The 101,380-nt window shown below is 44.8% G+C and overlaps 1 protein-coding gene and 1 long non-coding RNA gene across 3 annotated transcripts; one reads left to right on the top strand and one right to left on the bottom strand.

The window, feature by feature from the left end:
* Positions 1 to 23,923: 23,923 nt before the first annotated feature.
* LOC123832128 lies at positions 23,924 to 31,580 on the bottom strand. Its single transcript, XR_006788007.1, has 3 exons — positions 31,466 to 31,580; positions 25,096 to 25,242; positions 23,924 to 24,457 (listed from the first exon to the last, which is right to left on the bottom strand). It is a non-coding gene; the product is annotated as an uncharacterized LOC123832128 (long non-coding RNA).
* Positions 31,581 to 32,757: 1,177 nt separating this feature from the next.
* WASF2 (WASP family member 2) lies at positions 32,758 to 100,448 on the top strand. 2 transcript variants are annotated; one of them, XM_045858961.1, is made up of 9 exons: positions 32,758 to 32,935; positions 80,004 to 80,179; positions 86,123 to 86,257; positions 86,773 to 86,926; positions 89,057 to 89,174; positions 90,186 to 90,316; positions 92,964 to 93,116; positions 95,018 to 95,532; positions 96,489 to 100,448. In XM_045858961.1, exons 2-9 carry the CDS (start codon positions 80,047 to 80,049, stop codon positions 96,644 to 96,646), a joined length of 1,497 nt encoding a protein of 498 aa, XP_045714917.1. In that variant the 5' UTR covers positions 32,758 to 32,935; positions 80,004 to 80,046; the 3' UTR covers positions 96,647 to 100,448. The 2 variants fall into 2 exon arrangements, with proteins under 2 accessions (XP_045714917.1, XP_045714918.1); XM_045858962.1 differs by lacking the exon at positions 32,758 to 32,935 and adding an exon at positions 78,703 to 78,852.
* Positions 100,449 to 101,380: the final 932 nt, after the last annotated feature.

The following is a 101,380-nucleotide window of genomic DNA, read 5'->3' as shown; positions in this document are numbered from 1 at the left end:
TCATTTTGCCCCAGACCCTGGGTCTCCCCCTACTCTGAGACCCCTCTTCTATCCTACGTCCTGGGTTTCCCTTGCTCCGGGACCTTTTCTAAGTCCCTGGGTCTCCCCAGCCCTGGACCACCATTGTTTTCAAAGTACAGGGATGGTTGCCTCCAGGGGTGGTCGCCACCAGGAACGCTGTTCTGCCCCAAGTCCTAGTTTCCACTTCCTGAGGAACCCCGTTAGGAGTGAAGTCTCCGGTCTCCCCTACTTCTCTAGACCACCTCCTTTCACTCTAGATCTCGGGTCTCTGGGTCTAGCCCCTCAGTTTGTAGTGTGTCTCCCCAGCCTCTGTGTCCTCCAGTGCTACTTTGGTTCAGGGACACCTGTCTGAGATACTCCATCCTAAGCCCAACAGCCCCCTTTCCCACAAGAACTGGAGTGACCCCAAGTGCTGGGTCTGGGTTTCCTCCCAGCTTTCATAAACTTTGGAAATCCAAAGACAACTCAACCCTGCGCCTATTTCTGGTGGACCTGGAATGACTGAGCTATTTCCCGCTCCCTGACCTTGGGGAACTCTTGGCTGCTTGACCAGATAATACCCACCTTGAGCTGCCTGGTCTTTAGTAAGCAGCTTTTCCTGCAGATCCATTGTATGTTAAAACTCTGTCCAGTATGTTTCTCTGTGTCCCTCCCTGCTGAAGCTCAGGGAGACCCCAAGGGTCAGCTCAACACAGCCTGCCCTCCCTAACCCAACCAGCACGGCCTAGGCCTTGGAAGAGTCAAAGGAACCCTCCCTCTGAGAGGGAGACAAACCACCCCTTCTGGGCACCGCTGTCTGAAAGAGGAGGCTAGAGAATTCAGATAGAGGCAGGTAACAAAACTGCAGCCCGTGTTGGATGTAAAGGCTCATCCACCCAACCAAGGCCCCTCCACGAATCCCCAAGCATCAGATGAAGACAGTTCTCACCCTCCAGCATGGTGAGAGCAAAGGCATCAACACGAGTCTCAAGATGACAATTCAGTATGGTGCTGGAAATGGGGGCAGGGAGCAGTAGGACCCCATGAATGTTGGGGTGGGGGCTTTCGTTCCTGCAGAAGGAAAGAACATGGTCAAAGGCCTGGAGATGTGAGAGATGGCAGGTGCGGAAGCCACACATGGTTAGGTCTGTTTGGAGTAGACACTGTGTTTGCGGAGGGGAGAGCTTTGGCAAGGTCTGGGGCAGAGTGGAGGCTGGTTGGAGGGGGTGGGTGGCACCTTGGGAACCATGGTGGGGAGGCGAGAAGCTTGTTTTCAGCCCCAAGAATCTCATGCACTGCAGGGAGAAAATGTTCGGCGGCTGCTGGGGAAGCAGAAGAGACTTGGGAAGGCTCCCCAGGTGAGGCAGTCTGGGTAAAGAGGGATGCCAGGGTGGGGGAGGGGCGGGTAGCGCTGAGGGCGGGTTGAGATGGAGAAGAAGGCCAGTGAAGAGTAGCTTGTCATGGAATTGGGGTGAGGGTAGGGAGGAGAGACCCCTGAAGGAAATGGGAGATTACAGCCCAGCAAGGCGGCTCATTAACTTGAGGGCTTTTTGTAAGGGAGATGGGGACTCACTAGAAAGAGAGGGGCACCAGGAGGGGGATGGGAACCCAGGGAAAGGCTCCTGGGATGGATGGGAGGCAGGCTTGGTGAGAACTGGGGCTCCCTGAAAGGAGGGGTCCGGGAGAGAATGCTAGCTTGGGGAGGACAGGGTTCTGTGGCTTAGTAAAGGCCAAGGTGTGTTTTGGAGAACACACTTGGGAGATCTGTCAGGGCCAAGGGCCCAGCCTTTGAGATTTAAGGTTCTCTATGCTCTTGGGCCCTGAGGCTGGGCGGGGGGCAGCAGGGACCCTGCCAGGTGGGTGGAGAAGGGATGGGTAGTACTCTGATGTGATCTGTGCTTACCACCACAGTCCCACACCTGATCCCAGAACGTATCAAGGCCACGTGGCTCCTAGATATCTGGATTTTGCCACCACAAATTAAATACTACCAGAGGTGTTTATTCCTCAAAATGATTGTTGAGCCCTTGGCCTATGTGGCTCAGTGGGTTGGAACATCATCCTATAACCAATAGGTTGAGGGTTCGATTCCTGGTCAGGGCACACACCTAGGTTACGGGTTCATTCCCCAGTCTGGGCGCCTGTGATCCTGGTCGGGTTCACACAGGAGGCAGCCGATCAATGCACCTCTCTCGTGTGCATGTTTTGCTCCCTTCCTCTCTTCCCTGTTCTCTCTGAAAGTGATGGAAATACACCTTTGGATGAGGATTTAAAAAAAAAAAATCCTGGGGGTAGAGAAAGATTCACCTCATTTACAAATGAAAACACAGCTTCAGAGACTTGTCCAAGATCACATGTAAGTGGCAGAAGTAGGTTGGCCCAGAATCTGAGCCCTTGCTTTTCATAACAATTTAAAGAAAAAAATGCATCAAAAATTGATTTATTCTATAATAAACATTTGAATTATTGAAATAAAAATAGAGAATAATTATAATGCTATGTACCAGATACTGTTCTAAACACTTCACATACATAAATGCACATAAAGTCCTCCTGCCTCCACAGACGTCCTGTGAGGCTTTGTTGTGATGATCACTGTCCCCGTTTTCCAGGCAGAAAACCCAAGTGCAGAGAGAGGGTTTACAAAGACCACTGGGTAAATGGTGACGCCAGGGCGTAAACCCGAACACCAGGCAAAAAAGTTCAGGAGTCTGCTTTCCGCACTGTTACGATGAAAACCTGCTCCACGCCATCCCTGGTAATAATACCTGTGTCTACATTTCCAGCCCATTCATCTAGATCGGTCGCTCCCAAACTGGAGATTCTGACTTTATTGAGCTGGTTGGGGCCTTTGCGTCAGAATTTTTCAAAGCTCTCCAGGTGGTTCTGTGCAGCCAAAGTCGAGAACCTCTATTCTAGCTGTTGTGCTGAGTGTGTGCACACAAGCAGGCACCTATGCACACACACCTATGTTTAAGGTGTCCTAGGTGTGTATCAGACACCTTCTTGTGTGTACACTATGGCATGCATCGTGTTTTTCACTCTGAGTGGCTGTAAATTACTGTAGATTCTGAGTGACACCGAACACATTCACTTAACAAATATTTCTTAAGCACTTACAAGATTCCAGGTACTGTCCCAGGCAGGCCGGGGTACAACGGTAAGAAGAGATTGGGTCCATGCCTTTGATTGTATAGACTGATGGGATTGACCAGTTGGTCCTCCGTCTTTCCCCATGCGTAGCCCAGGTTTGGAGCCCCTCAGAGAATGTGACGGATGAACAGCCGGCTGGGTTAGCTTAGGAAGATGGGACTTGCTGGTGTGGCTATGCACATGGTGGACTTTCTGGCCCTGCTTGCAAATTGTTTGAGCCAGGGAGGTCCAGGGCATGTTTCTGGGTTTGCATGAGTATATGAGAAACCTGGCAGGGGCCGGCAGTGGGGGTGGGGGGTGGGGCACTGTGTGCAAGGTAGTCACCAGCCCAGAACAGCACACAGACGGTGGCACATGCATGCATACACACACATACACAACCGGCTGCTGCAAGAAGAGGCTGAGTTCCGTCCTGCCCCAGGGCACAGACCTGCAGAGCTGGAGAACTCTGCTCTGGGTATGTGGAGGAGGAGGAGGCAGAGCTAGGGCTGGAAACTTCATGGGAGGGAGGGAGGAAGGGAGGGAAAGAGACGGAGGAGGCCAGGGACCCGCATCCTGATCTCTGGTCTGTTTCAGCAGTTTTGGACTTGGTGTTCTGGGTCTCTGTGTGACTCTGGGTCTTCCCCTCTCTAATGGCCTGATCTTGGCATCTTCGTGTCTCTTTTCTGGGTCTTGGACTGTAAGGCTCATCACATGACTCTGGGTCACTAGCTCTCCAGCCTACTTGGCTCTCTGTTCCCTCCAAGACTGTGTCTCTGCCTCCATGTCTGCCTCTGCCTCTGTGTCCTTCCTTGTCCTTGCCAGGTGGGGGGAGGGGGCCCAGTGCTCAGGGAGCAGGTGTCAGCTTGCTCAGGCAGCAGGGAGTGAAGCTGAGCAGGGCACAGAGCCAGCAGCCCCTGGACACACAGCCACACTCCAGGACACACACTCGGGGCACTCACAGGAACGCGCAGTGACGTGGAGAGCTGGGTTCTCGAGGAGCCACAGGGACATACACACGGATAGATACACAGTGCAATATGCAGCTCTGCCCAGAAACACACAAGGATGCCTGACAGGGAGGGTCACATGCAGATACCAAGGGATTGTGCACATGCACACACACTGAGAAATGCTCGCCCAGGTACAGGCACACCTGGGGCATTCATCCAGAGGAAACACAGGACCATGGGCATGCAAGCAGAGACACACACACCTTTTACAGGCACAAAAATAGCACAGACAACTGCACATTCAGGAATGAGGAGGCACAAACATGAGCACAGACAGGCAAATACCCTCAAGGACAGCAGAGACAGGCACACTAAGGGACACACCTGGGCACGGGCTGAACCTCCTCAGGTACACCCCCACCCCTAGAGGCTCACTCTGGAGCACCTGGGGGACACGCCCATAGGCCTCTCGGGGTGGAGAGGGAGAGAGAGGCCCCAGCACACCGGACGCCCCCAGCTCTCCCCCAGGCGCTCGCGGGCGCCCCAAGTGTGCACGCCTGCGCGTGTGTGCCCGCCGGTGCGTGTCGCCACCTGTGGGAGGAGAGGTGCGCACTGCGCCCCGGGGCGGCCCTGCCGCGAGGCGCGGGGGAGCGGTTGCCATGGCGCGTGGAGCGCGGCCGCATACTAATGGGGCGGTCAGGGGCGCAGCCCCCCTACCACCTGACTGCCTCCTCCCACTGCTTCCTCCAGCAACTCCGAAGTCACCCCGGCCCGCAGCTGGTCTCATACACCCCACTCAGAGGGCCTGAGCCAGTTGCCTGGGGCCTGGGGGTGGTCAGGAGGCCTGCAGGGCTGCGGAACCCTCGCCTCCCTGGCTGCCCACAGAGAAGGCTCAGGCCTGGCTGGGTTGAGAGCCTGGGGCTCTGCAGGGCTGCGTAACCTAGACACGGGCATCAACAGGGCACAGCAGCCCAGGGCACAGGTGCTGCTTTGGAAATGGGGGTGGCTATCCTGGGAGGGGGAAAATAAAAGGGAAACTTAACACTTTTTTGCCAGTGGGCCCTCCAGTCTGTCTTCCCTGGGCTAGGCTGGGGAGGGGCAGAGGACTTGACCCATCGCTAATACTACCCACATCCTTCTCTCCCCTCCACATCCCTCTCTCTCCAGCTGCTTCTAGCATCTCTCCAGTACAGGGGAGGAGGCATCAGCTACCATCACTTCAGTTCTGCTCTAGTCTGATTGGTGGGGTGGAGGTGAGAAGTGCACTGAGGACTAAGGGGAGGAGTCAGTAGCATCAGAAGGGTTAACACCTCCCCATACCTTGACCCCAGTCCCATAGCCCCACTTTCACTGCAGCCTTGACCGCCCACCCCCTCAGCCCCACTGGTTTTTACTGGCATGGAAGGGAGTAGCAGTACCCTGGTGTGGGGGTAACCAGCAGAGGGTTTGCAGGTAGAGACAGTGGGAGGGGGCCCTTATGGGGGGAGCCAGGCGGTTGCCTAGCAACCCCACAGCTGTCTGTTGACCTAGAAGAAGCTGCGCCTTCTTGACACAGCTGGTGTTTACATGTAACTGAGGATCTGGCTTAACGCTTGCTTGGAGGAAAGCTGAGGCAGGGCCCTGGTGGCAGCCTGGCCCTGGACCCAGCTGTGGTGGGCTCCGTGCCTGCCTGCCCTCTGCTTCAGCTCCTACCTCAAGTCTGATAGCAGAGCGTGGGAGGGCGACTTTCAGAGCTGGAGGCTTTGGTGCTGGAGAAAGTTGATGTGCACACACACAGAGACACAACCTGAGGCCTTCAGCACTGCAATGGCGGGAGACTAAGCAAGGGCCAGGGGAGGGGATGCCCAGCTTGTGCACAGATTTCCACCCACACAGACAGCGCCAGCATTCACAGGGGCTCATAGACATGCAGACCCACAAAAATCAAACTGACTTAGGTACACACACGCAGGCACAGAGATGCCCGTCGACATAAAACGATACTCAGGCCGACAGACTCACAAATACAGTAATCAAGTGACTGAAACCCCGACACAGACACACCCACAAACCTCTGGATACGGAGGACACACAGGCACTGATCGCCTGATAGAGACACACACTCAAACACACTGACACACAGAAACACCCACATGTTAGTGCCAGCAGCTCTCACACGAACTCAGCTCATTCCAGCTAGTGTGCAGGTCTGCATGATGAGAGGCAGAAACTCAGACTGACACGCAGTCACCACATGCACACAGGAAAACACACAACGCCCCAAACTTGCATTGATTGCCCATAATGCTCAAGGCAGGCAGTGGCTGACACCACTGACATAGGCAGAGACACGCCCAGGGGCCCGACATGTGAAGAGGTCCCTGAAAGACCACGGGCCCTGACACGTCCCACCGCACCCATACACATCCCCGTAACAAACACATGCCGGCCTAGGGTGTGGGCAGAGCTGAAACTCCTCCCTGCCCACAAGCTCTGAGCGGCCACAGATGTGCCTCAAGGTCAGAGAGCTCTAGTGGCCCTAGGACCAGCGCCAGATGAGCCCCTACAGCCTGGGCTGTACCCCTGATCCCCAGTTCTAAGGAGGAGAGAGCACCCACTCTTTTTCTGGGAGTCCCCAGACTGAGGAGAAAGATACAGCCCATCCCCAGGAGCCCCCTCTCTGAGGCTGTGTCCTCCAGAGTCCCTGGACTGGCAGAAGAGGCATTGCCCAGACAAGCCCCAGGCTGGTGGAGGCCATATCTCCCTCCCTGGCAGCACGGCATGCTGAAGACAGACACACATGCATACACTAGCAAGTGGCAGCTCCTGGGGGCAGCTTGAGGGCTTCCTGACAGAAGTGGGCCTGGGGCCTGGCTTTGGAGCCCAAAAGGAAAGGGGCAGGGAGTGTGCCAAGAAGGGCCTCCTTCTCTTTACCCCACACCCTGCCCCTCATCCAGCAGTTCCTCCTCCCACCAGGGCCCAAGGGGCCTGCTGGGGCCCCACAGCCCCATCAGCCCAAGCAGTGAGCAGGAGGAGGAGAGGGATATTTTTAGCTTCTCTGCCACTGACATTTCGCAGCAGGCGACCTGGGGTGAAGCTGAGTGAGTGCTGAAGGCTGGGAGAAGCCGACAGCGCCTTCCCGCCCCCATGCACATTGCACGTGCACGCACAACTGTGCACGCACACAGCCACATCCCCAACACTCCCAGTGCCCACGTGGTGGCACGGCTTCAGGTCCAGTCTCACACCTAGATTCGCATACACCTGTGCACACCCTTGGTTCATATGCCACTTATGCCTAAAACCTCACACACCCGGACACACAAACTGTATCCATTCACATACCAAGATACATGTACATACAACTCATATATATCACACACTTCCCACACCTAGCTAAGCATAAGCACACACTCATTCATCACTCGTTCCAGAGATGTGATTCAGTGCCTACTGTGTTAGCACTATTCTAAACACTAAAGATACTGTGAGCAAAATAAACAAAAATTCCACCCCTTAAAGAGTTTACATTCTAGTGGGGGAGGTTTGACAATAAATAAAAAATAAATAAACAAAGAATCACGCATATAAGCCAATCCCCCCAAATATACAACCACATGTTTAAACAGCTCCCTAACGTTCACTGCCTCACAAATACAACTGCACACACAACCCATAGTCAGGACTCATAGAGACATTCACTATGTACCTCAAAACCATCACAGATGTGCACAGGCTGGTGTGGCTCAGTGGACTGAGTGCCGGCCTGTGAACCAAAGGGTTGCTGGTTCGATTCCCAGTCAGGGCACATGCCTGAGTTGTGGGTCAGGTCCTCAGTAGGGGGCATGTGAGAGGCAACCCACACACTGATGTCTCTCTCCCTCTCTTTCTCCCTCCCTTCCCCTCTCTCTAAAAATAAATAAACAAAATACTTTTTTTAAAGAATGACCATCACGGATGTGTGTAATCTATGTACACAGCAGCACACATGCAATTGTATATTCCACACATGCTGAACATGTGATACACACATAAATCTAGCCACACACACAGTGCACGTAGTTATATGATTTACCGACCTCAATATACAAAATACAGTCCCAGGTTCAGGTTCACGCTCTCCACACACATGTGCACACAACCATTCCCTCGGGGTAAAATGTCTCTCTGCCTATCACAGACATGTGCGTACACACATTCCTGTGTATGTCCCCATCCCTCAGGGAAGTGAAGCCTGTTTGTCACACCTACATAGGTGTACACAGAGTCCTAGCACACTCATGATTTCACATACACACCCAACACTCAACTCCCACGCTCCAAAGAGGCCACACTCCCTAAGTCAGTTCTTACCCAGGGTCACACTCACCCTTTGCCCCCACAGCCCTCTCCCCACTTCTCATTAGGTGAGTGTGGTCACTGCACACAAGCACCCGGAATGCTGTCCTCAAGATTCTAACCCTGCTGCCCGCAGGGTTATAGGGTTGATCCAAGCCATCGAGAAACCCTAGCGTCCTTATCCCAGACCCCAAGAAGCAGGACTCTCTCTGAGCTCAGACTTTGCCCCTGGTGCCCAGGCTGGAGGTGGGGACAAAGGAGAGTCTATACTTCCCAGGCCTTCCCCCAGGCCCCTCCCTTCACTCTCCTCCCCTCCACACTCTCTCCTTGACCTTTCCTTCTATTTCTCTCTTTTTAAAAATATTTTTAGACAGAGGGGCAGGGAGAAAGAGGGAGAGAAACATCAATGTGTGTTTGCCTCTGGTGTGCCCCCCACTGGGGACCTGGCCCCAACCCAGGCATGTGCCCTGACTGGGACTCGAACCAGCGACCCTTTGGTCTGCAGGCCAGCACTCAATCCACTGAGCCATACCAGCCAGGGCCCTTTTCTTCTATTTCTCTGTCTCCTCATCCTCCCCCCCCCCACCTCCCCAGTTGCCCTTGGCACAGCACCAAGCTCTCCTTTTCCTGGTTCTCTGCCCTAGAAAGTACTGGAGCCCTTGTGACAAACAGATGGACTAACGAGCAAACAGACAGGTCACTTGGGGGGGAAAAAGCAAGAGGTTATTGTCACATCCTGAAGACGCGGGAGGGAGGAAGGGCTAAATGAATCAAGGGAAGAATCGGACTGAGTGGCCCATGCAGCACACACAGTAGACATAACTAGGAGAAGCAGCCCTACGTTCCAGTCCTGCCTCTGCTGTGCTACCCCAAACCAGTTGCTGCCCCTCTCTGGGCCTCTTTTCTGCTTTTGTACAAAGAGGAAGTTGCAGTCAGTGATTTCTGAGGCAGAGATTCTCAAAGACACTGCAGCTGTTATATAATCAGGGAGGGGGCCTGAGTGCTGTGGGAGTCTGATTAAAGCAATAACAGCCCCCTTCCCTGAGGTTTTCTCCTCTCCCCCACACCCTTCCTGAAGCCTCCTCCCCCTTCTAGGCTTGGGCCCTTGCACTAGAGGCCCATAACACCCCCTGCCCCCCAACACATATAAACACATGTGTTCCCCAAGGCTCAGTCACGTCCTTTGCCCTCTCTGGACATTTGGTGTGCAGGCTTGTGTATTTAGGGGCTCACACTCGGGCTCTGGGCCGGTGAGCTGGTCTGTGTGTGTGCTGTCTCTCTGTCTGTCCAGCTGCCAGCAGCTTTCAGGCGCCAGGAGGGGAGGCAGCAGTCAGGAGGTGGGGGTGGGGAAGGAGGTAGCGTTGACAAGTTCCAATGTCTGGCTTTCCCTCCTGGAAACCCCAAGCTGGGGCTGGCCCCCCCTTCCCTTCCTGTCTCGTTCAAGCACGTCCCTTCTAAGAGCCCCTCTCTGCAGACACCCCCAGTGGAACCAAGCCCAGATTTGCTGCCAAGAAGGCCGACATTTCTTAGACTTGCCACGTTAAAGGTGCCTGCACAGGCACGCACTCAAATCCTCCCTCCGTGTCCTCCTCCTGTGCACATTCAGACGACCCGAAACACACAAAGACACGGTTGGACACAGCGGCCACCTGTGCACACAGGAGGCAGCGCATGGAGCGCATCTGACCCCGGCTCACAGACAAGCACAGACACATCCACGTATTCCCCGCTTCTTACCCTCAGCTTACCACAGACTCAGAAGCACGCAGTCTCCAGCATGCGGTGCTCACAGACACGCACAAACACTGTCACACTCAGGCCGTGCCATGCAGAGAAACAAGTGCAAATCCACAGCATATTGCCTCTCTGCACAGCACAGCCGCCACCACCACCACTTCCACCACCGCCCTGTGTGGGTGCGTCGCGGGGACACAACACCATGCCGCCTGTTCTCTTGTGCATATAGCCAAGCACACACAGACGGCCACACAGGGTGACTGACCCCCGCGTCGCCAGAGAAACACACCAGGTCCGCTGGGTACAGAGACGCCGCGTGCCTGCGCCCATGCCCTGGACATGTGCGTGAGCCCACACAGTTACACGGTGTCTTCCTGGGCACAGAGACATGCCTAAAAGTACAGCTGCATGCAGTCTTTCTCTGTGCACACAGAACCACTGTCCCTTGGACACACACACAGGTGAGCTCAAGTTCACAGTTACATCCTTCCCCTCCTACACAATGACAAGTCCACAGGGGCCCCGACACATCCAGACGTGAGCTGAGCACACAACTCAGACACAGAAGCTGACCCTTTTGTGTGCATACGGATTGGATTCCTTGTCACTAACAGTCGTCTTCCACGTGCACAAACCAGCGTGTGTTCAAAACTGGGACACACACAGCTTCCCCTGTGCGTACACAAACACGCAGTGGCCCCCTTTGTGTGCACAAACCAGCACAAGCTCACACACACAGCATCACCTTTGCACACTGAGGCGACTGCAGACTCACAAATTGCCGTGACATGCTCCTCCCTGCACACTTAAGAGTGCTGGCTCACACAAACAGACCCAGCCTCACACACAGCCACTCAAGCTGCAGGCTCCTAACCCCAGCCTTCTGCCTCCCTCAGTGGGGAGGGCTGGAAAGGTGAGGGGCTGGCTCAGCCCTTGTTCCCTCCCTCTGCCCGCTGGCTCACTCCGCTCCCTCCCATCTGGCAGAGTCAGCCAGCCCAGCCCCTGCTCCAGCAGCCCTGGCTTTTCTGGGCAAACTCTCCGCGGGTTGGTCTCGGCTGATGCCGCATCAGCAGCAGCAGCAGCAGGGGCGAGAAGGCTGCGGGCGGCTGCCAACGTGGCAGACGGCGGGCAGGACAGCAGGAAGGAAGCTGGGCCCATTCAGCGCCCACTCACTGGGGGAGACAAAACCAAGGGGGCTGGATGAGCAAGCAAGGCAGCTGGGCAGGGGGACCTCGTGCCCAGCCTGGGCTCTGGGCCCACATTGGTCCCAGACTCACTGGGTGACCTTGGGCCGCTTGCTCCTACTCTCTGGCCCTATTTCCTCCTTCAGCAAATGAACAGTCTGGAGCTGGACACTTCTTCCAGCCTCCAAAGCTCTTATCAATGTAGAGCAAAGAACTCAAAGGAAGGAGACGTGGGTTCATTCTGTTGCCTCAGGCTAGTCCCTTCCCCTCTCAGAGACTCAGCCTTTCTGTCCAGCAGTAAAAACTCCTCATCTCTGTAAGCTGTTGCTGTTGACAAAATGTTTTCATTCTACAAAGCTAGCACCATTTTACAGATAAGAAAACTGAGGTTCAGAAAGATCAGTGATGCACCCAACATTACCCAGTAAGTGCGTGGCAGAGCTGGGACAGGAACTCAGGACTTCTGATTTAATCTCTAAAATCAATGCTGTCTCCCTATTTTCCAGTCATCCCACGACCCCTGACTGCCCCTCTGAGACCCCCCTACCCCCCAGCCCTGGGCCCCACCCAAGCCACCTGGTTCTGCCCTGGCAAGTCAGGGTGCAAAGGCCAGACAGGCCTCCCACCAGCATTCCAGCTGCCACTGGGAACGCAGCTGTCAGCAGGGCCAAGAGAGCCAAAAGCCACCTCCCAAGCAGGCCCACATAATTGGTACATTGTCAACTCAAAACAGAGCTGCTGTGGGATCCTGGGCAAGCCACAGTCCTCTCTGGGCCTTGGTTTCTTCATCTGGCTGCAGTGGATTGGACTGAACCATTTCCAAGGACCTTTCAGTTTGGATAGTTGCCTAGGGAGTGACCCAGGAGAAACACAGTGGGGGAGATAGCTGGACCGAGGCCCCCGCTGGCCCCCGCCAGCCATGGGTGTGTCTCAGGTGTTTGGAACAGGGGACTCTGGCCCCTGCCTCCCCTATAGGCTGAGGTTGTATCTAAGCCCTCTCTGAGCTCCCACTCTGGGAGAATTTGCAGGATGCATAGTCAGACAGACAGATGGACAAAGGTATGATGGGGAGAAGGGACGAGAGGCCCTCAAGCAGTGCTGTAGGGGCTCAGCACCCCCTGAGGAGGAAGGAGGACAAAAGGCAGGGCGAGGGCGAGGCTCTCCCCTAGCTGTCTCCTTTGTTCATTCCGTAACCCTTTACCTCTCCCTCTCCCTGTGCTCAATCTGCCCCACCCTGCAGGGCAGCCTGTGGGGAGGACAAACGTGGGAGAGACAGATCAGCAGGGAGGTGAATGCTGTGTGGTCAGTCCTGGGAAGCACGGGAGAGGCACCCAGCTCACCTGTGGGGGTGAAGAAGGCCTCCGGGAGGAGGAGTCACAGGTGTTGAGCTCAGGCTTCCAGGGTAAGTCAGAGTGAGCGCAGTGCAGTGTGCGTGCCTGAACGTGTGCGTGTGCAGGTGCCGCTACTACCCCTTCTACAGAGATCAGTGCTCAGGGGGGAGAACCAGGGCCAGGCCTTCCACCCAGGCCTGCCCGACTGCAGAGCGCGTGTTTTCTGTGTGAAGCCACGATGCCTCCTGAAGGAGTGAATTGCTAATGGTGGCATTTCAGATTTCAGACGTAGTGACAGCAAACTAGGGAAGAGGTTCTGGACAGATGGTTCTCAATCGGGTCCCTGCCTCGGGCAAGCAGAGCAGAGGGTTGTCAGAGCAGGCGAAGCGCCCTCCCCTCCATTCCTCTTGTGTGTGGGATGCAGGCAGGTCCCTCACGCGCACTCTCCTCACCATCCCCCTCCAGCCCTTTGACCCTGCCTGGGTGACCTGCATGAGCTCAGCTTCCCAGCAGCCCTGTGGAGGAGTCAGCTAGAGCAGAGGCTGTCTCTGCCCTCTGACTGCTTGGCAGTGCCAAGGGAGGCGGGGCTGCAGAGGGGTTTGGGGGAGGCTTCCAGCCACCGGGCCTCTGGTCCTGTCCCCCAACTCAGGCTCCCCCTGGGGTTTGCTGCAAAGGCTCAGGCTGGGGACAGGTGGTGCAGGGCTGGGGCACTCTGGTCAGGCCCGTCCCAGTTGCTGCAGCCTTGTTGAGCTGCCATTAACAAGTGGCCGGAGGTTGCCGTGTCTCCATGGAGACCAGACAGTCGGTGAGGCTCCGGGGTGAGGGCCGTGATTAGTGAGTGTCAGCTTTGCCAGCCCTGCTCTTCCCACCGCCAGCCGCTGGGCTCAGAGACAACAGGCCTGAGCGGGGGTGGGGGAAGGACAGGGAGGGAGCCCTGGGCTCCCACAGGCGGGGGTGGGGGGGGGTGGGGGGGGGCTCCCAAGCCCGGCCCCAGGTGCTCTGTCTTTGTCTCCCCCTGTGGCTCCTCAATTCCTCCTGCCTTCCCTCCTAATCCATCTTCCACACAGCCCTCAGGGTGAGCTTTCTAAAACACAAGCTGAGTCCTGACACTGCCTTCCCTGAGAACTTTCCATGGCTCCCCATTCCCTGGAGGCTAAGAGTCAAATTCCTTATCCTGGCATTCGAATCCTTTCTTTCTTTATCCGTTCACTCATTCGTACAACAGGTAGACACGGTCAATAAACCAAGCAAGATCCCTGCCTTGAGGAACTTCCAGTCTGGTGAGGAAGATATACAATCAGTAAAAATACAAATCAACAGATACACGATTACAATCGCAAGGAAGGCTGGGAAGGAAATGGAAAGGGTGTGTTGGTAGAGAATAATTTGGTCTGCATGGCTTCTCTGAGAAGGCCACATTTTGACAGGCACAGGTATTGATGGGGACCCACTTGTGGGGAGAGGAGGCGGTGGGTGGGGAACATTCCAGGCAACAGCCTGCACCGCCAGAGGCCCCAGGCTCCAGCCCTGGCCTGCTGCTCCCGCCCCACCTCCACCCCCACCCGCGTGTCCTAGCTTGGTTCAAGGCATCAGGGCTTAGCCAAGGGAGAAACCTCTGAGTGGCAGCCAACCCTTTCTCTCCCCGCTGTGCTCACCTCTCGTCAGTCCTGGTCCTGACAGTCCTCTCACCGTCTCTCTCCCCTCATTGCTACTGCAGACCCTGTGTTTTCACTCCAACTGTCACGCCTGCCCCTAACAGGTTTGCCCATTCACACACTGCCTCATTCCCTCCTCTGGTCATAGGCTGAGTGCCCCCTGCGTGTCGGGCACTCTGCTGGGACTTGTGGACCCAGCAGTGAGCAGGACCACACCATCCCTGCCCTGGGCAGAGCCCAGTCAGGGAGACGGGCAAGTCCACAAGTCCCAAGAAGGAGGAGGAGGACCTAACCTATATGCTCCTACTCTGGGGTGCCTAGGGAAGCTTTCAGGAGGAAGTGTGGCGAACTGAGGCCTGAAGGAGGACAAGGAAGTGGCTGGACAAAGGAAGGGCAAAGATGTCCTGTGCAGAGGAAAGGGCCTGTGGGCAGGCAGGACAGGACAGGATGTAAGAGGTCAGAGCCTGACCTGCAGGCTGGTGGGGAGCCACTGAGGGACTTAAACTCACACGGAGCATGCTCAGATCTGCTCCCTGACATCCAGTCTCTCCCCTTCCGGTTCACTCTCCACGCTCCAGTTAGAATCATCTTTCTAAAATAGGCACAGTCCTGTCCCTGCCCAGCTCTTAAAGTCCTGCTCTGTCCCCAGTCCTTTAAAGTCTAAACTCGGCAGCCGGCCACTTGAGGTCCTTGAAACTGCCTTTCCAGCCTCATTTCCTATCGCTCCTCCCAGCTGACTCTGCTCAGCCACACCCAGACAGGTCATATCCTCCCACATTCCTCCTGGAAGGCCTTCCCGCACTTCTCCAGGTGAATTCTTCACTCCCCAGGGTCCCACACAGACGCCCCCTTCTCTAAGAAGGACCTGGCTGATGCCGGCTCCCTGAGAAGAATCGGTTTTTCCTCTGTGCACCCATTACACTTAATTACAGATAGCTAATATTCACGGGATGCTTCTTCCTTCCTATGTGCTAGACTTTATAGAAGAATTTTATGCTCGTGCTGTTTAATCCTCATGGCTACCTTGTAAGAAAGTATCGTCATTCCCGTTTTACCCATGTGAAACTGAGGCTCAGAAAGGTGAAGTGTGACTGGCCGTTTCCAAAGGTAGTAAATCTGACTCATCCAGGGCCCCCAAGGCCCGGCAGACAGCTCCACACACTGGAGGGGTGTGCAAATGTGTGCGGGACAAATAAACGACTTCAGCTAGAGGGTCGTGAGATGGGTGGGCTCACAGACAGGTCTCTGAGAGTAAATTAAACCCCTCTACCTTGCGTGGCTCTGGCCATCGTCCTGGGATAGACAGCAGCCCAGTCCAGCACCTGGCTCCCGGCCGGGCCCCAGCAAGGGCCTGCTGGCGACCTTGAGATTCCCATCCCTTGGCTAGCAGCCCCTTCAGAATCAGATCCAGCTTCAAGTCTCAGCTGTGCCCTTAGATATAGCTGTGTGACCCCAAGCGACTTTACCTCTCTGAGTCTCAGTTTCTTTTAAATTGGTTCAATAGTATGTGCTTTCCAGAGTTGTGGTGAAGACAAAATGGATGGCAGCCATTCTTACTCCCTCCCAAGTGTCTGCTGTGTGCTGTGCCAGGCTTTGTCATTCAGTCTTAGTTTGGCCCTGAGGCCCAGGCAACCCGGGCGGCAGGAGCCCCTGCATTTCAGAGGGCCCACTCCAGCCCAGCTCCGTTGGGCCCTTGTCCGTGAAGTGAGGAGCCGGAGAAGCCAGGAGGTCATGCCGACCTAACGCCCACCTCCTCTCCCTTCTAGACTACGTCTGGGTACTCAGGTCCTAGAGTCCCTTTCAAGGGACCAGCTTCCGGGGCCTGCATGAGCCGTTGCCTAGTCCAGACCCGACTATCAGCGTGGATTCCTAGGCCTGAGAGCTGGCCAAGGGGCAGCTCTGTTCTACTGATGGGTGAATCGAGCTTGAACATGAGGATGGTGGGGCGGCAGGGAGAGGAGAGGAGAGAGGAGAGGAGAGAGGAGAAGAGAGAAGGGAGGGGAGGGGAGGGGAGGGGAGGGGAGGGAGGGGAGGGGAGGGGAGGGGGAGGGGGAGGGGGAGGGGGGCCTCGGATGTACTTATTCAGGACCGTCTTGCCCTTACTAATCTTCACAAATGCCCCAGAAGGCAGGAACTATGAGCAGTGTTTTAGAGACGAAGAAACTGAGGCCTAGACTAGAGGAGTGACTCCAGACTCCAGGCTTGTTCCTTTTCTGGCCTCTGAAGTGACAGTGCTTCGTATCCACATGTCTTACATCCGTTATCTCATTTCATTCTCACGACCATGACGCAAGCAATGTTATCACCCCACTTTTCAGATGAGGAAACTGGGGCACAGAGGGTTAAGCGACTTGCTTAAACTCACACGGCTGGTAAGTGTCAGATCTGAGAGTTGAACCTCGGCAGTCAGGCTTTTAACTAGAGTGTTTGCTGTGTGTCACCATTATCATAGTTATAACTCAGTTCCTTAATTTGGCTAGTAATCACTCTGCCTCAGTCTGTCTAAGGAGCGGGAATCAGTAAGGGGGCTCTGAGTGCCCCCTGGTTGTAAAGCCAGGAAGAGGCAGAAATGCGATCTAAGCCGGGGAAGGACCACAGAAGGGAGCTGGGGCACTGGAGTTCGACTCTGCTCCCCACCCTCTGCAGCCGCAGGATAGCCAGGCAGGGCCCTGGGGCTGCTCAGAGAGAGGCCTCTCGGCCTGAGCTCGCAACTATGCCCTCCTTCCCAGCCTGTGGCCTGAGAAGACGGCGCTTTCCCAGGCCAAAGCAGAGACAGCAGCCCCCCTCTCCCTGAAGGCCCAGCTGTGGGGCTGCTGACCAAGCTCCCACCAGCCCCGCCTCTCCTACTCCCTGGCCAAGTTGCTGCTCTGTGGTCACCTGGACCCAATTTCCTCCTTCCTGCCTCCTCCCATCTCTGGGAAGCGCCCCTAGGCTGCCCTGCCAATTTTCAAAGACTTCTCCCCCAGGAAGCCATTTCTGTCTCCCCCCGACCCCCACCCCAGGTCTCCTACCCCTACTTGGAACACTCCGGCTCCTCTCCCTTCAGCCCCACACACAGAGAATCACTTGGACCATCAGCCCATTTTCCATTTGGTTCCTGGCTGAACATTGGGTCCCCCTGGCCAGACTGTGAATTCCCCTCCCAAGGGCGGTTATCACATAGTGTGCTTCCCTCTCCCCTCACAGTGCCTGGCAGGGAGGAGCCCAGAGCCAGGGTTGCCTGTGAACCTTGGTGCCCAGAGGCCTGGAGCCGGCATCCCTGTTCTTCAAAGGCTTGAGGTCAACCCATGCCTCTTTTTAAGTGAAGAGACCCAGGGAGCCCAGGGAAGGGAAGCGATTTGTTCAAGGTCACGCAGAGGTCAGGCCAAGGCTCAAACCCAGGTCTTCTGACTCTCAGGCCCTGGCTTCTGATGCTCTACGTGGATCAGTTTCTAGTCCTCCCAGGTCCTCTTTATCAGGCAGGAGGAGATCAAAAGAGTTCCTGACAATGTACTGTCAGAACTCGGGGGTTAATGCTGCCCCAAATGGCAAATCTGCAAGGGGATTATTAGTCCAACCTGCCTCCATCCTTCTCCATTTCATAAATAAGCAAACTGAGACCCAGAAAGCAGGAGGAATCTCTTGAAGATCACATGGAACTGGAGCTAGAGATACTGGATTCCACGTCGCGTTCTTCGAAGAAGAATTAAGCATCACCAACTATTTCATTCATTCAACAAGGATTTCTTTTTGGAAAGCCTAATAATGTCTGTGCTGGGTGCTGAAAATATAAGGGTTAAAAAAAAAAGAACAGTTCTAGCTGGAAGGGACATGAGGGGGCTTCTGGGTATAGGAAATGTTCAGTGTTAGAATGTTCTATGTCTTAATCTGGATACCATTACAGAGTGTGTGCAGTTTGTGAAAATTCACCAAGCTATATATTGGGTTGGCCAAAAAGTCCATTTAGTTATTTCCACAAAATAAAAGATACACTTTTCATTTTCACAATAAGTTTATTGATTTGGATATTTTGAGTATGTCCCTTGTGGTACAATGTTGATTGTTCTCAATTAATGTCTCGATTTGATCACTATCAACTTCAACTGGTCTACCCGGCTGTGGAGCATTGTCCAGTGAGAAATCTCCAGCACGAAACTTCACGAACCACCTTTGACATGTTTGATCAGTCACAGCACCTTCTCCATACACTGCACAGACCTTTGTGTTTTAGTTGCGCGTTTTTACCTTTCTTGAAATAATAAAACATAATATGCCGAAAATGTTGCATATTTTCTTCTATGAAAATGGCTGCACAAAAATTCACCAATTTTGATAAGTTTTTTTTTAAATGCATGCTGATATGAGAGCTGTCACAGCACACCAACAAAATTGTTTCAAATGAAGTTAAAGACAACTAAGTGCTACTGGAGCCATCTTAAGGAAAAAAACAAACGAACTTTTTGGCCAACCCGATATTTTGATGTGTATACTTTCCTGAATGTATATTTCAGTAAAAAGTTTCTTTAAAAGGCAGTCACCTTGGCTGGCGTAGCTCAGTGGATTGAGCGCGGGCTGTGAACCAAATGTCGCAGGTTCGATTCCCAGTCAGGGCACATGCCTGGGTTGCAGGCCACGGCCCCCAGCAACCACACATTGATGTTTCTCTCTCTTTCTCCCTCCCTTCCCTCTCTAAAAATAAATAAATAAAATCTTTTTAAAAGGTAGTCACAAGCATTGAGCTCACAGAGTTACAGTATACTTGAGGAGATAAGATGTTAAACAACTAGTTACACAAATAATTATTTCATTACAAATGTGGCGAATGCTACAAAGCAAAGGACACTATGGGTGTGGAATGGGAGGGTCTGATCTAGTGCATGAGTAGTGGAGGGAGGCTTCTCAGATGAGGTGAGGTATAAACGGTAAAGAATGAGTAGGAATTCACAGAATGGGAATAATTCTCAATCCCTACCTCACACCACACAAAAATTAATTTAATATGAATCATGGACCTAAATATGAAAACTGACCTTATAAAGCCTCTAAAATAAAATATACAGAAATAGCTCCATGACATTGGGATAGGCAAAGATTTCTTAGGCATCAAAAGCACTAAACTGCCCTGGCTGGGTAGTACAGTTGGTTGGAACATTCTCCTGATACACCAAAGTTGTGGGTTCAATTCCTGGTGAGGGGCACATACAAGAATCCACCAAAGAATATATATAATAAGTGGGCAACAACTCAATTTTCTCTCTCCATTCCCCTCTCTCTCTCTCTCTCAAATAAATAAATAAATAAATATATATATATATTTATATATTTATATATTTTTATATATATATATATAGCTTTAAACAGCCCTGGCTGGTGTGGTTCAATGGATTGAGTGACGGTCTGTGGGCCAAAAGGTCACTGGTTCAATTCCCAGTCAGGGCACATGCCTGGATTGCGGGCCAGGTCCCCAGTTGGGGGGTGTGCGAGAGGCAACTGATTGCTGTATCTCTCACACATTGATGTTTCTCTCTCTCCCTCCCTTCCCCTCTCTCTAAAAATAAATAAATAAAATCTTTAAAAAAGAGTTAAAAAATTAAAAATAAAGGAAAAAAACCCCCACCAAACTGCCATGGCTTGTGTGGCTCAGTTGGTTGGAGCATCATCAACAGGGTGAAAGGTTGCTGGTTCAATTCCCTGTCAAGGTGCATGTGAGAGGCAACCGGTCGATGTCTCTCTCTTGCATCCATATTTCTCTCCCTCTCTTTCTCCTTGTCTACCCCCTCTCTAAAAATAAATTTAAATTAAAAAAATAGCACTAAACATAAAACTAAAGTATCAGGGGATGGTGAAAAGCATTCAAGCCAGAGAAAGTAGTATGTGTGAAGGCCCAGAGGAAAGAAGGGACAAGGTGTGTTGGAAGAACTGAGAAAATGCCACAAGTGAAGAGAAGGCAGGGGGAGAGCAGAGCCAGACAAAGTCCGTGAGGCACTGGGCCCACGGGGCCAGATCACACAAGGCTTCATGGCCTGGATTAGAAGTTAGGGCTTTATCTTGACGGTACTAGGTGGTCAGAGAAGGGTTTTAAAGTTGAGGGAGTGGCAGGAGCAGCACATGAAGCAACTTCAACAGTTGAGGATAATGTGACCTAAATTGAGGTTTGCAAAATGGAGTATTACATTCTTTTATTTTTTTTTCCGGGACACTAAATATCTTTAATATATTAGTTACATTTCTGAATGCAAAGAAAAAATATTTGGAAAAAGATGCCAAATTTTAACAATGATTTTATTTAGGAGTTTGGATTTTATTTCTGTTTATTTGATTTTTGGTCTCTATTTCTTTATACCTTCTTAGATGTTCCAAATATTCTATAAAGCACATTTATTACATTCATCAGAAAAGTAATAGTGCCCTGGCTGGTGTAGCTCAGTGGATTGAGTGCCGGCCTGCAAACCAAAGGGTCACCGGTTTGATTCCCAGTCATAGCACATGCCTGAGTTGTCGGCCTGGTCCCCAGTAGGGGTCATGTGAGAGGCAACCATACACCGATGTTTCTCTCTTTCTCTTTTTCCCTCCCTTCCCCTCTCTCTAAAAATAAGTAAATAAAATTTTTAAAAGAGAAAAGCAATAGTGAAGACTTAGTTTAGTGTGTCAAAGTCACAATTACTTGAGAGCAATGTGAAATACATGATAACTTATTAGAGTATTACTTTTTTTGATAATACTTCAGGATTGCAAGGTGTTGCCTAGACAGAAAGAATAAAAGGAAACACTCCTTTTATTTCTCCTTGCTCAGCAACAGGACAAGGCCAGGCTTGGATTCTCCTTCCTTGCAAATCAAGATGTAGTTTTACGACTTGAAAAGTCACTTAGCCCAGGTGCTCAGATGAGGTGGCGCATTGCAGGTGGGGACTTGGGCTGTGAGGCCCTGTTCTGCCAGGCCCAGCCCTGGGCTTAGAGGAGGTGGAGTCTGCCAGCTCCCATCCACACCCTGGCTCCTGCTATAGCCCCACCTTCACCTCTGCTCAGCTCCTGGACCTCCTCTCCCCTTTCTCTCTCTCCTTTGGAGAACAGAAGAGTTCCTGCCAGGAAAAAAGAGCCCAGAGGTGAGGAGTTTCCCACTCCCACTCCCACTCCCACACATATCAACAAACCCCACACCAGAGCTGGAGTGGGACTCAGGCAACCAGGTCCCAGCAGAGTCCCAGCTGTCTCATCACTCAGGTTTCCTCCCTGCCAGGTACTCAAGAAAGGCACTGAAAGTGGTAACTCAATTCATTTCACTTATTGAGTGCCTGCTGCATGCCAGGCTCTGGCTAGAGTTCAGAAGGACATTTGTGTTCCTGCTCTTGGGGAACTAACTCTTGGGAGAGCAGGGGAAAGAGAGTGCACCAACATTGCAAGTGCTTTATAAAGGTGCAAAGTGCAAGTGAGTATAGAAAGTAAGGCTGATTTTGCTTGGGGAACAGAGTGTAATATCAAGGAAAATTTCTTCCAAGAAGTGACAATTGAACTGGGTCATAAAGAATAAGTAAGACTGACAGTAAGAAGTGCTCTTTATGGCAAAGGAAAGTATAAGAATTATAGTTACTCTTGAGAGTCTCAGCTACTGTGCTCAGCACCTTATGTATTCATTTTATCCCTCCAGTGACTCTAGGCATTACAATTATGCCCATTTTCCAGATGCAGTAACTGAGGCTTAGAGAAAGGAATTAATTTGTAAATGGTGAAACCGAGACTTGAACCGAGGTCTGTGTGCTTCTATGCTCTTAACTTCTACTACATACAGTGGCTTAGGCAAAGGACATGTGGAGGAGAGGGGCAGGAGTTGAGGCTGGAAGGGTGGAAGTAGTGGTTGGGTGGTGAAAGCCTTCATGGGCTTGGTGTGGGCTTTATCCAGAGAGCAATGGGGAGCCATGGAAGGTCCATTAGTGAGGGAAGGGGTAAAGAAGGATGATGCCCACAATTAACTTTCTGTTGCTAGAGGCCCATTTTGAAGGAGAAGACATTAGAGACCGAGAAGCCTATGTAGGAGTTGCTGCAAAAATCCAAGCAAAAGAGAGATGGAGAAGCAGGGGTGCGCTGGGGAGAAACCAAGAAGAACCTGGGCACGGATTGGCTCTAACAGATGAAGTAGGAGGAGTCAAAGATGATATCCCAGAATTCTGGCCCACATGCTGCAGAAGGAAGCCCAGTAATTTGGTCTTTAACAATAGAGTAGTCCTGCCCTGGCTGGGGTGGCTCATTGGATCGAGTGCCCAGCTGCAAACCAAAAGGTTGCCGATTCAATTCCCGGTCAGGGCACATGCCTGGGTTGCAGGCCGGGTCACCAGTGGGGGGGCGGGAGAGGCAAGCACACGTGGATGTTTCTCTCCCTCCCTCCCCCTCTCTCTAAAAATAAATATATAAAATATTAAAACAGAAACAAAAACAATAGAGTAGTCCCTCCTTATCTGCGGGGGAATGTGGTCCAGGACCCCGGGTGGACGCCTGAAACCTCAGATTAGTACTGAAACCTATACATGCTATGTTTCTTCCTATGCATACATTCCTATAATAAAGTTTAACTTATAAATTAGGCATAGTAAGATATGAACAACAATAATAAAATAGAACCATCATAATAATGTGCTGTAATGAAAGTTATGTGAATGTGGCCTCCTTCCCTCTCAAAACATCTTACTGTACTGTTATACTCACCTTTTCACTTAAAGGAAACACATTATCGCTTCTGTTTGGCATGCCCGAATTGCCAGAATCATTGCTCTTCTGCTTCGGGGCAATTAGTGAGTGAAATAAGGGTTTCCTGAACTCAAGTGCTGTGCTACCCTGACAGTTGATCTAACTGATAATGGAAGTGGCTACTAAGTGGCTGAGGAGGTAGCAGGGAGCGTACACCATGAGGATACCTGTACCGGGCACGACAGAGCAGGACAGTGAGATGTCATCACACTACTCAGAGTGGGGCATGATTGAAAACTTGTGTTTATTTCTGGAAATTTCTATTTAATATTTTAAGACCTCAGGGTTGACCGCCAGTAACTGAAACTGCAGAAAGTGAAAAGGCAGATAAGGGGGAACTACTGCATATCGGGCGTCCCCTGCCCTGCCCACGGCTCCGCTCCCTGTATGGTATTCCTGCAAAACTCACTCCTGGAAGGTGCTTTATTCTTCTCCAGATACTCATGTGTATCCATCACCTGTCCATGCATTCATTCACCCAGTATAAATGGAACACCTACTGTACACCAGGTGTTCTGGGAACTGGGAAGAGGCAGGGAACAAGCTGACCTGACTTATTAGTGGGGGAACGGTTACAGCTTGGGGTCTGGATCTGAATCCTGGTTCTGCAACTTCTTTGTACCAAGTCCTGACTCAGCCTCCAACTTACTCTGACCTCAGGTGAGTTATTGAACCTCTCGCTGTCTCAGTTTCCTCATCTGTAGGATGGGCGATCTAACAGGACCTGCCAAAAGGATTAAGCGGGTTAGTTGATACACGCAAAGTCTCTGGCACTGGAGAAACATTTGGTCAGTGTCAGCTATTGTTATTATTATAGGGTTCACATTTTAGTGATGAGACAGAGCCGATGATACAGTTAATTATTTAATCACAATAGTGATAAATAGCCTGCAGGAGCAGCACAGTCTTGAGGTGAGGGCAGGCTCCCCAGAGTAGGGGATGGTCCTGCTGAGCTGAGCTGAGCTGAGCTGAGTGAGTAGGGGTTGGCTAGGTATAGCATGAGGTAGGGAGGGGAATTTGAGGCAGAGAGGTCTCTAAGTAGGCAGACCCTCTACCCTCAAGCAGAAGGAGGTGCAGGGAGGAGTGCACTTCTGTAACTTCCCCCCTTTGGAAGACAATGCCAAGAAATAAGTCAGGCAAATACTCTGTCCCCATTTTCCAGAAAGGGCACTGAGGTCCAGAGGGGAACAGCTAAGTTATTAGCTGGTCAGTGGCCAAGCCTCCTGGTGGATTCTCTGTGGATTCTCTGCCCCCACTGATCCAAAGGGACAAGCCTAAGAAGAGGCCTTTGTCCCTTTGCCTACTGGGGTGGGAGCAGCAGGAGCTGAAGCCGCAGCTGGCCACCAGCAGCTGTGGCGGCCAGAGCCACATTCCTTCCACTGCCAGCAGAGCAAGTCCAGGCTCATGGCAGGGGCTGGGAAGGGTTCTTTCTGTTAAAAAAAAAAAAAAAAAGGCACTTCAGTCAACATTAAGTTTTTAAACAGACATAACTCCCAACTGTCTTCCCTAAGTCTGGGTCTCTCCAACTCCCCAGGGTAAGCCCCCAGGCAGCCAAGTTTCTGGGAAAGGGAATGAGGCTTGGACTTGCAGTCCAAAGACTTTGTGATGTAGTCCTGGCTCAGCTTCCAGTTTGCTGTGTGACCTCAGGCAGGTCACCAGCCCTCTCTGGGCTCGAGCGTCCTCTGCAAAACAGGGAAGGGAGGGTTGGATGACATCAGGTGGGGTGGGGAGCCCAGCAACCGGCTCTAGCCAGCTGCAGCAGCTTTACTGCCCTTCAAGTTTGAGGCATTGGGGCCTCAGGGGTCCGGAAGCTGGGGACAGGCAGTCTTTCATCTCTGCTGGCCCAGGGTCGCTGCAGGTTGGCAGGCCCCACATCCCGAGATCGCGTTTCAGGCTTGAAGGGGCCTTCCTGTGACCTCAGCCGGCCAGCCCTGCCCCTGCCCCCCCTCCTCCCCATTCTCACCAGAGGGAAGCAGGCAGCATCCCGCCCAAGGTCACCGGCCAGCAAGTGGCTGTCCTTCGGCCTGCCCTTCCCTCCCACCCAAGGCAGCCCCCACCGGACTCCCACTGTAAAGCCTCAGGTCTCCTGGGCCATTAGGAATCTGCCAGGCGAGGCGTGGTCTTTTTCCTCTCTCTTGTTTCTTGGCTTGTTTTCCAGGTTCTCCAACAGCCGCCTCCTGCAAAAGCCTCCGGGTGCGTGTACAGGAACATTTTTCTTAAAAAAAAAAAAGAGAGAGAGAGAGAGAAAGGAAAAGAAAGAAATATGCAGCCGTAGTTTGGGTAAAAAAGCAACCAGTTCCTTAATCCTTCCCTGCAACCTCTGGTTCCTCAGCTGGGTAGGCTCCAGCCGCTGGGAAGGAAGGCCCTGCTGGGGCGAGAGGTCTGGGCTTGTCTCCCGGCCACCCCCTCTTCTCCCGCCTCTGTTCTCCTCCAGGGTTTGGTCTGACTTCGGAAGCCAGAAGACAAACTGCAGGGCTCAGCGGGGCTGAGAAAGCATGGGGGTGCTGAGGGGGTTGGCTGGGGCCTCCGTCCCTCTGCCCACTTGGCCACCGTCTAAGGAGGTTACAAGATCAGGATTTTTCACCCCTAACCCATTGCCTCTACTCCTGCTTTTATTCCTTTATTCTCCTGTCTTGTGAATCACTGGTCTCTCCGCTGCAAGTTTCCTGAGCGCCATCTTCCATTTTGCTGCTTCCTTGTCCAGCACGAGGCTTAGCTTCTTTTTGTGAAAGTCATACACTTCCACACTCCAAACCTTTATCCATTCAGACACCTCTGTAGGGGTGGCACTCTATGTCCCTGTCACGTCTTGCTCTGTCTGAAGAACTCTTAATTGTCTGTTGCAGCCCCAGTGCCTGGGTCAGTGCTTGAAACACAGTGGGTACCCGGTGTCTCTTGAATGAATGAATTCAAACCATATATAAGTCCCTGTAAATACTGTATTCAGAGTGATATCACAAAAGGGGCATTTGATTGTGGTGAATCCTGGTTAAAACCCTCTTGAGCCTTCCCGGCACCCTGAGAATCTGGTAACCTAGCGCAGTTCTCTATCCCTGCCACTTTCCACTTGCCAGCTCTCATCAAAGCATTTCCTCTGCTCCTCACCAGGTTTTCTCTTGCCCCTGGGCCTTTGCAGGTGGAATTCCTTGTGCCTGCCACACCCTCCTCCACCTTTCACCTGGTTGACTCCCTCCAGCCTGCCACCCTCTTGTTAGATTACCCAATGAGCAGAGCAAGCAGCAGAGCAGGGGCACTAAAAACATTTAAAAAAATAATTTGATATTTGATCATTAAATAAAAGACACATTGAAATAGTGTGCGTGGAAAAATCAGAACTTTATTGGAGTTTCCTATTCTCATTTTATAGTTAGTATTGTTTTTATGTTGAATTTATATATGGGCTGGGCTGGCAGTAGGTGACATAATCCAGCTCTGATCTTTAAGTCTCAGCCTAGACATCAAATACTCCTCCAGGAAGGCTTCACTGAACCCTGAAGAGGTCTAGGTATCTTTTTGGTAGTTTCAAAGCTCCTCTGGATTTTTCTTTAATATCAATATTTTTACTCTATGTGTTGCTTCCCCCCCCCCCACCCCGATGCCTCCATACCAAATCTGCAGGTTCCCTGAGGGCCCAGGGTCTGGCATAGAACTACCCCCAGACATGTTACTCTCTGGTGTTACTTAATTCAGTCCCTTTGGCAGGATCTGCACTACATATCATATTCTATATTGCCCGCATCATACCTCTGTCTGAGGAACTCCTACTCATTCGTCAAGACCCCACACAAAGGACCCCCTCTCCGTAAACCTGCCCCAGTCCCCCAGGTAAGTTCTATGCTTCTGTGAGCTCACAGCTCCTGCTGCAATTGGTGTTTCCCTCCTTTGTGTGTGTGTGTGTGTGTGTGTGTGTGTGTGTGTAATTTGTATGTATGTGTGTTCTCCCTCACCAGATTGAGAGACACTGGAGGGCCAAGACTGGGTGGATTGATACCTGGTTCCCCAGTGCTCTGCACAGACCTGGCCAGAGCAAAGAGCCGTATATCCTCATTAAATTAATAGACTAAAAGGTGTCATAAAGAAAGGGAAATTCAGGCAGAGTTTTGAAGGTGGGATGACAGAGGATAACATGTACTTACTGAAGGCGTGGAGTTCGTGTAGATTAAAACAAACAATATTAACAATAATCATGACCAACTATCACTGAGCACACCAACCGTAGTGTGGTGGGTGAGAAGAGAGATGATGCTCTGCCTCTTACTGGCTGTGTGACCTTGGGCAAGTTACAGGACCTCTGCGCCTCAGTTTCCTCACTTGTAAAATGAGGACAGCAATGGTATCTACCTTATGAGGAACTAAATAGGCTAATACGTCAAGGTGCTGAGAGCTGTGCCAGGCACACCTGGGCACGGTGTGTCTTTGCTGTCGCTGTTATTATCTCCATTGCTGAGCACTTTGGTTGTGTCGGGGACTTTCATCTGACATCTTACTTAGTCCTCACAGCAGCCTGGAAGGCAGTGATTGCTGTGTCCTTTCACAAAGAAATGTGGCATAAGCAGGCCACTCACTGGGTAAGTGGCAAGAACAGGATTTGAACCCTGGTCTCTCTGGCCTGCCGCCCACCCATGTTCCTTGACTATGGCACCTGCCTGCAGGAGGAGGGGGTGGAAGAGAAGATGGCACAGCGGGAAGACAGGGAGGCTTCACCAAGCTGGGGCCTCAGGAGCAGAGCAGCAGGCATTTTTCTAGAGCTTTCATTTCCGTCTGCCTCTTCTGAGCAGGTGAAAAACCCCACAGAGGGCCCTTCACTGAATCCTCCCCCTATTCCTCCCCCTCCCAGTGCTGCCTCGTCCCCAGGCTGGGAGGGGGAAGGTCAGGCATGCAGCGTGGGGAATGCAAGGGAGGGGAGCGAGGAGGTGGGGGAGAATCATTCCAGATCCTTTCCCTCCAGCACCCGCCTCATCCCCATCAAAGGCTCTCTGGGAGGAGAGAGCATTCCAGGTGGAAGGAATGGCAAATGCAAAGGCTGTGGATTAAGGATGTGGAGGCGGGGAAAGCCTTCGAGTTTGGCTGGAACTGAGGTTGGGGGGGCCCCCTGGGATTGCTCAGTGGAGAACTTGTTTGGAGAGGGAGAAAGGGGGTGGGGGAGAGAGAGAGAGAGCGCGAGCGTGTGGGGGTGGGGAGACAGAAATTGGGATCCCAGCAAGACCTGGGAATGCTGGAAGAGGTAGGATAGTGGCTGGAGACCATTGTAGACCTAGACTCTGAGCACAGAGCTCTGTACTCTCGTCTCAGAGAGTGCTGGCATGGAGGGGTCAGGGTAATTCTTGTTGGTCTCCCCTCCCTAGAATCCGTTAGCGGGTTTCACTGTGCCAGCTCTGTACCAGCCATTGGCTCATGGCTTTTTATGCATTCTCATGTTTTCTTTCTAGCTCTACAAGATCAGTATTATTCATTCCATTTTGTAGATGAGGAAACTGAGGCTCGGCCAGGTTAAATAACGTACTCAAGGTCATACACGGCGTAAAAGGAAGATCTTGGACTCGAACTCAGGACTCTTTTTCAGAGAAGGCCATTTTGCCTGTTATACTGGCTTGGGCTGCTTTCCCAGAGTGCTTGCCATTCCCATAGCAACAAGAAGAGGAACTCTTGTGCTGGCAGCACTTTGTAGTTTATGCAGGCCTTATTTTTTCTGCTCCTCACTACAGCCCCATAGGCAGGGCTATTATCATCATCTCTATTTCATACATGAGGAAACTGAGGCTGCAAGAGGGGGTATGACTGGGTCAAGATTACAGAGCCATTAAACGGTATAGTTGGGACTCAGACCCAGTTGTGGAAACTCCAAATATTTTTTATACCCCTGGCGGGGGAAGAGGGTTCGTTTCCTGCTCTTATCATCCTCCCGGGACAGGGAATAGACAAAGGTTACTTTTTAGAATCGATGGGAAAGGAATAGGGCTTGACTTTCAGAACCTGGTGACTTGCTACCACCAGCAGTGAGTCATTTCATCCCTCCAGGTGATAACTCTAACTTCTTCAACAGAAGAGGGAGAGCTTGCCCTCAAGAACAGCAGACCCCTCAGGTTCAAGGTCTGGTTTAAATTCCAGCTGTGCTGCTTCCTGGCTGGGTAGCTTTGGACAAGTCACTTAACCTCTCTGTGTTTCCTTTATCTCATTTGTAAAATGGTGATAATAATATGGTCTAACTCGTAGGTCTGGCTGTGCAGATTTATGAGTTAATAAATATACAGCACGTAGCACATGGTTGGCATATACAATAGTAAATGTTTAATGTTAGTGCTTATTAATACTACGATTAAAATGCACAGCACCACCCCCTCTGAAGGCGATTTGTCTACCTCCGTTATCTAAAAGGAGAAACTAAGTCTCCTATTGCCAGACAACCTACAAGCAAAGCCCCAGAGTCCTGTCTAGTACAGGTAGTAACTATTGATACCAATAACAATAATTACCATTAAAATTAAAAAAACAACATTCAACAACTGTGTACTATGTGTCAATCACTATGCTAAGTGCTGCACATTTATTATCTCATTTAATCTTGGCAGCTCTGGCAAGTAGAGACAATTACGATCTCCATTTTATGGATAAGGAAACCGAGTCTCAGATAGGCGAAGTCACTTGCCCTGGGGTCACACTGCTAGGAAGTGGTATAACTGGGATTTGAATCCATCTGCCTGGCTCCAAAGTCTCCTATGGCAATTAAGGTTAACTGACCACTTGCCTAATGTATAGATTCTTGCATCAGCTCCCTCCCAAAATGCATCTATCTGTTGGATCTGTTGCCTCAGGTTCACCTCCCTTCATGCTGGAAAGACCAAGCACCTTTTTCTGGAGTGTCCTCTCTATGCCAGAATGCTTAATATATATTTCCACATTGAATACTCACCCCTGCCTTATTGACTCCCTATCATTATGCCCATTTTTTGGAAGAGTAGCTGAGGCACAGAGGTGTGGTAGCTGCTCAAGGTCACACAGTCCAAGATAAGGTGGCAGGGCCAAGATTCAAATCCAGATGGGCTGGCCTCAGAGCTTGCATTCTTTCAGGCATTATCAGAAAAGTACAGAGACCCTTGGAGAATAGCCCCACTTTCCAAGCCAGGTTCCGTCCCCTGTAACTCCTCATTGGTTTAGAATCCAGTGACTTTGCCTTCCCTCCCCCTTGCTACTACCCCTGTTGGCCTAGAGGTCTTCCACACCTTCTCCCTTGGCCTGCAACATTTCTCTCGACTACCTGCTGCCTAGTTAACCCCCACTCACCGACTCACCCACCACATCACTCCTTCAGGAAGCTTCCTCTGACCCCACCCCATCCCCTGACATCCACTCTCATAAACACATTGTACTTTTCCTTCTTGTTCCTTATCACAGTTTCTAACTGTATTTTGACTCATCTGATCACTTGTTTAACAAGTTACTTCCTCATCAAACTCTAAGCTCCAGGAGGGTCTGAGTCTGTTTCGCTCAGCATTGTAGCTATACCACTGGCAGGTGGCCCTGCACATGATCGATACTTAATAATATTTTATTGAATAGAAGAATTCATGAACGAATAAATAGCTACTAGTCACTTTACACACATGCCTCATTAATTCCACAATTTACTCATTGAATCTTCACAACTACCCTGTTCCCCATTTTAGGGAAGATGTAAAGCCCTGGCTGGTGTGCCTCAGTGATTGAGGCCAGACTGTGAGACAAAAAGTTGCCAGTTCGATTCCCAGTCAGGGCACATGCCTGGTATGCTGGCCAGGTTCCTAGTAGGGGGCGTGCAAGAGGCACCCACACATTGATGTTTCTCTCTCTTTCTCACTCCCTTCCCCTCTCTGTTTCTAAAAATCCCTGGCTGGCCTAGCTCAGTGGATTGAGCTCAGGCTGCAAACCGAAGCCTCACAGGTTGGATTCCCAGTCAGGGCACATTCCTGGGTTGCAGGCCACAGCCCCCAGCAACTGCACATTGATGTTTCTCTCTCTCTCTCTCTCTCTCTCTCTCTCTCTCTTTCTCCCTCCCTTCCCTCTCTAAAAATCAATAAATAAAATCTTGAAAAAAAAGATGTTGGTGAGGTTAAGAGAGTTAGAAAGTGGTGGAGCTTGGATTCATTCTCAGGTCAGTCTGACCCCCAAAGCCTCTGCACAGCACCTGCCACTTCCCAGCACCCACTGGCTACAGACAAGATTTAAACAGTGATTGGTTGTCAGATGACACGTCCTGTGACTCAGCCAGCACTGGGGCCATGAGCATCACCTATTTGGTGGTCTCTGCCCCTTTAAAGCCTTAGGCTGCTTCCCCTCCCACTCTCTTCTTGACTTCCTTTTTTTTTGCCAGAGCAAAAAAACAACTAGAAATTACAACCAAAGCAGGCCTTCTGGGAATAACAAGCGTAAAGTGAAGAGCTCTGTTCTGAGCTCAGACAGACCTGGATTTAAGTCCTTGGCACGAAGGCTGCCCTGTTGAGGGCCCACAATGGCGTCACTGCCCCTCTTGGAGCTTCTGTGTCCTCCTTTGGGATTCTGTCTGGTTACTGACCCACCTGTCAACCCTTACTCACTTCCTGATTCCTAGGATACCAGAAACAGCTCAGGCGCACCCTGAGAGTCACTTTTCTCCTGAAACCTTAGTGATTAACAATAGCTGGCCGGTGGCCTGTGCCTGTCTATGGTGATCTGAGAGGTGGGAAACTGGCCTGGTACCCTCAAGACCCTCCCTGGAATGCTAAGGGGTCGGGGGAGGGAAGTGTTCCCCAGGGCACACCAGGCCTGGAAGGGAGGCATACAAGAATGGAAGCCAAAAGATACAGGTTTGAGTCTCAGGGTTGTTCAAATTCCCTGGGGGACCGAGGTAAGTCAGTTTTCTCTTCTGCAAAACAAGAACACTATCTGCCTTACGAAGTTTCTCTAGAGAGCTAAGTGAGGTGTCTTTGCTAACTTGTGAATGCCACATTGATATCCAGCGCAAAGGTGTTTCCTTTGAGAGTCACTGGGCCTCTTATAATCACGATACACATACATCCACTCATGCATGAATCTTCATCAAACACTCCAGGGCATGAAGCAGATAGAACTCCTATTTTGCAGGCCAAACTGAGACCCAGTAAATTCAGAGAGTAGTCTGAAGTCGCAGAGTGAGGTAGGGGGCTGAACCGAGGTCCAGCTCACCTAACCATGGTGTTTCAAAACCACCTCCCAGTCCCAGAACCCTCGGCCTCGCTGCAGATTGGATCCTTCAGCGGCGAGTTCGGGTTCTAGTGGGTGACTCACTCTCTCCACCCTACTTTCCGCCGGGCCTGAGATCGGGAGGGAAGGGACGAATTTATCCGCAATTTGAGGGGTGTCCAGAGCAAGTTCATGTACTTGGCCTCTCCCCTCCACCAAAAATACTGGTTCTTTCAAGTCTAAGAACAAGAATTCTCCTTTCAATAGACTTTGTATGAGTTTTTACACTTTCTTAGGTGGAATGTTCTTACTTTCTTTTTAGGAGTTGGTTTAGTTTAATCTCCTCCCCCACTTCACTTGGTTGCCACTCTCCACACCCCGGCTGTTTACTCCGATTGCGGAAGTAGCTCGGGTGGAGTTCCCGGACTGTACCCTTGAGTACGTCTTTTGCGTATCTATTTAACAGGCATTCCATTCAGGCCAATGAAATGCCCGAAAGCCCAAGGCGGGTGGGGCTGAGGGCCAATCAGGGTCGTTGGCGGGGTGTGGCTGCGTCCTGGGGCGGGGAATCCCGTAATGGCGGACGCGAGCCGGCTGTCCACGGCTGGGGGCGTAGCGCACTAAGGGGGGTCCAGCAGTGTGGCAGCCGGCGCGGCGGCCCGCGGGAACAGACCAGGGCAAAGAAGGCCGGCTAGCGGGCCCTTTTGTCGCTGAGGGCGACTGCGCGAGACCAGGTGAGCAACAAGTCTCCGCTGGCGGGCCCCTCTGTGAGGCACTGGGCCCGGCGGGGCCGCCCCTCCCGAGCCGCTCAGGTCTTGCGGGTGTGGGCACCTCGCCTCCTGCCACCGACTGGTAGAGGCTGGGTGAGCGGTGTGCGCGGTGTGGCGTCTTACTCTCCACTCCTCTCTCCTAGAAGGAGGTGTGCAGGAGATCCCTTCGGGGACTGGAGGGGCCCACGAGCCCGTCATGATTCGAAAGTGCCCTAACTTGACCTAGCTCTGCCACCGCTCGCTGTGTGACCTTGGGCAAGTCACTTCCCTCTCTGGTCTTCAGTTTCCCCTTTTGCAAAGAGGAGGCTTTGCAGGCAGATGTACATGGGTTGGATCCCAGATGTTGTATGAGATCTTGGGCAAGTTCCCCAGGCGGAGCCTCAGTTTCCATCTACAGGCCATGAGGGAATGGAGGTTGCTGTTTGTGAGACTGCTGGCCTAAGTTGCCAAGTGGTGATTGGGACTGTGTGTACCTACGTGTACAGGATGGTACTGCAGGGTAATTTGGAGGTGCCTATGTGTTCAGAATGGTACTGCAGAGTAAGGAGAGTTGGCTAAAGGGTCTTTTTGACGAAGGCTTTGGATGGGCTGCTCAGACTATGATGGAGTGATGTCTCGGTGCTGCAGGATCCTAGAGCCTCTGAGATGGGGAAGTTTTATGTAGTTCTCCATAAAAGCAGAAGAGGAAGGAATCCTTGGAGCCTCTTGGGGCTATGCTTGAAATTTAGGCCCAAAAGAATGCAGGAGGGTAGGGAGGAGGAGGCAGAACACTTATGGAGCTCCTACTGTGTGCCAGACCTTGTTGAGGCATATATTCTTATTTTTTACAGCTACTCTTGAGAATTTGCACATAAGAAAACTAAGGGAGTTAGGTAACTTGCTCAAGGTCAGCCTGTAAGGTGCAGAACTTACCAAGGATAAGGTGTTTCCTTTGAGACTCACTGGGCAAGGGGGAATTCTCTGCCCACTTGTGAGAAGTTTGCTTTGTCACAAATTTGGGGAGGGATCTGGTCCTAGACACTTCTGGAAGACAGGCTGGGTCTTGATCTCCCCTTTGTTCAGTCTATGAGTTGGAAAGGATCATTTCTAACTTGTAGAAATCACTTTGAAGTGTGCTGGAACTTCAGAGAATTCAGTTTGAATTCTGGCTGGGTGGCCTAGGGAAGAAAGTTCACCAACTGTCATTGGTGTGTAGACTTGACGCTTGGTTCAGAGTGGTGCCAGCCCAGTAACTTTTTCTCCTTCCTATGATAGGCCAAGTTTCTGGGGGGATGGGAGAAGTGTCCCATTTGTTAGTTCAAATTTCTTTGGATTCCTAAAGTTTCAACAGCCCACATCTGACTAAGCATGTTTCTTTGTGTTCTCTGTTTCTACCTCTAGCTTAGTGAAGATTGTGGACCTGCATTGTGAGTAGTTGTGTACTATAAATTACAGCCCTAAATTTTGCCAAACCTTGGAGCTTTTGGTTAATTAAAATGGTAGGACCGTCATTGTGTATTGTTCTGATATGTCAATGGAAGGGAAGAAAATTGGAAGAGGAAGTTGCTAAGAAAGAGGGCGTTTCTTAGCAGTGGAGCCAATATGTATTTCTTTGTTTGAAATTCTAAAACCAGAAAGCGGCAACTGAAGGAGGAAGGAAGGAAACTCGTCTTCCTGTTCAGATATATTTAAGAGCTGTCCCTGTTGCTGCCTCTGTCCAGGCTCTGCTTTTACAGAAGTAGTCAATTGTAATTTGTTTACTGTTTGGAAATTATAGTCTGGAATAAAATAATTTTATATCTTAAATCCTCTGAGATAAACTTTTTAAAAAATGAGAACATTTTACTGGATATATTACTTATCAGTGGATGATTCTTTTTCTCGACATAATTAACCAGTTGCAGTCTTTGGGTCTGTTTTAACTGTGATTTAAATTAATGCATTTTAACCTAAGAGGAATTGGGTGATGCAGATGTCACCATCACTTGAAAAACACATAATGGTGTGTTAGGTTATTGACATTTGTTAAAAGTCTTTTTAATACTTTATTTTATAGGATTGTGTATTGTGAATAGTTGTTAAGACATTGAATTTATTGCATGTGAAGATCTACCTTTATTTTCAATATTGGTTATATTTTCTGTATAAGATTTAGTTTTAATTAGTACACCAGTTTGCAGTACCTTGTGACCGCCCCCCCCCAAAAAAAAAAGTTCTTGGAGCTGCAAATGTTTTTGAATTTAGAACTTTTTTGGATTTTAGAAATGAAATATGGTGCATGTACTGTGGTTATGTAACATCCCAGAGAGGTCAGGGGCAGCACTTTGTAATCAAACTCTTTTCTGTAGTAAAATGTCAGCATTTTCATATCAACAGGGATAAATAAAAACTATTAAGTAGCCTCATGTCATTTCACATCAGCTTTTGTTGCTAAGTGAGTAATGAAAAACTTATTTTTTGCAGCCTTTTGGATTTTGGAGTGGAAGTGAAAGGATTGTGGATGTCTATGGATAGAATTTATATGACAAGAACAATTGCAAGGAATTGTAAACCAAGCTAATTTCAGAGTGATGGGTCCTAAAAACAGCATTACATGGAAGATACATGTATTTTTTGTTTCTTTCTATTTTATTCTAATTAATATGTACCAATTTGCATTTTTCTTCAGTACCAAAATTTACCTTTTAATACCGTTGTTGGTTCCTGTTTTAGATGTTTGACTGATACTATATACCCCCCCCTTTTTTTTTAAAGATTTTATTTATTTATTTTTAGACAGAGGGGAAGGGGGTGAGAAAAAGAGGGAGAGAAACATCATTGTGTGGTTGCCTCTCACATGCCCCCAACTGGGAACCTGGCCCGCACTGAGGCATGTGCCCTGACTGGGAATCAAACTGGCAACCCCTTGGTTCTCAGGCCGGGGCTCAATCCACTGAGCCATAGCAGCTAGGGCTATACCCCTCTTTTTTAAAGAGTAATTTATAGTGTCTCTGCCCCTCTTTGTGTAACAATTAACAGAATTATACCTTTTTCCATATAGTTCAGAGAAAGTCTCATCAGGTGAGGATCTGGAGATTTCATGTTTGCAGAATTTAAAGCTGATGTTCCTCCCTTCAATGTGGTATTTAGTAAAACATCACAGCTGGATGGGATTTATGTCAAAAAGTTTTGTTTTTAATTTATGAAGCCTCCACAATCTGCACATCTTGAAAAGGAGTTTACTAAAATATGTTTAATATTTTTAGAGTATTTTTATTTTAAGCATATGCTATATGAGAAACTTGAGTTTACTAGCCTTATGAATTTGGGTGATTTTTTTTTAAGATTTTATTTATTTACTTTTAGAGAGGGGAAGGGAGGGAGAAGGAGAGGGAGAGAAACATCAATGTGTGGTTGCCTCTCATGTGCCCCCTTTTGAGGACCTGACCCACAACCCAGGCATGTGCCCTGACTGGGAATTGTACCGGCAACCTATTGGTTCTCAGTCCAGGACTCAATCCACTGAGCTGCACTAGCCAGGGTGAAGGACCTCTTAAATTTACAAAGACTCAGTGTACTCTTTACTTTTCTTAGGCACTCTAAGTATAGACTGAGGTGACTGGTATTGTTGGAGATTAAAGAATTCTTATTATTTAAATTTATCTATTGATTTTAGATAGAGAGTAAGGGAGTGTGAAAGAAAGAGAAACATTCATTTGCTGTTCCATTAATTATTTATGTATTCATTGGTTGCTTTTTTTTTTTGGTATGTCCCCTGATTGGAGATTGAACCCCAGACCCTGGTGTATTGGGACAGTGCTATTACTGGGTACACTCCCGGGCCAGGGCTAAAGAATTCTTTCTAAGAGAAGCTCCATGACAGCATGAATTTGAGAGATTCTAGACTTTAAGATACTGCATGACCACCTGATTGAGAGTCTCCGTTTATCCTCCTACTTGGGTGTCTCCACAGTTCCTGAGAATAGTACTGTCACTGTCTGGAGGATAGAAGGGGTGTAGACAGGTATATCAGGAGTTGCAGGTAGAATCGGTATATGATTGGACTAGGGAATAGGAGCAATTCTTATCCAGATTACTCTCTCTTCTTCTATTTCTTAAGCACAGATAATATTGTAAAATGATTACAAATTAGGGGACTAACATTCTATTCCAAGTCTGTTGTGATTGTGGATAAGTTCTTCAAGACTGAAACTGTGTCTTACACTTTGTTTTTATTCTGTAATGCCTAAAAGCCAGGGCACCAAACTTGTCTTGCATCAGAATTTACCATTTAAAAATATTCATATCTGGCCCTGGCTGATGTGGCTCAGTGGATGAGTGCCAGCCTGTGAAGCAAAGGGTCCGAGGTTCGGTTCCCAGTCTAGGGCACATGCCTGGGTTGTGGGCCAGATCCCCAGTGGGGGTGCAGGAGAGGCAACCACGCATTGATGTTTCTCTCCCTCTTTTTCTCCCTCCCTTCCCCTCTCTAAAAATCAATAAAATCTTAAAAAAAAAAAAAGAAAAGAAAGTGGCTTAAAAAATTTTGTATCTGGCCTGGGAGCTTTGATGTCAGTGCACAACCAGGGTCAGTAGAGAACCACTGGCATAAACACATTGTAAGTGCTCAACAAATATGTATTGATTAATTTACTATTGGTCCTGGCATGAATTGGGTAGGGTGGAAGAAAGCCCCACGTTTTTTTGATAAAAGTAAAGTAGCTTTCCAAGATACCAGTACACATCTGACAGTTGGCAGATCTGGACTGTAGTCAGTGCATTGCTAGCTACTCTGCCAGCATTACCACCGTGATTTTGTGACCTAGGCAGGATTAGTCTGTGTCAACAGGCAGCTCAAAGTTTTGTTTACTTCTTGGGTGGTGGCCTTACTGACTAAGATCTATTAGGGTGACAATTGCAAAACTCAGAATAGGTAGAAGTGCAAGAATTGTTGGGGATTTGGGTGAGGGAAGTGGACTGCTGGACACCAGTGATGCCAAGGGAAGAAATACAGAAAGTTGTAATTTGACTGGGTCCCCAACACACAACAAAGTGCATGGAACATAATTGGTGTTCCATAGCTTTTTGTTGACTGAAGAAATGAATGGCTCTTTGTTTGGAAAGAGGCATATAAGCTGTGAAATAAGATGCTTCCTACTCATCCTTCAGAACTGAGCTAAGATGTCATCTATCCCATGAAGCATTCCCAGGAAAAGTTGAGTGAGTCCCTAGTATATTTTCTCCTTCCGTAAATCATTTATCAGATTATCAAATTTGATATCAGATAAATTACAAAACTCCCCTGCCTACCTGTGAGCTCCTTAAGGGCCAGACAGTATTGGTTTATTTTTGTATGATTGGTGTTCAACATGCAATAAAAGATGTAACAGGTGCTAAATTTGGCCTGTCTTCTTCATTCTTGTAGTCTTCTCTTTCTTCCAATTCCTGGTCTTTTCAGTTCAAATCAGTGAACATTTATTATTCTGAGAGGTGGGTCTTTCTTGGACCTTGAGATAGAGTTTTTCAACCTTGGCATTATTGTCATTTTGGGCCAGATAATTCTGTAACTGTGGAGGGCTTTCCTGTGCATTGTAGCATGTTTAGCAGCATTCCTGGTCTCTACTACCCACTACTTGTGACAGCAAAAATGTCTCTAGATATTGTCAAATGTCCCCTGGAGGGCAAAATTGCGCCCTCTTTAGAATTACTAAAGCAAGTGTATAGTCATAAAGGGAAGTGAGTATAAAGTCCTCAGGTGCATACTCCTTATATTCCTTCTTTCTGTTTATACAGTCTCTTGTCTCTGACCTTTGGATAAGAAAGAAAAATGAGAGAAATCAGGAGGTGACAACCTTACAGTAGCCCTATTTTATTCTGTGCAAATTTTTAAATTTGGTTTAAATATATTAGAGCAGTATAGATAGTTGAATTATTTATGCAGATAGGTCTTTGTAAAATCAGTTTCTACTACTGATTAGATGGAGTAAAGAACTACTAGAATATTACTCCCTTGCATAAAAGACTTCTTCAGAAAAGCTTATAGCTGAAAAGTTTAATACCTGAAGAATAATCAGCATTGGTTTTATAGAGAACTTGCCAGTAGTTGTCAGGATTCTTCGCTGATGTTTGAACTTCATTCCTAAAACATACTTTTTGGTGTCCCTGCATACTTTATAACTAACAAACACATTTAGCCAATGGGCATGTTTTTCTAAGCTCAGTATTTTTTGTGATAGGTAGATTGTTCAAGGCAGGGTCCTTTGTCCCTTTGGGCATTCATGAAGTGATGATAAGTTAGTACTAACATTTGGAGACTTCACTCTCCTTTGGCCAGCCCTCCACAAATAACATTATAACCATTCATGTCTTAGTAATCATTACAATGAAGTTGAATAAATGTTCCTTTTTCTTGTTCCCTTAGGAGTTATGAATGATACTCTAGAAAATTCAAATGTATAGTTATGAATGGTATCTCAGAATAGTTACCATTTATGCAAATGCAGCACTCTTCTTAACTTAGAAACCAAACAGAATTGAATTAGAAAGGAAGAATTGAATAGAAACAAGAATTGTTGAATGCTTGAAGGCGAAATAATGTTCAGATGTAGAAGTATCTTATAAAAATTTGTTTTTCATCATGATTTCCACACACTAATAAAGAAAGTTTGAGATTGATGGGAATGGCTATTAAACTTTGCCTCTGATATTATTTTTCAAGCTATTTTTTTTCTTTCTTGGTAAAATATTGAAAAGCCTGAGATATTCTTTTAGTTGTAAGATTAATTCCAGTTGAACAGAAGTAAGTTTTTTAGTTTTAGAATATAGAAGATATTCTATATCTTCTGGGAAGAAGCAGTGGTTAAATTTAGTTCAAATTTGAGTGTATACATGTATGTTTATGCACATATACATACACATATAAATGATAGTGACATTTAAATTTTGTAATTGACATAGTAAAGTAACGAGCAGTTCTCTTACTCTCAAGCATTTAGAATTGAGACCTTTTTCTCCCCTATTAATGCCATTGTTCTTGCAAGTACTCAGTTTAAAAACTTTTCTCTCAGATCATATCTTGAAAAATTGTTTAACTGTGTAAAAGAAGGTCCTATGTCATGCTCATGGATGTTCCTGTCTATTTATAATTGAGAACTGTAAGTAAATTTCCCTTTGTAAGAATACTCATAGTCTTTAAGGAATAGTAGTTCTGATGCCAAAGGCACCTGTAGAATTAGAAGTATTAGACCAGCTTCTCCCCTTCTTTATTTTTAAAGCTCCTTCAGACCTGGCTGGTGTGGCTTGATGGATTGAGTGCCTCCCTGCGAATCAAAGGGTCACCAGTTCAATTCCTAGTCAGGGCATATACCTGGGTTGCGGGCAGGGCCCCAGTAGGGGGCGCAAGAAGCAACCACACATTGACGTTTCTCTCCCTCTCTTTCTCCCTCCCTTCCCCTCTCTCTAAAAATAAATAAATAATCTTTAAAAAATAAAAAATAAAGCTCTTTCAGTATTCATTAGGTGATAATTTGCAAAGCATAGTGTTCCCATAGTGTTTGGTATTAGCATTTGAGATAAATTATAATATGTTAGTTGACCCCAGGCTCAGAGGGGTCAAGTAAATTCCCTAGTCACTCAGCTAATAATGGATTTAATATTGAATACTGTCTTTTTTAATGAGATTTTTTTATTTTTAAAAAAATTTTATTTATTTTTGGAGAGAGGGGAAGGGAGGGAAAAAGAGAGGGAGAGTAGCATCTATGTGTGGCTGCCTCCCATGTGCCCACCACCGGGGAATCTGGCCTGCAACCCAGGCACGTGCCCTGACTGGGAATCAAACCAGTGACCATTTGGTTTGCAGGCCAGCACTCAGTCCACTGAGCCACACCAGCCAAGGCATTAATGAAAATTTTTAAAGGTAAAATTTACATATGGTGAAATCCATAGAAATGCAAGTATATAATTAGATTAGTTTTGACAAATGTAAATACATGTGTAGCCCACACCCCAATCAAGAGATAGAACATTTCTATAACCCTTCAAAGTTTCATCACACTCCCTTCTAGTCAATTCCCACTGTCTTATAGGCAACCAGTGTTCTCATTTCTATCTTTACATATTAATTCTACCTGCTGTTGACTCATACAGTATGCACTCTTTTATGTCTGAGTTCTTCTGTTCAACATGAAGTTTTTGAGATTAATCGACACTGATGTATATATCAGTATAAACCCAAGTGTTTTGATACATGTCTAGAGTTTTTTCCAGTGAACGGTAGCTTCTAATTTGCTTATTTTTACATTGTATCTTTTTTTTTCCTGCTTTGGTGTCTGCATGTAATTTACTTCTCTTTTCTAGTATCCTAGATTTATTTGTTTTAAAAATCTCTTTGAAATTGCAAGAGTAATACATGCTCATTGCAACAAATTACACAATCAAAAGTGAATAAAGAATGAAAGTCTCCTTAGATTTATTTTTATTTCTGCCTTTTTCCAATTATGAAAATGAGTACTCTTTGTAAAAAAGAAAAAAGTCATATTAAAAAATATGAAGCAGAGAATAAGAATCACCTGTAATCCCACCAGTTAGCATTTTGATATATTTTCTTTCTTTGCACTTTGTTTACCATAGCTAAGACCATAGTTTAGGAATTTTTAGGCTTCCTTTCTTAGATTTGTCACATCCTCATTAATCAGTTCTTATTTCAATGTTCATGCTTGTGGCCACCCTAAGTCTGAGTAGCTGTCAGTGACCTTGACTGGGTTAGCCTTGTCAGACAACATTTTTGAATACTCAACTGTACAGTTCTTTATCACTAACCTCATTATTGTATATTAACACCCAACATTTCTTGCAGAGTAAGAGGCAGTATAATTCTGGGGTTATGAGTGTAGAATCTGGAGTCTATCCATCTGGGTTTAATTGTTGGCTTCTCTCCTTACCAGCTCAGTATATACCCTTGGGCAATAACTCTTAACCTTTGCTTTCTCATCTGTAAAATGGGGACCTAGCTAATTTTACTATAAAACATAGAGCATATCTCAAAGGGTATTGGAAGGGTTAAATGGCAGCATTCTTAGTCCAGTGCTCAATAAAACTTAACAGTTGTTTTAAATTAAGAAATGGCATAGTTGGTCCCATAAAATTTTGGTCTGTCACCCTGGCTGGTGTGGCTCAGTGGATTGAGCTCGGCCTACAAACTGAAAGGTCGATGGTTCAATTCCCAGTCAGGGCACATGCCTGGGTGCCCAGTTGGGGCCGAGTGAGGGGCAACCAATTGATATATCTTTTGCATGTTGATGATTCTCTCCCTTTCTTCCTCCCTCCCTTCCCCTCTCTCTAAAAGTAAATGAATAAACTCTTAAAAACATTTTTTTGCCTGTTTAGACAAAAATTTTACTGCTTGGAAAGGGATGAAAATGTCAAATTCAACATTTGGGTCTATGTTGCCCAAAATTATTTTCTTTTAGGAGTTTCTTATGGAAATGTTACCTATGAATTTATCTAGACTGTTTTTGAATTATTTTTTCTTATATTCTATAATCCACATCTGAATAATGAGTTTTAGTACTTTATTTACGGGATTGGGTAGTAAACTATTATTTTTTTATTGGTCCTAATAAAAGCAATAGCTGCTGGGTAGTAAGTGTATATTGTGTGCCACATAGTGTGTGTGTTTGTCAATATATATATATATCTATATATATCTATATATATCCTTCAAATTAGTCATTATTTACAAATGAGAAAAGTGATGCTCAGAGAAGTTGAGTAATGTGCCCAAGATCACACAGCTAAGCCTACTGGACTAGAATTCAAAACCAGTCACCTCCTTCCCTTCTTTCCTTTTTTTCCCTTTCTCCCTTTCTTTTTTTAAAAATAAAACTTATGTCTTACGCCTCTTGTCTTTCTCATTCTAAAACCTGGGCTTAAATTTTTTTAAAAATATACTTTATTTTTTTTAAAAAGCGAACTAAGTCAGAAAAAGCTAACAACTATATGATTTCACTCATACATGGGATACAAAACAAACTCATAGACACAGACAATAGTATGGTGGTTACAAGAGGGAAGGGGGTTGGGAAATAGTGGATAGTAAATGGTAAAGGGGGCTAAATATATGGTTGTGATGGAAGATATTTTGACTTTGGGTGGTGGACACACAATACAATATATAGATAATGTATCATAGAAATGTACACTTGAAACCTACATGCTCCTATTAACCAGTGTCACCCCAGTAAATTTAATGAAAAATAAAGCAAAATGTACTTTATTGTTTTGTTAGACTTTTGGTTTATAAGCTCTAAGATTTGATGCAGTCTCTATTTACTGTTTCACGCCTTCTTTGTTTCATATTAAAGTGTCCTTTATATAATTCGCTTTAAAAAAATCTGTTATGCATGCAGAAGTTCCTCTGTCCTTTGGTCTTTTTCGATACCTTTCTAGGTCTTCTCTGTTTTACCTTATTTTGTGCTGTGATGACCACAACTGCACATTCTATTCTAGGTACAGATACACTTTGGTTTGTACAAGGGCAGGATAATGTGTTCTATGTTTCCAAAGCTTTCATAATAACAGCCAGCATTTTGTTGCCTTTTTGTAGCTGTATTCAGGATAAGTCCAGGGGCTCGGAAACCCTTTTCTTGTAACAGGTAGCTTTAGAGCTCATCTGATAATTATAGTTTGGACTGTTTTTCTATGTGCATTACCTTATTTTTGTCTACATGGAAGCTGTTTTCCACATTTCTCAGCATGCAACTTTGTACCATCATATTTTTAGCTCTTGCTATGGAATTATCTGCAAACTGAGAAGATTTCGCTAGTTTTTTTTCTAGTTAATTTCTTAAAATGTTACTTGTGATAAGTTTCATTCAGCATTAATCCCTGGAGGATCCCCTTGTTTATACATCTTTATCTAGAGAAAGGACTGTAACAGAACTTCCTTATTTCTGTCTCTAAATGAATTTTCTGGAGGAAAAATTAGCCTTCTTAAGTTGTATTTGCTGTTTTTACTAGCCTTTGGAAGAGTTTCTTTTTCTTTTTTTAATTCTGTTTAATTATATTATGTATCCTGTTACCTCAGGTATGCATATGTGTTACGGGAAGCCTTATGTACAGTAGGTTCTCTATAAGGCTTTGTCATATTAAATGATCCACAATAGAGCCCTTGCTGGGTAGTTCAGTTGGTTGAAGCATCATCCCAATACACCAAAGTTGTAGGTTCAATCCCTGGTCAGGGCACATACAAGAAGCAACCAGTGAATACATAAATAAGTGGAACAATAAAATGGATGTCTATGTGTATCTCTCCCTCCCTCTACCCCTTCTCCTCTCCCTCTAAAATCAATCAATAAGTAAAAGGATCCACAATAGGATAATGCCCAGTATTGAGTTTTTAGTTTAACATTCAACAAATGTATTGAGTATCTGCTAGGTGCCAAATACAAGGAATATAGCTAACTCAGTGACTGTGAGAGGCAAGGTACCTGTTCTCGTGTACTTTAAGGAGGCTTGGATTTACAGTAAACAAATGAACACACAAACTACGTGTTGAAAGATTGTAATAGGTTGCTAACAGTGTGCTATAATAGAGAGTGATGGAGGAACTTAGGTTAAGATGGTTAGGAAAGGCTTCTTTGAGAAGGTGGCAAACTGAAGCTGAAGAATGAACATGAACTAGCCAAAGGAAGAGATGAGGAAAGAGACTTCCGTTGTTGAAGGAACTCTAAGGAGTCTTGTTTTTAAGTAAAATGGGATGTTTTGAAAAAAATTTTTTAAACTGATGTGCTTGGAGTTAAAAAATCTTTTTTTTTCTTTTTTAAAATATATTTTATTGATTATGCTATTACAGTTGTCCCATTTCCCCCTTACTCCCCTCCACCCTACACACCCTCTCCCACCCACGTCCCCCCCTTTAGTTCATGCCCATGTGTCATACTTATAAGTTCTTTAGCTTCTACATTTCTCATACTATTCTTACCCTCCCCCTGTCTATTTTCTACCTACAATCTATGCTACTTATTCTCTGTACCTTTTCCTCCTCTCTCCTCCTCCCACTCCCCTGTTGCTAACCCTCCATGTGATCTCCATTTCTGTGGTTCTGTTCCTGTTCTAGTTGTTTGCTTAGTTTCTTTTGGTTTTGCTTTAGGTGTGGTTGTTAATAATTGTGAGTTTGCTGTCCTTTTACTATACATGTTTTATTTAATCTTCTTTTCTTAGATAAGTCCCTTTAACATCTCATAAAATAAGGGCTTGGTGATGATGAACTTCTTGAACTTGACCTTATCTGAGAAGCACTTTATCTGCCCTTCCATTCTAAATGAAAGCTTTGCTGGATAGAGCAATCTGGGATATAGGTCCTTGTCTTTCATGACTTGGAATACTTCTTTCCAGCCCCTTCTTGCCTGTAAGGTCTCTTTTGAGAAATCAGCTGACAGTGTGATGGGGAACTCCTTTGTCGATTACTGTCCCCTTATCTCTTGTTGCTTCTAGGATTCTCTCCTTCATTTTTACCTTGGCTAATGTAATTATGATGTGCCTTGGTGTGTGTCTTCTTGGGTCCAACTTCTTTGGAACTCTCTGAGCTTCCTGGACTTCCTGGAAATCTATTTCCTTTGCCAGAATGGGGAAGTTCTCCTTTATTATTTGTTCAAATACATTTTCAATCTGTTGTTCTTCCTCTTCCCCTTCCGGTACCCCTATAATTCGGATGTTGGAACATTTAAAGATGTCCTGGAGGTTCCTAAGCTTCTCCTCATTTTTTTGAATTCTTATTTCTCCATTCTTTCCTGTTTGGTTGTTTCTTCTTTCTGGTCCACTCTATTGTTTTGAGTCCTAGTTTCCTTCCCATCACTATTGGTTCCCTGTGCATTTTCCTTCATTTCTTTTATGGTAACCTGCATTTGTTCATCTAATTTGCACCCAAAATCAACGAATTCTGTGAGCTTCCTGATCACCAGTGTTTTGAACTGTGTATCTGATAGGTTAGCTATCTCTTAGTCGCTCAAAAGGATGAATTCTGGGGCACTGATTTGTTCTTGTTTTTGAGCCATCTCTGTCTCTCTCTTTTTTTTTTCTTTGTTCTGGTCGCTCCTGTTACAGTGAGGTGCGCAACCTTAGGTGTTCACTGGGGCTGGGCACCCCAGTCGCTAGGTTGTGACGTTGTATGTGAGGGCGGGGTCGAGAGGGAACAATGGCGGTAGCTCTGTTCTCCGTGGGACCTCAGTCCCTTCCCTGGGATCCTGGGCTGCGCGCTCTGCCCTGCTCCACAATCGCCTCCTCACTGGGTCCGCCAGCTGCCGCTTGCGTACTCAGGGTCCACCCGCTGCGATCTTGTGCTCCCCAGATGCCTTACGCGCTCCCGGTTGCCTTATATGCCCAATTCTTCCTGTTCTCCGTGCCGCGGCGCGCTCCTGGCTGCTCATCTCTGCCCCTCCTACGGGTCTGGATGAACGGGTCTATTTCAACTTCTTGGCTGTCTGACTTCCATTGAGATAAATTTTCTGTCAGTTCTGGGTGTTATTCTGCCTCTAAATTGTTGTTGTTCCAATCTTAGTTGTGCGTAGAGGTACAGTGCGTCCACCTATGCCTCCATCTTGGCTGGAAGTAAAAAATCTTTTTAATGCATTATTTCAAGCACATATAAAAGTAAAGAAAATGCTATAATGAACTCCTGTGTATTTATCTCCTAACTTAAACAATTATTAACTCATGGCCAGTCTTTTTTTCTTCTAGTACCCTTTCTCATCCCCTGTCATTTTTTCAGTAGTTAGTGTAACTATTATCTATCTGTCTATTTATTTATTTTATTTTTTCCAACTTTATTGATATAATTGACCTTATATATTTCTATATGTATATAAATATATTTAAGGTATACAGCATGATAATTTGATCTATGTGTATATTGTGAAATGATTATCAGAACCTAGCAAATGAACACATGCATCACCTCAGATAGTTATCATTACTAATGTGACTTTTATTTAAAATTATCTAACCTATAGAACTCTAGCTGTTTAAATATTTGAACTGACAGTGCTTTTATTTTCTTTTTATAACAGTTTTATTGAGATTTGGCATACAGTAAACCACATATATTTATTTTTATTTTTATTTTTTTAAAGACTTTATTTATTAAAACCACATATATTTAAAATGTAAACCTTAGTAAGTTTTTTTTTATTGATTTTGGAGAGAGGAAGAGAGAGAGAGAGAGAGAGAGAGAGAGGGAGAGAGGGAGAGAGGGAGAGAGGGAGGGAGAGAAACACCAGTTTATTGCTATACTTATTTATGCATTCGTTGGCTGATTCTTGTATGTTCCCTGCTTGGCTATTGAATCTGCAACCTCAGCGTATTAGGATGATGCCCTAACCAACTGAGCTACTTGGCTAGGGCCAATTTTACTTAAAGTTTTGATATATGTATATACCAGTGAAACCACCATCATAGTTAATATAATGAACATATCCACCACCCTTAAATGTTTCCTCCTGCCTCTTTGTAGTCACTACCTCTTTCCCTGCTGCCCACCTCCCCAGTCCATAGGCAGCCTCTGATCTGCTTTCTATTACTAGAAATTAGTTTGTATTGTCTAGAATTTTAGATAAATAGAATCATAGAGTATCTCCTCATTGAGACATACTTGCATCACTTATTCAGGATGAGTCATTGCATCACTCATTCACTTAGTTGCAAGTATCAGTAGTTGCCAAGTAATCATTATACGAATATACTAGTTTATCTTTTTACCTGTTGATGGACATTTGGGTTGTTTATAGTTTGGGGCTATTATAAATAAAGCTAATATGAACATTGGTGTACAAATCTTTGTATGGACATTTCTTTTTGATTTTTAAAATTGAGATACAATTATATGCCAAACCAGTTTCACCCATTTAAAGTGTGTAGTTCAGTAATTTTTAGTGTATTCACAAGGTTGTGCTACAGCCATCCCCACTATTTAATTCCAGAGCATACTCATCATCCCAGAAAGAAATCCCATAACTATTAGCAGTGACTCCCCATTCACCTCCCCCCGCACCGGCTCTAGATGACCATTAATCTACTCTCTTGTCTATGGATTTGCCTATTACATTTCATAAAAATTCAGTCATACAATATACGGTGGTCTTTTGTTATTGGCTTCTCTTAGCATAATGTTTCCAAGGTTCATCTATATTGAAGCATGTGCCACTACACCATTCGTTTTTATGGCTGAATAGAATTTCAATGTATGGATCACCACATTTATTTACGTGTTCATCAGTTGATGGAAATTTGGGTTGTTACCACCTTTTGACTGTGATGAATAACTGTGCTATAAATATTCATGTATACATTTTTTGTGTAGACATAGGTTTTCAATTCACATGAGTATACACTTATGAGTGGATTTGCTGGTTCTTACAACACTATCTATGTTTGAAGAACTGTCTGTTTTCCAAAGTGGCTGCACCATTATACGTATTTCCACCAGCAGTGTATGATTCCGTTTTTCACATTCTCACCAGTATTTCCTATCTGTCCTTTTTTTTTTTTTTTAATTTTTAAAAAGATTGTATTTATTTAGTTTTAGAGAGGGGAAGGAAGGGAGAAAGAGAGGGCAAGAAACATCGATGTGAGAGAGAAACATCCATCGGTTGCTGAAACTGCAACCTAGGCACTGCTCTAGGCTGCTGGGAATTGAACTGGAGAACTTTAACTTTTGTGGGACAGCGCCCAACCAACTGAGCCATACCAGTCAGGGCTCTTATCTGTTGTTTTAGTGGGTTTGAAGTGATATCTAGTGTTTTGATTTGTATTTCTCTAATGAGTAATGATGTTGAGCATCTTTTCATGTGTTTGTTGGCTATTTGTGTATCTTTTCTGGAGAATGTCTATTTAAATGTTTTAGCTATTAAGTTATTTGCCCTTTTGTTATTAAGTTGTAATAGTTCTTTATATATTCTGGGTACAAGTCCCTTATTGGATATAATATGCAAATATTTTGTCCTATTTCTGTGGGTTGTTTTTTACTTTCTTTATATTTTATGTTATTTATTTATTTATTTATTTTTAGAGACAGGAGAAGGGAGGGAGAAAGAGAGGGAGAGAAACATCAATATGTGGTTGCCTCTTATGTGGCCCCCACTGGGGACCTGGCCTGAAACCCAGGCATGTATGTGCCCTGACTGGAAATTGAACCAGCGATCCTTTGGTTCACATCCCCTGCTCAGTCCACTGAGCTACACCAACCAGGGCTGTTTTTTACTTTCTTGATTTTGACGTTTAAAACACACAAAAAATTAATTTAAAAAAATTATTTATTTTCAGAAAGAGGGGAAGAGAGGAAGAAAGACGAGAGAAACATTGATGTGTGAGGCAAACATCAGTTATTGCCTCTTGCACACCCCCAACCAGAGACCAGGCCTGAAACCCAGGCATGTGCCCTGACTGGGAATCGAACAGGTGACCCTTTGGTTTATAGGCCAGCACTCAATCCACTGAGCCATACCAGACAGGGCAAAATTTTTTAATTTTGATGAAGTACAATTTATCTTTCTTCTTTGGTTGTTTGTGCTTTTAGGTGTCATATCTAAAAAACTATTGCCCTAAGATTGCAAAGATTTACACCTGTGTTTTCTTCTACTTTTGATCTTAGCCAAAGGCCAAGAAGTGATGCTTGTGTTTTATTCTAAGAATTTTTTATTTTTAGTCTTTTGGTCCATTGTGAATTAATTTTTGTGGGTAGGGGGTCCAACCTTATTCGTTTGCATGTAGGTATCCAGATGTCCCAGCTCTATTTGTTGGAAAGACAATTCATTTCATATTACATTTTCTTGCATGTTTATCAAAGATCAACTGACCACAGGTGTATGGAATTGTTTCTAGATTCCCCATTCTATTCCATTGATCTAAATGTCTTCTTATGCCAGTACCACACAGTCTTGTTTACTGTAGCTCTGTTGTAAGTTTTGAAACCAAAAAGTGTGAGTTCTTCAGCTTTGTTCTTTTTCAATATTATTTTGACTATACTGAATTTCTTGTACTTCCAGATGATATTAGGCTCAGCTTCTCAATTTCTACAAAAAATGCCAGCTTGGATTTTGGTAGAGATTTCAATGAACATGTAGAGTAACTTGGGAAGTATTGCCATCTTAACACTACAGAGTCTTTCAATCTATTAATAAAGGGATGTCTTGTCATTTAGTTAGGTCTTTATTTTTTTCCTATGTTTTGTAGACTTTAGTGTAACAAGTCTTTTTGTTAAATTTATTCCTAAGTATTTTATTGTTTTTGATGCTATTATAAATGAAATTGTTTTCTTATTTTATTTTTGCTTTTTTACAAGATTTTATTTATTTTATTTTTAGACAGAAGGGAAAGGAGGGAGAAAGGGAGAGGCAACCACATACTGAGATATTGATATCCAATATCTTTAATTAGTATGTGGTTGTCTGTCACTTGCCCCCTACCTTGGATCTGGCCTGCAACCCAGGCATGTGCCCTGACTGGGATCGAACCTGCAACCTTGGCATAACAGGGGGATACTCTAACCAACTGAGCTACCCAGCCAGGGCCTATTCCAGAATTCTTATTGGATCATGCCACCAGGCCATCCCATTTGCATCTCAAGCTTTTCATCGACTTCTTTTGGGAACTAGTGGTCAGATTGGTATAGTTTGTCCCCTTGCTTGGAAGATATGTTTATAGGTTTTATGGATGGATTTTATACCTTTTATACAGGTTTTAATGATGGAACCTTTGCTTTTCTAAGAAAGATGCTTAGCATACTTGGGCAGTGTTTTTCTTCAGAACCTTGGCTGGCTTCCTCATAGGTTAAAATGTAAAGGGTGATCTTAACTTCCTCCCACCGCTCAGCCCTCCTTCCATTACTTGCTACCCTTGCTACCCTTTATCCTGACTCACCTGTTTGTATTCATTCATTTACTCAGGGCTGGTATAGGACTGCTAACATTCCAAACATTGACTCCACTATTTTCCCAGTTCATTCAGATGGAGGGCCTTAGTTACTGTTGACTTCCCTGAATTTCCTGTCTCTTTTCATGCCAAGACACTCTTAGGTCCCACCCTGTCTTTTTCTCCCTGTACACCAGTTCAGGTGCTGTGTTACCTTTTGCCTTGACTGGTATTCCTACTTCTAGTCACCCTTCCCAGCTGCATTCTGTTCTGTGCTTAAGTGAAATGTATAACATCTTCCTAAATATTCTATAATCTATGACTCCATTTGTGTGACTCTAATCATCTAACGACTGAAGTACAGACTCAGCTTGATATTTAAGATTCTCTGATCTGGCCCTACTTGTCTTTCCAGCCTTGCTTCCCACTGCTTTTGCAATACTGTACTCATCTTTGTTCCTCAGAAATATCTCATCATATTTCTGCTCACATTGTCTGTCTACCTTCGATAGAATACCCCTTGTCTTTGCGTGTCCAAATCCTGCTTATTTAAAAAATCTTTTTATTTATTGGCTCTGACTGGTGTGGCCCAGTGGGTTGTGCATAGTCCCACAAACAGACGGGTTGCCAGTTTGATTCCCCGTCATGGCGCCTGCCTGGGTTGCAGGCCAGGCCCCTGGTTGGAGGTGTGTGAGAGGCAACATGATGGATGTTTCTAATCAATGTTTCTCTTGCACATTTATGTCTGTCTCCCTCTCTTTCTCCTGCCCTTTCCCTCTCTCTAAAACTCAATAAATTTAAAAAAAATTTAAAAATCAATAAATAAAATCTATTAAAAATTTATTTATTTAGAGAAAGAGAAACATTAATTTGTTATTTCACTTATTTATGTATTCATTGGTTGATTCTTGAATGTGCCCTGAGCGGAGATCCGATAGCAATCTTGGCATATTGGGATGATGCTCTAACCATCTGAGCTACCCCGCCAAGGCTCTGTCTATTTTTAATGCCCAGTTACATGACAGTCCTCAGTGATGCCTTCGATGATTTATTTAACCAGAATTTACTTGGTCACTTTTTACATTGTTTTATATTTATATACTTTTCTTATCTTTCCTGTAGGCTGAACTCCTTAACAGAAATTACTTCTTGTATCTCTGTATATCTTCTACAATTTTAGGGCCTGTGTACTTAGTAGTTAATAAATATTTGTTGAGTGTGATAATATTGCAGATATTGTTCCTGGAGGCAGAAAACTAGATTGAATGACCTTTTGAGGTACTAACCAACCCCATGATTTATTTTGATAGATTTTTGTAGATTCAAGAGTTGAAAGTGTCCTTACAGATAAATTTTTTCTTATTAAAAAATTATATAAAATTTTAAAACTATACAAATTTAGAGAGGATGATGTAATGAATCCCCATACGCCTGTCACTCAGCTTCCACAGTTATCAACTCTTGTTTCATCTGTACCACCTAGTCTTTCATCCTCATTGGAACTTTTGAAACAAATCCCAGGCATTGTATTATTTATATTGTAAATAATTTCATTATGTAGCTCTAAAAGGTATAAGTTAAGTACACTTAAAAAAAACATAAATAGAACCTCATCAAATATCCAGTTAACTTTTAGGTGTCCACAGTGGCTTTCTCTTTCTCCCTCCCCTCATCCCTATCTCCCTTTATCTCTAAACATTTGGTTTATTTGAATCAGGTTCCAAAAAAGGTGCATACATTGATTCGGCTACTAAGCCTCTTTTAATCTATAGTTCTCTGGACTCTTTTTTTTCTTTGTATTTTGTTGTTGAAGAAAGCAAGTTGTTCTGTAGTTTTCTCATTCTGGATTTTGCCATTTGAATTTCTGTGATTCATTTATATACTTCTGCTCCTTGTGTTCCCCGTAAACTGGTTGTTAGAAATAAAGCAGCATTGTCCTGGCTGGCGTAGCTCAGTGGATTGAGCGCGGGCTGCGAACCAAAGTGTTGCAGTGTTCGATTCCCAGTCAGGGCACATGCCTGGGTTGCAGGCCATGGCCCCCAGCAACCGCACATTGATGTTTCTCTCTTTCTCTTTCTCACTCCCTTCCCTCTCTAAAAAATAAATAAATAAAATCTAAAATAAACAAAACTGAAGTTGCCCCACAATACATGTTAATTAAAAAAAAAAAGAAAGTAGCATTGTCTAATAGAAATATTCAGGCTTCAAGTGAAATTTAAGTTTTCTGGTAGGCACATTATAAAAGTAAAAAGACATTCATTTAAATAATATTTTTGTCAACACAGTGGTTGTAAACTATTATCATTTCAACATATAATTAATGTGAAAATTATTAATGAGGTATTTTACTTAAAAAATAAAGCTGTTATTTATTTTGAGAGAAAGGGTGAGGGAGGGAGAAAAAGAGGGAGAGAAACATAAATGTGTGGTTGCCTCTCACATGCCCCCTACTGGGGACCTGGCCTGCAACCCAGGCATGTGCCCTGACTAGAAATGGAACTGGCAACCCTTTACTTTGCAGTCCAGCACTCAGTCCACTGAGGCATGCCAGCCAGGGTGAGATATTTTACTTTTTTAAAGATTTTATTTATTTATTTTTAGAGAGAAGGGGAGGAAGGAAGAAAGAGAGGGAGAGAAACATTGATGTGTGAGAGAAATACTGATCTGTTGCCTCTTGCATGTGTTGGGACCAGGGGACTGGCCCATAACCCAGGCATTGTGCCCTGATAGAGAATCGAACTAGCAACCTTTCACTTTGCAAGATGGTGCTCAACCAACTGAGCCACGTCAGTCAGGGCTACATTCTTTTTTTATAGTAAATCTCTGTGACATGGTGTGTGTTACAGCATATATCAATTCAAATGAGCCTCATTTCAAGCTGTCAATACCTACAATGTGTATAGTGGCTACCTGTTGGACAGCACAACTCTAGATGCTTGACCTGAATCAGGTTCCTGCTTTGCCAGTAATACCAGTACTTCATAAGTGGTGTTGTATTCATCCATCATGAGGCTTGGAATGTCTAGGTGTCTCTTTTTGTGTTGTAAGAGATCATGGATAACAATGACTTAGATCCTTTATGTCATTTGGTATTTGCAAAAGGATGATATTCTAAGTCTATCATTCTTTTTTCATTTATTAGCTGAAAAACTTCAAAAAAGAAAAACTCCTTTATCAACTTTTTGGTTACTCTGAGGTTTGATTCATGTAGGGAAGGCAGGGTAAATACTTGATTCTTCCCCTTTTATTCCTTTATTTACACATTTTCAAAATAAGTTGGTTCCCCAACATACTCTAAAGGAGATCATTGAGTTTTTTTCTTAAAGCATTATTATGACTTTATGGATTTTAATGTATTTGTTATGTTTTAATCCAATGAAGGTATTCTTAATGATGTTCAGTTTGTTCCATCTTGGACCAGGGGGAGCCTCTTCAAGTTGGCTCCACATTTCCAACTACAAGTTGGACATAATTGTAGTGATCTGTGATAGTGTTCCTTACTTTCTAGTATGATACGATGTTCCATACTCCTCGTACATTTCCTGACCTTTAACTAAAAAGCTCTGTATCCTTTTAGTGAGGCATTGTATTTAGGGACCACATAGTTATTGGCTCATTCATTTGATAAATGAGGAAACTGGAGGCTAGAGAAGTAGGCAGATTTAACTAAGGTCATACAGATTTAGCAGCATAATCTGGCCTGGAACCCTAGCTTGGCTGTTAGCTCTGTGCCATCGCTATTTTGTCTTGCTTCCTCTACCTAGTGTTTAGGACAGGTGGTTAACTGCATTTGTGCTATGACTCTAGGCCAGGAGGAGAAGATGGGTTTTGTGGGTCATCATTGGAGGTAAAATCAGACCTCATTAATTTGGGCTAATTGGGGTAAATCCTAGTGAGAGTGTTGTATGTTGTTTTTCTTTAGGTGCAGCTGTTACTTTGAGTCATACAGTAGCTGAAACTAGGCTAATAGTGTTACCAGGTTATTTTGTTAGATTGAGGTCCTTGTACCTGGTGTAATGAATAGCTTAGAATGATGTGCAATTTAACTTTAATTGTATGTAAATTAGACTCCTGAAATGCTTAAAAACAGCTCATTAAACATTTCTCCCTGCAATTTTATTTACACTGTTTTCTTAGCCAGTCTTTTCATTGTTAGTGTGCAGAGGTAAACTTTAGCTCAGGTCTGAATTTATCTCGTTTCACATGTGTGAAGTTTGTATTAATAAAGTGTTGCCGCAAAGTTCAGAGACTTTTATTTATTCATTTTAAATATTTTATTTATTTAGTTTTAGAGAGATGGGACGGAGAAAAGAGAGAAAGAAGCATTGATTGGTTACCTCTCACATGCTCCCGGACTGCAACCTGGTCAGCGTCAGCAACCCAGGCATGTGCCCTGACAGGGAATCGAACTGGTGACCTTTCTGTTTATCGGACAGCGCCCAACCACTGAGCCACACCAGCCAGAGCTACAAATTTCAGAGCCTTTTTAGAAAGAATATTTGAGAAAGTGCAGAGGAAGAATGTCTGAGAGTCAGACATCTGGCAGTTTCAGCCAATCAGAATACAGCTCTTTGCGTGTAAAAGTAACCTAAATGCTTTCGAGCAGCAAAGAGCTTTCAGAAAACTTGTTGGCTTTACCTCAAAAGTAGTACCACCTTAGGGTCTCACTCAGAGCTAATTGTGTATTGAGGGACAGAGGAGCCCAGTGTGTGAGGGTTGACTGTGTTGCCTGTTGGCTCCGCGGCCCAAAGTCAGTCACTGACCTCCCTGAGCCTTAATTTATTCATCTATAATAAGGTAATTAAAATTGGGAAGGATAATACATGTTCTTTTTACCTCATAGATTTCTTGTGAGATTCAAATCAGCTAATTAATGAAATATATAGTAGATACTTATTGAATTAATGAGAGATGATATGAAAGTGCCTTTTTTAAAAAGCAGTCTTTTAATAAAGATTTTATTTATTTTTAGAGAGGGGGTAGAGAGGGAGAGAAACATCGACACTGCCTGTCATAGGCCCCCAACTGGAGACCAAGCCTGCAACCCAGGTGTGTGCCCTTGACTGGGAATCAAGTCAGAGACTTTTAGGTTCTCAGACCAGTGCTCAAGCCACTGAGCCACACCAGCTGGGGTGAAAGTGCCTTTTTAACTAGAAGCTTTGAATGACCCTAAGCTTTATTAGCATTATATAGATTAGGTGCACTAATATATACTAATGATCAGAAGGAAGAAAATAGATGGAGGAGGTTCAAGATGTCTGTCCAGCCCTGGCTGGTGTGGTTCAGTGGTTTGAGGGCTGGCCTGTGAACCAGAAGGTCACTGGTTTGATTCCCAGTCAGGGCACATGGCTGGGTTGCAGGCCAGGTCTCCGGTTGGTGGATATGTGAGAGGCACCTGATCCGTGTTTCTCTCCCTCTCTTTCTCCTACCCTACTTCTCTCTCTAAAAATAAATGAATAATTAAAATCTTTTAAAAAGAAAGATAACCAGTCCAGAACTTTACAGCCATGTTACTACAGAGGCGTATAGCCCTCACACCTCAGGAGCCTCTCACAGCCTCACAGTTTATAGCATAGTGCCCTGCTGACGTGAAGACCCTGAGTTACCAGGAGAAGGGTAAATTACGGTTAATATATTCTGTTTAAAACATCATAGATACAATATGTTTTACAGAGATTTTCATAAAATGACTTCAAAAAGTATAGTGTCTAAAGAGTTATTTCCATTATCTGACAATTCTACCTTATGTGGAGTCTGTCATTCCCTAAAAGCAGCTAAGCCCTAAAGTATATACCAGCAGTTGTTCTAGGTTTTGAATGTAAATTTACTCCTCTATTTCTCCCAATATCCCATGAAGGTAGGTACTGTAATTAATCTCCATTTTACAGATGCGGGAACTGATAACACAAAGAGATTAAGAAACCTGCCTCCGATTCTGGATTGGGATCCTGGATTGAGGGGGGAAAATCTTATAAAGTGTAGTTGGGACACTGGTAGAATTTAGATATGGACTTTATGTTAGATAATAATAGTGTCATTGCTGAATTTCCTACTGTGGTAATTGCACTATAGTTTGTTCTTGAGTTGACTTTGACTCCCTGAAGTATTTAGAGATAGGAGCACCATGTCTGTAACCTATTATCAAATGGTTAAAAAATTAGTAAAAAAATTAAATTGTGTGTGTGTAAAGAAAGTAGGAAAGTAAATGTGGCAAAATGTTAATTGGTGAATTTAGGTGAAGAACATAGGGGAATTCTTCATACTATTTTTGCAACTTTTCTCCAAGCTTAGAATTATTTCAAAATAAAAACAACAAAAAATTTCCTGAGGTAACACAGCTAAAGAGTTTATATGCCCTGGCCAGGTAGCTCAGTTGGTTACAACATCATTTATATAGCAGGGCTGAGGTTTGAACTCAGGCCTTTTGGTTCCAGAAGCCATGTTTTTTTTTGTTTTTTGGAGTGGGTTTTTTTTTTTTTACATTTTTATTTATTTATTTTAGAAAGGAAGGGAGAGAGAGAAACATTTGTTGTTCTACTTATTTATGCATTCATTGGTTGATTCTCTTAAAAAAGATTTATTTTCAGAGAGAGAGGAAGGGAGGGAAAAATGGGGAGAGCAACATTGATGTATGATAGAAATCAACTGGTTGCCCTTCATATGCTCTCAGTTGGGGACCTGGCCCACAACCCAGGCATGTGCCCTGACAAGGAATCAAACCAGTGATCCTTCAGTTCACAGACCAGTGCTCAATCCACTGAGCCACACCAGCCAGGGCTGGTTGATTCTTGTATGTGCCCTGCAGAGATCGAACCTACAACCTTGGCATATTGGGATGATGCTCTACCAACTGAGCCATCTGGCCAGGGCAGGGAGCCATGCTCTTAATCTTAGTGCTGTTCTGCTGTTCTATTCATGGTGCTAGATAAATGAGCTAAACCTATACTGAATGTTAAATAATTGGGACTATGATTGGATTGTGAACTGTTGAGCTGTTTCAGCAGCTCTGCCTCCTGCTTCTTCAAGGATAGGGTGTTCATATAATTTATTGTGTAAGCCAGTTCACTTTTAAGAGTAAGCGGGAATGCAATTAATAATTCCTTTGGGACAATTGATATAAACCAAGACAAATGGACATCCTAAAAGGATACTTCTTGGTAGAGTACATTGTAACAAATATGATAAGACATGATAATTGCTTCATTATAATTGAATTTTGTTTACCATGGATTCTTGTTTACACAATACACTTTTTTCTCCTGCCAGCAACAAACCTTCACCTGATGTGTTTTCTTATTTTCTCCTCTCAATTTTGTTAATTCTTTTGCTCCTTTCCAGACCACTTGGGAAATACTCTTTGTCAAACTCCATTTCCTCCAACTTTGAAAAATACCAAGAGAATTTCTGTAACACTTGTCCAGTTTTTCAAAATATTGGCATTTAAAACCATAAATCCCTAAACACCTTTATTAATATGATTTCTACAAGGAGAGGAGCTGGTAAAATACATCTACATTGCTAGTCTAGTGCCCAGGCAGTGTCCATTACCATTCTTCTAACTGTACTTGTTTGTAATAACACTCCTGGAGCTGCATCCAGTTAAAGATGTTGAACTTTACTGATAGAGGAATAATATTTTCTTGGTCAATCTCCAAAAAAAAACCCTTCAAAATTACTCTAGTACAATCTGCTGTGGATTTTTAAAGATCAAACTACCTCTTTGCTTCTCCTTCCTCATATAGAATGTATTTAACTAAGTACATAATCCATTAGGGCAGGAGAGGGTGGTACAGAGCAAGGGCACTGGAATTTAAACCAGAGCTTTCCTTCCACTTAACTACTATGGTATTATGGTTTGGGGAAGTAGATAAAACAAAGGACTAGAATAACTTGTTTTTCAAAAATCATTAAAATGACTTTTTTTCTTAAATCATGAAATATGCTTTTATAGTAACAATTATCTTAATAATTACATTTTTATTTTATTTCAAAGCTATTAGATTTCTTATACCTGCTGATTTTTTCTTTTTTTAATTTTTTTATTTTAATCTTTGTTCAAGTACAGTTTTCCATGTTTTTCTTTAAATTCAGTGAATTGTTGTATTCAAATGGGAAAACTTTTTTATATCTAATTTAATGAATGAGAATGACCTCAAACTAATATTTACTTAATTTTAAAAGATCTTTATTTTAAAGATAACTGCAAATGTCATTCAGGTGAACCATGTATTAATCAAATTCAACTATTAAAATAATAAAATGCCTATTGAATTATCAATTTTGTAGTTTTTATTTGTTAATAAAAAATCAAATACTTTTGAGAACACATTATATACAAATGATTATGCTAGGCATGATCCCCTGTTGTTCTACAGAAGCTTATGTTGTAGGAACTCAAAGACACATGAAAATGTTGCAATATTGTGGAATCTCAAATCTTTATGTCTTAGGTTCTTCTCTGCCATTATTTCATTCTTCTAGCCATTTTGTGTTAACAAGTTTTGCTAATCAATTTAAGGAATGCTATGATCACTATGTCATTTTATTTTAAAATTTGGATAAAATGGATAAACTTGTAGCAAAAGATGACTTACCAAGATGATGGAAGAAAAAATTGAAAGCCACTTTTAAGAAAATTGAAATTGTAGTTAGTTAAGCAACTTCTCCTACAGAAAATACCATACCCAAATAATTTCCACATGAATTTCAAGATACAGTCTAAGATTTTAGAATCAGTTGTAAATTCCACTTTTCTATGTTATTGCCCCCCCAGTAAGAAAGTGACGGTATGGTTTACATTTTTCACTTCCTGCCATTCCTGACATGGGGCCCTGCTAAGGGTACCTACCTAATTGTCACATTTTATTCTTCATTAGCTCCCACTTCCTTTCTCCTTCCTTGCTTTTTCTGTGATATTTTTTTCTTCATAGTCAGAATTAGAAAGGACCCTCCCATTGTTTAGAGGATTTTTTTTCTCAGTAGATTCTGTTCATTTTTCTATCCACTTAGCCAGTATTTTATGAAGGATTGATGGGTGACAGAAATGCTGCTTATTTTAGCACCTCAGGATTTAAAAGATCGTACCTTCCCTCAAAGAGCTCATAGTCTATCCCCATTACAACTGTAATATGGGATGGATGTTACAATAGAGGAATAACAGAGTACTTGTGAAGTGGAGGAGGGCTTGATTAATTCTTTCTGGGCAACAGGGTCAGGGTGACTTTGTGGAAGCAATTACATTTAGACTGGTTAGGGAAGGTTTAATAAAATTTCAAGAAGCAGGTGGGGAAAAAAGCAAAAAAGGTGGGTATTTCAGGAAGCAGAAAATATCTTGAATGAAATCACAGAAGCATAAGAGTGCAGGTGGGCGTCTGTGGTGAACAGTGGCTGAAGTGGAGAGCACTGGAAAGGTATGGACAGAAAGGAGGCTAAAGAATTAATGTCGATGTCAGATAGTGAAAGGCTTTAAATGTCACATTATTTGCCCTGATCATTGTCTCTCTGATTTTTCTGTCTCAATCTCAGTCTTTCTAAAATTCTTCTCACCTTCAGTTTTCACTTGAAAAATTTCAGGTTTGCCTCTGTGTCAAGTGTAAATATCCCTGAGATCTGGCCATACAGTGTTAACTTAGTGCTAAAAAAGACCAGTCTTCGTCTGATTACTTATTGGGAGACAACATTCTGAATGAACTATAGCCATTCTAGGCTTTCAGAGAAGGGACTTGATCTCATTGTCTTAGAAAAATAAAAATTACCTTCTTCCTACAAAAGATTGAGGATGCTTAGCCTCAGTAGCAGTCAGGGAAATGCAAATTAAAACTATAAGCACATACTGTTTTATGCACATCAGATCGGCAATTATTAAAGTTTGACAAAAAGTGTTGGCAAGGATGTGAAGCAATCAGCCCTGCAAGCAGAAGTGTAAATGGGTACAACCATTTTGCCAAACAATTTGGGATTATCTCATAACTGAGGGTGGGCATACCTCATGAACCAGCAGTCCCACTCTTGGGGGATCTGCCCTAGAGCACTGTTGAACACGTATACCAGAAGTCATATACAGAAATGTCCACAGCAACACTGTTGGTAACAGACAAAAACAAAACACCCAAACTAGGAAAAATCCCAGTATCCATCAGCTTTATATTGGATAAATAAATAATGGTATGGCAGTACAATGTAATATTGTATAACAGTGGAAATGATTAAATTGCAGCTAATAGCAACATGAATGAATCTCAACAAATTACAGAGTGAAAAATTGCAGAAGAATGTACATTATGACTAGGCTCATATGAAGTTTAGAAATGTGAAATAAAAAATAATGTCTGAAGATACAAACATGGTAAAACTATAAAGAAAAACAAAGTAACAGTAAACACTTCAAAATTTTGTTCTCTTGGTAAAAAGGGAAGGAGATGGGTTTGGGGGAGAGTCGTGCAGGAGACTTTAAAGCTAATGGTAATATATTTTTTTAATTTTTATTTTTAAATTGATGGGGGGGGCAGAAAAACTTTGATTTGTTCCACTTAGAGGAAGCATGTGATCCAAGACGGGGCCATGGGTTCTAGTCCCAGCTCCACCAATAACGGGCTTCACAACCTTGGGCAAGCCCCTTTCTGGACCTCTGTTTCCTCAGTTGTTAAGGGGGAATTGTGGTATTTCAAAACATTTTTTAAATTTATTGATTTTAAAGAGAAAGAGGAAGGGAAAGGAGAGGGCAGGGGGGAGAGAAAGAATTTTGTTGTTCCACTTATTTACACATTCATTGGTTGATTCTTATATGTGCCCAGCTAGGGGATCAAACCCGCAATCTTGGCGTCTGTATCTCGATGACATTCTAACTAACTGAGCTGCCCAGCCAGGGCCAGTAATATTCTTCTTAACCTAGATGATAGGTACACTAATATTTACTATATCACTATTCTTTTTTATGTATTTATTTTTAGATAGGGGAAGGGAGAGAGAAACATCAGTGTGTGGTTACCTCTTGTGTACCCCCAACTGGGGACCTGGCCTGCAACCCAGGCTTGTGCCCCCAACCGGGAATTGAACCTGCGACCCCCCCACAATCCTATCCCCGCCAACTCCCCTCTTCCCCCAGTTCTCAGGCCAGTGCTCAATCCACTGAGCCACAACAGCCAGGGCTATATCACTGTTCTTTTATACCTTGCATATACTTTAGAAAATATTATATCTATAAATTTTAAAATATTAAGAGAAGATTGTACATAAACATATTTTTCAGAATGTAAAAACTGAGGCCCAGAGAGATTAATTGTTCAAGACAGAAGGCTTATCAGTGACCACCTGCTTTCAAACTCAAACTCATATACAGCACTTTCTATCATCTTAGGTTGCAACTCTCCCATTATGTAGATTCTATCGATCAATTAGAAGTGCTTCCACTTGGATTACTGCCCTAGTCTTTCACCCCTTTGTGTAGTATGTTCTCCTCACTGTTGCCAGAGAGCTTTCTAAATGCAAATCCATCATGTCACTCTCTGGCCTCAATCTTAAATAGTTCCCAGTAGCCTTCAGCACACTCCAGGTGCTATAGATAGTGTGGCATACGAGGCTCTGTATGCCTCGGCTTCTGTCTTCCTTATTAACTTCATCACTCACGACTTGCTGCTCTTTAGCCACACCAAGCTATTTGCTCTTCCTGGAACACTGCCTCTGCACACACTACTCCCTCCACCTAAAACTTCTCTTAACTGACCTTTTTTGTCCTTTAAGATACCCTTTCTTAACTGACCTCCTCCCCCCGAGCCTGAGCTAGATGCCTCCATAACACCTTGAACTTACATTTGTAGTCACACTTGTCATAGAGTATTATTGTCCACTTTATTTGTCACCTTCAGTAGCTTTTGAGCTTCATGTGGGCAGGGGCATTGTTGAAATTATATCCCCTGTGTGTGGCACAGTACCAGGTACATAAGGTTCATTGAATGAATGAATGAACAAATAATTGGATATCACTTTATACAAATCCTACATATAGTTTGAAGTTATTTGCTAGATTCTTACTAAAGCTATCCCTATTTATAAAGGCAGGAAGGAAAGAAAAAGGAAGGGAAAGAGAAAGGCAGGCTGGTGAGGGGGCAGGGGATATTGAGTAAAGGGAAGCCGGAAGCTATAATTGGGGAGGGGAAGGAAAAGTTCAGAGGCTTATATCATTTTGGGCCAAGTACCTGGTGATTTTAATGACAGCCTGAATTTCTTTCAAGCTTTGGACATGTGCTGATTTTGATGACTTACCCTATTCTGACCTTCCTTAGCCTCTCTGAAAATTTATCTCCTTTGGCTGATAACACTATAATTTTTCTCTCTTTACATTAGGGAGTAGGAGCTTTGAGGTGCAGGAATAAAAGGAAGGTGGTAGATAGGTCAGTTGGTCAGGGTGGCCTTGGTTTTTAATTTTTGACATCTCTAATCTTCTCAGATTAGACCCCTGATCATTTTCTAGGACTTGGAGAGTATATGTAGATCCTATCTTGTGAACAGATGAACTACTAGGAACTTTAATTCTAAAACAGAGGATGAACTTGGACTATTCAGATAGGGTTCTGTTCTCTCGGAAGCAGTGCTGTAAGACTGGAGGTCCAAACTACCCTCCACAGCCTCACCTTCATAAGGGCCAAACCATAAGAGCCACTAATGGTGGCTTCGTTCATTTGATAAGTATTTATTGAGCATTCTCTCTGCACCTAGAATGGTGGTAGGCACTAGGATTAGAGATGACTGATCACCACCCTTAAAGAATTCAAGTCTAGTGGGAGAGGAAGTAAGAAAATCAGTCATTTTTTTAATTTTAATTTTTATTGTTTAAAGATTTTATTTACTTTTTTAGAGAGAGGAGAAGGGAGGGAGAGAGGGAGAAAAACATCCATGTGTGAGAGAGAAATCAGTCTGTTGCCTCTCACACGTCCCCAACTGGGGACCTAGCCTGTAACCCAGGCGCGTGCCCTGACTGGGAATCAAAACTGCAACCTTTTGGTTCACAGGCCAGTGCTCAATCCACTGAGCTACACCAGCCAGGACAGAAAAATCAGTCATTTTAATGCAGTGTGATGAGCTAGGCATTCCACAGGGTGTTGTGGAAGTTTAAAGAGTGTGCAGGGGAGGGAGAACCAACCTTTGGTGTAAGGCTTGTCAAGAGAGATTTCACTTGCGCTCAGTCTTGGAAGACCTTAGAAGTTGATGGGGGTTGTGGTGGCTGGTCAGACTTGAGTAAAACTATGAAGACAAGAAATAACATGATGTAATAGGGAGTTATGGGAAGGTGTATAGGACTTCAGGGGAGGGTATGTACGTATGAGGATGTGATAGGAGATGAGCCTGGAGCCATATAAAGGGACCATATTGTGAATGACCTTTTCTACTTTCCTAAATAAAAGGGATTGCCAAGTAGAAGTGTTTTCATTCATTCAATGTTAGGTGTTTAGTGTTTCTCTTACTGTTGCCTCTTGAGCAACTGAGTTTTATCATGTCTGAATTTGGAGCCCTCTTTCTTTTTGTGTTCCCAGTGACCCCACTTTGAGTAGTACCATCTAGTCAAACCCTATACTCAGGCACCATGAAGTGGATGATGCATAGCTTTTAAAGCAGCTTGGCAGGAGGAGGATTTAAATGGCCTTCAAAGACTAATGTCAGGCCCCCATGTCAATGTCACTGCAATTCATGCATGCATGGAGAGTGGGAAAGGGAACTTAATTATGGAGGAGGGGAATTGTAACCCTGCTTGAATGGGTAGTTGAAAGTTCTGGGCCTGCCCCTTAGTCTCAAAAAAAGACTTTTTAACATTTACTGCCAAAGAGGTCATAGGGAGAACTCACATAAACACTATCCTCCCTTTTAGGTGTGTGAGCCAGTCTTTCTTTTGCTTCCACAGGTGCAGAATAGGTTCACCAATAGTATTCTGATCTGCATTGAATGGAATCTGGCATCTTATTGCCCTCCAGAAAATCAACGCTTTTAAAGCATGGAGCATGGCAATTTTAGGCCAGCAGGCATTTAAAGACACCTTTTTAACTTTCAAGGGCTAGCCTAATAAGATATATCTTGTATAAAAATACCAGTTTATCAAGATGAAACTTGAATCATTAAAATGTTGGAAGGGGCTTAGTTTTAGCTGCTGGTGCACCTTTTACCTGTAAAATTCTTGTTGTCTTTTAATGGCCCTGTCCTTCAGAAGGTTTGTGATCATCAGATACTGGCTCTATTTCTTCTACTAATCTTTGGTAACTGTTCAGTGTTTGGGATGAGGGAACCTACAGTGACCCATGCCACTGTCCTTTCAGATCATAAAATAGCTTTCCATAATCAGCCTGGATGGCAATAGGAGCCAGCCTTGTGCAGTCAGGAATTGCTCCAACATGGCTACGGCATGAATAACCAAAGGAGTTAGTCATAGTCCGCTTCCTCCATTTCATTCATTTGTTTTGGGAAATGGTATCAGTGAGGCAGAGCTGTACCTTTAGCTCATTAATACAGGGTCTGAATAGGAAAATCTATTTCAGTGAAATCCTTGAGAGTTGCTGGAAACACATGATGCTTCGTAGTACTTGAAAAAGAACTTTTCTACTTTGGAGGGAAAGTGGTGTACAGACAGGACTCCAGTTGTTACCCGCGCAACGTGTATACTTGTACAGTTCTTGCTATTTCTAAAGTTTGGAAAAAAAGTTTTGTGTTAATATAAATCAAATTTTAATTTTTCTAAATACATAATCATATCTTTTTAAAAATTTCACATCTTTCTAAAGTTAATCATTTTATCCTCACCAGAGGACATGTTTATTGATTTTAGAGGCAGTGGGAAGGGAGGGAGAGAATCATTAATCAGTTGCCTCCTGCATGTGCCCTGACCAAGAATCCAGCTGGCAACTTTTTGGTTTACAGGACAACTCCAACCAACTGAACCACACCAGCCAGGGCCTTTTTTTTTTTTCTTTTTTTTTTTTTTTCCCCAAAGTTATTGACTTTGACACACACACACATCCATTGTTCCACATATTTATGCATTCACTGGTGGTTCTTGCATGTGCCCTGGCCAGGATGGAACCCCACAACACTGGTGTATCGGGATGACCATGCTCTAATCAATTGAGCTAACAGGCTGGTGCCTTCCCTGCTCCATTTTAATAGAAGTTCTTCAGTGTTCAGACCACGGCAGAACCCATTTTCAAACAGCTTGTAGAGGTTCAGCTATGCAATTTATTTACCCTTGGTCACCAAGAAAGAGTAAACACCAAAGAACCAGATGGCTGCTGAGGGAAATGTAATAGCAAACCTGAGGGGCTAGAGACTAGAGAGCAAGAAGAACGCTTGGGGATGGTCTCAGGAAGCTGTGATTGGTAGTAACAGAATGGAAATTAGGTAATGGAAAATTTAGGCTACTATACTAAAGACACGCATCTAACAAATTTTGGCTTGAAATTGTCTCAGTAAAGTGTTTGTGATGATTGGGATGCCACAAAATTCATCTGCTGGCTCCTTGTCCTGTGAAGGCATCAGAATTTAAAACAGACCCTTTAACATTGATTTATGGCAGACAAGAAATACCAGTTCAGTTAGGGCAGGTGGTATTTAATTACCCCTCTCTGTGGGGGTGGGGCTGTTCCCACCAAAGTTATTTGCGGGTAAAATCACAACAAAGATCCACAAAGTACAGATATATCACCAATTCCTTGCATTTTGCTCGTGTCAAAGGTTATTTTAAAAATATTAATGCTGAAAAGATTAATTTGAGATATTAAATCTAGGCAAGACTACATATACAAATTGTAATTACTTCTTTTTAAAATTCAAGTAATTGGCTATGTTTAATGAGCTATTTACATTTAATAATTTAAAAAAACTTACCTTTTCAGTATTCTCCACATGCAGAAAGAGATGGGGGAAACTCACTTCTGATATAATCATTTTCACTTGGGCTAAAAAAGAAAAACAACTGTGCTTTTTAGAAGAATGGTCAGAAGAACATTATTTTTAAATATACATATACAGTTTAGGAATTACCCATAGGAATGTATTTTGGTTCATTGTGAAAGCAGATGAAAGATTAGCTGTTTAAAAGAAAAAAGTCTCCAATGACAAGATTTGATGAGCCGAACAGTATACAGAGAATAAAACGTAAAGTGACTCTCAGGGATCCTGTAGATAAAAGTAACCCATCAGAAGTGACAGAACCCCAAATGCCTAGCTGTTTGAAAACAGGAATTTGTTTGAGAAGCAGTAGCATCTGAACATGTTATCCGAGGCTGGCACTTTAAATGAGCCAGTGTTTATGTTGTTTAAAGTGAAAGATGTGAAGCCCCTGAGCATCTGGCTAAAACTGGGTGTAGAGAGGGAGAGAGCAGTGTGTTATCCTCATTAACACCATTTCCGTTCTAGGATAAATATGTCAGGAAAGGCTTTCTTGTGTGAGCTTGCAGTCTTTTTTCTAGGGGGAAGGAACTAGTCTGGGGTATGGTGGCACTGTATATGAAAATGCGAAGTGTGGGCATATTTATGTAACTTCTTAGTTTGGATGTTTTGTGGTAAGTCAGTGTGATGTCAAGTCAAGGGCATGAACTTTGGATACAGGTGGGCCTGGGTTTAAAAGCTGACTGTGTGACTTTGATAAAGTTACAGAACTAAGCTCAGTTTTAGTTTTCTCATCTATAAAATCAGAATACTACTACTTAACCTTAAAGAAGTGTTTTGATGATTAGAGATAATCAAGAGAACGTTAATAAATACCTGGCACATTTTAGAATTCAGCAAATATTTATTGAGTAGATGCTATAGGAAACAAACAAGTTTTAAGAATTCCTCCCTCAGCTCCAGGGAAGCTGCTGTTCCAACTACTACTTCTGTTAGGTTTAAGATATTGTTTTCTAGTTCCTGTACTCACAGAGTTGTATACTCCAAAAACCTTTGCTGCAAAATAGAATGTGGTGACTGTCATTTAAAAAAGGTTCAGCATACCTCTTTGGAACTTTTGGAGAGGGAGAAATGACTTCCAACTAGAAGAGTCAAGGAAAGCTTTTTAGAAGTGGTGACATTTGCCTTGGGCCTTTAAGATGAAAGGGGTTTTTTTGTTGTTGTTGTTGTTGTTTTTAAGAAATGCCACAATTCAGATAATAGTCCCTTTGAGACTATTTTGCTTTCAAAGTACCTAAAGTGAAAATACTGAATTGACTCTTGACTGTGATTTGTAAGACTGATACCCTTTGTCTTAATCCTTAAAATTGGCATAATATAAGCAGAGGCCATCCATTTCTTTTTCAGTATTTGTCTCCACACTCTTGGAGAGCCTGTCTCAGAAGGGAAGAGGCCCATCTACTACCAGGTCTTCACAGAGGCCAAAGAAAAGAGGACCAGTTAGGAGAGCCCTTTGTGTAATGCTCAACACTGTTTAATTTGACCTGCTCTCCTTAGATTATTTCATTACCAAGAGGAGGTGACTCCAAACAAACTCAGCGTTCTTTGAATTAGTAATAATGAGAGCTGTCAGTTACTGAGTCCCTGTTGGGTACTAGACATCCCTCTAGAAGGCTTACATGTATTATCTCATTTTATCCTTAGGACCATCCTATGAAGTAGGTTTTATTTTTCCCATTTTACAGATGAGCCTCAGCGAGATTAAGCCTAACGTCATATAACTAGTGGCTCAGAGCATCCTTGATTCCCTTGAGTGAATGTGCTTCTGGATTCACCATTGATTTTTTTTTTTAATGTGGTTAGCACCTATATGACTATTAACTTTAAAAAAGAAAAGACAAGTTTTCTTTCATTGTTTTCAATTATGATCATTTAGAAAGATTAATTAAATATGATAGGAATCTTATATACTTGTGATGATATCCTTTCTATTTGCTATACTTTCTTATTTGATTTCAGGACACCTACTTTTTCCTGTTATTCTAAAAGTATTTGTGATATATACTTATTGAAGATAATTTGAAATTAATCTGACTTTAAGAATTTTACAACACTTCTTTATGATTGGGGGTCTTGCAAAACTACAGTGGAAATCAGTCCCAACTTGAATAGGAAGCATAGGGCTATTATCCCTCGTAGAAAAAAATAAAGGAGAGACCCCAGGATTACCCTGGCTTTCTGTCTAAATGTATGTTCTAACCATGGAGCAGGTTAGAGGATCTCAAGCAGAGCACATTGGTCTTGCTGAACTGAAGAGACAGAGATTGTGTAGGTCGGGGGAGGCTGAGGCATCTGGAAGCAGTGGGGTGGAGTTCTGGAAAGGAGGGAGCCATACCGGAAAAAAAAAATTTGCTCTAGGAATCTCCTCAAAGTCCCCTTGAGTCTTTGCTGACCTCTCACATGCTTGGGATCAAACTGCAGGAGGTTGAGAAAGAGGACCAGGAATCTATGAGCTAACTGGTTCCCAGAGCAGGGACGATGTGTTGTTCAGTTCCTGCCACCCAGAGTGAAGAGCCCATGTTGCTCACTGGGAGTGTCCGGTAGAGCTGGTAGAAGGGCCACAGCTTTGTACTGGGGTTAAAATAGTCATAGAGTAAAGACTACTGTAGACCCACCCTAACAAACTTAAAAACAAGCCCTCAGAGGTACCCAATTGAAAAAGTAACTTAACTGCCTACCCTTTTAACACTCTTGAAATGAAGACAACAGTGGGAGATAATTAACATTGTAAAATCACAATGTCCAACATCCAGGAAAATGTAGCCTATGCTAGGAGAATAATCAGTCAGTAGAAACATTGGGAAATGACAACCCTGGCTGGCATAGCTCAGTGGATTGAGCACGGGCTGGGAACCAAAGTGTCCCAGGTTCGATTCCCAGCCAGGGTACATTCCTGGGTTGCAGGCCATAACCCCCAGCAACCGCACATCGATGTTTCTCTCTCTCTCTCTCTCTAAAAATAAATAAATAAAATCTTTAAAAAAAAAAAAGAAAGAAATGTCTAAAATTAAAAAAAAAAAGAAACATTGGGAAATGACAGATGATGGAATTAACAGGTAAGAATATTAAAATAGTTGTTATAACTATAAAAGAGAAAATGAAAATACTAGTTAGGAGGTAGATATTTTAGCCTTGCAAGTAAATACTGGAGTATGGTTCATCTCTCTTATATCTATTATTTTTGTCCTTCCCATGTTGTTGATTGGTAAAATTTGAATATTGTAAGTCAGAGCTATAGAATCAGCATTTTTGGGTTGGAAAGAACTTTTTAAAGATTATCTTGTCTACCCTCTCATATCATAGAGAAAAATATATTTCATCCCTTTTGAGATGTACATCTTCTCCACGTTTTAATGTCTCTTAAATCATTATGCATCTTAACAATCAGTGGCATTTCAGACTTGATGAAATACGATAAAAGCCCAAATTGTGGCTTTTCCGTAAATTCTTAGTGGTAGAGTTCAAGGCTTCTGCTTATATTACCCCCACCTGGAAAACCTTTCCCTCTTAAATTTTTATATCTAAATCCTGCCCAGATCAAATCTTTATTCTAGGAAGTCTTCTCATTCCCTTCAATTTATAGTGATCTTTTCATCCTTTCTATTATCATCATTGACTGCATCATTTATTTAGTAATTGAACTATTTATTTGCTGTATTGTTACTTTGATTTTATCTGTTTCCTTAATTATAAGCTCTCGGAGTCAAGGGAGGGATTTTATACTTCTTTATGTCTTCTAGTGCCTATTTGATAAATATTCATTGACATAAAACATTTAGAACAGCACCTGGCCCATAGCTAAATGCTAGATGGCTGTAGAACTAGCACTTCCACCATCACTATCACACCACCACCACCACTACAAGAATGTGTTCTGTACCAGGCAGTGTGAAGCATTTTATACCTGCATTATTTCACTTTTCTTCACAACTTTACAAACTGGGAATTATTATCCTAATTTAACAGTTTAGGAAATAGAGATATGAGTGCTTGCCAAGATCCCAAAGCTAAAATTTGGTTGTAGTGGGTTAAAACCCACACCTCTGTCTCTTATCTTGGTTTTCTCACAGCTCTGTGATACTGCTTACTAGATTATGAAGGCTTTGGTCATAGCCTAGTAAATGGAGGGTAGAAGGAAAAGAATGGGTACTTACTTTCCCCTCTGCTCAAGGACTTTCCTTATAAATCCTATGTATTGAGTGGTGAATAGAACTCGTGAGAGGAAGTAGATGTACAGCTGCCCTTTGGTGCTCTTTGTTGCTGGTGACTTGGCCGATACTGACAGATGAGTGTGTGACACTTTTTCAGGAATGAATTCTTGTTAGAGCTCGCAGAATAGAGTAGTTGATATGGAATTGCATGTCACTTTGCTCCATAATTCTCCTCCCCTAGTGTTCAGATGTAGCTGTGATTGCTAGGTCTCTACCCTCACTTAGGTTGGTATATTAACAGTCACATCCAGGACTGCTGCTTCTGCCTGCTTCATGACCACACGGTGTGTTTGTATATTGCCTTGAGCTGTCAGCAAAACATTTTGCTGAAATTTCCTTTTTTTGTTGTTGCACTTCAACCTTTTTTCCTTGGCCTTTCTCAGTTGTGTAAAGTCAGTTTCTTTTTTGGCCTTTCCATCCCAGAGAGGGAGCAGTTACTGCAGAGAAACTTGAGATATGAAATGAAGCACCATAGAGCTTAAAATGAATGGTTAGACAGTTGGCAGGATGAAATGAGACTTACTTGGTGCCTGGTGTGGGGTTGGGCTCTGATTATCTCCTCCCTCCCTCATTTTCAAACCTCCTTCTGTACCTAATCCACCAGTGGGTGCTCCTGTACCTTGTCTGTAGGGGAGCTTAACCTAGTGCAGCACTCACTACTCCTTGCAGGAACTGGGAAAGAAAGGTTACAGCCTCGCTCCATCCTCTCTGTCTCTGAGTAATGTAGTAAAGTAGGATTAGACACTTCCTTAAAAACCAGCTGTGCGTTTCCTGTATGGTAGCACATGCCCAGGTTTGGCTTCCTCCCAGGTACTTGGAGAAGAATGCATTTTGTGTCCTCTTACCTAGAATTTTTGAGCACCATCAACTGAAGATCACTCTCTTCTGACACTGCCTATAAATGAGAAAAGAATCTCTTAAAAATGAAGACTGTTTTATTGGGGTCTATTATCACAATATTGCAAGTTACTGACATATTTCTAGTAATCTTCTGAATTGGTTTGTTGAAGTTTAATACTTTTGTGTGTTGGTATTTGTTTTTCAGAGCAACTTAGTTGTTTTTCATGTTGAACTCCTCTGTGAATATAATGCTCAATTGATTATAGCTGAAAGAAATCTGGTACTTGAGTATCCACAAATGTTGGGAATAAGATTTCTTAATTTCTAAGTAAAATCATTCATGATTTATATTTATCTAATCAGAGTAAAAGTAAGCCCACTTACATGGGTAGTTTGGAATATTTCAAACCATTTCATTTTGATGAATTGGGTATTGCTAGAAAGCGACATTAAGGTAGGAAAGTAAAATGAACTTTGTGACTGAAAGTCATCAATGATAACATTTTTGACCTTGTGTGATGTAAGTGGATCCATAACAGAGAACCTGGGCCAAGATAGAGATACTAGAAGTATTTTATGTGAATAAATCTTTTCTTTGGAGTTCAGAATACTTTGTAAACAAAAGCTCAGTTCGTATACCATCTCCTAAATATTTTTAAAAAATTTTATTTATTTATTTTCAGAGGGAGGAGGGAGGAAGAGAAAGAGGGGGAGAAAAGAGGGAGAGAAACACTGATTGGTTGCTTCTTGTTCACCCTCAAATAGGGCCCTGGCCCGCAACCCAGGCCTGTGCCCTGACAGGGAATCAAACCTCGATCTCTTGGTTTATAGGCTGGTGCTTAGTCCACTGAGCCACACCAGCCAGGGCCATCTCTTAAACATTTTAAGAAAGGTTTTATTTATTTATTTTTAGAGAGAGTGGAAGGGAGGGAGAGAAGATTGTGAGAGAGAAATATCTATCAGTTGCCTCTTGTATGCCCTCGACTGGGGGCCAAACCGCAACTCAGGCATGTGCCCTGACCAGGATCAAACAGCAACCTTTTACTTTGTGGGATGATGACCAAATAGCTGACCCACACCCGTCAGGGTGAGCATTTTTCTAGTGCGGCTCACAGCTGAATTAGAAGGATGAATTGAAAATTTGCCCCCAGTTGCCAGTCATCATTAGACTAAGGACTGGAACCCAGGTTTCTGACTCACAATTTAAATGTATTTTCTTTTGGACAACCAGATGGATCCTACTAAAAGGAAAGGCTAATTTTGGCCATTTGAGAGGCAGTTTTCTGTGGCATAGTTAATACTAGAAGAAACCAATTTTAAAAGAAAAGATGATCCCTCAATTTTAGTTTTAAGAACAAAGCTATGATTAGAGCCTGAAGAGTAATAAAGGTAAAAACAAAAGGTGGTATTGCCCCCAAAAGATAATAGAAAGTTACAGGATTACTAGGTGTAAATGGTCTCTGCGAGATGTACAGTGTGCTCACAAAGTAAGATACTGGAGTTTAGGAGTCTTGTTTTCTAGGCTACTTTCCCAAAACCAAATCAGGACAAGAAGGAGCCTTGCATTTAGTAAATATAGGTCCATTATTCCTTCATGAAATTAGAAATTTCTCCTTGTTTTACATCACAAGCAGTAAGTTCTCTTTCTTGGTTCTCCCAATCAGATACTTCCTCTGCCCACCCTGGGAGTTCCATTTCTGTCTTACTGGCTCTTTTGGACATTACTCTAGTGACCTAAACTAGTTTGTCAGTAACACCTTGGGTTTGGATATAGTCTGGGTATATTTGTAGGTTCAGCTCCACCCTGTATTTCAACAGGAAGTGTGTGGGTACTTAAGGCTATAATGAGGCATTCCTCCTTGTGGTTGTTGCATGGTAGTGAGGATGGCTTTATACAACAGTAAATTCATAGTTCTTTAAACATTGTAGTAGACAAACTTAGATTACAGTTTAAGCCTGTGTGTTGGCTCTCATTTTGAAGTTAAATGATTATTTGACTTCTCAATTGAAATTCTTGACCACCCTTGGAATGCATAGTCTCTTCCCCGCCCCCCCCCAATCCTCACCTGAGGATATGTTTATGAATTTTGGAGAGAGGGGAAGAAAGAGAGAAACACTGATGTGAGAGAAGCATCCATTGGTTGCCTCCTGTACTCGCCCTCACCAGGGATTGAACCCATAACGTAGGTATGTGCCCTGACTGGGAATCAAACCCACAACTTTTTTGGTGCACGGGATGATGCTGTAATTAACTGAGCCACCTGGCAAGGGTGGAATGCATATTCCTTAACATAAAAAAAAATTATCTCCTAAAAGAGAAAAACTGGTTGACAAAGTAAAGCTTTTCTTGTATGCCCCCATCCAAATGCTGTTAACTGTCGAACAGTGGGAAATGCTGAAGTGAAAGCAGAAGTCCTAATCGCCACACACAGAACATCCCTACATGTTGTTTGTCATCCCCTGCCACTGCTGATCAGCTTTTGGGGGTATGTGTCAAAGAGGAACTGCCTTAAGAAGCATTTTTGTTGTTATGGTTATTGCTGTAGCTCAGATATACTTGCTTTTGGATGTGACTATAGAAATCTGCGGATGTTATCAGTGACCTTGACTCTAAATGAGGTGTCATTCATTTATTTATAATAAACAGCTAGTAATTAACATCATTGCCAGAATAAGCAGTCAATCTGTCTTCTGCCTTGTTACTAACAGGAATTCAGAGTAAGGGGTACAAATGCATCCTCTCTCTCACAGTCAGCCTTCCTTTAGTACCTTCCTCTACTCTCCCAATCCCTACTTCTCACCTCACCCTTCTCCTGCCCCAGGCTGTTGGGATCAGAATTGTGAGAGTTCAGAGTGTAGGGGGAATGTCAATGTCGTCTTCTGACTTTACACTGACCAAATGTGCTATATAAATATTCCCTATAACTTCAAATATACAGACTTAGAGACTCTTACTATTTGAAGAGATCTGATAGAACACCTCATCCAGTTTCCAATTCAAAGCATGAATCCTGTCATGGTACTGACAGTCTAGACCACTGATGGTTTGCAACTGGTGTGTTGCTCCTTCTTAAAACATACGATACCTGACTGTTTAGTCAGGGGCACTGATCTCTTGTCTCTTAGATTGTCAAATAAAAAAATGACACCAACCAACACAACAATAGCCATCCAATATGAATGAATTGAAGTTATATCTTTTTTTTGTCAGATCAGCAAAAAAATATATTTTTTGGTGTGCCACAGAATTTATTAATTAGTTTATGTGTGCCCTGAGGTGAAAAAAGTTGAAAATCACTGGTCTAGACTGCCAGGCCATGGCTAGAAAGGGATTCCTGAAGTCTTTAATTTGTTCTCATTTATCACAAGTCCCTTAGGCTGAAAATAGCCAGGACTGAAGATGGGGGATGTGGCTGAGTCTGGCTGGGTGTCAGGAACTGATTCAAAGGTTTGTTTGTTTGTTTGTTTGTTTGTTTTTTAATTTATTTGGGTAGCCAACTCCCAGATCAGTCAGGGAGTCTTTCAGGTATATATAACTTAATTTTAGGGCTCTGTGGGGACCATCCTTTGGACCATTCTGGATCCTGCAGGTCCTAGTAACTAGATGGATCTAGACCTGGAGAAGACCTGCCTCTGGCCTTGTGTTCAGAATGCAAGTAGATATTAGCCACGTGAGGAGGTTATGGCAGCTTAAGTAGAAGCAAATCCAGGAATTTTAGAGCTGCTTAAAGATTATCTAGCTTAGTCCAAAGGGACTTTGAAGATGAGGAAACTGTAGTCCAGAGTGAGAATGATTTCATCTTTGATTTAGAAGGCAGTGTAGAAGCCATCCAGTCTGACCTGTCAACATCAGCATCTTCTTACAGTCTAGGAATGTCTCCTGCAGCATGCCTGATAGCTGGTCACCCAGAGGATGATACAGGGGAAATCATAATTTGTAAAGAGAGAACAGCTCTAATTAAAAGGAGCTAACTGCATTGAAATCTGCTTCCCTGTAGCTTTTATCTTCTCAGTAGTTCTAATTTACTTCCTTTCCTATGTAACATCCCCCAAAGCAAGACCTTCTCAAGTCCCCAAATTAGCAAATATCACTATATCATATACTTTCCTTAACTAAGTTAAAGTATAACTGAAAAAGAACTTTATTGATTCTGTAAAGACAGGGCATTCTGTATTCTTCCATGTGTTCAGAACTTCTTTTCTCAGCTAAGAATCGCTACTTTCTTGGTTTTCTTCACTTTCTCTTCATTTCTGTAACTGGCACTAGCACTCAGCTTTTTCTATGAAACTTTTAATAGATAAACCTACATTTTATCACTTCTTGTGTATAACTGTACAAAACTATCAGGAGTTTTGACAGCAGGACTCACCCCTATAACCTGTCTTCAGTTTCTCCGTTCATATTTGGTAGCTTTGGTGGGCCTCTCCATTTCTGTTACCTCCTTCTTAGCCTGTGAGTGACAGCTTCCCCACTGGTCTTCTTACCTCCAGCATTTTCCTGCCCAAATACAAATTCTTTGCTTCTGTTAGAATGACTTGTATAAAATGCAAATTTTATTGTGTTAACTTCTTTATTCAGTGGTTCCTCAACACCCATTGTTCCACAGATTTTCTGGTAAAGGACTCCTGATGATGGAGGAGCCCTGCTCAACTGGATTTCCAGGAGAGAATTAAACCCTGATGCCATTAGGCATCCATTGTATGTAAATGTATTAGCTTTTTGTCACTGCGTCTGGGATGGTGCTAGTTATGTACAATCTTGAGAACTGAAAAAATAGAACTCTAATCATTTTCTTTGTTCTGTGGTTCAGATTAGGAACCCAGTAAAAATGGAGGAGAGAAAAAATGTATGTTCTTCAGTGGGTCCAGAAGCATGACTTGGAACAACCTCCAGAAAAAAACCCAACACATTTCATTGAAGTCTGGGGTTTCATCTTTAAATGTGTGTGACTATTGCATTCTATTACATAATAAGTCCAGGGTTAAAAGTGTTTTAAAATATTTATCAGTGAATAAAATTGATTTTCCAAGAAGATTTGCCTGGGGTTCATGAACTACAAATAACTCCTTTTTTTTTTGAGCTCTGTAATGGACATTTTATATATAGTATACTACTTAGTCTGTAGGAAAATTGCCCAACATCACACAGCTTCAAATGTCAGAGTCAGTGTACTGACCCAATACATCTCAACTCTATTCTACAGCTTGAAGTTGAGAGTCAAGAGCCTACAAGTCTTTGCTCATTTCTAAGTTTATCTTGACCAGAAGGTAGGGTTTTTTTCTTGGTCAAGTTACTATCGTAATTTTTATAACTCCATACTTCTTTTTTTTTTAAGATTTTATTTACTTATTTTTAAAGAGAGGGAGAGAACCATCAGTGTGCAAGAGAAATGTCAGTTGGTTGGTTGCCTCTTGCATGTGCCCCAGTCAGCGACCAGGCCCACAACCCAGGCATGTGCCCTGACTAGGAACTGAAACTGGTGACCCTTTGCTTTGCAGGAATACACCCAGCCCACTGAACCATGCAGGTCAGGGCCTAATTCCATACTTCTTATGCAAAATGTAACTAACCTTGATGATCCAAAACAAAAATGAACAGTGATGCAGGTAATCCCATCTGATAGGGAATTGTGTCTCTCTTCATTGGATCTGAAACATTAAATGAGTTTTTAATAACAGATACACTTTTCTAATTGTTTTGGCTTAATGGTTATGGCCTTATTGTCATATTTTAAAATTTTATTTGCTTGTTTATTTATTTTAGAGAAAGAGAGGATGGGTGAGCTAGAAACATTGATTTGTTGTTCCACTTATTTATGTATTCATAAATAAGTGGATTCTTGTATGTGCCTTGACTAGAGATCAAACCTGCAACCCCTGCAGCCCTGGTGTATTGGGACGACACTCTAACCAACTGAGCTACCTGGCCAGGGCCTTGAATTATTGTCATTTCTTGAGTACTCTTTATCTAGTTATAGGAACTGGCTTTTTTTGGCAAGAGGAAGCCATCTTACTATTGAAAATTGGTCTCAGGTGAATCCCACCCAGATGACACAGAGTTGATTTCATTTGTGTATGCTTACCCAAAGCACTTGGAAAAGCATAAATGCTAAAGCACCAAGGCCTTAGAAGTTGCCCCCGACCCCCTGCCTCCCCAGTCTGACATTTACCTAGCCATCTGGGATCCAGTTTCTATTAGGTGTTCAGAGAGAACTTCTGGAATTCCCTGTCAGTGGTCACATTCAACACAGAATTTCAAGGAGATCTGGCCCCTTAGCTCCTCTGAGAAGCTGGAACAAGACTGAAATTACTGCTAACGGGGGGGATCGCAGTGGCTGTTTTCAGTCATCTCTGGCTGCACCTCTGAATGTCTGGTTCTTTCAGAAAGCTTGAATTAATGGGGGTCTAAGGGCATCCCCGAAATGGTGTACAGAGAGCCTTGTGAGATTCTTTTATTTGTAACCTCCTGCCTCCTTTGCTGTTCTAAACTCTCTTTTTACCATGAGTTACTAAAGATTGAATTTTAGTACCTTATATCCTTTACATTAAGTAAAAGAGGAAAGAGTTAGACTGGAAGGGAAAGTCCAGAGTTTGGGTTAGAAAACCCGTTGAGTCAAAGGGGAACTTAGCAGAGGAACGGAATGAAAATTATTTCCTTAGACAGTAGACAAATATTCAGGAAACACCTCTGCACCCCAAAGATAGGCACAGCTGCCACACAGTGCCTATTAAAGGGAGGTTCAAAGTTATGAGCAAACAGCTGATTCTCTTGGTTCTTGGGCTGTTGCTCTTGGTGACAGGAAATCTTCTTCCCCAAGCTGCTAGCTTCCTGTTTTATTTTTATTCTTAGCAGATCAGAATGTCCATAACAAGGAGCAGTCTGTTCAAAGGGGTTCTACTCCTTTTTGGAGGCTGAAGGGCTTTTTAAAAAACGTTTGGTCTGGTAGTATGTTGGTTCGCTTTTAAGATCTATGGTATTTAGCTTGGTGTAAGCATTTTGTATCCACAATCAACTTTTGGTGATGAACTGGTGGTATAAGATTTGATGTAAGTAAACCTCTGTTTTGCTTTTTTTGTTGCTTAAGAAGAATTTGGAATATTGGGGACTTGGGTGTGTTACCTTAATGTTTCACCTCTTTTGTCTGAAGCGAATCTGCCATTTCCCCTAGCACAAAAATCACTAGATGTTTTGGATGTCTTTAGTTTCACAAGATAGGGAAACAGGACCACAGCCCAGTGTGCCTTGGCTGGAGTCATAGCCATTTTGTTGAGACTAAAACCCGTCCCTATCCTTGTAAAGCTAGGAATTTGTTAATTAACTCTAAAACAATAGCTCAGCGTGAACCTGAAGTGCTGGGGGATTTCCTGGGGGAAAGGTTCAGCTGACAGGAGAAGAAACAGTAACTGGAAGGTTTCCGGATCTGCTCCAGACACTTCCTGCTGTCTCAAGAGCCTTTTGGCCCAGGTGTGTTGGACCGGATGGGAGGGAGAAAGGGAGCTGTTGGGCAGAAGAGAAAGGACTAAGGAATCTTAAAGCACGGTTTGCTCGGCGTCATGTTTGACATTGAACATGTAAAATTTTCCTTGATATTCTTTCTGTCAATTTACAGACTAAACTTTAGTAGTGTTAATGGATACTGGCAGCTAGTATTTAGTCGTATATTAACAGTCATTCATTAGGGAAGAACTGGAGAAGTTATGTCCTCATGTAGATCAGTGGAATCACTATTAGTCATTGTGGAAATTATCAGATGACAGAAGCTCTTTTTTGATCCTTGTAATTGATCATCTGGAATCCGCTCTGTCCTGCTACGGACTCCCCAAGGACAGGATCTGTAACATCTAGAATCTGCTGAATGGGCTGTTTTCTGAACATGCCTCCTTGCCTCTGGAGATTCTTGTTGGTTGAAGCGTCGTTGTTATTTTAAGGTTTTTAGGTTTTTTATGCTGCTGTGGTACCTTAGCCAGCACTCACCAGTTCAGAATTTCTAAACTTATCTAGCAAGCCTTCTATTAGCAAACCTTAAAAGGGGGGCAGGGGAGAATAGAGGATGGGTCTTAAGAAAGAGAGAACAAAAGAGAAGATGTTTTAAAAAGCTGTTTTAGTTCATATCAAGACAAAAGAGAAAGAGACTCACACAGCCCTGTGTGCCTGGAATTTGTGGTTGAGTAATACTTTCCTGTTATTTCTTTTTTAGGTTGTTTTTCATCATTTAGAACATTGCCTGAAGCAGGTCCACCATGCCGCTAGTAACGAGGAACATCGAGCCAAGGCACCTGTGCCGTCAGACGTTGCCTAGCGTTAGAAGCGAGGAGCTGGAATGCGTGACCAACATCAGCCTGGCAAATGTCATCCGACAGCTGGGCAGCCTGAGTGAGTGCCGCAGAGAGCCTGTGCTTTGCCCTCAGGGGTCGTTGGTGCTCTTTATTTAGTTTCCCTCTCCTCCCGTGTTCCTATTTCTCCCCCATCTGCCTTCCCTAGGTAATGCAAAAATGCATCCCACCCCCCTTTCCCCAAAGAGAGACTCCTTTTTGGTACAGATTCTTCCCCTCAACCTTGTCTTCATCTGCCACCACCCTCTAGGCTCCCTCCACCTCCCTCTCCACCTGCTTCAGAAGAAATCTGTGGGAAGGGTGGCAGGAAGGGCTGCAGCAGAAACTGCAGATGGAATGACAGAGCAGAATTCTCTGTGTGTAAAGTGGGAGGTTCACAGAACAGTATCTTGGGTTAGGGAATGTGTCTGTAATTGCACGAGCTGTTCGATGTAGCCTGACTTTTGTTGAAGCCTCAAATGTGCCAATAGGCTTTATCTACCCGACATTCCACACTCCCTCCCCTTTCTTCCCAAAGAGGAGTAAAGCAAACATGCACTCAGAGAGATTCTGGCGGACTTGTCTACCATGGTACACATTTAATTGTGCTGCAAGCCCCCAGGTCCAAGTTCAGGGTACAAATTACTTCTGCAGTCTCTGAGGTATTGGGAGTTTTGCAAGCTGCGTGAGCACACAGTGACACAAATTGTAGCTGTAGCCATTCTTCTCTAGGAGGAAGATGGGGGAGTAGCCCAGTCTGTTTTGGAGCTGAGGGAAAGCCAGCTTAACTGTAATTTATTTTTTAATTGGCAAGAATGAATGAGACTGTGTTGGGTGGGGTACATGCATGTGGTTTGGATTTCATTCTGAATCAAGCTGAATTTGTTTGCCTGAAGTTGAGGTATGGGAAGGACAGATGCTTGGATAGGCTGTGCATTTATCTAGTGCCACTCCAGCTCCCCATAAGAACTTCCGTCAAAATGCCATTTTAGTGATCTTTTTTCGCAAAGGCATCTTTGTGTGAATTATTTCAGACATTCACCCCTGCTGTCGCATCACTGCCCTTAGTGAAGGCAGTGGAGTATCAAGAAAGCCTGCATTCCCCCAGATGGTAATAGGCCCTGCCTTTAAAATGGGGGCCTGAGGAGACAGAGCTCAGTGACCAGATGATATATGGGGTCCAAGATTCCTAAGCCTTCACCCAGCTCAGAGACCATCTTGGTTGATCCAGGGCTTAGGGAAACCTCGAGGGGTGTCATGAAGAAATGAAACCCTGTCGATGCCTGTCTTACACAAAGGAACATTGACAGCAGTACAACAGCAGTGCGGCTGACAAGGAAGCACATGAAGGCTGCAGAGAGCCTCACTGCTTCTTAAAAGCATCATTTCTGCTTCTGTCACCCTGAGAAGGCCAAATGGGTGGAAGTCAATCACACACTGGTTCCTCCTCCATAAGACAAAGGACAGCTAGCTAATGATGCTTCTTATTCTCACTCAGCAGGAGTTATGCTCTCTCTCAGGTGTTTTTTTTTTTTCAGGATAGTGGTGATGGATGCCATTCTCACTCTTCCACTTGTGATCAGACCACTTCCATCTGAAGGAAGCTGATCTGAGGGCAGGGTCAGCTTGTGCCTACAGAAACAAGATTTCTTTACATCCTGCAGCTGACCAACCCTTTATTCATCCTATAAACATGTACTGAACATATTTTATGTGCCAAATGCTGAGGGATACAGCCATAATAAGAAATGGTATTTCTGCCCCTGGCTGGGTAGCTCTGTTGGTTAGTTGGTTAAAGCATTGTCTGGATACACCAAGGTTGCAGGTTTGATCCCTGGTCAGGGCACATACAAGAAGCAACCAATAAATGCATAAATAAGTGGAACAACAAACCGATCTCTCTCTCTCTCTCTCTCTCTCTCTCTCTCTCTCCCCCCCCTTCCTCCCTCTTTTTTCCTTTCCCTTTCCTTCCCTTCCTCTCTCCCTAAGATCAAGAAATTTAAAAAAAGAAAGAAAAAAAAAAAAGAAATGATCTGTGCTTTCCAGCAGCTTATAATCTATCAGAAGAGACAGAAATAAACAGTTCCTCAGGGGAGAATGGGCAGAGGGTGAGACGGGAACTCACATTTGGTAATTGCCTACTTTATGCCAGGCTTAAATAGGATCTTGGCATAATTTATTTCATTTAATCCTCAATAATTCTGTGAGGGTAGGTGGTAGTATTCCCATTTTTCAGATGAAGAAATGAAGGCTCAAAAAAATAAGTAACTGGCCTAAAGAGACAACAGCCAGTGAGAGGCAGGTCAGACTTCCTAAGGATTTCTCATCTCGGTCCTCTGCCGTCTCTGTCAGTAGGGCCCTGGTTCAGACCTTTGTTGACTCTCTCCTAATCTATTACCCTAGCCTCCCTCTGGCCTTCCTTTCTCTGATCAACCCCCTTAAATCTAGAAATCTAAATATCTTAAAAATCTTAAACCTGTACCCCTGCCACAATGGTCTGCCCAAAACACAAATCTCACTTTCTATTTCTATGATTCTGAATTGTTTGATTTTTTAAAAGTTAAGACTGTGCTTACTTTTGTCATTTAAAAAGTGTTTTTAAACTAAGAGTGCACATGTTAATAACTATCTCCCCTGTTCATTATGGAATTATCTAAGCTTCTTGGTCTGGCATTCAAGACCCTTCAAGACCTGCCTTCCTTTCCAGGCTCATTTTCTGCAATATGCCTTCTTCTATTTTATAGTCTTTAAAAAGACTTTTTTAAAAGGAAAAAAGAGGGGGGGGGAGGGAAGAAGAAAGAACGAATTATCAGCTACATGAGGTTCCTCTCAGCGCATACTTTCATGCCTCCACGCAGGGCCCTTGCTGTTCCCCCTGCCTGGAGAGCCCTTGCCATCCTTATAGCTGATCTTTAAGGCCCAGCTTAGGGATTTTCTCGTTAAAATTGGACTGAGTGTTCCTCTGAGCTCCTATTACATTCGTATATTATTACTTCCCATGTTATATTGAAAATTACCTATATCTCTTAAAAGTTCTTTGAAGGCAGAAATCGTGTATTGTTGGAGTTCAGTAAATGTTTGTGAATGTCATACCTGTATTCTCTTCAGCATTTCATGCTGTTGGTGCACAGTGAACACAGAAAAGGAAGGAATGAATACTGTCTATAGGGAGTGGGAGCCCAGGTGCGAATAAGGAAGGTCATGGAAGGCTGCATAGAAAAGGTTACATTTGAACCAGGTTTTGAAAGATGCTAGGGTTTCATCTAGCAGAGAGGGGCACAGGAATGGGCTCACATGTGATTCGAGCTTATGGTCTTGGCCTCATGCACTGTACTGGAACCAGAAGTGCTCGGGCTAGTAAAGAAAGTGTGATTATGGAATGGATAAAGCACAAAGCTGAAAATTCCACAGCTGCGGATTGCTTTGTGATAGCATATCCAGAATTCTTATTTTCCCTTAGTGCAGTGAGATTGGTATTTCACATACTAGGTTGCCATATCTTAGGAATAAAGGCACAGCCAGTCAGCAAGCACTGTTAACCACCTAGGTGAGTGGGACCCCCACAAGGGTCATTAAGAAATCATGCTCTGATATTGGGTTTTCTAGCCATGTGTAGTGGGCCATGACATTGTGTGTGTGTGTGTGTGTGTGTGTGCGCGCGCGTGCGTGCGCGCGCGCGGGGGTGGGGCATGCTCCAAGGCTCCTACTCAGACTTCAACAAGAGAGCTTCACCTTTTTTAAATCAGTTTTACCTGTTCTAGTTCAACATAAGATTTTGTTTGAAGAGTTCTACTGCAAAGGGAAAAAAAATTGGTTACTGCTTCCAAAATCTTTTGCAAAGTGTGGTATCTATTATGAATGTCCTGATGTCATAGTGGATCCATCTTGTAACCTGAATGAGTGAAATTTAACTCAGAACAAGGCACTCTGGTTTTCTCCTGAGGTCAGACTAATTTTTAATACTTGAAGAATAGGGACTATCAAATTACTGACTGGAATTGTATTTAAAATTTTCTCTAAGCATACAACTTGGGATATTTAGTTATTCCCACTTTTAAAAGTCATTTGATATGGTTGAGCAATATAAGGAAGAATCTCATTGTAACAGCTTACATTTTTAGTTCATTTAATCTTAACAGCAACTCAGTGAGGTAGATACAGTCATCCTTGTTTTACCGATGAGGAAACAAGCTGAGAGGTTGTGATTTGCTGAAGAGCACACAAGTGTAAATAGAAAAAACTGAGACTTAAATCTATATTTTGAAGTCCACGGCTTCTCCATGTATCATCTTGTAGTTCTGAGTATGCCTAGGGCACGGTACAATGTGATGGTGGGGAAACCTTCACACCACTCCACTTTCTCTTTCCAATAGCGTTCTCCATGTTACCGTTTTTATACGTTGGGTTTCTTTGTAAGATTTTTATCTTGAAAATCCCTGTGCCACAGTAAGTCTCTACCTCCACTGTCACTTCTCCTTTCCCCAGGCAGCAGGAAATTCTGGGTGCTCTCTTGGTGACCTAAAGGTAAATTAATTTGGGTTTTTCTTTTCCTCCAGAACAGCTATATGGGCAACAGATATTTTTGAGCCTGGTTTATTTTCCACAAGTAATGTTGCATGTTTCTCTGCTTTAACCTTACACTCATAGTTTTCTGTTACCTGGATGAGCATGGTGCAATGTGGTTTTTACAGGAACTTTGCCATGTTATGGACAGAGATCAGGTAGGATCCTCAGCCTGCCCAGTAGAAGTGCAGCTTGTTAGCCAATTTGAGTCCTTTGAGCCCAGGAGCTTCCCATGGTTGTTTCAGTAACAAAACCATTCAGCGTACAAAGACTTGCTCCTTTCCTTGAATAGGAACTCCTTATTGATGAAATGTACCAGCAGTTCAAAATATGTAGTTGATTGGTCTTATCCTTACTCTCAGGTGACACTGAGAAGGTGAGCTGCAGTTCGCCTGAGATGGCGCGATTTTGGCCTTTTGGACTAATTTTTATCAAGTGTGGATTAAGCATAAAAGAAGTTTAGAAGCTAAAAATCAGAGCCCATGTTAAATAGTTCTCAAAGAAATTATCTTTTGGTTGAGCACAGTCACTTAAGCCTACCTTCACCGTGCAAGTAAAAAACTCAGATGGTATGTTTGTATGAACCACTTTTCATTCCTAGCAAGAATGTGCTTTGTGGCTTGGAATGACAATATGAAGGTAGCGTCAAATTTCTATTATGTTTCTTTGGCTGCAAATTCTCCTTACATTCCAGGGTTGAAAATACAGAAATCTACAGAACTCTTCTTTTTCTTAAAAAAAAAAAAAAAAGACATTGTGGAAAGAGAGCACTGGTATGTTGTTTTTCAGGGAGGTTTAGCTTCTCTTTTTCCCTGAGATGTAGATTGAAGGACTATAGAGCAAGACTTCCAAAGTTGTAGGTTATAAAACATAAAATAAGCTTTTCACTCCTTAGAAGAAGTTGTAAGTCTTTGCTGTGAGTTGCTCATAAGTTAGTTCGAGGCTCCTTGAAGATAGCATTACTCATCATGGTTGTTCAATATACTTTTAAGGCTTCACTGAGGGTATAATTTCTTGTTTTTCATGTTAATTGTAGATAGCTAGAAGGTCCTTCTAACTACCAATCTGTTTTCCAGAACCATTTTACAAGGTGCTTTTACAGAGTAGCAAGGGGCTTAGGGCTATAGGTAAACGTGTAGACATATTATCTCCCCTTCCAGGATTCATCTTTTTGTATTACACCTTCCTGTGCAGCCTGCTTTGAGGTTTCTGACTGTTCAGAAACAGGGTTTGCCAAGAAGACCCTTAGTTATAGGACATGTGCACTGTCCATGTTCTGGAGGATCTGTCCCCGCCTCCGAGACCAAGCACCTGCATATAACCCAACCCATCTTGAGGTGGGGCGTGGAGAGGAGTGGGCAATATGATCTTTAATAGCCAGTTTTTCTGACCATTTATGTCACTTTTATCCACTAATGACTTGGTTTCTCTCTTCTTTCAGGTAAATATGCAGAGGATATTTTTGGAGAGCTCTTTACTCAGGCAAATACCTTCGCCTCTCGGGTAAGCTCCCTTGCTGAGAGGGTTGACCGCCTACAAGTTAAAGTCACTCAGCTGGATCCCAAGGAAGAAGAAGGTAAGGAAGCTGAGCTCAGCATTTGCAGGCTCTGTTGAACAGTTGCTTAGAATTTTTTTCCTGATTTATAAAGAAAAGTGAGGGGAAAAATCGCAGAAACCTATGGAGTTCTGCTTTGAAATGACACCAGTCTGGGTGGGGCAGAGAAACCTTTTTAGCTCTGCCACACTCCCACACACTCCCTCTCCCATTCCCCCAATTCCCTTTCTCAAATCCCCCCTCCCCCAATCTTACTTTGCTACCATAAAAGTACTTGGAAGATTCATTTTTCCTCAGGAGAGGCCTGCACGATCTGGCCACATAGTAAACCTTTGTGTTGCCTCATTTTTGCTCGGTCGTGAAATGGCTGGGCTGCTGACAGCCTTGTGGGGCTTCCCCAGAGGCCGAGAAAAAAACCTGGCTGCAGACAGCCGCAGCCAAGAAACGGAGCAGCTGAGGCCTCTCCGGCTGGTGTGACTCAGTGCTTGCTCCGAAAGCCTGCTGTCCACTTTCTGATGCCTCCCCTCCCCTCTCAGTGTCGCTGCAGGGAATCAATACCCGGAAGGCCTTCCGAAGCTCTACCACGCAAGACCAGAAGCTTTTTGACAGAAACTCTCTCCCAGTGCCTGTCTTGGAAACGTACAACACCTGCGATGCCCCTCCACCTCTCAACAACCTTACCCCTTACAGGTAACCTGGCTAGCTCCTCCCCTTTTTTGGCCTGTGGTTAAAATATTAGATTGTCTTTTTATTTAAAGATATTGTTTACATCAGAGAATTGTATCAAAAAGCTTATTACCTACCCCAGAGTTGCTTGTGGCAGTGGAAGCCAACATTTACCACATAAACATTGTGACTTGTTATTGTCGGGTTTCTGAAATTCATAGTAAATGTAATATATTTTGAAAGTTTGCTGTAGTATTGCATGCTGCAGAGTTTAATTTGGTGTGGCCAGGTCCATCTTGGATTCCATCCAAGGAATTTAGTTATTATAGAACCAAAAGGACTTTGTTATAAGACAGTCCTGTAGCATGCATCCCAGGGGCAACATTCGAGCAAGGCTCCCACTTACCCGGAAACCACTAGATTACCAGATGTTTGGGCGCGTTAGTGGGGCCAGCCTTGTGGACTGGCTGCTCTGGGCCCTGAGGGTCCTTCCAGAGCTTAAGGAGTGACTGGCATTTTTCCAAATGAGTATTGTTCACTTTCTGAACATCCTTTCAGCATTCCCCTCTGAAAGGACCTACACTGCTGGCTGGATGTTAAAAAAAGAAGGTAGCCTTATAGGCACCTTCCAGCCTTTCCCCTCTCGTGGTCTGGTAGTGTTACCATCCTGCAAATAACCACTGAGCAGGGGCAGAAAGCAAATATTTATCTTGCTTGCATCCATAAATATCTTTGGAATGGGTAAAAAGTAATTACAGATAACTGAAGGCAGGTATCTTCTGTGATACATGGGTATACAGCAAAGTAGAGCTTATGGGAGGAGATTCAAGGACACGCACCTGATCCGGAGAGCCTGGAATGGGAGCATGGTGGCTTCTCACACAGATACCGAGAACGTATATGGCATCTCTCCTATATTATTATTGTGTGAAACTGTGTCTCTTGGCTTTTGAAGGGGCTAGCTGGCATAGTTGGACAGAGATTTGACTCTGCAGCCTTGATCATTTGCTTGCTTTCGGGCAGAGTAGTTGTGGGGCAGAAGGGAGCACACACTTGATTAATACTGAAGGGAGTATGGTAGGGTACTGTAGGGTAGGATGAGCAAGTGATATAAAACAGGTTTGTTTTTTAGGTATGGTGTTTTCCTTTTTAACTTTCTCCTTTCAGTTATCTGAATTTTGCCTAACAGAAATGAGAAAAGGTGTAGCTAAATCAATAAGATTTAATATAAAAATCATTAGTGTTTGATTTGGACCTGCTTTCTGTGTGTTGTGATAGGATTGGAAGCCAGGGCATAGAATTGCCTTTCTAATTCTTTGAGTTCAGAATAGTATTAAAATAAATGTCCACCCCTAAGCATATGCTTTCTCGAAAGTGAAAGAGACTGGTGCCAAAGTGCAGGATTCTAACCAGTATGATCGAATCTAAAAGATAACTCCTGCCCTAACACTCAGTAACTCACTCTATTCTGTCACAGCCACTAAAAGATGGTAATTAAATCTTGTGGTCTGTCCATCTAAAACATCTGGCCATCTTCTCAATGGGGCCCCCTAGTGGTTGGGGAGCTGGGGGCAGGTGCTGAGCTATGCTAGAAGAGAGCAAGAAGGTGGAGTGCTGTGGTTATCTCTTTTCAGAGGAATAACAGCTGCCCACTTATATACATTGATCTGTATATATGTATACATGGGTACAAATGTGAACCTACGCGTGTGCACAGGTTTCAGGTGGGTGGGAAGCCACAAATGCTTTCTAAAGGGTCCAGAGAAATTGGTGCGAGGGAAGAGAACCGATGGCGGAAATCCCCTCTGATGTGCCAGGGTATCCAGATATCCTCAGGGAGATGGCTGTAGCCATGCAGATCATTAGAAATAACCAGGATTCCCTGTTGCTATAGCCCATTCTTTGTCCTGACCATGCATATTCCTCTACCAGGAATTGAAAGTAAGGCTAAGGTTCTTTAAAACCCAGATAAATACAGAGGTGGCATTCAAGAGGCATTGGAATGCTGATATGGGAGAGAAAGTGTGCAATCAATTTGAATGACTTCTTGATTCTTTAGTGTAAAAACTGCTAACTGGTAGGTATTTGGAATATTGGATTTGGTTAGGAGCTCATCTGTCTACTGACAGCTACTTATCTTCATTTCTATCCCAGGGACGATGGGAAAGAGGCACTCAAATTCTACACAGACCCTTCGTACTTCTTTGATCTTTGGAAGGAGAAGATGCTGCAGGACACCAAGGATATCATGAAAGAGAAGAGAAAGCATAGGGTGAGGGGAAAGGGGCCTCTGTTCTACACATCAGTAGGCACGATTGTGGAGGGGGGATAAAAAGGAAGCCAATCTTATGTGAAGTAATCATTCCAAGTGGTTGCTTGCTTGGATGCCAGGTGAAACTCTTTAAAAAAAAATGTGTCCACTCCAAGCACAACCAAGATGAAAGTATAAATCACACCAAAAATGTGTTTGTTCCCCCCAGCACTATTAACAGTTGAGTATATTCAGGCTGAGTTTTAGAAATTGACTTTTCTATTCACCATTTATTTCTCTTGCAATTTGCACCTGGCTCTGCTGGACATTCAAGCTAGGCTGGTCCCTTCCCTGCCAGTTTTGCAGCTCATTTCTCAGAGATCAGCACAAGGCTGTACAGTGTTTGATTTGCAACAGGAGCACTTAATACCTTCACTACTGGTGGGTGGGGCGGGGGAGGGACATAGGCCTGGTTTCAGGAGATGCTCCTCTCCCCTTAGACCCCCAGTGATGTATATAAGCATATATGACCTACCAGTTACAACCTCACAATCCCATTAGCATGGCTGACAGGAGGCCCAAGAGAGTGCCAGGGGCTAGTCAGCCACACAGGCTGAAGAATCCCTCCTTGGCTGTTTTGTTTTGTTTTAACTATTTCTTTATACCTGCCTCAGATATCTACAGCTATCATTACTTCTCATTTCTCTTGACTAACGTTAGTGGCAGAGTCAGTAACAAGGAGCTATTTACTAACTTCCTAACAATTAGAGCTGCTCAAAAACATGAATGAGTTACGCAAAAAGGTAGTGAGTTTCTCATCACTAGAGGTGTTTGAGCCCAGAAGGTAGTTTGGATTAGGTGACTTCTGTGTCACTTGAAACCCAGTAAATTCTGTAAATTCTGTAGTTACTATATGTTGTCTAGGCAAGTCATCTGGGGGGGGTGGGGGGAGTGCATCCGTGAGCGGGGGTGGAATTGTAGAGAACTTTGGAAAATGTTTTACAAAGGATCTTCTATTTCTTTTCATCATAGAAAGAAAAGAAGGATAATCCAAATAGAGGGAACGTAAACCCACGTAAAATCAAGACACGTAAGGAAGAGTGGGAGAAAATGAAGATGGGACAAGAATTTGTGGAATCCAAAGAAAAGCTGGGGCCTTCGGGGTAGGTGATGTTTCTGTTCTGTCGGTGGCAGTCTTTGAAGGGGCTGGAAAACGCCAGTCGGACCGCTGTGGTGGGACGCCTTTCACAGCTCCTGATGTCTGGCTGTGTGGCTCCACTCGATACCACTGTTAATCAGCTACTTTGAAGTGCACCCATCTGGTGACTAAAATTTGGTAAATAAATCAAGGCTCCGCAGTTTAAATGAGGTGACCGAAGTGGTCTGGAAAAGAGAGTTTGTGGCTTCTAGTCCCTGACTCTGCCAGACGATGGTTGTCCAAGGGCCTCAGAGGAAATACTGGAAAGGAAAGAAAAGCGGTCCTGGGAGCCCTTGGCCTCCAGAGCATTTGGCTTGAAAGTAGTGCCTGAGAGCCGGGCCTTCCACCGGAGTGGGGACGGCCCGGTGGAGAATCCGTGCACATCTCCAAAGCAGCTTCTCCATCGGCCTTTGCCAGTCTCGGGGGAGAGGCGGGCCAAGGGACTGGGAGCGGACCTCGAGGCAGTGTGGGAGAGGTCGCTCAGCCGGCACTGAGGTTGTGTATCTCCACAGAGAAATGGTGGGTGTCAGTCTGAGCCCATTTCCCAATACCAGGCCCCACTAGAGGTTTAAAAGGGCGGGGGATGGTTTTAAAACTCGGTTTGATGCTTATGCTAGTGTCCAACCTGTGTGACATCCACAGTCAAGTCACCACGACTGCTTGGTGGAGTGTCGCCCTGGCTTTTCCCCTAAATACATTGCCTCCTGACTGTCAGAGAACCGTGCCAGCTGGTGCCGGGTGTCTAGGAATGATGAAAGGAGAGAGTTGAGTTGTTCTTGCTTTTAGAAATAACTCTACCATGAAAATCTTGACTTTTAAAAATCTTGACACTTCTGACACTTGTTCTTCCTGGATTAAGAGGTTTGTTCTAAACAGCGAGGAGGATGGCGAGAGGGAAAACGAGTCTTTCTCTCTACAGGGAATCGGCCCTGAGGGCGCCTCTGTTACCTTCGCCTCCCAGTGAAAGGGCCATTTTGATTCTGTGCGGTCCCGTCCTGCTCAGACAGGCCCTTGTCGTAGGTTCAGTGACTCCAAGGCCAGGAGCTTGCATATTTAGTATATGCCAACTATTTTGTGGGGTTGCTTTTTTAAAATTATTTTTAATTTTTTACATTTTTTTATGGAATGGGGATGGTAAAAATAAGGACTTTGCCTCCCATTTCCCTGTTGTCGAAGAGATTTGGGATCGGGCTCCATGGCTGTCTGCCGGGTTGTGCTTGAGACGAACCTGTGAAGAGATGTGCCAGGCTTGCAGGGCCCCGGCCGCGGGGGGTTTCCGCATCAGCGCACCCTTTGATTCCGTTAGTTCCCTCCAACTCTCCTCTCCCTGAGGTCTATTTTAAATGTGTTCCTTAGAACCCCACAATGGTGGCAAGAAGGAGGTGGGGTGCGACAGGCCACATTTTGCTAGCTGCTGCTTGGCATTTGTTTGTTTGTTTGTTTTTGTTTATTTGGAAGTTTATTGTTCACCCAGAGCATATTCACCCAGGGCCCAGTGCTCTGAGGGGCGGGTTTTCACGAGGCAAGCCCCAGCACCATGCCTTAGCACCCTGCTCTAATCAGCAGCTCATTACTGATACGAGTCCTGATACAGAGGCCATGTCTGACTACCACACAGCACCTTGCACTCGTCCTCAGTTTGGTTTCGCGGTCAGATGCCTCCTTGGCCTTTGAGCACTCCAGAGGCTTGCCGGCCTCGGAACCAGGCTGTGCACCGGTCACGTGACTGTAGCTCACTAGCCTCACTAGCCTTGGGGCTTGGCTTAGCCCTTTGCCACCAGACAGACATTGGGATTTGGGGTTAGGCTACCGCTATCCAAAGGCTAACATTTGGGAGAGAAGTTAAAAGAACTGCTGGGTTTTTTTGTTTTTGTTTTTAATCCTCACCTGGGGATATATTTATTCATTGGTTTTAGAGAGAGAGGCAGGGGGTGGGGGGGCGGGGAAGAGAGAGAAACATCAATCAGTTGTCTCCCATACATTGCCTGACTGGTGACCAAACCTTCAACCCAGGGTAGTTATGTGCCCTAACTGGGATTGAGCCTGTGACCTTTCAGTGTACAGGATGATGCTCCAGCCACTGAGCCACACCAGCCAGGGCAGAACTGCTGGGTTTTTGATGAAGCCAACACTGAGAAAGGATTAGCATAATTTTGGTAGTCTGGGCTGAATCCCATTCCTACAAATAATCCAGCAGAAATACCTGGGAGATGGTAACAATAGCATATTTAGTCTTAGTATAAAATTTTAGTATAACAAAAACTGTGGGGAATATACTTACTTTATTTCCCCCTGATAGCTTTTGTACCAGATACATTTTTGAGGGGTCTCTTAAGAAAATGAGAACCCTGGCTGGTGTTGCTCAGTGGATTGAGTGCTGGCCTGCGAAGCAAAGGGTTGCCAGTTCGATTCCCAGTTAGGGCACATGCCTGGGTTGTGGACCAGCTCCCCAGTAGGGGGAGCACAGGAGGCAACCACACACTGATGTTTCTCACCCTTTCTTTCTCCCTTCTTTCCCCTCTCTAAAAATAATAAATAAAATCTTTAAAAGAAAAAAATGAGAGTATCACTGACCTTTTAAATGACACTCTTCATGTTGGGTCCACTGTCAGGTACCCACCCACCTTGGTGTACCAGAATGGCAGCATCGGCTCTGTTGAAAATATGGATGCAAGCAACTACCCACCACCACCACTGTCAGACTCCACCTCTCCACCTTCTTCCTTCTCAGAGGACAGCTTGCCTCCGCCTCCCGTGGAATTCAGGTAAATGATGGTACCTTTCCATCTACTCTGGGTAGTTAAAAACTCAAGAACAAACCAGAGCTCCAGATCCAGGCCAGGACCACTAACATAATGTCAAGCAACTCTGTCTAGATAATACAAATAATTAATATTTATCAAGTGTTTGTAAGGTGCCAGGCATTGTGCCAAATGGTATATATGTTACTAAATTCTCACAAGAGTCCTCTTGAGATAGGTACCCATTTTACAGATGAGTAAATGGCAAGACACAGAGAGTTCAGTGAACTTACCTGTGGTCACAGAGCCAGTAAGAGGCAGAATCCAGCTGATTGGAAAGCAGCTCTGTGACTCCAGAGCCTGTGTTCTGTACTGCGAGCTACACCCGAAAAAATAGAAGTCACCAAACTAGTGTCTTGTATTTTACTTAGCTTTAACTCAGCATGAACTGAAGCGGTGTAATTTACTATCCGTAAAATATTTATGACACCTTGTCCAATTATCTAGGAACCTAGCAGACAGTCACCTTTTTCTCCTGTTGCTCCTGGTTCATTTCCCTGTTGGATAGACTCTCCAGAGAGAATGAAACAAAGAGAAAGGAGAGATGAATTGAGAACCTGTTTATTTTGATATTTGTCAGTGTCCCTGGCAGGGGTACACAGGGAAAAGAGTTAGCAAGTGCTGGCCGGCAAGGGCCGTTAGGTGTGTTCGCATTTCAGTTTCCTCACAGTCACTTTTAACTTTCTGGTGCCAGGTACCCTGTTGTCCTTGGACACTGTTCTGTCAGAGGCTGGATATGTTGGGGACCCCTCAGCTGGAAACCCAAAGCAGTGCTCCACACATCCCTCCTACCCCCATTTTTCTTGGCTCTTGAAACCACGAATCCCAAATCTCCTTCTGCCTCCCAAATCACTTCCTGCCGGTTTTTGTGTCAGATGCAGCTAAGGCTCGAAGGTCTGTGGAAAATTCCAAGATGGATGCTTTTCTAAGGAGCAGCTGTTAGTGCAGGGCAGATACAAATTTGGAAAAAGAAGCCCTCGGCCTCACATGTGGCCTGAGACCTTGTAGCTGAGCATGCCTGACCCCACAGAGGTGCACCTTAATCCTCTCAGCCCAGCTCAAGTCTGGTGGCACATCCATTTCCTGTCTCTGCTGACCTCAGACCCTCCATTCTTTCCCAGGTTTTTACACATGAACTCTGAAAATACCTTGCCTAAATCTGTACCCCGCTCAGGTTTGGTCAGCTTGGCTTGGGTTTCCTGCCCTTGTACGATCTAGTGAATGTTAATAGCCTGAGGAACAGAAGGTGGGTGGGTGGTGGCTCTTCCTTGCATGTCTTCATATTCCTGGCTCCTGGATTAAACCGACTATTCCTGCCCTGACTGGTGTGGCTCAGTGGGTTGGACCAGACCAAAGGGTCACCGGGTCAGTTCCTGGTCAGGGCACATGCCTGGGTTGCAGGCAGGGTCCCTGGTTGGGACCTTGCGAGAGGCAAGTGATTAATGTGTCTCTCACACGTTGATGCTTTTCTCCCTCTTTCTCCCTCCCTTTCCCTCTCTCTAAAAATAAATAATTTCTTTTTTAATTTAAAAGCCTAACTGTTCCTTTTAGAGGAAGGGTTAAGGAGAAGACCTTTTCTTAGAGAGCTGAAACCTAGGTGATGATCTTGACCAGCCCCTCTCTACTGCTTCAGGTAGTTTTTCTCAATTTCTGCTTAGACTCCTCTGCTGATGAGAAGCTCATTACCTTACAGGGCTGCCCATTTCATTGTTAGTCTGTTCTGACCATTTCCAGGTTATTCTTTCCATTCGATCGAAAATGAAATGATATAGTCAATCACAGTGAATTTAGGCTTGTAGATTAACTAACTTGCCTACAGGTGGATATTTGCATCCTGAAAGTAATGGTGCATCTTTTCTTTTTAGCTACCCAGCAGACAACCAAAGGGGTTCTGGCTTAGCTGGACCCAAAAGATCCAGTTTGGTCAGCCCAAGCCATCCACCACCAGCTCCTCCTCTGGGCACTCCACCAGGCCCCAAGCCTGGCTTTGCTCCACCCTCTGCCCCTCCACCTCCACCTCCAATGATAAATGTCCCACCCCCACCGCCACTTGGAGAATTTGTATCCCCAGTGACCCCACCACCACCTTCACCACCCTCTTTCCCACCTCACCCTGATTTTGCTGCCCCTCCACCTCCTCCCCCGCCACCGGCAGCTGACTACCCAACCCTCTCACCACTTCCCTCATCCCAACCAACAGGAGGGGCTCCTCCTCCTCCCCCTCCGCCCCCTCCTCCTGGGCCACCTCCTCACCTTTACTATGATCCAGATGGCCAGCCTGCTGCACCACCACCACCACTTTCTGATACACCCAAGTCCAAGTCCTCCTTGCCTCCTGTGAGTGATGCCCGCAGCGACTTGCTTTCAGCCATCCGTCAAGGTAAATCCCAGTGGTGGTCCGGGACCGTGAAGCATTGTCTTTCTGCAGCTGAATGACCGGTTGGAGGGTGGGCGAGGGGTTCTGTTCCCTTCCCAGGGAATAGCTTTCATTGGAGGGAGAGAGGTGGGGACCTTAGGCCTCAGGCCTTTTCAGCCTGAAGAAAGACTTTACCCTAAAAATATGGGGATTTAGATTTTTTCCATCCTGGTTTAAAGTAAAGAATTCTTAACCTGGGATCATTGAACTCCTTGAAAATTGTGCTTTGTGCCTGTTTGTGTCCATTTTGTGCCCCAGAGAAAAACAAGAATCACTGTCATAACAGGTACTTCTTCAGCTGAACTCAGTCCTTGTTCACTTTTTGCCTTTCATATTCTTCCTTTCTGCTCGCTTTCCCTCTTTCCCACCCATTCCCTTCTCCCTATTTTTTCCCCAACCCTGTCCCTCCTCCGTCTCCTTTTCTCCCCTCCTTCCTCCTCTCATCATCGTCTCACCCTCATGGAGCATTTTTTTCTTTCTGTCAGAGTCCAGGTCAGGCGCCAGGGGCTAGAGTGGCTTCCTGTTTGCGAGCCTCAGGGAACGAGCACTGTCTGAAGGGGACAGCCCGGGGCTCTGTGGGCGTCAGCGAGTCGGGCAGGCCGTGTGCCTGCTCAGGGGGCTGTGGTGGCCAGTCCCCACTCAGAGCCTCGTGAGGGCTGCCACCCTCACCAGCCCGAGTGCTGGAAACGGGGAAGGACGACAGGCTGTCTTTCAGTCGTACCTGAAATGGTATGCACCAGGGCCACCATTTCATAAACCTTCGTTTTTGTTTTTTCCTGCTTCCTCCTTTCCTGAGGATCCTTCTCTTTTGCTGTCCCTTCCCATGTTCTACCAGCCAGCGGCCATTCTCCCTCCCTCAGCCCTGCATGGGTTCTGAGACTGACTCACCTTCTTCGTAACCCTTCTCTCTCTCCCACTAGGATTTCAGCTGCGCAAGGTTGAGGAACAGCAGGAGCAAGAGAAGCGGGATGTTGTGGGCAATGACGTGGCCACCATCTTGTCCCGTCGTATTGCTGTTGAGTACAGTGACTCAGAAGACGACTCCTCCGAGTTTGATGAGGACGACTGGTCGGATTAAGTCGTTCTGCCTGCTCCCACCTCTTTTCTTCCTACCTGCCTTCCTCGATGCCTGCCCCAGCAGTCCCCTGGGGGGAAAGGGGAGGAAAAAAGAGAATATCAAGAGGCCAAAGCCGTCCCTGAAGCTACCAAAGATATATCCAAGCGCTTCCTCCAAATCAGCATGTATCTCCCACCTCCCATGGTCAGGCCCCACGGGGCGCCTGAGGTGTTCCCTCTTCCCTTCAAGTGACTGTTGCATATTGGAGAGAAGGGAAAACCCCAAAGCTGATCCTTTTGAGTAGGTTTGAAGTGGAGTTGGTGCCTTTCCCTAGGAGCCATTTTCAACTGTGGTCTCCTCCCAAAATCCTTGCCCTCAGCCACTTCGAATAATGCCAGCTACCTTCTGACCCTAAAGCCTGCATGGACACAGCTGGCCCCTTTCCCGTGCACTGAGAGGTCAGCGCGGGCTGCATGCCCCAACAGCCAGACTGCCGCACCCTTCTGCCCCGGTCAGCAGGGTGAGGCTGCCTTTTGCTAGGCTGTTTGTGTATCTGGATCCCCTTTATTCCAGGAGCCATCGTGCCCCTAAAGAAAGTCTCAGCCCCTCTGCCCAGAAATGACGCCTTTCTGAAGACTGAGGTGGCTGCCTCCCTCCCAGGCTGCCTCTCCTGAGTATGGTGTTTGGGTGTCCTTTACATGCCCTTTTCTCACCCTCAGATGCCTCTGGACACTGTAGCCCAGTTATGACCTCTTAATACGTATGACCAAACTGGCCCTGACACACAGGGATCTGGGCCTCTGCTGGATGTCAGGAGCCGAGCTTAAGACTTGGGACTGCAGGACGGGGAAGATGGGGGGACTACTCGGTCCTGCCTTTTTAATGATGCTAACGTCTAGAGATGGGAACTGACTTGCTCAAGGTCACACAGTTGGATCGTGACAGGGCTAGAGCCCAGGGTTTCTGATTCCAAGTCACCTGTGCTTTCTGGGACCAAATAGTGGACACCTGCTGGAGCCTGGGCAGAGCAGCCTTGACTCTGTGCTGCTCCAGACCTCACCGTAGGTGAGGGTCCCAGCAGGAGGGCCCAGGGCCTGTGCCAGGCTCGTCAGTGCTGCTCAGACCCTTCTGTGTAGCCTCAGAAATCTTTGCTTCCTCTTTGCGACCACTAGCCACCCACATGGCCTTGGGAGCTGCCCCTCTGGGGAACTAGAGGTAGTGAGAGAAGGAAGGGGGTGGGCAGCTTTGACAGGTGCTGTTTTCAATTCCTCTGCAACTCCTCCCCCTTTTATTTCCCCAATTTAAGCGTAGGTTCTGCCAACTGTAGAAACCTCAGTCTCTCGAGCTGGCAGCCACCGCAGGTAGCTGCCTGGGGGGCCTGGCAGCCGTGAGGAGGGCTGAAAAGCAGAGGGGCTCTGGGTCTTGTTTCCAGCTCCCCTCCTCACTACACACGGGGATGTTCCCTCCCTCCCTCCCTCCCCTTTTTTCCCAGAGCTAATACACAGGTGCTATTATTCAGAAAAAACTGGTCAGCTTTGGCCGGCAGTGAGGCTTCTTCTCTTCTGCCCTAACTATTGTGCCTTCTCTTCTGCTGAAACCGGCTTCTCCTGGCTTCTCCTGCTTTCAGAGCCCTGAAACAAAGAGAAACAGGATCTGCCTCTACCCGGCACAGCAAATGGTTGTAGTAATTGCCAAAGCCTTCATAAACCCCTCCGGCTCGAGGAGAGTGTGTAATCATGGGTACTGCCGCTGTGCCCTGGCTGAATGCTCCCCCTCTGCCTTTTTCCCTTGAACTAGGGCCGAGACTGAGCTTGTAGGGCCAGCGTGCCCTCCTGTTGGGACTGCTCTGGAGTGTGCCCTCCTCCCTCTCCCCAGGTCAGGTGTCCCTGGCACGGGGCCAGCACCTGGCTCTGGTGCTGAGCATGCTGGGCTGTGTGTGCCCCTCCCTCTCTTCCCACCTTGCACTTCGGAAGCTGAAGGCACATTTTTCAGAACCCTAAAATGGCCGTTGAAGGTGCCCCTGGCTGCAGCCCAGGAGGGGTTGGAGAGACAGGCAGAGGGCAGTGGTTCTCCCAAATAGGAGTCCTGGGGCCTGGCCAGGCCAGGGTTTGGGCCTAATGGCTTTGACTAAATCACCCCCACCCCCCTCCTTTCCGGAAAAAGGGGGAGCCAGTGCCATTCTGACCTTGAAGGGGGTGGTGTTAGCCTGGCTTCTGGAATGGACAGTCCAGGATGGAAAGGTCTGGGGGCGGGGTGGGGGGGGGCACTGCTTGCAGAAGGTAGGATTAGATCATTAGCTCAGTGACCTCCTAGGGTTTCGATGTGCTGTGTTCTCATCCTACAGCTGGTTTGGTAATGATCTGCAAGTCCCGGAGAGCAACAGCACAGCTCTGCCTGACGCTCTCATTAAAATCTATGCAGCCAAGCCTGGAGCTTTGTAGCAGCCGGCCTTGGGAAGCCTCCTCAGCTGGGGGGTGGGCTGGGGCCCAGTCAGCTGAGAGGCCCTCTGGGCTCTACTTACACATATGTGCAAATCCCACCCCCCACCCCCCCCACCAAATGCTTCTTTAAACCTGGAGTCCTTTAAGATGATAAAGGACTCTATGCAGGTAATCATGTGTCTTTGGACTCTTGTAATTGTAGAATGCAAAGTTTAGTGATTATTTATACTGGGCCCGTGAGGACTCAAGCACTGAAGCCAACGAGCCACCTCCTTTCCTGGTCTGCTCAGCCCAGGGGACCCGCCCCCATTCCTGTGGCCCCGGGGCCCAGCTTCCAACGGACAGGCTGTGTTAGGAGTGACTGGTGGCTTTGCCCCAGTTATGAGACGAGTACATTCCAAAGGAGCAGCCTCTGGGAGGGGGCAGGCCCTTGATCCCTTGGAAGCTCAGAGCAGCCACCCCAAGCTCCAGCTTGCCTCCGGAAGCTTGAGCGCCCTCAGAAACGACCCTGGCCAATGTCACCGCAGAGCTGAGGCGGTGTTGTCAGGGCTAATGTGAAATCTCTTCCCGTGGCGCCGATCCTCTGGCTCTGCAGCGCCAGCTTGGACAGATTGAGGTCTCTGTGGCTTTGGTGACCCTGCTTAAGCATTCCCATCGTGTCCTGGCTCTGCTCTCAGCATGCCTCCCACTGCAAACCCCTCACCTGACTCGAAGGCCTGGGGATGGGACAGTGCCCCAAGGCCAGGGGCTTGTGCTCAGGAGACGAGTCAGCCTTCCTAGGGGCATCAGGCTTTGAGCTCTACTGGGGTCCTGCTGACCTGGGGACCAGGTGTTGCCCAGAGACACACCTTGCTTCAGTGAGTGCTAGGGAACAATGTTATTAACTTTACTCAGTTAACTCACTTGAGAAACTAACCAGTTTTCACTTACTGTATAGAATGATGTACGTGTAGGAGAGTGAGCCATAATGCTCCCAAAGTGCCTTCTTTTCTCTGATATAAGCATATTTGTAAGGACCTATTCCCGTGGATTCTTGGGTGTGTTTGCCACATCGAGGTGTTCGGGAGCGAGCACACATGTAGTGGGGACACAGGCTGAAAATGGGTCCCTTTTCCCCAAGGACGGAGAAGGAGCTTCAAGTAGAGATCTGAGCAGTGGGCTTCAGCCAAACCCCAAAGCGGCCCTTTCCCTTTGCCCTACTACTCAGGTCCTCAGAAGCATGTCCAGTTTTTTAAAGCCCTGTGGCTCCCAGCCTGGTCTCGCTTCCGAGCCAGGCTCATGTGCCTACCACATTAGCTCCCCAGTGACCCGAAGATTCCATGTAACTGTATACAAGCCAATATTTTAAATAATTTGATAAAATCTTTGTAGCCACTCAGCCACCTCTGGTGTGTGTGTGTGTTTTTTAAGATTTTATTTATTTATTTTTAGAGAGGGAAGGGAGAGAGAAAAAGAGAGAAACATCAATGTGCGGTTGCTGGGGGCCGTGGCCTGCAACCCAGGCATGTGCCCTGACTGGGAATCGAACCTGCGATACTTTGGTTCACAGCCCGTGCGGAGTCCACTGAGCTATGCCAGCCAGGGCTGTGGTGTGTGTGTTTTTTAATGGGAGAAGTGATGAGAAGGGGGCCCGTTGAGAGTCACAGGTGGTGGCCAGAGCTCTAGAGGGAGGTCCAGTGTGGGTGGGCTCAGAAGGCCTCTGGGTGTGGATGGTACACCCTATTCGGAAGGTGGGGATGAAGGCCAGAAACCATTCTGATTTAGGAGGAAGCCCAAACTGAGGGACCTAGAGGCGCAGATCCCCAGACTCCCCTCAGCTGAGAGGAGTGTGCTGGGAACTCCTTGGGTCAGGTGGAATGCTGATGCTGCCTCCCAGCATCTGGCCAGCATCTTGTCTGCCTCAGACCCAAACAACTTCCCTTAAATAGAGCAATTTACAATGGAATCCAAGAAAAGGTTTAGGCTGCCCCAAGCCCCTCTCCCAGGTGAGGGGGCTGGGTTTACATTCTGACCCCAAAAAATGACCTACCCAGGAAGCAACGGTTGTGGTTCTGAGCACAGCTGCTGCGGGTAACTGTCCCTGGGGGTAATTTACAAAGAGACGCCCAGTTCCAGGCCCAAGCAGAAGCAGTGAGGTGGTCCGGGAGAGGGGCGGGAGTGGGGTTGGTGACTGCTGGTCAGGTCTGTTCAGCGAGTCACCCACTGGCGTCCCAGGAGAGGGAGCAGAAGTTTTGAGTTGTCAGCAACTGCTGTGCCAGCCGCTCTGAGCTCATCGCTGGAGGTGGGGGTGCAGGGGAGGGGGCGAGGGAGCCAG

This window comes from Phyllostomus hastatus, unplaced genomic scaffold (genome assembly GCF_019186645.2).
Source record: "Phyllostomus hastatus isolate PE091 unplaced genomic scaffold, TTU_PhHast_1.1 phas_scaffold_182, whole genome shotgun sequence".
Lineage (NCBI taxonomy): Eukaryota > Metazoa > Chordata > Mammalia > Chiroptera > Phyllostomidae > Phyllostomus > Phyllostomus hastatus.
This window is presented reverse-complemented; position numbering and strand designations above follow the sequence as displayed.

Bases quoted from the DNA above. Each gene is read 5' to 3' on its own strand.
- WASF2 (XM_045858961.1), top strand. From the start codon at position 80,047: ATGCCGCTAGTAACGAGGAACATCGAGCCAAGGCACCTGTGCCGTCAG. The intron at 86,927-89,056 runs GTAACCTGGCTA...TTTCTATCCCAG, and splicing joins AACAACCTTACCCCTTACAG to GGACGATGGGAAAGAGGCAC. The intron at 90,317-92,963 runs GTAGGTGATGTT...GTCCACTGTCAG, and splicing joins GAAAAGCTGGGGCCTTCGGG to GTACCCACCCACCTTGGTGT.